Source organism: Molossus molossus, unplaced genomic scaffold (assembly GCF_014108415.1).
Source record: "Molossus molossus isolate mMolMol1 unplaced genomic scaffold, mMolMol1.p scaffold_m16_p_15, whole genome shotgun sequence".
Classification (NCBI taxonomy): domain Eukaryota; kingdom Metazoa; phylum Chordata; class Mammalia; order Chiroptera; family Molossidae; genus Molossus; species Molossus molossus.
The window spans coordinates 16440575-16577363 of NW_023425350.1; the positions used below are offsets into that span (position 1 = coordinate 16440575).

At 48.0% G+C, this 136789-nt stretch overlaps 10 protein-coding genes, 2 non-coding genes and 2 pseudogenes across 16 annotated transcripts in view; 10 read left to right on the forward strand and 4 right to left on the reverse strand.

Annotated features, from left to right (window-relative positions):
* The first annotated feature begins 661 nt into the window (after positions 1-661).
* Positions 662-8417, forward strand: EMILIN1 (elastin microfibril interfacer 1). The gene is made up of 8 exons (XM_036263526.1): positions 662-1243; positions 2189-2314; positions 2780-3000; positions 4122-6029; positions 6397-6513; positions 6944-6961; positions 7119-7256; positions 7680-8417. Exons 1-8 carry the CDS (start codon positions 1074-1076, stop codon positions 8015-8017), a joined length of 3036 nt encoding a protein of 1011 aa, XP_036119419.1. The 5' UTR covers positions 662-1073; the 3' UTR covers positions 8018-8417.
* Positions 8418-8739: 322 nt separating this feature from the next.
* Positions 8740-21769, forward strand: KHK (ketohexokinase). The gene is made up of 8 exons (XM_036262878.1): positions 8740-9333; positions 13673-13789; positions 16454-16588; positions 18769-18841; positions 19544-19690; positions 21026-21114; positions 21248-21405; positions 21491-21769. Exons 1-8 carry the CDS (start codon positions 9242-9244, stop codon positions 21574-21576), a joined length of 897 nt encoding a protein of 298 aa, XP_036118771.1. The 5' UTR covers positions 8740-9241; the 3' UTR covers positions 21577-21769.
* On the forward strand, positions 14931-15094 carry LOC118631289. Its single transcript, XR_004959775.1, has one exon. It is a non-coding gene; the product is annotated as a U1 spliceosomal RNA (small nuclear RNA).
* Positions 21770-23513: 1744 nt separating the features above from the next.
* CGREF1 (cell growth regulator with EF-hand domain 1) lies at positions 23514-38421 on the reverse strand. Its single transcript, XM_036263286.1, has 6 exons — positions 38376-38421; positions 26307-26417; positions 24821-24883; positions 24665-24735; positions 24383-24507; positions 23514-24191 (listed from the first exon to the last, which is right to left on the reverse strand). Exons 2-6 carry the CDS (start codon positions 26411-26413, stop codon positions 23679-23681), a joined length of 879 nt encoding a protein of 292 aa, XP_036119179.1. The 5' UTR covers positions 26414-26417; positions 38376-38421; the 3' UTR covers positions 23514-23678.
* A 4510-nt stretch (positions 38422-42931) lies between these two features.
* ABHD1 (abhydrolase domain containing 1) lies at positions 42932-48125 on the forward strand. The gene is made up of 9 exons (XM_036263373.1): positions 42932-43058; positions 45820-45980; positions 46299-46481; positions 46675-46720; positions 46865-46977; positions 47114-47287; positions 47456-47504; positions 47605-47770; positions 47892-48125. The coding sequence occupies exons 1-9, from the start codon at positions 42945-42947 to the stop codon at positions 48101-48103; spliced, it is 1218 nt and encodes a 405-aa protein (XP_036119266.1). The 5' UTR covers positions 42932-42944; the 3' UTR covers positions 48104-48125.
* On the reverse strand, positions 48119-51956 carry PREB (prolactin regulatory element binding). Its single transcript, XM_036263372.1, has 9 exons — positions 51606-51956; positions 50866-51058; positions 50456-50676; positions 50190-50270; positions 49966-50090; positions 49591-49764; positions 49389-49461; positions 49035-49194; positions 48119-48853 (listed from the first exon to the last, which is right to left on the reverse strand). The coding sequence occupies exons 1-9, from the start codon at positions 51738-51740 to the stop codon at positions 48759-48761; spliced, it is 1257 nt and encodes a 418-aa protein (XP_036119265.1). The 5' UTR covers positions 51741-51956; the 3' UTR covers positions 48119-48758.
* Positions 51957-53403: 1447 nt separating this feature from the next.
* On the reverse strand, positions 53404-54702 carry PRR30 (proline rich 30). The gene has a single exon (XM_036263442.1). It carries the CDS (start codon positions 54700-54702, stop codon positions 53404-53406), a length of 1299 nt encoding a protein of 432 aa, XP_036119335.1.
* A 13126-nt stretch (positions 54703-67828) lies between these two features.
* TCF23 (transcription factor 23) lies at positions 67829-70970 on the forward strand. The gene is made up of 3 exons (XM_036263543.1): positions 67829-68050; positions 68780-69022; positions 70791-70970. The coding sequence occupies exons 1-3, from the start codon at positions 67829-67831 to the stop codon at positions 70968-70970; spliced, it is 645 nt and encodes a 214-aa protein (XP_036119436.1).
* A 14896-nt stretch (positions 70971-85866) lies between these two features.
* On the forward strand, positions 85867-86029 carry LOC118631314. Its single transcript, XR_004959797.1, has one exon. It is a non-coding gene; the product is annotated as a U1 spliceosomal RNA (small nuclear RNA).
* Positions 86030-94419: 8390 nt separating this feature from the next.
* Positions 94420-94967, forward strand: LOC118631120 (annotated as a pseudogene).
* An 8989-nt stretch (positions 94968-103956) lies between these two features.
* On the reverse strand, positions 103957-117737 carry SLC5A6 (solute carrier family 5 member 6). Of its 3 annotated transcripts, XM_036263087.1 has the most exons (18): positions 117663-117737; positions 116647-116791; positions 116142-116202; positions 110788-111333; positions 110406-110471; positions 110024-110075; positions 109576-109643; positions 108989-109143; positions 108445-108585; positions 108106-108235; positions 107549-107637; positions 107038-107150; positions 106632-106699; positions 106155-106241; positions 105827-106008; positions 105515-105618; positions 105159-105274; positions 103957-104836 (listed from the first exon to the last, which is right to left on the reverse strand). In XM_036263087.1, the coding sequence occupies exons 4-18, from the start codon at positions 111178-111180 to the stop codon at positions 104687-104689; spliced, it is 1914 nt and encodes a 637-aa protein (XP_036118980.1). In that variant the 5' UTR covers positions 111181-111333; positions 116142-116202; positions 116647-116791; positions 117663-117737; the 3' UTR covers positions 103957-104686. The 3 variants fall into 3 exon arrangements, with proteins under 3 accessions (XP_036118980.1, XP_036118979.1, XP_036118981.1); XM_036263086.1 differs by lacking the exon at positions 117663-117737 and having other exon boundaries at positions 116647-116908; XM_036263088.1 differs by lacking the exons at positions 106155-106241; positions 117663-117737 and having other exon boundaries at positions 116647-116908.
* On the forward strand, positions 112003-112630 carry LOC118630880 (annotated as a pseudogene).
* Positions 116752-122183, forward strand: ATRAID (all-trans retinoic acid induced differentiation factor). 2 transcript variants are annotated; one of them, XM_036263090.1, is made up of 7 exons: positions 116752-116839; positions 117798-117919; positions 120726-120797; positions 121011-121082; positions 121180-121301; positions 121599-121696; positions 121887-122183. In XM_036263090.1, exons 1-7 carry the CDS (start codon positions 116756-116758, stop codon positions 121989-121991), a joined length of 675 nt encoding a protein of 224 aa, XP_036118983.1. In that variant the 5' UTR covers positions 116752-116755; the 3' UTR covers positions 121992-122183. The 2 variants fall into 2 exon arrangements, with proteins under 2 accessions (XP_036118983.1, XP_036118982.1); XM_036263089.1 differs by lacking the exon at positions 116752-116839 and adding an exon at positions 116987-117114.
* A 243-nt stretch (positions 122184-122426) lies between these two features.
* CAD (carbamoyl-phosphate synthetase 2, aspartate transcarbamylase, and dihydroorotase) overlaps positions 122427-136789 on the forward strand; it is a 26510-nt gene continuing 12147 nt past the window's right edge. The window contains exons 1-16 of one of the 2 annotated variants that reach the window (XM_036262734.1): positions 122427-122676; positions 122897-123036; positions 124852-124981; positions 126342-126484; positions 126654-126795; positions 126991-127162; positions 127378-127563; positions 127748-127860; positions 130674-130819; positions 131095-131226; positions 131372-131605; positions 131965-132186; positions 132344-132532; positions 132782-132906; positions 133076-133206; positions 136566-136678. In XM_036262734.1, the coding sequence (XP_036118627.1) occupies positions 122595-122676; positions 122897-123036; positions 124852-124981; positions 126342-126484; positions 126654-126795; positions 126991-127162; positions 127378-127563; positions 127748-127860; positions 130674-130819; positions 131095-131226; positions 131372-131605; positions 131965-132186; positions 132344-132532; positions 132782-132906; positions 133076-133206; positions 136566-136678 (2400 nt within the window). In that variant the 5' untranslated portion in view covers positions 122427-122594. The remainder of the gene's footprint in view (positions 122677-122896; positions 123037-124851; positions 124982-126341; positions 126485-126653; positions 126796-126990; positions 127163-127377; positions 127564-127747; positions 127861-130673; positions 130820-131094; positions 131227-131371; positions 131606-131964; positions 132187-132343; positions 132533-132781; positions 132907-133075; positions 133207-136565; positions 136679-136789) is intronic. The other variant, XM_036262733.1, reaches the window with a different exon arrangement.

The following is a 136789-nucleotide window of genomic DNA, read 5'->3' on the forward strand; positions in this document are numbered from 1 at the left end:
GAATTTCATGCTGCCTCAGCGGAGTCCTTTTCCTTCTTCTCCCTGGCCCAGTAGCCCTCTCTCTTATTCTCTTTTTTTCTCCCAAAACTCTGACCTAGGTATTTAGATTCTAATCCAGCTCTGCTCTTGCTCGCTGTGTCACCTTGGACAAGTTATTTTCCCTCTCTGGGCCTCAATTTTCACATTTATAAAAGGAAAGAGCTGGACTGGATGGTGAGTGACGTCCTACTGACTTCTCCAAGCTCTTCTCCTTTACAGTCTTTTCCTCTTTCTCTCACCTCTGGGCCACTCTCTCGGGTCTTGTCTCCCAGGGGAGGCCTGCCCCAGCCCCGGGAGAGCCATGGCTCCAGCTCCTGTTCCCCAGCTAAGCGGCCAGCCCTGGGCCTCCTCCCCAGGCCTGGCCCCGGCTCCACTCCATGTGGCCCGTCTGAGAGGCTGGCCCCAAGCCCGGCGGCAACTCCACATTTCTGTTTTTCCTTTTTTTCCCTCTCTTTCCCGGAGTTAACAAGAAGCAGATGTGGCGCACGATGGTTGGAGAGGTGGGGGGAGGAAGGGGGAGGCTGGACCGCCAGCCAGACAGGGGGGAAGGGAGGGGAGTGAGCAAGAGAGGGAGGCAGGAGGCCAGGGCCCGCCCCACACAGCCACTCTTGCGCCTCTGAACAGCCACAGGGGTAAAGTCCTGTCACCCCCAGGATCTGGTCACTGGGGAAAACGGATAAGGAGACCAGAAGAGGGCCAGCTGGGGTGAGGGGGTGGAGGCCCAGGAGCAGCATCTGAGAGGGGCCGGGACCAGGCGCCGGAGGCCAGGGGGCACACAGAACAAACTCCCCTCAGAAGTGGAGAAGAGGAGAGCGGAAGGAACCGAGGGAGGGACAGACGGGAGCCTGAGGAGGAAAGAGGAGGGGAGAGGGGTCAGGCCAGGAGGCCAAGGAGGAGGCGTGTGGCTGGGGGCTGCCGGCAGGAAGCTGGGGACAGGACCCGACCCTCGGAGCAGCGGGCATCCCCGCTCCAGGCAGAGGCGCCAGTGGTCAGGCGGGATGTGCCTCTGAGGGCTACGGCGAAGCGCCCCCACCATGGCCCCCAGGACCCTCTGGAGCTGCTACCTCTGTTGCCTACTGACCACAGCCGTGGGGGCAGCTAGCTATCCACCTCGCGGCTACAGCCTCTACACGGGGAATGGTGGGGCCCTCAGCCCTGGGGGTCCCCAGGCCCAGAGCGCCCCTCGGCCTGCCAGCCGCCACAGGTAAGTGTCTGGTGAGGAGGGTCCCAGCCCAAGGCAGAAGGTAGGTGGGAGGGTGGGTCAGAAGATGGATCTCCGGGCCCCCACTTTGGCTACCCTCTCCTGGGCTGTCTCCCTAGTGCGGTGAAGAGCGGGAGAGGAAGCCCATCCATTAGATGGCTCCTCACTAGCCTACCTTCCTGCTGGGCGTTTCCAGCCCCCCTCCCCCCCAACAGACAGTCCTCTTGTCTAACCCCAGGGGGATCAGCTCCTGCATCCTCCCCGTGGGACTTGCAGTTAGATAGATGTCCAGGGAGACTTCTCTGAGGAGCGTGGGCCAGGCCTTCCAGCCAGCTGCGCACCAGCTTGGGACTCTCCTGCAGACCGTTCATCCCTTCTGGGCTTCCTCGGCCCATCCCGTAATCCCTGGTGCTGACATCACTTTCGCTCTGCTCCTTTCGGCACTCCAGCCGGACACAGATCAGAGGCCAGCAAAGCCCATGGGGGACAGGGCTCATCAATGGTTTTTCTCTGCTTAACCCTGGCTGGACCCCTGCCTGCCTGGGCTCTCCCCTGAGGGGTGGGTGGAAGTCAGCATCCAGGGAATCACCCGAGGGCCCGGGCCAGCAGGCTCACACAGGCCACGCCAAGCTGGAGACTGAGACAGAAAAGGGACACGAATGAATGAGTGAACCCAGAGGCTCCCCAAGACCCCCTCCCCAGCTATAAGGATCAACTTCTCGTAGATGTGGTTTTCTATTCTGCGCCTCCTCTCCTGTCTTGAAAAGTCTTTATCGATGCCGGCCACACAGGAAGGCGTGGGGGAGCTGCCCCTGCCAGAGCCCTGCTCCCACTGGTCCCCAGGGGCCCTTCAGCCTTTGACTCTCCCTCAGCCCCTCTGGAACCCCGGGGCCCTCCTCCGGGGTGTGTGTCTCTGGCTCCTGGGCCTAGATGGGGTTGTGCCCGCAGGAACTGGTGTGCCTACGTGGTGACTCGGACAGTGAGCTGTGTCCTTGAGGATGGAGTGGAGACCTTCGTCAAGCCCGACTACCAGCCCTGTGGCTGGGGCCAGCCCCAGTGTCCTCGAAGCATCATGTGAGCCCAGTGCTGGGGAGAGGGTGCTTGGTGGGGGTTGGGCTAGGACAGCAGGCAGGTGGCCAACTCAGGGTATTTGTACAAAGCAGGTAGCGAGGGGCAGGACCAGGGGCTGCAGTCAGAGCTGTTTTGAGGAGATGCTGAGACAACAGTTTGGCTGGTGGGATACTGAGGGCACACTTCACTAAACTGCTCTGCCAGCCTCCAAATGCCTTCTCTGGGCTGGGTCACGCTCAAGGAGAGGAGTTCAAGGTTCCAGCACAGGACAAGGGGAGGAAGAACAGCGATTTGGCCTTTGGCCAATGGGCTGACAGCTGTCAGCTGAGCAAGACCATGCTGAATGGTAAGGGGACCCAGCCCGAGCCACAGGCCTTGCCCACTGGCAGCTGCACATCTCTGAGGATAGTGGCCACGGTCACTGACAGTACAGGGTGGAGTAAAGAGCCCTCCCTTTACATCTTCCAGGTACCGCAGCTTCCTCCGTCCTCGCTTCCGCGTGGCCTACAAGACAGTGACGGATATGGAGTGGAGATGCTGTCAGGGGTACGGGGGAGATGATTGTGCTGAGAGTCCTGCCCCAGCGCTGGGTCCTGCACCTACCACACCGCGCCCCCGGCCCCGGCCCGTCCGCCCCAACCTCTCTGGCTCCAGTGCAGGAAGCCACCTGAGTGGACTAGGGGGGGAAGGTGAGTATGGGGGCCCTGGAGAGAGCAATGGGAAACAGTACTGGGCAGAAAATGTGGAGCCAGGCTGCTGAGGGAAAACCCCACGTTCCAAGTCAGAAAAAAGGGACAGAAAAGAGTTAATGAGATCCCTGAGATGCCCTGTCCGTGTGTGTGTGTGTGTGTGTCTGTGCACACCAGACAGGGATGGAGAGATTGAGGGACCAGAGGAAAAGGAGGCAAAGAAAGTGAATGTGCTTACGCACGCCCACATGTGGCCAAGACACTTCCCAGCTGGGAACAGCTGCGGGAAGAAGGGGGAATTCCTTCAGAAGCTTGGTTCAAGGGGATAGACAGTTGAGACTACAAGTCCTAGCATGCATTGCAACCGCCTACAGGCCCCAGGCCCCTCGTGGCCTCTGGAGACTGCAGGTCCCAGAATGCAGCAGTCCCTGTTGCCTTCCTGAGTGTTCTGGGCACTGCGGATGTGCTGTGTTTGCCTGCCAGGGAGAAAGCCATGTTGTAATTATGGAAACAGGAACTTCTAGCTGACTCTCCCCCATCCAGCCAGAGCCCCCACAGGCTTGTTGCAGAACCTCATTTGTCCCCAGTAGTGTTATGGAAAGGTGCTGCCCAGGAACAGCCACTGTCATGCAGTCCCCAGTGCCTCCCCTACATTCCCGTTTCACTTGCCCTGAGGGAGTGACATAGTGTCATACCTGTTTCATGGATGAGGAAACAGTTCCCACAAAGTTAAGAGGCCCTCTGGACAGTGAGAAGGATGTGGGCTCGGTGGTCAGATGGATGACCTGGGTTTGAAACTTGGCTCTGCTACTTATTTAACTTGTAACCTTTGGCCCAATTACTTAAGCTCTCTGGTCCTCTGTTTTTCACTCTAGAGAATGGGAAGAGCTAATGGTAGCTGCCCAGTGGAGATGTTGTAAGGGGGGAAGATTTGTCCTTGAGGCTTTCAGTGAATGAGTTTCCTTCTGCTTTTTTTTTTTTGCCCAAATCACCCAGCTAAGTGGTGGTCAAATCAACTAGGACCTTTGACTTCTTGCTGGAGATGGGGAGCTGGACCCAGGAGGTAGGCACTGAGCACTGAGGTCTGGCCCCTCTGCCTCATGTCTTCCCCTCTCTTCCAGGTCCTGGGGAGTCAGAGAAGGTGCAGCAGCTGGAGGAGCAGGTACAGAGCCTGACAAAGGAGCTGCAGGGCCTTCGGGGCGTCCTGCAAGGACTGAGTGGGCGCCTGGTGGAAGACGTCCAGAAGGCTGTGGAGACGGCCTTCAATGGGAGGCAGCAGCCAGCAGATGCAGCTGCCCGCCCTGGTGTACACGAAACCCTCAATGAGATCCAGCAGCAGCTGCAGCAACTGGACAAGCGTGTCTCCACCCACGACCAGGAGCTGGGCCATCTCAACAACCATCAGGGTGGTGGTGGCGGCGGAGCCCTGGACCCAGCCCCAGCCCCTTCAGGCCACAACGAGGAGCTGCTGCGGGAGCTGGAGCAACGGCTGCAGGAGTCCTGCTCCGTGTGCCTGGCGGGGCTTGATGGCTTCCGCAGACAGCAGCAGGAGGACAGGGAGCGACTTCGAAGACTGGAGAAGATGCTAGAGGAGCGGCAGCGGCAGCTCCCTGGGCAGGCTGTGGGCCGCAGGCCCCCTCAGGAGTGCTGCCCTCCGGAGCTGGGCCGGCGACTGGCAGAGCTGGAGCGGAGGCTAGAGGTCGTGGCAGGTTCAGTGACAGTGCTGAGTGGGCGGAGAGGCACTGAGCTGGAAGGTGCAGCAGGGCAGGGGGGCCATCCCCCAGGCTACACCAGCTTAGCATCTCGCCTCTCCCGCTTGGAGGACCGGTTCAACTCTACCCTGGGTCCCTCGCCGGAGCAGGAGGAGAGCTGGCCGGGGCGTCCTGGGGGACTGAGCCACTGGCTGCCTGCTGCCCGGGGCCAACTAGAGAAGCTGGAGGGGCTGCTGGCCAATGTGAGCGGGGAGCTGGGTGGGCGGCTGGACCTGCTAGAGGAGCAGGTGGCAGGGGCTGTGCAGGCATGTGGGCAGCTCTGCTCTGGGGCCCTGGGAGAGAAGGACTCCCAGGTCAGTGAGATCCTCAGTGCCTTGGAGCGCAGGGTGCTGGACAGTGAGGGACAGCTGAGGCTGGTGATCTCTGGCCTGCACAAGGTGGGAGCAGCTGGGGAGGCCCAGCAGGCCACGCTGCAGGGATTACAAGGGGTCATAGGCCAGCTCCAGGGTCGTGTTGATGCTCAGGATGAGGCAGCTGCAGAATTCACACTTCAGCTGAATCTCACAGCAGCACGGTTGGGCCAACTAGAGGGTCTGCTGCAGGCCCGTGGGGATGAGGGCTGTGGGGCCTGCGGTGGTGTCCAAGAGGAACTGGGCCGCCTTCGGGATGGCGTGGAGCGCTGCTCCTGCCCCCTGCTACCTCCACGGGGCCCGGGGGCTGGCCCGGGTGTTGGGGGGCCAAGCCGTGGGCCTCTGGATGGCTTCAGTGTGTTTGGGGGCAGCTCAGGCTCAGCCCTACAGGCCCTGCAAGGAGAACTTTCCGAAGTTATTCTCACCTTCAGCTCCCTCAATGACTCACTGCATGAGCTCCAGACCACCGTGGAGGGCCAGGGTGCTGATCTGGCTGACCTGGGAGCCACCAAGGACCGCATCATCTCTGAGATTAACAGGCTGCAGCAGGAGGCCACAGAACACGTTATGGAGAGTGAGGAGCGCTTCCGAGGCCTGGAGGAGGGACAGGCACAGGCTGGCCAGTGCCCCAGCCTAGAGGGGCGACTGGGCCGTCTGGAGGGAGTCTGTGAGCGGTTGGACACAGTGGCCGGGGGACTGCAGGGCCTACGAGAGGGCCTTTCCAGACATGTGGCTGGGCTCTGGGCTGGGCTACGGGAAACCAACAGCACCAGCCAGACACACGCAGCCCTGCTGGAGAAGCTGCTGGGGGGGCAAGCAGGCCTGGGCAGGCGGCTCGGCGCCCTGAACAGCTCACTGCTGCTCCTGGAGGACCGGCTTCACCAGCTCAGCCTGAAGGACCTCACTGGTGAGGGGGCAAGAGGAGGCCTGGGGTGGTGGGATATGGGGGGGACCCCTTTCAAGTCCTTCCTCCATCCCTCACAACAGCTCAGTCTTAACCTCATCTACTTTTTCTTTGCTCTGCCCAGCATGAATTGCAGATCCATCACTGCCCCAAGGGTTGGTTTATCCATGAGGTGATCCAAGGTCCCAGCTCCCCGCCCTCCCTGGCGGCTCAGACAGGGCTGTGGGTGGAGGTGGGGTGCTACTCTGCCAGCCAGGTATCCAGCACGGGCAGCAAGGGATCCCATCAACCTGTCCATGGAGCCGACACCCTCTTTGTCCTTTGGAAACTCCTTTTATGGCTCTCCTTCAGCGAACTTTTGTCATTGTAGGGCCTGCAGGTGAGGCTGGGCCCCCAGGGCCTCCTGGACTACAAGGACTCCCAGGCCCTCCTGGACCTCCGGGACCTCCAGGCAAGGATGGACAAAAGGGGCCTATCGGGCCACCAGGTATGTGGGGGTGAGATCCTTGCCACAGCCTGGGTTACCGCCTCTCTAGGCAGCCCCAGGTTTGGCATTCCCCTCTAAACTTGACAGGGAAGGGGGGAAAGGGGCGAGGAATTGGGGGTCCCAGATGGCTGATAGTGATTAGGAAAGTGACTAGGAGCTGGGGCAGTCACTGTGTTGGCTAATTGCATATAGTGGCCTCACTGCTGTATTGAAGACCAAGGATGAGCCTACAAGGGTTGTGTTGGGTGTGAAAAGCTGGGGGCTAAGGGCATAGGCCCAGCAGTTGAACAGCGTGGATCTGTTCCTCCTTTCCTTGGTACCCCACTCCTGCCTTGAAGCCTGTATAGCACCTAGCACAGCGCGGCAGGCTCAGCAGATGCTTGCTGGGTGCAGCGCTGCTCTCTCACTGTCCTCTTTCCTCTTCTCACAGGTCCCCAGGGTGAGCAGGGTAAGTTCTCGTTTGATGCTGGAGGGAGTGGACTTGAACTAGGGGTTGGAGGATGGAAGGCCTCAGGCAGCCCTGGGGGTAGAGACTCCAGAGGGGAAGGAGGCTGGGCAGCTCTGCACTGGGCGTCTACTCTGACACCCATCCTACCCCCATGCAGGAGTGGAGGGGGCACCAGCAGTCTCTGTGCCCCGGGTGGCCTTTTCAGCTGCCCTGAGTTTGCCCAGGTCCGAACCAGGCACGGTGCCCTTCGACAGAGTACTGCTCAATGATGGGGACTACTATGATCCAGAGACAGGTAAGCCTGGGAGGGGGCTGGCTGGGCACTGGGGGAAATGGTGGGGGGAGAACCCATGGAGAGGCTATCCAGTGATATGTTCTCATTCTTGCCCCTTTAGACAAGGTGAATCTTTTCATGCTCTGATTTGGGGAGAGCCCTATTCTTTCCTTCACTTACCCAATCTCACCACTGCTTGAGGGAGGAGTCATTCGTTCAACAGCTTTTTATTGGGAGCCTGCTCTTGCCCAGGCACTATTTTGAGTGCTGGGGATGCGGTAATGAACAAAACACCAAATCCCCCGCCCTTGTGGAACTTACCCTCTCGTGGAAGAGAGGTGAAAAGACCCAGCAGGTCCTTCCCTAGTCCAGGAGCTCTGGGTTCCGAAGTCTTCCCTGCCCCTGCCACCTGTCTCTCTTCCTGACTGCCATCCTTGTCCCCAGGCGTGTTCACAGCGCCACTGGCCGGACGCTACTTGCTGAGCGCGGTGCTGACTGGGCACCGGCACGAAAAAGTGGAGGCTGTACTGTCCCGCTCCAACCTGGGCGTGGCACGCATAGACTCCGGTGGCTACGAGCCTGAGGGCCTGGAGAATAAGCCGGTGGCCGAAAGCCAGCCCAGCCCAGGCGCCCTGGGCGTCTTCAGCCTCATCCTTCCGCTGCAGGCCGGGGACACGGTCTGCATCGACCTGGTCATGGGGCAGCTGGCGCATTCGGAGGAGCCACTCACTATCTTCAGTGGAGCCCTGCTCTACGGGGACCTGGAGCTAGAACAGGCGTAGACAAGAGGCTGGCCCGACCGGCCGGAAGTGTCTAGGCCTGCCAAAGAGCCATCTGGGGCAGCAGGATCCCCGCCCGGGGCTGGGCACTGTCCCGGCACCCCAGCCCCAGGCGAATCGCTGTCTCCAAACCCGACGCTGCAAAGGCGGCCAAAGCGGCTTCCTCCCCACTAACGGAGCGCGTCAGGTTGGGGTCTCCAGAGTGCCCTCGTGCAGACTTGTGGCCCGATCGCTGTCCCTTGCAAGACCCGGACTGCGGAGGAGCAGTCCCTGGTGCCCTAGAAGCTTCCCCAACTGGCTTCTAGGCCGAGTCCCTGGGTTCCAGGGCTCTACCGAGGGTGCTCCGGACCCCATCGCCATACTAAACTATTCAGGAATAAAGACACTTGGTTTTTATAAAAAACAGGACAAAACAAAACACACCGTCTGCTTCAGTATGTTCACGGGTACATAGGAATACACAGGGTTCTGCGCGGGATAGCCCTGCCGGTACCTGCTCTGGATGCGCGGGCCACTGGGTGCGTCTGCGGTTTACAGTCCCAGCGGGACCCTCTTCCCAGTCACGCCTGTTCCACCAGTGCCCGCCAGGGGGCGCCAAGCGCCATCCACCGTCACGTGACCGGCGTCGCTCACCTTGCGGGCCCCAGCGCGGAGGCGGGGCCTCGGGCTGGGATTGGCTGGGCCTCCGGGGCCCGACCGAGCAGCAGAGCGTCGGTTTGCCGCGACCGGCCGTGGCTGCGAGGCCGGCTCAAACCCGCGGTCTGTCGTGTGGAGTGGCAGCCGCTGCTGCAGGAGAGGGCGGGGCAAGGGGCACCTTTCTACTGCACTTTCTTTTTGCATTTATGAGATTGCCTCGCCGTGCTTGAGAGGGGTTTGCATTAGCTCCGAGTCCGTCCGCCAAATGAGGAAACTGAGGCCGAGAAGCGGGAGGCGTTGCCATCTGCTGGGCCACGCAACCTGCTAAAGAGAGGCTGGGGACCAAGGCCTCGGGGTCTGCGCCCCCAGGACCGCTTGCGTCGGTGAGCGTGGGAGACGAGGGCCCCGCAGCGTTCTGTGCACTCCTCTGCATCCCTGCCGCTGCAGGAGGCTCCCTGGAGGAGGAGCTCGGGACGCGAAGGAGGAGCCAGGGCAGCCCCGGGCAGCGGGAACTCAGTCCTACGGGATAAAAGTCGGAGCTCGGGACGAACCCCAGCAGCCCGGCGGGCAGAAAGCTCCGGGGGCGCCCTCATGGAAGAGAAGCAGATCCTGTGCGTGGGGCTGGTGGTGCTGGACATCATCAATGTGGTGGACAAGTACCCGGAGGAGGACACGGACAGCAGGTAGGGGCGCTCGGGCCCCTCGGAGACCCCGGGGGCCGCTCCAGCCCTGCGTGTGTGCCTGGCAGCCAAGACTACGGGGCTGGGGCCGTGAGAGTTCATCGGAAGCCTGTGCCCCGTGCCCTCTGTCTGGGACCTGGGGAAAGAATTGAGTCCTTTAGTGATATGACTCAGGCTTCGAATAGCATTGCGCTCGCCAGTTCCCATTTCAACCCTGGGACTGTGTCAGGCATGATTATCCCCATTTAACCCATAAGCAAGTAGAGACTCAGAGAGGAAGAGATTTATCCTAGGGTACACAGCTAGTCAGGTGCAGGACCAGTTTTTGTTGTTGTGTTTTCAACAACAAGACCTGTGCACTTGCCTCTCACCAGCATTTACTCCCCCCCACCCCCACCCCCAGCCAAACCGGCCAAGGCAGCATTTACTTATAATTGATTATATATATATATATATATAATCTCAGCTATTTCTTTAAAGAAATTGAGGGAGTTTACAATAAGAAGTATGTGTGGTTAGTTAGACTGGTCAGAAACATTCAAAGCCATGCTATTTGAGCTACACTATTACTCCGGGCTTCCTGGCACTGGAGGGACCTTTGGAGGTGCTGTGGATAGTGAACAGAGCTGGTTCATGTACCAGGCCAGACTTGTCCCTGGTGTTAAATTCTGAAAGGAATTTATTTGTTTGGTGGAAGTTGAAGAGTCATTTGTTGGTTGTTATATTTACTCTTGATAAGAACTACACTGTTATACTGTAATCCCAAGAAAGCATTTCTGTGGGTGGAATCCAGGGCTTTCTCCTGGGACAGTCCAGTGCTCGGAATACTGAGCAGAATTGCTCCTTGGCTATCAGTTGTCTCAGCCAAGAACTGGATAAAAGGACGGTTCAAGGCTGAGCTCAGCAACACACTGCAGTGCTGATAGCCATGAGACTCACTGAGAGGAGACCAGGCATCCTCAGGCTTTGGGTCCATCCAGCACTGTCATGTGTTATCACACTTTCCTCACAGCAGCCCATGGGAAATGTATAAAGATCAGTCAAACCGTTTCTTTATAGATGAGGAAGTTGTGAAGAAATTAAATGATTTGTGCAAGGCAGTGTGGTTAATGAGTGGCAGAGCAGTAATCACAACCCAACCCCCCGAGTCTAGTACTCCAGCCCTCATTCAGCACAGTCATTTCTTGTGCTCCCTGTCCCATTGCTGATGCCCATCTCATGGAGATGACCCTTGATTTGGGCTGCTCTGTTTGCCAGGGGTGCAAGGGCAGTGGGGGAGAAGCACAAGGGTGTACCCACTCATCCAGGTTGAGACAGCCCTGGACACAGCACAGTGAGGAGTTGGGCTTCCTTGCAGAACAGTGCACATTCCGGAGCCACAGGTCCTCCAAGGACTGGCAGACCGAGGAAGACCCAGAGTGCCTCTTTGGACTAGAGCGGGAGCCCCATCGGGATCCTGCCACCCTGACTGGGCTGGTTCCAAAGGCTGGCACTTAGTGAGGTGCCTCTTTGAGAGACCTTTTCCATATTTTCCATGCCCCTTGCTCTTCAGGGTGTACCTCCCTGTCCCCCAGACCACGGTTCTGCTGTTCTGCACAGCACTTTGTTTGTCCTAAGGGCCTCTCCCCTGTGCTCCCACCCCACCCATCCCAGCTCCTGGACTCTGTTGTACCTCCCAGACGAGCAAACCGGAGTGGGGACCCAGTCCTTCCCAGTCATCTCAGCCTCACCTGTCCCGGGCTCTCTGTGCTCCACGGGCAGCTGGGGACTCTCAGGAGCTGCCACCTGGTACTCAGCCAGAGCCCTGAGGAATGGCCCTGCCTCCCAGGTCCAGGCGGAGAAGAGCCTTCCAGAGAGCATCCCCATGTTCAGCAGATCCTTTCTGCACATAAAGTTGTGTATCGGTGTGACCTCGAAGAGTTTCCACAGAGTAAAACTGTGTATTCTTTCTTTGAAACCTCATCCAAGATGGGGTCTAACTACTTTCTATTAAAAAATACAGAGCACATTGCAGTGGTTTGGGAGTCAGAAACCTGGGTTCTGATATCGGCTTTGTCATTAACTATTGGTGTGATTCTGAGCAAGTCAGATACCCTTAGGCTCCTCTCTTCTTTGCTTGAAAATGTCTCTAAAGCTCATAGCTTGAGAAACGTGTGACCTTTTACAAATTAGTATCCTTCTTTCTTTTTTTTTTTAATCCTCACCCAAGGACACTTTTGCATTTATCTTCAGATAGAGCAGGAGGGAGAGAGGGAGGAAGAGAGAGAGAGAAACATCCATGTGAGAGAAACACATGGAGTGGTTGCCACCCATGGTGACCCCAACCGGGGCCGGGAACAAACTGCAACCGAGGTACATGCCCCTAGCGGGAACTGAACCCAGAACTCCTGGTCTGTGGGCAGATGCTCTAACTACTGAGCAACACCAGCCAGGGCAGTATCCTTCTTTCTAATGAGATCATGGTCCCCTTTCCCAAGGCTGAAGGGAAGTTCCATGTTAAGTTTTGTGTACAAATAAACCTTTGTCTAAAAATTCTGCTGCGTTTATTCCCCTTAATTAGTGATTCTTTGGTACTTGTTCCACAGTTACTATTATTCTTTTGGAACTGGGAGACAAGAAATAGCAGCCTGCACTGTTTACCTCACAGTATTATTGGAGCACAAATGAGAAATTCAAGTTTTTTTACTATTATGCATAAGATACCATTTTTGTTCTTGACGATGACATTGAAGCCATACAGGTGTATTTTGAGTTAGTTTCCTCTTGTTAGACTTTCAATAAAGATGGAGAAAAAAAAGAAAGAAAAAAAACGTAACTATGTGAAGTGATGAATGTGTCAACTAACCTTATTATGGTAATCATTTCTCAATAAATATGTGTATCTAATCACATTGTGCTTCTTAAAGTTACAGAATGTTATATGTCGATTACATTTTAATAAAGCTGAAGAAAGGAAAACGAACAAAAGAGATGGAGGAAAAACTGGTCTTCACCCAATAATCTTTTTAACTTTTGACATCGTAAAAGTTAGCTTCCCTTCCTCTTACATGATCACAGTGTCCAGGTTCACTTCCTGTCCTAGTCAGTTTTACCTGAGTTACTACTGAAGTGGTCTTTTTTTTTATCCTCACCCGAGGACACTTTTCCACTTTTTGTTCAGATAGAGTGGGAGGGAGGGAGAGAGAGGAAGAGAGAGAGAGAGAAACATCGAAGTGAAAGGGACACATCGAGTGGCTGCCACCTGCACGACCAACCAGGGCTGGGGACAAACTGCAACCGAGGTACATGCCCTTAGCGGGAACCGAACCCGGGTCTCTCTGGACCGCAGGCCGATGCTCCAACCGCTGAGCCAAACCGACCAGGGCTGAAGTGGCTTTCTTAAGACAGGAGCAGGTAATACATTTAATACCTGTGGGAAGTGGCACTTGGAGTTATCCAGAGTTCAAGGGGAGGCTGAAGGGACAGCAGCTCTACCTGGGGAAGAGGTGGGCCATTGTAATTGAGGAGGGGCTAGCCCAGAGGGAGTGGAAGCCTCAAATTGTAATGGACCTGAGTGAGTGGTTTCCTGATGTCATAAAAGTAGAAATTAATTGTGAACGTGAGTTTAGCCTTGGCCGGGAGACAGACCTGGTCTTCAGCCAAGCCACTACCCTTTGCTGAGCCTTAGCTGCCCTTCTAGAAAATGAGCGGACGGCCTGAGTGCTTTCTTAACTTTTTTTTCGAACTTTTATTTATTTATTTATTTTCATCCTCACCCAAGGATATTTTTCCATTAATTTTTAGATAGAGTAGAAGGGAGGGAGGGAGGGAGGGAGGGAGGGAGGGAGGGAGGGAGAGAGAGAGAGAGAGAGAGAGAGAGAGAAACATTGATGTGAGGGAGACACATTGATTGGTTGCCTCCTTCGTGACCCCAGCTGGGGCCAGGGATTGAACCTGCAACCAAGGTACATGCCCTTGACCGGGAACTGAACCCTCAAGTCTGGTCTGCGGGCCGACGCTCTAACCGCTGAGCCAAACCGGCTAGGGTTCAACCTTTATTGATTTTAGAGAGAGAGGAAAGGAGAAAGAAAGAGAGGGAAACACGGATTATTGTTCCACTTATTTCTGTATGCATTGGTTGATTCTTGTATGTCCCCTGACTTGGCTCAAACTCGTAACCTTGGCACACCAGGACGATGCTCTAATCAACTGAGCTACCCGGTCAGGGCCTGGCCTGGCTGATTTCTCAGGGAGTTCTCCTAGCTATTACATTCTGTGGGCCCTACCCAGGGCACTGTGCTCAGCCCTGCTTATCCCAGAATGAGCCTGCTGGAGCTGCAGGGACCCTCCTTCTGTTTTACAGGTGCTTGTCTCAGAGATGGCAGCGTGGGGGCAATGCCTCCAACTCCTGCACTGTTCTCTCCCTGCTCGGAGCCCCCTGTGCCTTCATGGGCTCACTGGCCCCGGGCCATGTTGCTGAGTGAGTTGAGGAGGGAGCCGGGGAGGCCTGCCCGCAGGGTGGGGGAAAAGGCAATTTTGACCCTGGACCGGTGGGCTGTAAGAAATGGTTGTCACCACCAGAAATGGGTGGGAGGGGACAGAATGGGGGACCAGCATCCCAGAGCCTCCCTGGTGTGGCTTATCTGCTGCTCAGATATTAACACTGCTCCTGTTAAAGGTTTCATTTCCACAGCCTCGTTCCTTGGCCATTCCCTGGAGTCTGCTTCAGCTTCCCCACCTTCTCCTTCCTGCACCCACAGACTGCAGTGGATGTGACTTTGCCCTTCTTAAATCCCTAATCCTGGCTGTGCTTGAGGCGGAGGCAGTTAGGGCCATGTTGTACCCATCCTCCCTCAGGGCTGTCCAGCATCCATGGTCCAAGGGTCCAGGCTCACAGTTTCTTTCCCGGTTAAGGGGGCAGGGCCAGTGTGCTCATGTCCCCATTGTTCCCTGAAGAAGCAAGAGCACCCTGGCCAAGGACGTCCCGGAGCCACATGCTAAAGCTGGGCCCAGATCCATGCCTCCCCGCTCATCGGCTGTGAGGCTGCAGCCCGTAAGTGGCCCACATGCTCTTGGTGTTAGCTGCTGCAGGGACCCAAGAACCCTTTGACCCCTGGCATTGCCGACTCAGCAAGTGTTTATCAGGAGGTGAGGCCCACACTTTGCCCACTGTGGGCACTGGGGCAGGCTCCAGGTTGCAGGCCTGTGAAGCACAGCCCTTTGAACCCTGGTTTGGGGGGGCTGCTGCGAGAGCCCAGCCCCCTGAGCCACAGGCAGATTCCTTTCCTCAACGAACTGGCATGAAGCAAATCGGGGTGAGAGCCAGCCCTGTGAGGTGGGACAGAGGGACCCAGAGCCAACAGCTGGTCACTCAGTAACCCTCTGCAGCAGCTGCCTTCCCTCCCCATGAGAGGCAAGACTGGCTCTTGCTTAGGGTAGTGGACCGACCTGTACGTAGCAGTCATGCTGATGGGTGGGGCATTCTGAATTCTCCTCATGTGTTCAACAAACATTTAATGAGCACCTACCCTGTGCCAGGCACTGCAGACACAAAAAGTTATTTGGAAAACCAAACCATATTTCCTATGCTATGGAAAAGCTACTGTTTAAAGGATCCTTGAACACTTACCTGGCAGGGGAGACACCATGATCACGAAGGTGGTTTTCCCAGGGCGAGGCTTATTCATTGCACTCCGGATGTGCTCACCCCTGCGATTTCCCCAAATGTGGGAAACTCGACTGCACAATTTGTGGTAGTGAGGGACTGCGTTCGCACTCTCCCCTGGCAAAAATAATAAAACTAAAAAATAAAGGATCCTTGAGGTGTAAGACAAAGATCAATGTCCTGACTTGGTGTGTGTATTACATGCCATTGAGTCGGCTCCAACTTCTGGCGACCCACTGTGATGTCCACAGTGTCCTGTCCTCAACAGCCCTGCTCAGCTCCTGTGGCTTTTATGGAGTCAATCCACCTCCTATTTGGCCTTCCTCTTTTCCTGCTGCCTTCTGTTTTTCCTAGCGTTATTGTCTTTTCACCTTTACACAAATCTGTATTGTCCAGCTTTGGTGCTGCCAGAAATGGGGTCTAGCCATAGTGAGAAAAGCCAGGATGATGGCCGGATGACTGGCGTAAGTGCCAGCTTTTGGGCACAGGAGACTGCATTTCCGGAGAAGGCCAGAGAGGGTAGGGCTGGCCTCCTTTTTCTTTCTTTCTTTCTTTTTTTATCCTCACCCGAGGACATTTTTCCATTTTTTTGTTCAGATAGAGTGGGAGGGAGAGAGAGGAAGAGAGAGAGAGAAACATCGACGTGAAAGGGACACATCAAGTGGCTGCCTCTAGCATGACCCAATTAGGGCCGGGGACAAAATGCAACCGAGGTACATGCCCTTAGTGAGAACCGAACCCGGGTCTCTCTGGACCGCAGGCCGACGCTCTAACCGCTGAGCCAAACCGGCCAGGCCAGGGCTGGCTTCCTTGTTCTCCTGCTGGTGCAGTCTTCCTGAGGGGCTGCCCCCAGCTCACTCTGATTGGAGGGGATTCTGGGCAGGAGGCCTGGACCAGGCCCACATGGAGGGCCATGAGGCCCTGGGAGCTGGCTCACTGCCCAGGAGGGTTCGCCTTGTTGCAAGAGGAGAGGGCAGTGAGCAGCCCCACCAAGGCAGCCACTTCCTGGCGGGGCATAATGGTGACAGGTGCAGGATGAGGACTCACTGTAGGACTGCAAGGGACTTAGGAGAGTGCCATGGGAATGAGTGTGCAGAGGGCAGCTGGGGGGCAAAGTATCACCTTGGTAATTATTAATTCTGCCTGGGTTTTGCATGAAACAGGCCACGGGGCCCTCACCTGCTTGTTAGCAGATCCTTTCCAGCTTGAGTCAAACTGAAGGACAGTGTCAGAGTTGGAGCTTGCTTCCTGCCAGGACCTAAAAGAATGTCCCGAAGTGTTTTTCTCACTGAGCTCCAGCCTATGCATTCCTGCCTCTCCCGCCTCCTTGCACAGCCCGTGACAAACGGTGATTTCTAGTTCCTTGCTAGCCCCCTCTGCTTGCACCCTGGGTCTCTAGTGGCCCTGCCAGCTACCTTCCAGTCCCCAAACCTTGTGGAACTGTGCCTCCCCTATCCCCCGGGTACTCCGCCTTGGCAGTTTTGTCCTGGATGACCTCCGCCGCTATTCCGTGGACCTACGCTACACGGTCTTTCAGACCACAGGCTCCGTCCCCATCTCCACAGTCATCGTCAATGAGGCCAGTGGTAGCCGCACCATCCTCCATGCCTACAGGTTTGTACACCTGTCTGCACCTTGCCAGCTGCTGCCGCCATCGCTGAACTCGCAGAACAGGACCCTTCTTCTCTTGGAAGAGGGGTGCTCGGCACCCACGTGCTCCAGCACCCTTCCCCACCCCTGTAGAAGGCCCAGGCCACTTGTAGGCTCTAATTTGTGTCTCATTGCCCTTCCCTCGGCTCGGGCTCCACCCCAAGTTTCCTGGTGACTGACTTCAGGCAACGGGGTGTGGACGTGTCTCAGGTGGCCTGGCAGAGCCAGGGAGAGACCCCATGCTCTTGCTGCATCGTCAACAACTCCAATGGCTCCCGTACCATTGTGCTCTATGACACGTAAGGCCCCCTGGCCTCGCCCTGCCACACCCACCAATCAGTTTCCTCTCTTGCCACCATGGGGGATCCCAATTGCCCACCCTCTGTGGCCTCTCTCTTTGTACCAGAAATTGTCCCCATGCCAAACTGCTCTGTGATTTCTGAATTGTTTTCAATTAGGGGAGAAGCGAGGTGGGAAGGGGTGAACTTTGCTCTGCCTGACAACTTGGCCTTTGTCAATACCAAGGATGGGCAGGCAAAATGTACAAAATGTAATTTATGATGTGATTCCTCCATAATCAGTCAATCAGCAGCCTGGGTTTGGGTGTGGGAATTTTTTCTGGGGTTAGAGGGATGGGAGATGCAATTCAAACCATCTTAAACCCCGAGGCGGGACCCAGTGGGATTTCCAGGGTCAGCATTGCCAGCCTGCAGCATGGCACCAAGGAGCTGGGGTTTGGGTGTTCAGAAAAGATGAGGCCCTGCAAAGGTCCCAGCACAATGAAGCCAGACAACACATCACACACCATTTGCAGCCATTGATGAAGGGGAACATTGGGTCAGCAGGTCAGGGTTATCTGATGTAATGCTAAACTATGGGGAGGGGGATCCCCGTAGGGTCCAAGCTACTGGGGAGAGGCCCTGTGGGCCCAGACCCTTCTCATCTCCTTCAGATTCCCTCTTGAAAAACCTCAGAGGTTTAGTTTACTGAGAACATAAAATGTGCCAAGTACTATGTTAGGACTGAGATGACCCACTCATCTGTCCTGGGGTTCAGGCCATCCCTACTGCCCAGCATGTCCCCTGGGCCTGGGGGAGAAGGACAGTCAATCTAGGACAAGTGGCCCCTGGGCTCTGTGGGTCCCAATGAAAGAGTGGGTGGGCATACATGCTACTGGCAGCATTCACATTGGGCAGTCCTAGGCATCTGCCCATTAAGCAACGACCTGTAGCAACTTTCGTCCAGGACAACATAGGTATTCACAGGAAGGGAAGCAGAAGAGCTCTGGGGAGATCTCTGAAGAGAAGTGTTTATTGCCTACTGGCCTCAGTCAAGGCATCTCCCACGCTTCATATTACTTCCAACCGACTGCAGCAGGCCTGAGGCTGGGGTCCTGGCCCCATTCCCCGCTGCGGAAGCAGCTTCGGAGAGGCCCAGGTCAAGCAGCTAGTTAAGTGGACGGAGGACTCAGCTTCGGAATACAGAGAAGACATGGACTGTGTGTAGGTCTCTGGCCCAGAAGGGTCAAGGCAGACCCTTGTGGGGTGTCCATACCCAAATTAGCCAAATAATTTATCATCAAGCACTAAACTTAACCTCACGGTTGCAACACGGAGCTGCAAACTCGGGACAGTGGTGCTGTCACTGCTGTGGTACCAGAAGTGAGTGGGACCAGACCCCAGCTCCAGGCTGAACAACCGTGGCCTTTGTAGTTTCCCAGGCCACTGCATGCTGGGAGCGATGTGCGCTACTGGCAAGGGGAATTCTGGGAATTGTAGTCCTTGGTGCTCAGGGCATTCTGGGAGATGTGGTCTCCAAGGTACACAGAAATTGGCTCCTTGACACGTGCTGCAGCTGAGTTTGCCTTTAGATAATTTCACAGCCTCAAACACAGGAAAGGGCACCCTAGCAAACTGCCTCCAGTCTCCTGTCTGGATGGAGCCAAGTGGGGCAAGGAGTGGTTGTGAGTTTAGCTTGGGACACTGTCCTGGAGCTGAGCCTCAGAAGCCTGTGCTGTAGACCAAGCTTCCTGCCATGCTTCAGTCAGGGCCATGCATGAAGACCCCAGCAGCCTGGTGGAGATCCTGGCCCTGGCCAACCTCACCATGCCACTTCTTCTCTGTCCTTTCCATCTTGTGACTTAGGAACCTGCCAGATGTCTCTGCTGTGGACTTTGAAAAGGTTGATCTGACTCGGTTCAAGTGGATCCACATTGAGGTAAGCCTTACCTGTTTTGAAGCGCTCAACATGCCAGCCCCTCTTCATGTTTTGCCTCTTTGGTTTCTTTGAACCATGAAGTGCCATAGAGATTAATAAATCTGATCCTCCTCAACCCCTTTCCATCCTACTTTATGTTTTTAGGTAGGAAACTAAGGCTCACAAAGATTGGGTGACTTACGATCACACAGTAGGATGTAGGCACCAGAAGCAGGATGCTGACTCTAGACAAAGTCCGCGCTGTCTGTGATACAGGCTGCCCTACCTCCTCCACACTGGCAGGATCCTGGCTGCGGAAGGCCTGACCCATTACTTCTGGGGAGGCAGACATGGGAGGGCCTGACCAGCTCCCAAATAAAGGGAACTAGAATCTTCATTGCAAAAGAAGTTTTGGAGTCTGAATGGGAGGAAACCCCAAGAAGTCCTGAGTTCGGATTCTAGCCCTGTCATTTAACTTATTGTAGGTCCTTAGGAAAACCTCTCTTTTATTCTTTGGTCTCCTCATCTATGAAATGGGAGGGCTGGTTGAGAAGGTCTTTCAGGTCCGTGGTAGCTCTGGAATTTTTAGATTGAAGATGGGGTTCCAGCCCAGCCTCCCCTATCCACCCTACCCCTCACCCAGAGTTTCAGCAGGAAGGGAAGAACGAGCCAGATTGGCTGGGCACTTCCCAGCTGGTCCTGAGCTGCGCTCGCCTGCCCCAGGGCCGGAATGCATCGGAGCAGGTGAAGATGCTGCAGCGGATAGAACAGCACAATGCCAGGCAGCCTCCAGAGCAGAAGATCCGCGTGTCTGTGGAGGTGGAGAAGCCGCGAGAGGAGCTGTTCCAGCTGCTTGGCTATGGAGACGTGGTGAGCGTCCCGTGCAGCTCTCCTTGCCTCATCCAGCTAATTTGGTTCTTAAAAGAAGCCTGAGCATTCCCTTGTTTCGCCTACCATGTCTGGAAAGGCTAGCTACTAATGATTTGGTGGAGTTGGCAGGAGGTGGACAAAGCAAAGAGGCTGACCCCCAACTTTGGGCTGTGGTGCAGGCCCCGGCAGTGGCCAAGGAGAGTTTCTCTATCCCAGTAGGTGCATAGGTATGATCAGGTACCCAGATGGCTTGGACAGGGTGAAGACAGCCAGCCACAGGGCATTCATTTGTGGAAGCATCTGCTCTCTGGGCCTCCCCAGTCTTTTTCTCTGTCAAGTGAGGGGATAGGACTGTTTTCTGAGGTGTCTTCTTTTTTTTTTTTTATCCTCACCTGAGGATATTTTTCCATTTTTTGTACAGATAGAGTGGGAGGGAGAGAGAGGAAGGGAGAGAGAGAGAGAAACATCGACGTGAAGGGACACATCGAGTGACTGCCACCCGCAGGACCAACCAGGGTCCGGGACAAACTGCAACCGAAGTACGTGCCCTTAGCGGGAACCGAACCCGGGTCTCTCCGGACCGCAGGCCGACGCTCTAACCGCTGAGCCAAACTGGCCAGGGCTGAGGTGTCTTCTAACTCTGGGGTGGGTGACAGGTTGTAGGAGCCTCTAGTGGAAACAGGAGGATGGGGAGGGGACTTGCACAAGCTGAATTTGAGCAAGGCGTGATGTAGATGGAGTCTGGTTGGCAGTCTTAGCATCATTGCGGAAGCTGGTTGGTCCTCAACCTTGGCTGCAGGTTAAAAGATATGGATGCTTGAGCCCCACCCCTGTTTGTTATTTGATTGGTAGGGGTGGAGCTTGGGCTGAGGTATTTGTCACCAAAAGTGTCTCCGGTGATTCTAATGTAGGGTTGGTATGGAGGAAGCTTTTGAGCTTCTACTCCTTTGTTTTTAAGATGAAAAAAAAAAACAGACCTAGAGGGCATAGTTGTATGAGGAAAACAAACCAAACAAAAATAAAAATGTGTCTGACATTTGGCAGTGGTAGATTTCACCCCAAGATGGCGCTCAAGGCTCGCTCTGGGTTTTCAATTGGGAGGAAATTCAGTGGTCATAGAGCAAATAGACCAGGGCATGTGTATCACAATTTACAGAGCTGTATTCTGGCATATCTTGAGCAAGTAAGAAAACGTGTTCCTGAGGGTCTGTGAAATGCTGTCTTGGGGACTGGGATGGCCACGCTGGAGGAGCAGAGCCATAACATGGGGGCAATGTAGGCTGCTGGTGGAGAGTGACTGGGCTGGGACTAGAGCCTCTCTTCCACTGTCCACAGGTGTTTGTCAGCAAAGATGTGGCCAAGCACTTGGGGTTCCAGTCCGCGGTGGAGGCCCTGAGGGGCTTGTATAATCGAGTGAGGAAAGGGTGAGCTGGGGGGGTTCAGGAAGAGTCGCTGTGGGAAGGGAGTGGGCTGGGACTCAGGGCCTGCCCTGGGGAGAGGGAATGAAGCTGGGGGCCAGGGGTGGGCTAACACCCAGCTAAGTAGAGGGTCTTGCAGGGCTATGCTTGTCTGTGCTTGGGCTGAGAAGGGCGCCGATGCCCTGGGCCCTGACGGAAAGCTGCTCCACTCCGATGCTTTCCCGCCGCCCCGGGTGGTGGATACTCTGGGGGCTGGAGACACTTTCAACGCCTCTGTCATCTTCAGCCTGTCCCAGGGTGAGTACCTCAGCAGGAGGCACAAGGCTGGAGCCCGCCCTGCCCAGAAGGCCGGGCTGATCCAGCTGTTTGTCCCTCTCTCCAGGAAAGAGCATGCAGGAGGCACTGAAGTTTGGCTGCCAGGTGGCTGGCAAGAAGTGTGGCTTGCAGGGCTTCGCTGGCATCGTGTGAGTGCCCTGTGGCAGGCGGCATCAGCTCACACCGCCTTGGTGGTCAATCACTGGCTGCAGTTGCCTTCTCCCCTCCATCCAGCCTGGTATCTGGACTGCCCTGCTCCTGGGCAGATGCCAGCCATGGGAGGGCTCTACCTGTATCCTGGCATCTCACACTGCAGAGCCATAGAGCAAATAAATCTCCTTTCCCCTTCCCCGGAGCCCACTTCCTCTGGCAGTCTGTTTGTCCTTGACGTCCAAACTGCTCTGCCTGGGCTTCCAGAGGCTTTGATACTGCATTTATTTCCATTCCCCCGATTCACCGCCTCACTCGAGCCCACAGGAAGGGCTGCCTAGGCCAGAGCGGCGGAAGTGCCAGGCTTGCGACCAGCTGCTCCCGTGGTGGAGGCCCAGTTCAGGGGTCGGTAGTGACCGGGGGCCTTCCTGGCTGCAGAGGACACAAACTGCTTGCACCCCAGGGAACCTTCCAAATAACCACAAATCCTGAGAAAAGCTCCTCTGGGCCCCTGTGCCGTCTCAAGACTCAGTTCCGGGGGCCGCCGGGGTGGCGCAGGCGAAGCCAACTTGACAGGCCAGCAGGCAGGGAGCCTGCTCTGTGGTTTGGTGGGGCCTTTGCAGTCCAAACATAGCTTCCCAGTGACCGCCCCAAAGCCTGAAAGCCCAACCCTGGGAGCCCCTTGTAGTTAAGGCGGTGCCTCGGCCACAAGTATGACCCGCGATACAGAGTGTCACTGGATCCAGGGCTGAGGGGAGCTGGGGCAGCGTGTGTGATGCCACATTCAGACCTGAATTCAGAGCTGCCTCCTTTGTTTTGTCCGTGGATTTTTTTTAGATTGAGTGGAAGGGAGGAAGGGAGATAGAGAAATATCCATGCGAGAGAGACAAATTGATTGGTTGCCTCTAGCGCGACCCCTGTGGGGGCAGGGACTGAACCCAGGTTCATGCCCTTGACCAGGAATTGAACTCACGACCCTTGGGTGTGTGGGCCAACGCTCTAACCGCTGAGACAAACCTGCCAGGGCCAGATATGGCTCTTCATCAGCTGTGGCATCTTGGGTACATTACTGAGCTCGATCTCCCTCAATTTCCTCATCCGTCAAATGGAGTTAATTCTGTCTGGTCATAGAATTATTGTGAGGATAAAATCATACAACATATAAAATGTCCAGCCTGGCCGGTTTGGCTCAGCAATTAGAGCGTCCGCCTGCGGACCCAAGGGTTGCAGGTTCATTCCCCAGCCCTGGTTGGGGTTATGCAGGTGACAACCAATCAATGTGTCTCTCTCACATCGATATTTTTCTCTCCCCACCCCTCTTCTTTCTATTCTATCTAAAAATCAATGGAAAAATATCCTCAGGTGAAGACTACATATATATATATACTACATATACACACACACACACACACACACACACACGTGTGTGTGTGTGTGTGTGTGTGTGTGTGTGTGTAGTGCCCAGTATAATGCTGGTGTGTACGAGGCTCTTGATAAATGGTAGCTACTGTTTATATTATGGGATGAGGGGGAGAAACAGGGTGATGGGGGAGATCTGCCCAGAGGTGCAGGAGGGAACTGGGTGTCTGAACACCATGTGAGGCGGGGATGTTTGAGCCCCGGGAGGCAGGGAGAACCCAAGCTCTCAGCACCAGCTGGGAACACTGGGGAAGCTGAATCCCTGTTATTCCTAGAGGCCTGTCCAGTCCCCAGTCTGCTGAATCCCTGTTATTCCAAGAGGCCTGTCCAGTCCCCAATCTGCTGAATCCCTGTTATTCCTAGAGGCCTGTCCAGTCCCCAATCTGCTGAATCCCTGTTATTCCTAGAGGCCTGTCCAGTCCCCAATCTGCTGCATCCCTGATCTGGCCAGGCTGGTCCAGTAGACAGATGGCCCAGGGGATGAGTTTATTCAGTTCTTTATTGGTTGTCTAGGCCCTAAAGCTGCCCTCAGCATAGGGTCTCCATGAGCTGCACAGAAAGACCTGCCACCTAAGGGGACCAGGAAAGAGACAGAGGTGGTCCTTATCCCAACATACTCTCCCACCCTTAGGAGCTTACATTCTGGCACTGAAACTTCTGGGGGTACAAACCTGTAGCCACAAAGTTTATATCTCATCATTCTCCAGTTGAACAGCATGAACCTCAAACTCATTTTGGGCATTCTTAGGTTCCAGTGTTTCCCCTGGAAGCTCTTCTGCATCCTTTCCAGTGTCCCTGGCCTCTGCCTGGCCCTCAGCCCCTCCTCCAGGGCCTGGAGCTTTGCCTCCAGCCTCTGCCTGGCCCTCAGCCTCCCCTCCGGGGCCTGGAGCTTTGCCTCCAGCCTCGGCCTGGCCCTCAGCCTCCCCTCCGGGGCCTGGAGCTTTGCCTCCAGCCTCCTGTACGGGCTCCAAGGCTTCTACCTGTCCCCCAGCTTCTCTGGGACCCAGGGCTTCCTGTGCTTCTTGTCGGGACGGGCTTCCTAACAAGGACTGCCTCCTGGAATCTTGTGGCTCCGGGGGCTCTTTGTGCTCCGAGCGCCTTGGGGCCTGTCCTGGGAAGTTGATGAGCTCTGCAGGGGTCATGAGCCCATCTCCATTCAGGTCCTGGGTCTCGAGCACCTTGTCCACTACCAGGATCACCTGTGGAAGCACACAGTTGCTGTGGGGTCTAGTGACCAGAGATATTTCCCAGAGCCCTGACCCTCCCAACACCCCTGCCCCCATCTCTGCCATGCAGGCCTTGAGCATTCCTGGGGATTCACTAAAAGAGTCATGATGAAAAAGACCAAAGCCCCAAGGATCTGGGTCTCCTTCACAGCAAAAGGGCTTACTGGGTTAGTGGTGGGAGAGTCAGCAGCTCCAGGGGCTAGAGCTGCTGTCAACATGGACAACAGCTCCAGGCCATCCAGCTGTCCACTCTGGTCATAGTCGTGGAGGGCAAAGAGGTAGAGCAGAACTAAGGAAAAGAAGCTGGATCAGAAGAGGCGTCACCTCCCAGAGGCTGAGGGACAGGGTCAGGTGGAGGAGGCAGGAGGCACCAGGATGGCCGGGGTCGGTCCCAGCGCTGGCTGCCCTGAGCCTCACGTCCACTAGCCCGTCAGTCCAGCCCTCACCCTGCTCCCGGTTCATGTGCTCCGGCTCCTCTTCCACCCTCTCCAGTCCCTTTAGGTAGCTCTGTAGGAGTCTGACAGAAAAGTGGAAAATCAGTCCATGAGAGGCCAGTCCGCAGCCCCAGGCCTAATTCTTAGCCCCCAGCCCAGCCTACTCACCGGAGCTGCTCCTGGCCTGGCTGGAAGGGGTTGGGTGGGGGCTGCTGCACTTCAGGGTCCAGCCTGGAGGAGGGAGGAGGGACCAGGCTTGCAAGAGCCTCCCTGAGGGCCCAGCCTACCAGCCTTCTGCTCCCAAGCTCCTGGCAGAGTTGTCTCCCCAGACCCAAAGGGAGTTGCTCTCCCAAATTCACCAAAACCTTGTGGGGAGGAGGTCTCCTCAGAAGCAGAACCTCACTCCCTCAGACCCTGTTTACAGAGACCTAACTTAGATGGTAAGTAAGTGAAAACCCCCATAAAACACCTGGGAAGATAGAGGCCAGATGAGGCCACACCTCGACGACACAAGCTGGAGACCAGGAAAACAGCGCAGCCAGGAGCAGGACAACGTAGGTGGTGGCAACAATTCTACTTTGATGCTGGGGCCAAGGGGCAGGTCTCTGGCTAAGCTCAGAGGCATCACCCACTTTGATACAGACCCCATTTACACCACAACACAAACTGGCCTCTTTTTTCCCCTCCAAACTGAGGGCATATATGTTGGTTTTGGAGTTTCAATCTGCTTAGGGCCTCCGTCAGGCTGGTGTGGCTCAATGGACTGAGTGGTCCTGGTTTGATTCCCCGTCAGGGCACATGCTTGGGTAGCAGGTTTCCGGCTGGATCTCCAGGAGGGGGCGTGCAGGAGGCAGCCGATCTGTTACTCACATCGATGTTTCTCTCTCTCTTTCCCTTCCACTCTCTCTAAAAAAATCAATAAAATATATTAAAAAAAATAAAGTTCAAGATTTGCTTTCAGTCCTGAACAAGGCTACCTGTTTGCCCAAGTCATTCTAGAACTCTGACACCAGAGAGCCGATCCTGTGTCTGTCCCCCACCCCACCCAGCATACACGCTGCATAGGTACAAGAAAGGTATTCAAAGAGAGTGGAGATGATTTGCTAATGACCTCTATTTCTTTGGCATTCCTACTCTCAGGTCCTTTTTTTTTTTTTTTTTTGGAGAGAGAGAGAATGGGAGAGGGAGAGAGAATCATCTATGAGAGAACATCAATCGGCTGCTTCCTGCACGCCCCCTAGTGGGGATTAAGTCCGCAACCTCAGCATGTGCCCTGATGGAATCCAACAGTGACCTCTTGGTGCATGGGACGAAGCTCAGTCCACGGGGCCACACTGGCCAGGCCCACTCTCAGGTCTTGATAAGAGGACTGCAGCCTCTTCCCTGGCCCATAGCTTCTTCCCTGTGCTTCACATCTCATTGGAACTGAGCTCCCGGCTCCAAAGGAGTCCAGCAGACACGTATTCCATGCCCACTTTGTGTAGAGCATTCTAACAGGCTCAAGGCAGAAAAGTTGAGGTGAGTGGGCAGGGATACAGAGGTCAGGTAGCATATATCCCAGAGTCCTTCCACCCAAGGGTCCTATCACACCCTGGGATTCTCCAGAGACTCCCCTTGCTCCCGGCCCAGGGTCCTGACCTCTGAATCCTGTTACCTTGTGGTTCCATCCTTGGGAGCAGCCTGACTCAGGGGCAGCAGCAGCAGCACTAACATTCTCATCACCAAAGGTAACATTCTTCCTGGTACTGGAACAGGTAACATCTTCCTAGGAGCAGAGTTAGGGAGTCGGGGGGAGGGAGGGCCTTCCACAGAGTGGAGGATTGGTGGGTTACAGGGAACATCTTCGCTCCCTGCCCCCCAGGTAACAGGGCACAGGGACATCGATGATCCCCAGTGCAACTCTGCTTAAAATAAATTTGCCTCCAGATCCAGTGTGTCGAGTGTCCAAAGGCCTGCTCTGGAAGTGGCGCTGTGCGGGAGCCCCTCCCCACGCCCCACTCCTCTTGCCCTGCAGCCCCGGTGCTGCGAGGAATGCAGTTTAAATACATCTGATTCAGTGCAGTCCACTCGCTTTACAGATGAAAACTGGCTCAGAGAGGTTAAGAAAAGGGCCAAATTAGAAACACAGAGATCACAAAAAGACCAAGACTTAAACAGGGAGGCAGATTGTTAGTTTGTATTTACGAAAACCTCACCAAAGAACAAATCAAAAGAAGCACAGACTCCTTGAAACAGGTCTAAACTCAGGTAGGGATTGAAAACACAACAAACCAGGGTCAAACCAACAGTGGCCCAGGAACAGGTATTTACTAAGTGCAAGTGGGAATCAGATCCCAGTATGAAGGAAAAAGCAAAAACTTTCCCCTTAGACTTACACAACAAAACCACTGGCAACAAAACCACTCAATTATATAAAAACAGTCAAATAGAGAGAGGTTCAATCAAAAACACAGAGCATGGACCTTTCTGATCAGTTCCAAGTGTGTGTACGTAGCATGTGAGTTCCCGAGGAAGCAGTGCCCATCAAAGCCAAGGCCTGAGACCCCACGCCTATGTCTAGGTAGACAAATCACTGGGTGCCTGGTCTAGGCAGAGAATGAGGAACCCTCTGAAACGATGCCCTACACACTGGCTGGCACTGACTTTTTCTGAAGAAAGGTTTATAGCCTTCAGCAGATTTTCAAAGAGTTCCATGACCCCGAGAAGCTTCAGAACCACTGCAAGGGTTGACATGAGCTTCGTAAGAGATGCAGAAGAGCAGGTGAGCAGGTTAACAGGAAGATACATGGGGGACCTGGCTGTAGCTGGGCCAGCAGAGATGCCCTGAGGAAGCAGAAGCAAAACAGGGAAGTCCACATGAGGGTGAAGCTACCGAAAATCCTACAAACTGCTTCCAGTTTTCTATGTATATGTTGACCCCAAAGGATATAGTGAGTCTACATAGTTGGTCCACAACCCTCAGTGGCCAGATGGGTTCTGAAGCCACAGCTGCCTCAAAGGTGTTCACAAACATCAGCTGGCAACATAGGTCCTTGTGCTTTGTTGTACCAAGGAGAGAAGACAAGGTCTTGGGCCCCTGCAAGGGAGGCAGCTGGAACTGAGGTCTCTTTACTAACTGGGGACCCTTAGAGGTCCCACCACAGTGGATACCCCTCAGTAGAAGAGTGGACTAGAGAAACATTCAGGCCTCCATGTCTGGGAGTATGCTAGTAAATGTCCAGTGAAAGTAATTCTAGTGCTGGATAAAAATAGAAAGCATCTTTTCAAATGCAATGAGTTGGCAAGAAAGTAAGACATTCTCAGTACAAAAGCAGTGAAACCAGTAATCCTAAGGAAAAGTCAGTTTGTGGTCAGCTTTTGCCTTAAGAGCATTTGTCAAACCAACCCCTGGTGAACTTGAGTTATCAGTTTTAGTGCTTTGTGCAACAGAGGAGACAAGAGAGAAAGCCTGGACCCATGCAATGTGAGGAGACTAATGGGAGATTCAAACAGCTCAACTCTCAATCTAAGGGTGAACAAAAAGTAAATTTTCTCGGAAGAAGGAAAACACAGAGTCATGCTTATTTTTACTTTGGTGCTGGGTAGAAAGGAGAAAAATATCTTCCCTGCGAATTTGTTATAAGCCTGTTCTAAGGTAGGTTCGAAGCCAAATTAATGCTACCTCTGTGGTTCAGAAACCTAGAGCAGATGGTGTATTTTGAAGTGGTACCTGGTTGACAATACCCCCAGTTGATCCACAGAAGAAAACGTACACCTTGCCCGAAAGAACACAACTCCAATCCAGGGCTCAAAGAAGTTCCATAGGTAAAGTTTCAAGGAGCATGAACTCACAGCCAGAAGTCATAAACACTGTGAATAAGAATAGCCAGCTAAACAACAGCAGGCAAAACCAGATTTGCAAAAACCAAAGGTATTGTAATTATCCCACACAGAATATTAAAAATATTTAATACATTTAAAGAATTTAAAGAGAAGCTTTAAACTATGAGAAAGGAATAAGAGCATAAAAATGACCAAGTAGATTTGAAGATGAACCAAATATAACTTATGCAAATATAAAGAAAAGATTGATTTAAAAAAATACAAGTGGGGCGCTGGCCAATTTGGCTCAGCAGTTGGAGCGCTGGCCTGCAGACCAGAGAGTCCCCAGTTTGGTTCCCACTATGGGCATGTACCCTAGTTGCAGTTTTTCCCCAGCCCCGGTTGGGGTCATGTGGGTGGCAGCCACTGGATGTGTCTCTCTCACATCGATGTTTCTGCCCCTCCCCCCCCACCGCCCTATCTGAAGATGGGTGCAAAAGTGTCCTCGGGTGAGGACAAAAAAAATAGAATGAGTGGGTTAAACAGATACAGATGATGTAAGAATTAGAACTGGAAAATAGATCTGAATAAATTATTCAGAATACAGTTTGTGGGGGAGGAACAGAATTTCCTCTACCCTCAAGGTTCTTCCAGATGGTCTAATAATCAAATAGACATGAGACAGATTAGCAAGAGAAAATAACCAAATTTAATACATACATATGTATGGGAACCCCACGTACAGGAGAGAGTCAGAGACCTCACATGCACAGGAGGTTCAGAGACAGGAAGGGGGATCAGGTATGTAAGACATTCTGAGCTAGGGAGGAAGATAATGCACCTTGGGGACTTAAAAGGGTCATTGCAGTATAAGAAAAGTAGATGTTTGGTAAATAGAAGTTTGTCATGCCCTATAGATTGGTCAGAAGACATTATCTCTGATAATTTCCTATTATAGGCAAGGTCCCTAATTCAAATTCTTCCAGGCAGTCAAGGAAGGGACAGAAGTTTCTCCTGAGCCACAGCTAAAGTTGCCCTTAGCTCAAAACAATCTGCATACCACAGAAGCATGTCTTGGGGTAACTAGCCCTGAACCCCCACAAGTTCATTGAGTCAAAGACATAGAAAATATTTCCAAAAGCTTAAGTGGCAAGGAGGGTGGAGGAGATAATAGAGAAAATTAGAAGCAATATTTGAAGAAATAACAGTTGAGATTTTCCCAGTATGTTGCAAAACACTAATATTCCAATCAGGAAGCCTAACAATTCCAGGCAGATGAAATAAACAGAAATATAAATGAACAAAGAAAGAAAGAAACAGAAATACATAACTAAAACTTTTGTGAAATTAGAGAACACCAAGAAAAAGAAATGGTCTTTAAAGCAGTCAGAAAAAAAAGACAAATCACCTAAAAAGGAAGAGTAATTTGACTGACGGCTGATTTTCAAGAGTTACAGTGATGCCAGAGTACAGTAGTGAAGTTTTTTTTGTTTTTGTTTTTGTTTTTTATCCTCACCCGAGGACACTTTCCCATTTTTTGTTCAGGTAGAGTGGGAGGGAGAGAGAGGAACAGAGAGAGAGAGAGAAACATCGATGTGAAAGGAACACATCGAGTGGCTGCCACCCGCAAACTGCAACCGAGGTATGCGCCCTTAGCGGGAACCGAACCCGGGTCTCTCAGGACCGCAGGTCGACGCTCTAACCGCTGAGCCAAACCGGCCAGGGCCAGTAGTGAGGTTTTTAAATTTGTTTCAAGGGGGAGAAATTGCCATTCTAAAATTCTATTCTCAGCAAAATTATCTTTCAGGAATTAGGTGAAACAAAAATAATTTTAGATAAACAAATTAGAGAACTTACCAGCAACATCCCTTTATTAAAGGAAATTCGAAGGGATCTATTTTAAGAAAAAGAAAAATGACCCTATTAATGTCCCAAGGGTTTAAAGTGCAGGAAAAAATGGTGAGGAAAAAAATCAGAAAGTGTGTGAGAAAATATAAACAAATATAGACTATTACACTATGATAATTATGTTAATATATGGGGCAAAAAAGGTGGATTGCACTACAATATTAGACTACAATAAGATATAAGGTGAGGATGGTTGTTTGGGAAGAGAAATGACATACTGCTCAACTTTGTAAATATAGGTGTACAAATATTAAGGATAGCAACTAAAAATAGAAATGGAATGCATGACCTCAAACCAGTACAGAATAAAATGAATGGAATTTTTTAAAAAATTACTTCAAAGGGAGACAGGAAAAGGGGAAAAAAAGAAACTAAAAAGTGAAAAAGGAAGACAAAAGAAAGCACAAAATAATATGGTAAAAGAGATCCAAATATATCAGTAATCATAATATAAATTGTATGAACTCATCAGTTAAGAAATAGAGATTATCAAAATGTATATAAAACAAAATACAGTTATATGCAATTGTCAAGAGATTAAACTAAAAAAATAAAGACACAGAAAGGTTGAAAGCAAAAAAGAAAGAAAGAAAGAAAGAAAGAAAGAAAGAAAGAAAGAAAGAAAGAAAGAAAGAAAACATAAAGCAATACTAGACAAAGAAAGCTGGTATAGCTTTAATGACATTATTAGACTGGACTTTAGGGTGAAAAATGTTATTTAGATAAAAAGAGTATCATTAAAATGCACAAAACTTGAATCCCCTAGGAAGATATAGTTCTGAACTGGTATGTAACTAATAACAGCTTTAAAATATCTAAAAAAAAAAATTGGTGTAACAGTACACACCTATTAGAATGGTCAAAATCCACAACACCAAATGCTAGCACGGATATGAGAACTGTCATTCACTGCTGGTGGGAGTGCAAAATGGTAAAGCCACTTTGGAAGCCACTTAGGTAGTTTTGTACAAAACTAAACATATTTTTACCATATAACCCAGCAATTACACTCCTTGGCATTTACCCTAAGGAGTTAAAAGCTTATGTCTACACAAAAACTTGCACACAGATGTTTATAGCAGCTTTATTCATAATTATCAAAACCTGAAAGCAACCAAGATGTCCTTCAGTAGGTAGATGGATAAACTGTGGTACATCCAGATAATGGAATATTATTCAGCAATGAAAAGAAATGACCTAACAAGCCAAGAAAAGACACGGAGGAACATAACATGCATATAACTAAGTGAAAGAAGCCAATCTGAATAGGCCACATACTGTATGATTCTAACTATATGACATTTGAGAAAAGGCAAAACTATGGAGACAGTAAAAAGATCAGTGATAGCCAGGGGTTGGAGGGGGAAGGGTTGAATAGGCAGAGTACAGAGGATTTTTAGGGCAGTGTAAAAGACTGTATGATACTATAATGATGAATGCAGGTCATTATACATTTATCCAAACCCACGGAACCTATGACACCAAAAGTGAACTCTAAGGTAAACAATAGACTTGGGTGATTATGATCAGTATAGGTCCACCAGTTCCTCATGTACCACTGTGGTGGGGATGATGATAATGGGGGAAGTTATCCATGTATGGGTGCAGGGGGTAAATGGGAAATCTCTGTTCCTTCCTCTCAAATTTTCCATGAACCTACAACTGTCCTAAAAATAAAGTCTTTTAAAAAAATACCTGGCATCTGGCCAGTTTGGCTCAGCAGTAGAGAGTCGGCCTGTGGACCAATGAGTCGCGGATTCAATTCCAGTCAAGGACACGTACCTCGGTTGCGGTTTGTCCCTGCCCCTGGTCAGGTTGTGTGGGAGGCAACCAGTTGATGTGGTTCTATCACATGTCTCTCTCCCCCCCACCCACTCTATCTAATGATAAATGGAAAAATATTCTTGGGTGAGGAATTAAATAGATAGATAGATAGATAGATAGATAGATAGATAGATAGATAGATAAATAAACAAATAAATAAATAAATAAAATGCCTGGCATAACTACAAGGAGAAAGATCTAATCTGCCATGATAATGGAAGAATGTAACATACCACATTCAGTAACTGAACGATTAAGCAGACCCAAAATTAGTAAGAATGTAAAAAATTGAATAAAACATTTAATAAGCCTGAGCCAATGGGCAAATAAAGAACCCCACTTCAATCACTTAGCAAATACATATGCTTCTCAATATACATGGAATATTTATAAAAACAGACAAGTAGTATGCCAGAGAGTAGGCTCAATGAATATTAAAAAAACAATCTCATATTATGTTATGTATCTAAAATGCAATTACATTAGAAATCAATAACACGAATGATATGAAAAACCTTATATATGGAAATTTAAAAGGTGTGCTTACATATGGATCAAAGAAGATAATGGAACTTGTTAAATACTTACAATTGGATAATACTGGAAAAACATACATCAAAATAAGATATACAGCTAGAGCAGTATTGTAGGGAAAATGGATTCATTTAAAAAAGCTTGTAACAGAAAAAAGGCTAAAGTTCATGAGTTACGCTTCCAAGTAAAGGAGCAGTAAAACAGAATAAACTTTAAGAAATGAAAAGAAAGGAAATAATAAAAGATAACAGAAATGAAAAATACAATAGAGAGCAGCAACAAAGCCAAACAATGGTGTTTTTTAAAAGGACTAATAGAATACACTGCTGGCAATTTCCATTACAACAAAGAAAAGAGGCACAATAAACAATATTAGGAATGAAAATTCGAACATGACAACAGAAATAGAAAAAATCTGAAAAGTTAGCAGATAATAAATAGCCAATTTCCTAGAAAAACTTAAAAGCAAAACTGAAGCAAAAAAATAGTAAATTTTAATAGTTTGGTAATCATGAAAGAAATTAAAGAATCAGTGAGTATTAACCTATATTGCTTGAGGAATTACAAATCTGAACTGTTTTTAGAAAGCAATCTGCAAATGTGTATTAATTGCCATGATTCTCTGATCCAACAAAACCATCCTGGGGATTACATAAAGAGGAACATAAATGGAAAAGAAGTTATAAGGGTATATAACTGTTAATATTAGTCAAAGAAAATGTAAACAACTTGGAGGTCTAACATTTAGGCAATGGCTAAGCAAATCATATTATATGACAGAACCATTAAACATGATAAAAATTTCAAACTCATACGTTTTAAAGAAACAATGGACAGATTTGAATACATTAAAAGTTAAGCTTCTGGCCCTGGCCAGTTTGGCTCAGCGGTTAGAGCGTCGGCCTGCGGTCCGGAGAGACCCGGGTTCGGTTCCCGCTAAGGGCACGTACTTCGGTTGCAGTTTGTCCCCGGCCCTGGTTGGTCGTGCGGGTGGCAGCCACTCGATGTGTCCCTTCACGTCGATGTTTCTCACTCTCTCTCCCTTCCTCTCTCTCCCTCCCACTCTATCTGTACAAAAAAAAAAACAAGAAAAAAATAAAAATAAAAGTTAAGCTTCTGTATCAGGAAAAATACCATAGAAACTCCACGGAGACTGAGTGAAAATCCAAGAATTGCAGAGATATGTGCCTAACCCAGGAGGATTACAGAGAAGGCCCAGCCAGCCCACCTGCGTGCTCAGGAAGCAATGGCTGAAGGAGGATCTAGGGGAATGGCCACCTCACCCAGCTCTTTGTACTCAGTGCTGCTGGTTTGAGGGGTGGGAATTCAGGGGTCATCTGAGGGCTCCAGGCTCCAAGGTGGAAGGAGGGGCACAGAATGGCTGAGCGGGCCAGCTGGCCAGAAGGAGAATGCCAAAGGTATGGACCATGGAACTAGATGCCACAGAGGACACCATGGGAAGCACTAGCAGAAGTTAAGACCTTTGGTGACAAAGACCAAGGGGATGAGCATCCTTAGGGAAGGAAAATGTAAATATAAGTTTGTAGAATAAGGATAAATGTTACTTGTTTCTCTAATATTTGTTAAGCACTATCTTATAAATTAATATAAAGTAGAATTAGTTATTCTTTTTCTTCCTTAAAGCTACAAATCTTAAAACAATGATTAAGAGAACCCGGCCGGTGCGGCTCAGTGGTTGAGCATCAACCCATGCACCAGGAAGTCACCAGTTCTATTCCTGGTCAGGGTCTATGCTCAGCTTGTGGGCCAGATCCCCAGTGGGGGGCATGCAGGAGGTGGCCAATCGGTGTTCTCTCTCATCGATGTTTCTATCTCTCCCGCTCCCTTCCTCTCTCTCTAAAATCAATAAAGAAAAAAAGAGAAAGACAGAATTGCTAAAGAATGGATAGTTTGAGTCCCAACCTCAGGCTCTGCAACTCACTAGCGGTGTGACCTCTGTGTTTCAGGTTCTCCACCTGCCACCTCTCATGGGGTGTGATCAGGTTAAGAGACCAGGTATGTAAAGCACAATACCTGGCTTCTTTCCTTCCAGAAGTTTTTGTGGACAGCTGGGCAGTGGCTTCACCGATCATCCTGGTCTCCCCACCTGAATACCCTCTAGTTGCTTTCTCCTCCCCATCTGTTTACTGCCAGGACCTAGGCCAACAGGAGGCACTGAGTAATTTAAATCCCCCAGAGCTGTCAAAACCTATTATTCAGGCTTAATAAATCATCCACTAGCAGTGCCTTCTAAAAGAGGACAAAGAGCCCTGGCCAGTTTGGCTCAGCAGTTAGAGCATCAGCCTGCAGTCCAGAGAGACCCGGGTTCGGTTCCCGCTAAGGGTACGTACCTCGGTTGCAGTTTGTCCCCGGCCCTGGTTGGGGTGTGCGGGAGGCAGCCACTCGATGTGTCCCTTTCACGTCGATGTTTCTCTCTCTCTCCCTTCCACTGTATCTGAACAAAAAATGGAAAAATGTCCTTGGGTGAGGATTTAAAAAAAAAAAAAAGAGGACAAAGAATAGCTCTAGTGGTAGCAGCTCAAGCATGGGGGGAAGTACCACCAGATCTCACTAATCTCTTTCACGAGGCCAACTGTGCTGGTTCAAAAAACAGATTTACAAATTCTTTGACACTCCTTCCCACAAAAGCTGAAGTAGATGGACTTAACACCTCACTTCTAATGAATAGATGAAATGATGCTGCGTGACTTCCAAGTCAGTTTTAAAAGGCGACATCGTGTATGCCTGGTTCTAGTTCTCTCTCCCTCCCTTGACATGGAGATATGCGCCTCTGGAGCCCAGAGCCACCATGATGAAAAGGCCAAATGGGGAAACCACACAGACATAGAGATGCCTGAGGAGCCCCAGCCATTCTGGCCTCCAGCTGCTCAAACCTTCCCGGCCCAGGGGCCACACAAGTGAGAGCAAAACTTTAGGTGATTCCAACCCCCAGCCTTCAGGCTGCCTCAGCCAACACAGAATGGAGCAGAAATGTACTTGTTTCCACAGCCCTGCCCAAACCACACACTATGAGCAAAGTCAAGGCTCTTGTGTTCAGCCACTAAGTTTTGAGGCAATCTGTTGTCACAGTAATTAGAACTGGTTTCATGAGTGTATGGCCTGCTCTAGGAAAGGCCCTGTGCTTAGTCTAATGCTCTGCTGTCGTCATCTTGAAATTCTTTATCTTATTTTTGCACTGGTAAGTATGTACCTGGTCCTGAAAAGTATATACCTGTCCCTGAACCCTGCCTGCATGAATTACTATCCCTCATCTCCTCTTGGTCCTATGTATCTGTCACATATATACAGCTATTCAGTATGTGCAATCGACAGAGAACAGAGCTTTGGAACCAGCCAGACTTAGGTTCAAATCCCAGCCTCACTACTGACTGTCCCTATGACCTTGGGTAAGTTAATTATCCTCACTAAACTTTAGTTACCTTATCTGCATAATGGAGAGAGTACTTACAGCACAGGATTAGAGTGGATATTAATTGGATAATTAATTACTTCTTGTACAAAGTAATATAGTAACCTCTCATTCTCGTCCCTGCCTCTTCTCCATTTTTGTTTTGTTTTTATTTATTTTTATATCTTTTTCATTTAAAGAACCCTCCATACCCACATCAGATTAATTTCCCTTTGCTAGAACTCCACTGCTCCAAAACCTTCAATGGCTCCCCATTTCTGTTATAGTCCAGAGTGCTCAACTGGGCATTCAAGGCCCTCTACAGTCAGATATCAAATTAGACTCATCTTCCAGAGATTCATCACACTAACACTCTACCTCAAACAGAGGGATTAGTGTAGTCTCCTGACACACTTTTCACTTTCACTTTTTAATGCTTTTACCCAAGCTGTTCCACCCCTCCCTGGAATGTCCTGGACCCTCGTGACAACCTTAGCATTCTGGTTGTAGTCCACTTCATAAACTTAAGTAAGGGCATGTGGACTTTTAATGTTATCTGACTGATATTCTCTCAAGCAATGTTTTCAACTGACTTTTTAAAAAAATCCTCACCCGAGGATATTTTTTCATTTATCTTCAGATAGAGTGGGGGGGGGTGGGGAGAGAGAAACATCAATGTAAGAGAGACATACCAACTGGCTGTCCCCAGCACAACCCCAATCAGGGCAGGGACTGAACTGCAACCAAGGTATGTGCTCTTGACCGGAACTGAACCCGTGACTCTTTGGTCCGTGGGCCGACACTCTAACCGCTGAGCCAAACCTGCCAGGGATCAACTGTGACATTTTTAGTACAGGTAACCCACCTCCCTCCATTATTTAAAGGAAGTCCAGCTAAGACACTTCTAATAATGAGTAATGAGGTAGACATACTGTGATGTGTTCACACACATTTCTAAGCATTTACAAAGCTTTCGTAAGCAAAAGAAATAAAGCAATTGTTGAACCACTGCCTGTCAGATAAAAATGTTCCTGATCATTTTCTATAACTATAATGTGTGTAAACATAATTTACCATAATGACCACATGAAAGCCACCATAACTGTTAGTTAACAGCTGTGACGTAATTCAGTAAAGTTATTCCCACCCTATATACACACACACACACACACACACACACACTCACATTCATGATGACCCTCTAGCTTCTGATTTCTTCAAGCCTTTGCACCAGGGCATGTGAGGTGAGCTGGCCTTGGAGTGAGACTTCTGATCAAATCCTTTCTCTCACAGTGCTAACGGTGTGGTCTAAGCAAGTGTCTTAACATCTCTGGGCCCTGGGATCTTCATTTTAAAAAACCAAGATAGCATCTATCACGTAGGGGCATGGGAGGATGAAGCCACTCGATAATCTAGTTAATGACTGGCAGTGAGCAGATGTTTCTTGAGTAGTTCAGAGACTCTAGGATGTGGCAGGGGCCTTTTGTCTTGCATAACTTCCCATCCACTGCAAAAAATGTCTTCCAAAGCATCCCTGTCAATGCCTATTCAGCCTTCACTTAACTTTGCCAGACGGGAGCCTACCACCTCCAGGGCATCCATTCCATTTCTGGCTAGTTCTGTTAGAAGTTATTTGGAACCGAATCCTCTCCCTTAACTTATCTCTCTGGCGCCTCCTGTGACTCCCAGCATCACCCACAACTCCCCCTTCCACCCACCCCCACTGCCCCGCCTACCCCCCACTCCTGCCCAGGAGAAGAGGCAGTGGCTATACAGCCAAAAGGGTTCCACACCTGAGAGCGGGGCTCCAGCCTGCCACTTCCAGCTGGGTGGTATAACCTGGGCCCCTCCCCACCCCCTTTTCTGCATCTGTCAAAGGAGGATGGAACTCTTGCCGGCACCCACTTCCCGGTGCTGTCAGAGCGACAAATGAGACAACCGGAGGGAAAAGTACTCGGATAATTGGGAAACCTCGTCATCACACAGAAGGAGCCCAGGCTGTCCACCTCTCCCTCTACCTACTTTCAGGGGTGACCCCCTCCCGAGAGCGCCCCGAGGCTAAGGCCACCTCCGCGGCCGCGCCGCCGGGATGCAGAGGGACTGCGCCTCCAGCATCCAGACTCAGAGGCCGGGAGCCGGCGCGGCCCCGCGGCCCGCCCCCCACGCGGCGCGGCGCGCTCCCCGCTGGCTGTGGTGAGGGTCCCCGGCCACCCCCAGCCCGCCGCCCGGGGCGGGGCTCGGACCCACCTGCGGCAGCGCGGCGAGGCTCAGGCCGGGGGCGCCTTTGGCGTCGCTCGGGGCTGTGCGCCAGCTCCTCGCCGCCCGGCCCTCCCCTGGGCAGCTCCACGTGGCCGCTCCACGTCGCCCTCCCGGCGGCAGCCGCCGCCCTGGCCGGGGCAGAGTCCTGGTCGCCAGCCGGAGGGCAGGGCACCCGCACCGCCCTGACCCGCCCAGCCGGCCCTCCGCAGCCTCCACCAGCCTCCCGCCACCCACAACCAGAGAGTGAGTGGGGTGTGTGTGTGTGGTGTGTGGTGTGTGTGTGGGGTGTGTGTGTGTGTGGGGTGTGTGTGTGGGGTGTGTGTGTGTGTGTGTGTGTGTGTGTGTGTGTGACAGAGACGGACAACTAGAGAGACAGAGAGACAAACAGGCTATGGTGAGGCTGCTGTCTATTAGACACATGTTTAGCTGTGGTGATGCAGGGGTCCAGATACTGTGACCAGGGGGGCAGGATTTGGGAGGAGGGGGTCAATGGGGAAAAAAAGGGGGGACATCTGTAATACATTCAACAACAAAGATAAGTTAAAAAACAGATATGAGTGACAAGATAGAATGTACTGTTAGTTTGTGTGATTGTGATTGGTGTATGTGGCTGTGTTTGAAGACCTTGTGACACAGTAAGAGATATTTTGCGTGACTGTGTATCCATTGTGACAGTATGGGCTTGAAAGAGTATGGCCAATGTGTGACTGACTGGCCATGGTGTGTGATGGTACAGGAGGATGTTAGTAGTATGTGTGTTAGGGTATCTGGGTGGACTCTTCCTGAGTTGTTGAGTGACAGCTGTGACTGCTGGTTTCCAGTGACTGTATCATTGTGTGGCTGTGCACATCACTGAGATATGGAGGGAGGTGGTCTGGAAAAAGTATAAAGTATCATCTTAAGGGTGATGGTGGCAGTTGTTTGCCAGCAGAATGTGGCTGTAGCTTTGTAGTAAAAATGGAGTGTCACCTACTTAAAACCATACACACACACACACACACACACACATATGTAAATAAATTGATTTTAGAGAAAGAGGAAAGGAGAGAGAGAGAGAGAAACATTGACATGAGAGAGGAACATTGATCAGCTGCCTTCTGTATGTACCCCAACTGGGGACAAACCTGCAACTTGGGCATGTGCCCCGATCGGGAATCAAACTGGCAACCCGTCCATGCACGGGACAATGCTCAACCAACTGAGCCACACTGTCCAGCTTGAGTGTCACCTACTTTTGTCACAGTGGTCAGTTCCTCCATCAAGGCTCCAGACTACATCCTCACCCACTGGCCCAAGGACTTAGTTCTTTGAATAAATGACTTTTTACCTCTCTGAAGTCTTCATCTTCTCCCTATCAGCTACTTCCCATCAGCATCCATCACAACAAACCCACTCCCTTCAGGTCATCCTGTCCTCTTTCCTGGGTGGAAGCTGATGAATGCTGCCTCCTTGGATCACGGTATCCATTGGTTTCAGCAACACCATTTCTCTCTATGTAGTCATTTCCTCTTAGTTTTATTCATGCTTCAGAATTCCTCTGGGCTCTTTCCTCAATCCCCATCTGTTCATGTAGCTTCCATTACTCCGTATTATATGTTGAATTGTATCCCTCAAATTTTTATATGTTGAAGTCCTAAACCCTAACACCTAAGAATGTAACCTTCTTTGGAAGTAGAGAGTCACTGCAGATATAATTATTGAAGATGATGTCATACTGGAGTAAGGTGGGTTCCTAATTTAATTAATATCTATACGAAATTGTGGACACACGCGCGCACACACACACACACACACACACACACACAGAATAGCATGTAAAGATGCAGACAGAGATTGGGGTGAAGCTTCTACATGCCAAGGAATGCCAAAGATTGCCAGCAAAGCACTAGAAGCTAGAGGAGAGGCATGGGACAGATTCTTCCTCACAGCTCTCAGAAGAAACCAGTCCTGCTGACACCTTGATCTTGGACTTCTTGCCTCCAGAATTGTAAAATAATAAAGTTTTGTTATTTAAGATACCCAATTTATTGTACTTTCTTATGGAAATCCTGAAAAGTTATATATTATCTAAATGCTGATGACTACTAAATCTCAAATTTCAATCTCTAAGCCCCAGACCAGAAATTGAACAGCCTAGTGATTTGTCCCTGGATCTTAATTTATAAGTGACAATACGAGAGGTCAATGCCATGGAAAGAAAAGTTGAATGTTACAGTTCCCCTAGAAACGAGAGGCATAGCTCGACCATAGGACCACAGTGAGGAGTACCAAGGTAGGTGAAAAGGCAGAAAGAAGCAGGAGGAAGATGTAGGCCACAGCCTTTATTAAGTGGGAAAGGTAAGGCAGGGCAGGGTAAACACCTTTGGATTGACTACTTTAAATATTTATGGTGGACTTTGGAGGCTGCCCCCACTTCTCTGGTACCTTGCCCTGTGTTGATTTAGGAGAGGGGAAATAATGGCGTGGTGTGTGAGTTAGATAAAGGAAGGGCTCAGAGTATGGACTCTAGATAATGAGATGTAAACAATTTTGGCCACTAGTTTGGTTTTGAGATTAATGGATGCCAATCAGATAAATACAGAATCTAAGAAAACACAATCTGAACACCTACCAGCACCCCAACCTTTATGTGTGTGAGTCAGAATGCATCACCTTCCTCCTCAAACCTTCTCCCCCAGTTTCCCTTTCACAGGGGCAGGCACTATCATGTACCCTGAATCAAAGGAGTCAGAAACCTGGAGGTTATTTATGATTCTTCCTTCTCCCCACACCTCCAACCTACTATCAATTCAGTCTCCTATCTGAAGATCTCTACTCCTCCCCCAGTCCTGGCAGCCATCACCCTACCAACATTCTTTTAACAGCTTCCTAATTGGCCTCTCTGCTTCTGTTCTCATCCTCCTCCAATCCATTCTCCAAGTAGCCTGAATGATTCTTCTAAAACAGCTCTGACCATGTTGCCTACCTCTTCATAAAAATCTCTGATGGGCCCTGGCCGGTTTGGCTCAGCAGTTAGAGCGTTGGCCTGCAGTCCAGAGAGACCAGGGTTCGGTTCCCGCTAAGGGCACTGCAGTCCAGAGAGACCCGGGTTCGATTCCCGCTAAGGGCACTTACCTCAGTTGCAGTTTGTCCCCTGCCCTGGTTGGGTCGTGCGGGTGGCAACCACTCGAAGTGTCCCTTTCACGATGTTTCTCCCCCCCCCCCAACTCTATCTGAACAAAAAATGGGAAAATGTCCTCGGATGAGGATAAAAAGAAAAATCTCTGATGGCTTTCCTCAACCCTTAAGATAAACTCTAACATCCTTTATGTAGCTGCTTATAACCTGGTTCTTGACCGTCCCATATGCTCCAGCCACACCAAAGTTCTTTTGGTTCCTTTAGTCTCTCACGGCCAGGCTTTTGCTTAGGGTGTTGCTTCTCTTGGAACAACTATTCTCTGCCTGGGAAACTCCTACTCATTTTTTGGTTTCACCTTAAATGTATTTTCATTTCATATTTGGGTATACTTTCTCTGATCCCATGGAGGTCAGGAACCCTCCTCAATGCTCCCACTGTAGCTCGACCTTCCCTTACCTGGCACCATGCTCTACTGCAGGGGTTCAACCTTGACTACATACTGGAATCTTCCAGAGAGCTTTTAAGTTATATTGAGACTTAAGCTCCTCTCCAGACCAACTATATCAGAGGTGCAGTCTGGACACTGGTAGTTTTTGAAACTCCCAGGTGATTCTATCTTCAGTGAAGGCTGAGAGCCACGGTTTAGTAGATGGCTTGTTCCTACATCCCAGTGAAGACAGCACCCTGGGGCATCCCACGTGCCGGTTCAGGGTGAGGAGCATCTGTTGCACTTACTTGCCTGGGATTACAGGGCACAGAGAACGACACCTAAGAGAGACTTTAACCTGTGCGTGTGGCTGCCCACTCAGTAACTGAAACCTGATTGTGTGACGAGTGCTGCAGTGTGAAAGGGTGTGTCCAGTGTGAGGACCACTGTGAAGGGCTGCCTCTGTGAGCCTGCAGGTGTCAGTCCCCACTGAGCTGGCCTGTCTGAGTGTGAAGGTCACTGTGAACGGCTGTACTCTGTACGACAGGGAAGAACGTCACGAGTGGCCGAGTCCTGTGTGACTGAGCGGCGGGGACCCCGGCCAGGCTGCCCGCCCCGCCGCCGCCAGACAGAGGGAGAGGAAGGGGCTGGGGTGCCCCTCGCCAAGATGGCGGCTGGGGGGAGGTCGCTCTTCCGTCCGAGGGGCTGCCCTGCTGGCGACCGAGCAGCGGAAGCAGGAGGCGGGGAGGCCCGAGATGCCGCCGCGGGCGGGAAGCCGTTAGCAGGCCACCCGCTCGGCCGCAGGCCCGCGGTGCCCGCCCCGCCGCCCGCCGCCCGCCGCCCGCCGCGCCCGCCGCAGGGCGCACAGCCGTGGGCGGGCGGTGGGGGCGGGACCCGCACAAGCCGCCCAATCGCGGTGACGGTGAAGCCCGGCGCTCACCTGCCGGCCTCCCAGTCAAAGTCAAGGCGCTGGAGCCGGCTAGGAAGTTGGGAGTCGAAACCGGGCAACGCTATGCTGAGCTCCTCCCTGAGCCCCCAGAATGGCACCTGGATAGAGCTGTTCTTTCTGCTTTTGATTCTTGGCGCTGCCCTCTACTTGGGCTACTACTGGGCATGTGTGCCCCAGGTGGGTGTGGGTCCAGAGCTTGCACGGCGGGTTGAGGGTACTCAGGGGTACAGGGCAGCTTCCAGCTGAGGGTTCGAGCCCTTTATGGGAGCTGGCATGACGGGGCCTCCCGTCCCAGGTGAAATTTGACGCCCCAACCCCACCACACCCCCGCCCCAACCCCACCACACCCCCGCCCCGAGCTCCAGCCAGGCTCCCGCTTTGCTATTACCACCCCATGCAGAGTCATTTCTTTGCCTAGATTCTCTCTTGCTCCGCATGCCAGATGGGCCTTTCAGGTACCAGAGGGGTGCTGCTCTCCAGGACGTGGACAGACATTTGGGGAAGGGCGGGGTGGAAGGCATCCTGAAGTGTCAGGAAGATACGCACACTGTGTTTTCCTTTTCCTTTCCAGCAGTCTAGCTAAGTTTCTCTTGAGCCGCACTGAATAAAGGAGCCTGAGCCTATGGAGTTGTGGCTAACTCCCAACACCACCTCATCAGAGTAGGACCTTGCTTCTCTTTAAGGCTGGCTGAGGTTCCCCTCCTGGCTCAGGATTGATGGATAACCCTAAGTGCCCTTGCTAATTCAGCCTGTTTTAAATCCTAGGCTCTCCATGTATAGTGCAGTGAGAAAGTTTGAAGAGGTTGATTTTGATGAACTTGGAGATTATATTTTCACGGAAATGTAGATAATATACATAATTTACATATCTAGAAAAAATGGAAATCTTTTAATCTTTAAACTCTGTTTTAAGTAGCTGAGTCTAACAAGAAACCTATTGATTCAAGCCCTTTAAAAAGATCAGTAAGGGATTTTATGTTACCTACATTTTTCTGCCTTTCCAGAGCTTTCAACATGCACATGTATTTTTTATAAAAATAAGTCTGCCTTAATAAAACAATTTAAAAAATTCAAACCTGTTAATACCCTATAAATCTTACTTTATATGTCTGATGGGAAAGTCATTAATTTCATACCTTAACTAAACATTTTCTTTTGCTTGCAATAAGCCACACAGAAGTTAGAGACCTCTGCCACTTCATTTTCCTGACCCTTCCTTGACTTTCACATGCTGGTTAAAATGCAGGAAAAGTGCCATTCCAGAGGCCCCAAAGACATGGCATTTGGATTTTCCAGCATGGTAATGGACTGGTATGATTTATCCACAGTTACCAGTGGCATATTACTATTTAATTCTCTGGAATGAGTCAAGAAATACTTCACTATAGTTAAAATGAAACTAACCCACCTAAATAAAACCCATGACCTAATTTATTAGCAACTTATTCTACACTATTGAGAAAAGATTTAATAAACTGATAACTCAAAATCTTGGTGATTAGGAGGTAATATAGTACAGTGACTAAGAGCACACACTCTAGAGGTAAACAGACCCAGGTTTGAATCAAAGCTCCCCCACTAACTAGATTTAGCAAGCTTTGTGACCTTTGACAAGTTACTTGACATTCAAACCTGTATCCACAGAGGGATCACATTACTTATCTCAAAGAGCTGTTGTGAAGGTCACAGGATATAATCATGTAAAATACTTAGCACAATGCTTGGAACATAATGAGCACTCAACAAATTTTATCTACTAGTATTAGTGGTAATATAACTATTATTAATTCTGCTTTGCCTCTTGTTTGCTGTGTGGTTTTAGGAAACAAGTTAATCTCTGTGAGTCATAGTTTCTTCACTTATAAAATATGCTATTTTACAAAGTTGAGCTTAGCCTAGTGCCTGCATATAGCACACAATGAATCACAGGTGTTATTATTCCAGAGCTTAAGAACCAGGGTGCAAGTCTATCTCACAACAGTCACACTACCAGTCTGGCCTCTCTGGCTCATAATTTACCTCGTTCCCTTTGAGCACCAAGACTGCAGAAGAGATAGGAATCTGGTCCTCAGATTCCTTAAGGCCTGCACAGAAATGCAATTTCTATTTCTGGAGTCTGAAATCTTTTGGCTTTCTACAGCGTACTCCTCCTTCATAAGCTTTCTATGTGACTAGTCCTTCTCATTCACTTGGTCTGTCCAGAAGAACCAAGCAGAGGTGCTGTAAATCAAGGTGGAGTGCCCTGTTATCTCATCCCTTTACCTTCTCCCTGGCTGGCATGAAGGAAGAGAAAAATCTATTCACATGGGGATTATTCCTCCTTTAGAGTATGGCCTAACAGCAGGGGCCCCACGAATGAGAAAATGAGGTGCTGTGGCAGGAAGAAGCCCTTCAGCAGTGAGCACACAGTAGGGAATAGGAATATGCAACAATGGGGTGCTCAAATCAGGGAGCCAGTGCAGCCAGAGCTAGTTTTAGGAAGATGGCAGTGTGGAAAATTCAACTGCAAGGCAAAGGTCACAGGTTGAATGGTGCTGCATTTCTTTAGCCTCCACCTGGGATCCCAACCCTTCCTGCCGAGTCAGCTGGGCAATTTATCTATATTACTTGCTCTCTGCAGAATGGGGTTGGGCATGGATTGGCTAAGTGGGGGAGTCAGCACTGTCAGCTGCAGCAGCTCCCAGCCTGGTTCTGAGTCAGTGCAGGGTCAGTTCTGGAGAGGTGCTACTCTAGGACTGCAGTTCTTGGGCCTCTAGCTGGACTATATTAACAGGTGACTTGGCCATTGCAGACTGAGGTATGCTAGATTTCTCCTCCCCAGCTGAACACGTGCCCTCCAGGCTGGCCTCAGAGAGGGGGTCATTGGTGTTGAGCACCCCCACTGGCTTGGCACAAAAACCAGGGGAGTGAGGCAGATTGTGTTGTGTTATTATTACAGAGGCCTCAACTGGTGACTGGGTCCCGGTTTCTGGCCTTCCTGGAGCAACACTGTCCAATCACTGTGGAGACTTTCTACCCTACACTATGGTGTTTTGAGGGGCGGCTACAAACCATCTTCCGAGCCTTACTGCAGCCTCGGCTTCTAGTCCCTTACTGGAGGTAAGACGGGACAGAATGGGGTGAAAGCCAAGCTGCAAGTATATGGCTGTCCTAACTCTTTAAAATGAAGGTAATCTTTGCCCTCATCTACCTCAGGGTGTTGAGGGTAACGAGAGTGGCTAGATGGAGGGTTATTTAATTGCACAACTGTGAGGTAATCAACCTTCTATGTCCCCATTACACCTTGTTATAATCTTGTTTTCCATAACATGCCAATGGGAACATGTGGGAGTTGTTTTGGTGGGGCAGGGGTAAACCTCTTAAAGTACATGGAGTTCCTAATGGTATCTTTGCTTGCCCTTTTCTCCAAAACCACAGTGAAGTCCTCCAAACCCCAGATGGAGGACAGCTCATGCTAGACTGGGCTGGCCAGTATGACAGCAGTCAATACCTTGACCCTGCCACCCAGCCCATTGTATTACTGCTTCCTGGTATTACAGGCAATAGCCAGGAGACATATATCTTGCACCTAGTTGACCAAGCTTTGCGGGATGGTTATAGGTAAGGATGGGCACAACCCAGAGGAGTTGGGTGGTATCTGAGAACTGGTAATAGGGAGCTCAATTCAGACTGACAGCTATGGGGAGGTGATGCTATATGAAAGGCATCTTTTGACTGGGGTCTTTCTGAAAGCTGTCAAAGGGGAGGGGCCTTTAGGGAGGGTCTGGCTAAGATGTACCTGTGTATGCCACAGGGCTGTTGTATTCAACAACCGGGGTTGCCGTGGTGAAGAACTGCTGGTGAGTACCCTCCTTCCTCATAACAGCTCTTCACCCCACTTCCTTGAGAGATCCTTCACTCTGGGGCTTTACTTCCTTATCCCTCTATTTCTCTGTCTTCTGGCCAGGGCCTCCCTCCCTACCCAAAGTTCTGGTTTGCCTCAGACCCACAGGGCCTTTTGTGCCAGCAACACTGAAGATCTGGAGACAGTTGTGAACCACATAAAGCACCGCTACCCCCAAGCTCCATTGCTGGCCGTGGGCATCTCTCTTGGAGGGTAAAGGCTGCCTGGGTTTAACCCGAATGTCCAGTCCTCCTTTGTTTCTTTCTGCCTCCATGTCTGCTCCCCACTTCCTCTGTCCCAACTCACTAATGCAAACCCTTCTTTCACGGTCACTGGTCCAATCCTGCAGGATATTAGTGCTGAACCACCTGGCACGAACAGGGCAGGCTGCAGGGTTGGTGGCAGCACTGACTCTATGTGCATGCTGGGATTCCTCTGAGACCACCAGCTCCCTGGAGACCCCACTCAACACACTGCTCTTTAATCAGCGCCTCACTGCTGGGCTCTGCCAACTTGTGAACCGGTAGGGTCTTGGCAAGTGGGAAGGGGCAGGGTAGGATGGCAGACATGCCAGGTTCTCCCAGTGCTTGGGTTAGTTCTGTATCTGGGCTTTTTCACTCATGTAGTAAGACAGAGGCTGGGGGCTCTGGGCCAGGTCCAGGGGTAGACCCAAACCCATGCTCTCTTGCAGAAATAGAAAAGTGATGGAAAAGGTGGTCAATGTAGACTTTGTGATACAGGTATAGTCTTCCAACCATCTCCCTTCCACCCAATTATTTTTTCAGTATCTTCCTATTCCCTATCCATATCCTAGCCTATCCCACCCTCCGCCATCCACAGGCCCGCACAATCCGCCAGTTTGATGAGCGCTACACAGCTGTGGCCTTTGGATATCAAGACTGTGTTGCCTACTACCAGGCAGCAAGCCCAAGAACCAAAGTAGGTGCCATTCAGATACCTGTGCTCTGCCTCAATGCAGCTGACGACCCCTTCTCCCCAGTTCATGGTGAGCACCCTGAGTCTTGATGCTTTAGGCCACAAGGACAATGGGCCATGTGGTGCAAGTGGAGAGAGCCTGGGTTCTCAGTACAGGTCTGGGCTCCTGACCTCTCCAACGCCTCCTCCAGCCCTCCCACTACAGGCTGCCAAACAATCTCCCCATGTCGCACTGCTCGTCACGGCCCAGGGAGGCCACATCGGCTTCCTGGAAGGGCTGCTCCCCTGGAAGCACTGCTACATGAGCCGCTTGTTCCATCAGTATGCCAAAGCCATCCTTCAGCACCCAGCAGAACTGCTTGGCCTCGGGGCTCCCTCACCTTCTGAGGGAGGCAAGAGCTGACAACAGTGCCATTTAGGGTCTCAGTTCAGTCTTCTTTATTAAATATCAACTTTTCCTGTTGAACAGGCTGAGGTTCATTTCCCTTTTCTCAAGGCTAGGGTAGGCCATCTGGGAACTTACTGTGTATTTAGCCTGGCTGGCTTAGAGCTACTCAGCTGAACCCACAGAGTTCTACTGCCTGGGTCTTCCTTTCGCCCCTTCCTTCCCAGGCTGGTGCTTGCCCCAGCAAATGCAAGAGGCTCATGTGAAGAGCAACTGGCCACAGGTTGTGAGGGGGAAAATAGACTATTTCTGCAGGAAGGACAGCAGTAACTCCAGATTCTGGGGCCATCTTCACATATTTCTGGAGACAGGATAAGCTCAACTCTGGAGCCTCTAGTAGAAAAAGAAAAGGAGGCACGTGGTGTGGCCTGGGCTGTGGACACCACTGTCCTGGATGGATCCAAAGATGATGAATGCAGGGTTCTCAGAACTCAGTTTCACAGGACCACAGTCAAGCTTTGACCGGGAAGGGCAGGCAATTCCTGTCAAGTTTCATCGGAAGCCACCTCAGCTTGAACCCAGGTAGAGGTGGAGTGAGCAACGGGGTCCGGATCTCCACTCTGGTCCAGAAGGTGGCAGAGTCCCAGACCCCTGACTGCCTGGGAGCAGGAGGCTAAAGAAAACCAGGAAAGGCACTCTGGAGCAGCAGGATGGTCATCACAATAAGCCCAACACATAGCAGCAGCAGCAGCCACACAGGAACGCTCCCTGCAGGGGAGGGTGAGGGAAGAAGTCAGTGGGCAAAGGGGTTTTACAGATCAAAAAACAGAACCCTCATCCAACTCAAATCAAGGAGAGGGCCGATGGCTATAAACAAGCAACCCATTCTCTGCAGCAAAGTTTGCTATAGCTAAAGGTTGGGTGGTACCTGCCCACCCCAATGACTCACGTCGTGAGGGTAGCAGGTGCAGCTGGCAACGACTATCTACAGCCACAGAGAACAGGGCAGTTTCATGGGACCCAAGGAGCTCTGGACCACGACCCTTCTCAGGTAGAAAGGCCACATCCGTCACTACAATGCCATGGGCCTCCCTCACGTAGTAGAGGCGCTAGGGACAAGAGGAGAACAAGTGAAGGAAGGCTCAGTTGGAAACATTCCTTCTGGAAAACATGCCCCCTGCTCCCAGAAGGCTTTTCCTCTACAGAGGGGGCCAGACTCTGTCCTGTACTCAGAGTAGAAGCAGGCCTAGAGTCCCCACCCCAAAGAGTCCTCAGGGCTGTGCCCACATCTACCCATTGTTACCTGGAGAGAGAAAGCTATATAGACGGCAACAGATCCAGTGACTGTGCCCAGACCGAGGAAGGTGCCCGATTCACTGCAACAAACAATACAATGTTCATTGTCCTGGAGACCTGTGCAGCAACACTCATTCACCAACAACAGTCCTCAGGGACTCCTTCTGGAGTTCCCCAGCCACCCTCACATGCAGCCAAGCCAGCACTACCTGACACTAAGGCAGGAGATGACTTCATGGCCACAGGATTTGGTCCGAAGAGGCAAGAAAGTAGAGCCATCCCAGGCTGTGAGGTAGCAGGGTGGGGGCTGACGCAGACGCTTGTGAGGAATCTGCACTGTGAAGAGTCGCTGCCCAGCAGGCTGGTCTGGAACCTGTCCAAACCTGGGAGCCAGGTGAGAAGCTGTTCAGCTCCTGGGGCCTGCTCAGCCCTCCTCAAGAGTTTGTATCCTCTGGCACTCTGGTCAGAGCTGAGGTAATACCAGCTAAGGCTACAATCCTCCCCAGCTTCTCCCAAGTCTTTCCCCACTCCCCTACCACACCTAGGTTGAGCCTCTTTTTAGCCACCCCCCAGGATCTTCACACCTGCAGGCCTGGTAGCGGTAAGGCGTGTTAGAAAAGGTGGGTCCATTCTCTTGCCAGTGCAGCTGTGTCACCAGCTGATCCTTCTGCCACACGAAAGCCTTAAGGTCCCAGCCCACAGTTACCAACTGGTCAGGAATCAAGATTCCAAGGAGGGACAGTTAGGAGATCCAATTACAGAGCAAGCAGCATAACCACATACTTTCTCCACCCTCTCACCTCCTCACCTTGCCATCAGGCCCCAAAGCCAGGTCCTCAATCTCCCCTTCGTGAGCTTTGAATTCCAGCACTTTCTCTAGGCTGGGTACCTGCAGCCAAACCAACATCATGGTTAGCCCAGGTACCCAGCAAGAGCGTAATGATCTCCACCCTCTTCTCTTCTAATGGCCACTCAGTGCCGACTTCACTCACAAGTTCCCAGAACCCACGTTGGGTTTCTCACAGTTCTGGCCCTGCTACTGACACACACCCTCCCTAACCTCTTAGACCATACCTTCCAGACACGAACATAACCATCTGTCCCTCCAGTGGCAAGCAGGGTATTATCGTGGTTGTAGCATACAACTTTCTGCAGTGGATCAGTGCCGAAGTCTGTCTGCACCGACTGTAAATTCTCCACTCTCAGTCCTACCCCCTCCTGGTGGGTTTCAGCTCCAGATTTCTTCTCTGTTGGGGCTGCCCCCTTTCTTTGCCGAGGCCCCTGCTCCTTGGAATCTGTAATACAGTCCACCAGATTCCAGGCTTCTGTAAGTAAGTAATACTGGCCCTCTACACGCCTAGTGAACATCAGCTTCCCACCTGCTACCTTAACTCCACTTCCAGCCCCACTTTTTCAGAAACCAAAATGAGAATGATCTTATTAATTTAATCTTTTCCCCAAAAGCTAGACAGCCTGCTTCTCACCTGTCTTCTCTGCCTTGTTTTTGCTCTTCTGCTGGTGGGTCTGGAAGCGCAAGAGCTGACAGTGGGCATCCTGCCCTGCAGCAAGGATGTTGCCGGCCAGTGCCAAGTTCATAGTAGCCCGTGTCTCTGTGTCATGGGAGTGTAGCAAGGAGGCGCTCAGGCGCCCATTAATCAGCTCTAGCTGCAGAAAATGCTGTGAGAGGGAACCAAGATGAGCAAGGTTCAGGGGTGCCCAGAGTTTACCTCAAGGGCAAACCTGCATCCTATGGTCTGATACCCTAACCCTTTGCTTACCGCACTTTATAATTCACAAGGCTTTCTCCAAACCCCACCCCCACCCCTTTCTTTGAACCTCACAAATCTGTACAGCAGGCAGGGTTGGGATCATGACCTCCAGTTTACAGAGCAATTGGGTGACGCTTAAAAGAGTGAAGAAAACCTAGCCTAAGGGCCAAATGCAAGGCTGTGGCTGCTGTTGAAAGGCAGTCAATGTGGCCTCCCCGGAAAAGGCTAGAGTAAGACCCCCGGGCTGCTCTTGAGATCAAGCTTAAGCGCTGACGCAGCGCTCTGGACAATTTTCACTTTACCTTAGGAGTCTCTAATAGCCCTGTGATTAAGTTCTCAGCTGAAACTCGCGTCGGGATACCCAGCTTGCCGGGGTGGGTAGGGACAGGATCTGAAACTCCCTGAATCGCCCTCAGCCCATGGTGTGACCCGGCCTGGCGGCCCTGCGCTCTTACCACTCCATTCTTTATGCCCGTCTTGGCGGCGCCTCCTCCGCCCGCAGCGATGAGCAGCCCGGCGCTGGGGTCCACCTGAAGCGCGTACAACGGGAACGGGGCCCGGTAGAGCTCTGGCGCCCGGCGCCGACCCATCCCGCTCGCCGCGCACTTCACTGGCGGCACCGCGGCACCCGGGACATGCCACACCCGGCCTTCGACTCTTGCCCCTGCCGCCGCTGTTGAGCTTGATTCGGTCGCCGCTGGGAGGACTCCCGACCCCTCTCACACCCGGGGACTTGCCCAATTCTACCCACACACAGCAGTTGGAGTCTCTGCCCCGGGCCGTTCCACCCGGTCGCTGACGCTTAGTACGCAAGCGCTCCTAGGCCGCTCTCCTCGCGCAGGCGCAGAACCGCCAATACGCGTCAGCATTAGTTGGTCGCCCGGCGACCGACCAACTCCAGGATTCCGTTTTCCGCCCCCATTGTGACGTCAGACGCCGCCATCTTTTTGCGGGGCGGAAGCAGAGCGCTCTTGCATCGCCGGAACATCTTTGGTGATTCAGGAGGTGTGGGATCTAATGAAGGTTAAGGGAGGTTAATAAACCTTAAATAAATCCTTGGACTAGGGCTGCCTACCTGCAAGACAGATACGCACACTTATACAAGCGCAGCCTTTACGTTTTACTCCAGAGGAAGTGATTTGTCCCAAGTTCTCACACTGGAAACGTGACTGTCTCTTGCCTATTTATTTATTTATTTTATCCTCACCGGAGGACACCCTTCCAATTTTTGTACAGATAGAGTGGGAGGGAGGGAGAGGAACAGAGAGAGAGAGAGAAACATTGATGTAAAAACACTGATGAGTGGCTGCCACCCGTACAACCCAACCAGGGCCACAGACAAACTGCAACCAAGGTACGTGCCCTTAGCGGGAACCGAACCCCACCTCTCTGGACCGCAGGCCAATGCTCTAACCACTGAGCCAAACCGGCCAGGGCTCTTGTCTCTTAATTGAGGCAGTGTAGACTTTAAAACAGATCTGGCTTCGAATCCTGAATCCACCACTTCCTAATATGAGGAAACGATTTACCTTAACACCTGTCCATGCTTGGCAGCAGTGGGAGTTGGCCATTCTCATGGCTCCAACCCTGCTCCTGTGCCCAAGGATTTGTGGGTGGGGACTGCTCTCTTCTGACATCCTCAGAGACTGGCAACCGGGGCCCCAGCAGCGCGGATCTCATCTGTACCTGACACTCCACCCTCCTGACCCCTTCAGGTTTCTGATCTCCAATGTGGGGGCCCTGGTGGTTTTCTGCAAGTGAATGGTAGGAGTGCCTTTTCCCGCAAGGAGACACCTCCTGTTGCTCCCCTGGCCTCATCAGCATGATCCTTGTTAACCTAAGGTGCACCCAGAGGAAGGGACTCAGTGGCTTCTTCTTTGGGGATGCCATTATTTGTCTCACCAAACTGAATTAAATGTATGAAGGACCAGCCAGAGCCCTCTGCACATTTCAGGTGCTCAGGCCTTGTGGGCCCCATGCCCTTTTCAGGTACAAGGTATCCACTCTCCCTGGCCACTCTGTTTTGACTCTCCCCTACCCCGTTAGGTTCTGGCTCCCATGTAGGTACCCACAGTGCCTGCTCAGTAGGACACAAACATACATTTTGCAGTGTTAGGCTTTATTGGATACATTAAAGGCTGAATGGGGCCTTGAGTGCCCTTGGTCCTCTTCAGCCAGGAGAGAGCAGACTCCACAAGGGACTTCCAGGGTTCAGGGCTGGAGAGCACACTTGACCTCCAGTCAGCCAGCCCTTCAGGGTGTCTCGGGGGCTTTCTGAGATCTGGGGTCTGATGGGGACAGTAGAGTTTGGAGGAGGTACTCCAGTGAGCCTCCATGGTTCTGGAACAAGGGTGGAGACGTTTGGAGAACAGGCTCTGGAGAGGCAGGCCCTTCTGGAGCAGAGGAAAGACTGGGCTTCAGGGAGACAGCGGCCTGTTTGGGTGCTGGAAGTGGAGGCCCTGAACACGGAGTGGGGTTTGGTGATTGAGGGCCTGCAGAACTGAGGCTCCCGGTCTGGGAGGGTTTGCCTGAGGCTGAATGTGCCCTGGCCTGAGCTGCTGGGGCTTGAGCTGCTGGGGCCTGAGATGCCTGGGTTTGATACCCACGGGCCTGAGTGGCCTCGCCCTGAGGTCCTGCTTCCTCCTGCTTTCTTTCTGGCAACAAATGCAAAGCTCTGGCCTGACCACGAGGCAGGCGGAGGCCAAAGCCAATGCCTATGCGGAGTGGTCTGGATTCCTGGCCTTGTGCACAGGGCAGCAGTTGGGGAAAGGCAAGCAGCCGGGGTCCAGTCCTGTACCTGGGGATGGGGCAAGAGGGACTTCGGGGCCGGAGACACACCAGGCATATAGGATACTCCACCACTGGAGGCTTGTCGGCTCTGCCTAGCCACAGGCTCTGCAAAAGCAGTAACCGAAGGTCGTGCGCGATGCGGCGGTGCCCCAAGTGAACCACCAGGGCCTGGGCCAGGGCTCCTGGGTGCCTGAACTCTGCAGGGTCCCTCTCGCTTGCCACGCATTCCCCCACCACCCCAGGAGACTTGGTTTCCTGGTACTGATGCCAGTGCCATGTCTGCCTATTAGAGTGGACCCCAGGAGAAGGTAGGCTGGGGTTCTGGGAAGGGAGAGTGGAGCTAGGCAGGTCTTCAGAGTGAGAAGGAGACTGGCAGTGTGGGAGAGGGGAGTTCTGTGATTGAGAAGGATTAGAGTGAGTAGGGGGAGGAGAGGGGTATAGCCGGTAGGAGGGAGAGGAGGAACCTGGAAGAGAGACGGACAGGTAATTCTGAGGAAAGAAAGTGGAGGAACTTGGGAGAGAGGAAGAGTAGGGATGTAGGACAAAGTCAGAATTTGAGTCAGAAGAGTAGAAATGGGAGCCAGGAGAGTGGGACTGTGGAGGAGGGGAGCAAGGTGGGTGGGAGGGAGGGAGTGATTTCTGGGGAGGCAAAGGCTGGAGGTTCTGGGGAAGGGAGTCCACAAGTTGTGAGGGTCCCGGAAGGGGACACCCAGGGGCTGCTGTGTTCTGTAGCAGCACTTGGTCCTTGTTTTGAGGCAACATCGCCTTAAAACTGGAAAGGGCTGAGGCGTCAAGACCAGAGATTAGAGACCTAGCAGTCAGGACCAGCCTAGGAAGACAGTCCAGTAGCACCAGGCTCTTGGAGTGTTCAGGCAGGAGTTCAGATCTAAACTTGGCTTCTCACTTCTTTGCAGTTAGCCATTGATGAAGGATGTATAGGGATGGAGGAGAATCAGAGCAGCCTCTTGGGAGTTTCAGGGCAGCAGCAATTTTCTGAATGGGCCAGGGAGGAAGACACAGCCCACAGGACCTGTAGAGAAAGAAACAGAGCCCAAGATATTGGGAGAATTGCCTCAGGGGCCAGTTCCAGGCTGGTTCACTAACACCCTAAACCCATGTCACCTTTGGGGTCAGAAGAGCTGGCAGAATGCTCCAGGGAAGGTTAGAACTGAGGAGAGAACTAGGGAGGGAAGAAGGGTGAGATGGAATCAGAGAAGGGGATTTAGGATATGAGGGCTGAGATGGGACTAGGAATCGAGGATGTTCTGGCATTATAAGCCCTTACCCATGAGGGTTCCTCTGGGCTATGTTTCACAAGGTACTTCAGAAATGAGGGAACCTGAGAGAAAGAGGAATAGTCACGAAAGAATGGATCCACCCCTCTCTGCCCCTTTACCCTAAACTCACTCTGACCCAGATTTCTGTCTGAGCCTTGCCTTCAGTCCTCCTTTGGCCAGGTGGAGGTCTTCTGTTACAGGCTTTTCTCCTAAACCTGAGTCAGGGATTCTGCAAGCATCCTGGTTTCCTGCCACTCTGGTTCCCCCGACCCCTTGTTACTCCTAGTGCTGATGTCCTCTGGCTCAGCCTGTCCCTACTCAATATGGCTTATCACACCCAGCAGGAGCGGGAGCAGTGGGGCTAGCTGATGAATGCCTCTGGGAGGCTGGGACTTTGTCTAAGGGGTGGCGTTGCCACCCGCCTTGGGAGCTAAGAGCCCTATTTCAGGGGGCAGTTCTCCATGACCTAGTGCCTATGTCACAAAGGTCAGGTGCTGACATCATAGACTCTCCACCTCAAGGCTCTGGGACCTTCTTTCAGAGATCACCCAAAGGCTGGCCCTTGATAAAACTGAAGCAGGCAAAATTCTTTGAGGCACTTGGTCTCCTCTTCAGACCCCAGTTACCATCTCTGCTCTCTGCTTATATACACACCACTTCCTCTACCCAGGGTTCTCCTGAAACACACACCCTGTTTGGGCTGGGCCCTCACTTCAACTTCTTATTTTCTCTTGCTTTCTGAGCAGGGCTTAAGCTCCACACACTCCCTTGGGATATGTTTACATATTTTTTGTTGTTGTTGATCCTCACCCGAGGTGTTTACATATGTCAATAACTATTTTCTTAACAGCTTTATTGAGATATAATTCATATACCATACAATCTACCCATTTAGAGTGTCCAATTCAGTTTCCTAGTATCGTTGTGCAGCCATCATCACAATCTAATTTTAGAACATTTCTGTACCCACCCCACCAAAAAAAAATCCCATCCCCATTAGCAGTCACTCCTCATCCCTCCTTCCCCCTAGTCCTTGGAAACTATAAATCTACGTTCTGTTTCTATGGACTTGCATATTCTAGGCATTTCGTATAAATGGAATCATATAATATGTGGCCTTTTCTGTCTGGCTTCTTTCACTTCTCATGTTTTCAAAGTTAATTAATGTTGTAGAATGTATCATTACTTTATTTTTATTGCCAACTAATATTCCTTTAAACATATACATATTTTGTTTTCTCATCCATCAGTTGAAGGATATTTTGTTGTTTTTATTTTTTTAGTGATTATGAGCAATGCTGCTATGAATATTCTTGAACAAGCTTTGTATTGGCATATATTTTCATTTATCTTGAGTAGACACCTAGGAGTAGAATTGTTGAGTCTATATTTAGCTTTTCATTCAATCTTTTTTTTTTAATTCTCACCTCGGGATATTTTTCCATTAATTTTTAAAAAGAGTGGAAGGAAAGGAGAGGGGAGAGAGAGAGAAACATCAATGTGAGAGAGACACAGGGATTGGTTGCCTCCCGCATGACCTGACTAGGGCCAGGGATCAAACCTGCAATCCAGATACGTGCCCTTGACCAAGAATCGAACCCGAGACCCTTCAGTCCTTGGGCCAACACTCTAACCACTGAGCAAAACTGGCCAGGGCCTTTAGTCTTTTTTTAAAAATGTTTTTAGTCCAGCTGGTGTGGCTCAGTGGTTGAGCATTAACCCACGCACCAAGAGGTCATCAGTTCAATTTCTAGTCAGGACACATGCCCAATTGTGGTTGTGGGCCAGATCCCCAGGAGGGGCACACAGGAGGCGGCCAATCGATGTTCTCTCTCATTGATGTTTCTCTCTCTCTCTCTCTCCCTCTTCCTTCCTCTCTCTCTAAAATCGATAAAGAAAAAAATTTTTTAATAAAATAAGAAATAAAAAAATGTTTTTATTGATTGCCCTGGCTGGTTTGGCTCAGAGGTTAGAGCATCAGCCTACAGACTAAAGAGCTGCAGGTTCAATTCCCATCATGGCACTTACCCAGATTGTGGCTTCAGTGTTATGCTCTCACATCGATGTTCCTCTCTCTCTCCTTCCCTCCTCCCTTCCACTCTACCTAAAAAATATCAATGGAAAAATATCCTTGAGTGGGGATTTAAAAAAATGTTTTTATTGATTTTTAGAGAAAGAGGAAGAAAGAAAGAGAAAAAGAGAAACATCGATGTGACAGCATAACATCTAGGCATGTGCCAGGACCAGGAATCAAACCAGCAACCTGTCAGTGTATAGGAGGATGCTCAACCCACTGAGCCACAATGGCCAGGGCTATATTTAACATTTTGAGGAACTGTCAAATTTTCTTACAAATTAGCTGTACCATTTTTCTTTTTTCTTTTAAATCTTTATTGTTGAATGTAGAATGTATTACAGATGTTCCACTTTTTTCCCCCATTGACCCCCTCCTCCCCACTCCCGCCCCCCTCCCTCCTTTTTCCACACTACCGTCTGTGTCCATTGGCTATGCATATAAGTTCTTTGGTTTATTTCCTCCCACCCCTCCAACCCCCTTCCCTCCGAGGCCGTCAGTCCAGCAATGAATTTGTACTTCTTAATCTCTTCACCTTTTTCACCCATTCTCCCAACCCCCCTCCCATCTGGCAACCAACAATATGTTCTCTGTATCTATGAGCATGTTTCTGTTCTACCTGTTCATTTTGTTTGTAGATTCCATTGTCGATAGATATGTATTCATTGCCATTTTGTTTGTTCACATATTTTATCTTTTTCTTCAAAAAGACCCTTCATCATTTCATACACTAACGGTTTGGTGGTGAACTCCTTTAACTTTTTCTTGTCTGGGAAAGTCTTTATATGGCCATCGATTCTAAATGACAGCTTTGCAGATAGAGTAATCTTGGTTGTAGGTTCTTGCTTTTCATCACTCTGAATATTTCTTGCCACTCCCTTCTGGCCTGCAAAGTTTCTTTTGAGAAACCAGCTGACAGCCTTATGGGAACTCCCTTGTAGGTAACTAGCTACCTTTCTCTTGCTGCTTTTAAGATTTTCTCTTTGTCTTGAACCTTTTGCATTTTGATGATGATGTGTCTTGGTGTGGGCCTCTTGGGGTTCGTCTTGTTTGGGACTCTCTGTGCTTCCTGGACTTGTATGTCTGTTTCCTTCACCAAGTTAGGAGTGTTTTCTGCCATTATTGTTTCAAACAGGTTTTCGATTTCTTGTTCTCTCTCTTCTCCTTCTGGCACCCCCAAGATGCGAATGTTGGCACGCTTGAAGTTGTCCCAGAGGCTCCTTACACTATCCTTATTTTTTTGGCTTCTGTTTTCTTTTTGCTGTTCTGATTGGGCGTTTTTTGCTTCCTTATATTCCAAATCGATGGTTTGCTTCTTGGATTTATGTACTCTACTACTGAAGCTGTGTAAATTATTCTACATTTCAGTTAATGCCTCCTTCAATTCCAACTGTGCATCCATGATTTCTGACTGGTCCTTTTTTATGCTCTGGAGGCCCTCACTAAGTTCATTGAGCATCCTTATAAGCAGTATTTTGAACTCAGCATCTGTTAGGTTGTTTATCTCCATTTCACTTAGTTCTTTTCTTGGGGTTTTGTTCTGTTCTTTCATTTGGGATCTGTTTCTTTGTCTTCTCATTTTGGCTGCCTCCCTATGTTTGTTTTTACATATTACCTAATGAGAGGTATGGGGCTAGCTGAGACCAGATGCTGCTCGTTTGAAAGAATTTAGGAAAAACCTGAAGCAGGATCCAATACAGGCTAATCCTATGGTTAAGCAAGTGGCAACAGCTTGGGTGCGCCTGAAAGTTGGGTGGGGTGGGGCCTCAGGGAGTCAGTAGGGCTGGGCTACCAGTGTGAGCCAGGTTGCTGGAGTCCCAGATATGGCGACTGTCTGCGGCCCCAGGGAAGGACTCACCAAAGGAACAAAGGCCTCTGATAGCTCATTTGTCCCGGAGAAAGCCCCCTCCCCAGCCCTCGCTCCAGTGCCAAACAGCTCAGTTCTTCCCTGTATGTCTCTGGTGCCCCTCGAGCTGCCTCCCCTCCAAGCTTAGAGGGAGAGAGTCCGACAAGTCTGTGCGCGGGGCCCTTTAACGAGCTGCCTGGGGTTCCAGCCGCTTCAGCCTCCCTGAGCCTCAGTTCCCGCTGGTTTTTCCAGCCAGAAGTTATGGGGATTCTCTTCCTGGCACTGGAACCCTGAGCGGGGCACCTGGTGTGGGACAGGGATCCCTCAGTCCTCAGGAAGGACCTTCCTAGCCGAGGTGTCCTCCTGATTTTTATCTGCACACATGGGTGTGGGACCAGCCCTTCCGCCTCCGCCCCTCCTACCAGTCTGGATGTGGCTGCTGCTTTAATCCCGTAGTTGTAGGACTTCCATTCAGGATGATTTCAGGCGGTTTTGAATGATGGTTGTTCTGTAGTTTAGTTGTAACTTTGATGTGGTTGTGGGAGGACGCGATACCGCATTTACCTACGCCACCATCTTCGCTCCATTCGCTGTACCATTTTTCAATCCCACTAGCAATGGAGAGCTCTGATTTTCCCTGTCCTCACCAACATATGTCATTGTCTGTCTTTTTTATTTTAGCAATCTTAGTGGGTGTGAAGTAGTATAATATTGTAGCTTTGATTTACATTTTCCTAATGACTAATGATGTTGAGAATCTTTTCATGCATTTATTGACTATTTGTTTATCTTTGGAGAAATATCTACTCAATCTTTAGTCCATCCTTTTTTATTTTATTTATTTATTTTTTATTGATTTTAGAGAAAGAGGAAGGGAGAGGGAGAGAGAGATAGAAACATCAATGAGAGAGAACATTAATTGGCCGCCTCCTACATGCCCCCCACTGGGGATTGGGCCCACAACCTGGGCATGTGTCCTGACTGGGAATTGAACCTGTGACCTCTTGGTGCATGGGTTGACGTTCAACCACTGAGCCACACCGGCCAGGCCATCCTTTTTAATTTATTTTTTTATTTGCTTGGGACAGTGAAACAAGAAAGGGCCTATGATAGAAGAAGCAACAGAAGAGAGATTAGAAAGGGCTGCTTTGGCCCTCCAGAAATGTTATAGAAAAGAAATAAACTTAGCCTGAGCTGCTTTGGTTCACTGAGAAGTCAGAGAAAAGGGGGCCTTGGGGACAGGTTCAGGAGGTTAGCCCAGGACAAGCTGCCACTGCCCATTGCCCTCCTGGTTGCAAGTCTTGTGGGGTCCTAGAGTTTAGGAGGTGCATGCCCATGGAGGAAGAAGAGGAAGAAGAAAAAGATGTGGGCTTGCTCCGGGGAGGGAGAGCATGCCATCCTTTTTTTTTTTTTTTTCTAATAATTCTTTTTCTTTATTGATTTAGAGACAGAGGAAAGGAGAGAAAGAGAGATAAAAACATTGATCAGAGAGAACATTGATTGGCCACCTCCTGCATGCCTCCCACTGGGGATCAGGCCTATAACCTGGGCATGTGCCCTGACTGGGAATTGAACCAGCGACCTCTTGGTATGTGGGTCGATGCTCAACCACTGAGCCACACCGGCTGGGCTGGGCCTAGCCTTTTTTTTTTTAATGTTTTTATTGATTTTTTTTTTTTTTTTTTCTTATCCTCACCCTAGGACATTTTTTTTGTTTTTTGTTCAGATAGAGTGGGAGGGAGAGAGAGAGAAATATCAACGTGAATGGGACACATCGAGTAGTTGCCAACGCACGACCCAACCAATTGACAAACTGCAACCGAGGTACATGCCCTTAGTGGGAACCGAACCTGGGTCTCTCTGGACCGAAGGCCGATGCTCTAATTGCGGAGGCAAACCGGCCAGGGCTGTTTTTATTGATTTTTTTTTATCGAGAGAAGAAAGGAGAAAGAGATAGAAACACTGATGTGAGACATATATCAATTGGCTGCCTCCTGCATGCCTCCTACTAGGGATGGAGCCCAAAACAGAGGCATATGCCCTGACTGGGAATGGAACCAGGACTTCTCAGTCCATGGGATGAAACTCAATCCACTGAGTCACACTGGCTGGGCTTTAGCCCATCTTTTAATTACATTTTTGTGTTCTTAGTTGATTTATAAGAGTTCTTATATATTCTGAATATAAGTCCCCTTTCAAACATGATTTGCAAATATTTTCTTTTATTCTCTGGGTTATCCTTTTACTTTCTTGATAGTCTCTTTTTAAATTTGATCAAGTTCAATTTATCTATTTTTTTCTTTTCTTGCTTGCTTTTGGTGTCTTCTCTAAGAAACTGTTGACTAATTCAAGGTCACAAAGATTTGCTGTGTTTTCTTTTCAGACTTTTTTAGATTTAGCTCTTACATTTAGGTCTATGATTCACTTTGAGTTCATTTTTGTATATGGTGTGAGGTAAGCACTTGGCATCCAAATTGGAACAGTAATATTGTAATGCAGTTGTTTTAGTTTGCTAGTTATTTCCTGCTGTAGATGTAATCGATCACACACTCTTCCCATCCCCATCTAACCCTGAGCAAGAACCCTGTGTTTTATTTCTTTCAAGTTCTATATAAATGTTCTTTCTAGAAATCTGCAAATGTTTGTTGAAGGGATGAATGAATGATGGATAGTAAATGGATAGTTATCAAAGAGAATTTGACCTATGCACTTTTTTTTCTTTCTTCTGTGTTTGGGTTGTACATTATAACATAGCAGGAAGGGGCAGGAAGGGGCTGCTTGCAGAACTACCTTGAGTATTCTTGGAGAAATCATGATTATAAAAGAGGTGTCAGATAACTGCAGATAGGTAAAAATTCAAAAAGGGAAAAAAGATGAATTCTAGAATCTCAAGTCAGCCAGTGTCTAGTTGCTTGACAAGAAAATTTGAAACTGGGTTACTAAACAAAATGTATGTGAGCTCTTAAAAAGAAAATAGATGATTACAATGGGCAGCATGAGTTCAAGTAAGACAAGTTTTAGGGAACATAATGCCATCTGGAAGTGGCATACAGTAGTCCCCCATTATCTCCTGGGGGATATGTTCCAAGACCTCCAGTGGATGCTTGAAACTGAACCATATATATGGATGTGGAAGAACTGGAACCTTTGTGCACTGGCGTGGGGATGTAAAATGGTGCACTGCTGTGGAAAACAGTATGGTAGTTCCTCAGAAAAATTAAAAATAGAATTACTGTATGATTCAGCAATTTCACTTCTGGGTATATACATGAATCAAAAGCAGAGTTTCAAAGATCTATTTGTACACGCATATTCATAATAGCATTATTTGCAATAGCCAATAGGTAGAAACAAACCAAATGTCCATGAAAGATGAATGGATAAACAAAATGTGATACATACATACAATGGAATGTTATTCAGCCTTAACAAGGAAGAAAATTCCGATACATGTGTGCACCTTGCAGATAATGCTAAGTGAAATAATCCAGTCACAAAGGTCAAATACTTAGAGAAGTCAGATTCATAGAGACAGAAAGTTCAGTGATGATTGCCAGGTGCTTGGGGTAGGGAGCATGGGGAGTTATTATATAGTGAGTATAGAATTTCAGTTTTGCAAGATGATAAATGTTCTGTGGATGGATGGCAGTGATGTTTTCCCAACAATGTGAATGTACTTAATACCACTGAACTGTACACTTTAAAATGGTTTAAGTAGTACATTTTACTTTATATGTTTTATTACAGTTTTTAAATAAATAATTTTTAAAAGAGATATAGCATATGAAACTCAAAGGCTGGTCTTTGAAAAGACTAAGCATACTTCTGGCAACACTGGTGAAGAACAAAAAGAGAGTTGGGTGCAAATTAAATACAGAGCAAACAAAGAGGGTTATATCGAGAGGCACAACAGAGATGAAAAACCATAAAAGAGGGTTCCCATTTGGGGCTGGAAGTCGTGAAACTACAGGGATCGTGAAACTTCTCTAGCATTGAGGCACTAGGAGAAGTTCTAGAAGAGGAAGGAGATGGCTGCTTTTCTTGTCCCCTACCACTACTAAGTGAAATAGATATATTTATAGAAAAATATAAAATACCAAATATTTATAAGAACAAATAAGAAACTTAAATCACTCAGTAAGAAAGTAAAGAAATTGAGATGGAAGTTAAAATTTTCTTCTCCTCTCTGCCAGAGAAAAAAACTCAGGCCCAGTGGTTTTACAAGTACAGTTCACCAAACTTTCGAAGAAGAGTTAATTCCTATCTTATGTAGAAAGTTGTTTGAGAAAATAGAAAAGAGTGAGAGCTACACAGCTCATTGTATGAGGTTAGTGTAAGTTTGACTCCCAAACCAAATAATCATGGTTAAAGAAAATTATAATATCATTTCACATACGAAATGGTTGCAAAAATCCTAAATAACATATTAACTAAATGAATAGGGTGGTGTATTTAAAAATAAATAAATCATAGCAGATGGGACTTATTACAGGAACTTCAGAAAGATTGCTCATCAGAAAAACCTAAGGATATAAATTTAACATATTACTAGAATGAAGGAGAAAAATAATGATTATTTCAATTGTTGCAGAAAAACGTTGGATAAAGTTCTACAGTTATTTATAATTAAAAACAAAAAACCTCTTAGTAAATGAGGAATAGAGAGGTACTGCCTTAACGTAGGTTAGTAAAGGTCATATATAAAAAACCTACACTGGCAGCCCTGGCCAGTTTGGCTCAGCGGTTGGAGTGTCGGCCTGCGGACCAGAGAGTCCTGGGTTTGGTTCCTGCTAGGGGCATGTACAATAATAATAATAATATTAATAATAATAATAATAAAATCAAGGAACAGCTCCATGCTAACCTCCCTGGGCTAAAATACAACCAGTACCAATCAACAGAATATTAAGATCAATAAAGTTCAACAGGGTTGCTGGATTCAAGAAAAACTTTAAAAAATTTAATAGCATTTCTTTACAGTTGATTATAAGAATAAGAGCATTTGCAAAAGCAACAAAAACTATGAACTATTTAGAACAATAAAACCATGAACGATTTCACTCATTTGTAGTTTGAAGCAAGAATACACAGACATTCGTGGTGTAAACTATAAAACTAACAAAAAATATGGAAGATAATTGGAATAAAGTGAAAGACATTCCATGTTTTTGAAACAATTAACTTAAAAGTATGAAAACGGCAAACTTCCCAAATTAACCCACTGATTCAATGAAATCCCAGTAAAAATTTTAGTAGCATTTTTAGGGACTCAATAAACTTTCTCTAAAATATATCTGGAAAAATAGGGTCTAGAAATAACTAAGTCAATCTTGCAAAATAAGAGTAAAGAGGGTGTTTTATTCTTCCAAATATTAAAACATGCTACAAAGTCATAATAAAAGTAGTGTGATATTGACTCAAGTACAGACACAAAGATCAGTGGAACAGAGTAGAGAGCTCAGAAATTGACTTATAAACAAATATGGAAACTTAATATATGGTTAAGTGGGAGTGAGACTAAACAGAAAGAGAATGGACTCGTTAGTAGATGATGCTGGGAAAACAGTCTGCCGATATAGAGATAATAAAACTGGCTCTACATGGAGAAAAATAAAACTGAGTCTCTACCAAGCACCACACACAAAGGGTGCTTGAACTCATCAGTATTTAGATAAGGGCAAATGAAAATGGCAACAAGGTCACCCTTTATACCTATTGACTGTAAAACTAGGAATCTGGTCACTACCAGGCAGTGGTGAGGATGTGGGGCTCTGGGGCCCCGCGCCATGCTGTTGGACATGCAGGCTCCGCATCCATTCTGGATGGCACTCTGGCAAGTCTGTTGTCAATTAACCCAGCATTCTGCTCCTGGACATATGTTTTTAAAGTCTTACCTGGATCCAGGAAGAATGTGCAGTAGTATTTATGACAGCATTATTCGGGGTGAAGAGGAGCTGGGGGCAATCTGGGTGTTCATCTCTGGGGCTCTGGGTGCTCCAAATGTTATGGGTGTGCACTGTGGAGTACTTTGCAGCAGGGAGAAGCAAGGGACTTAAAAACAGGCTTGGCCCAGCCAGTGTGGTTCAGTGGGTTGAGTGTCATCCCAAGGACTAAGAGGCTCGATCCCTGGTAGGGGTTGTTCAAGAGACAGCTGATGGATGTTTCTCTTTCACATCGATGTTTCTATCTCTCTCTCCCTAAAAAAAAATGAATAAAAACATATTTTTAAAAAACATAGGCTCAAATGGAAGAAGTAACAATGAAATATATAATACAGTACCTAATACAAACGCAGTATTGTATTATAGATTTACAGTATAAAATGTATTATCATTTACTGAAATTCATTCATACAGCAATACGTATGGTTCAATAACACCTACCACATTAGTTATCTATTACTGCTTACTAAATTACCCCCAAACTTAAACAGCAACCAACATTTATTATCTCACATGGCTTCTGTGGGTCCGGAATTCTATGGGTTAGAGCAGCTTAGGTGGGTGACTCCAGCTCAGGGAATCTCCTGGGCTGCACTCAAACTGTCAACCAGGGCTGCAGTCATCTGAAGGCTGGACCAGGGAGGGAGGGTCTGTTTTCTAGGCGGTGCACTAGCTCTGTGCAAGTTAGGGCTGCTGGTGAGAGGCCTCCGCTCCTTGCCACGAGTCCTGTCCTTAGGGCTATTTCATGATATGGCAGCTGGCTCCCCCAAAGTGATATGAATAACCTGGGTGAGCTGAGAGAGAGGAAGGAGGAAGCTACAGTGTCTTTTATAACCTTGTTTTAGAAGTTGCACACCTCTGTCACATTCTGTTTGTTAGAAGCAAGTTGCTAAGTCCAGCCCATGCTCAGAGGGAGGGAGTCAGGCTTCACCTCCTGGAGAGGAGTATCAAAGAAGCGTGTACGTATTTTCAAACCACACTAATAAAGGGGTAGACATTAAACAATTTGGAATGGTTGCTTATGAAAGGGAAGAATAATGGGAATGGGATAAAAGGAAATGGAAGGAAAGAAGGGGGGAGGGCAAGTGGGAGGGAGGCTAGCAATCGGTGCTGTACCAAAGACTGTGCCATGAATTGAGGTGTATTTTTAATTCTCTGCATCCAGAGTTAAAACACACACACACACACACACACACACACACACACACACACCTTGGCACACATCTTTCAGTCTCCTTTCTATATGTTCGCATAAGTACATAAACCTTCACATTTACAGCTTTGTTTTTTGGTGTTTTTCATCCTGGCTGGATCTTATTATGCATATTGATTTACAACTAAGTTTTTTCACTTAATTGTGCATCTTGGAGTTTTCCATGTCATTATACAGAGCTCTGTCTTATTCTTTCTGGTCCTGCACATCACTTCTTTATTGGTGGATATTTAAGTTCAATTTACTTGTCTTTTTTTCCTTTTTCTCTGGTTGGCTTGGTGTCTGCCTCACTATCCCTACAACCACCTTTGTCTCTCTGTCCTATGTATACTTTACTTATTTTGTCTCCCCTGGAGTTCAAGAGTGAGGGACAAGGGACATGCAAGCCGACGCTGCTGCGGGCAGAGTTTGTAACTTGCGGGCAGGCAGGGGCTCCAGTGGCAGATTTGCTATTTCTTCAGCCTGCCTGCTCCTAACTAGCTGTATGGAAGATGCAGTGCCACTCAGCAAGCATCCTGTCCTGGCCTTCAAAGACCTCATGTCTGCGTGTGGACATGCAGGTGAACTACTCACTCAAAGCAGAACAGGATAGGGTGAGGGCAGCCTTCCAAGCCCACCAATTGCCTGGGTTTTCCACCTGCATCACTTACCAAATGTTCGACACTGGGCAAGTTATTTCATCTCCTGATACCTCAGTTTTCCCATCTGTAAAATGAATATGTAAGAGTCTATTTTCTCATAAGGTTGATCTGAGAAATAGAGATAATACGCACAAAGTGCTTAGCACACTGCCTGGCATGCAACTATCTGAGAACTTTGAACTGTTAGGAAGCTAGCCAGGGTGTGGTCACGCATAAATAGTTGCATCAATGAAACAGGGGGAGACATGGGCTCTGTGCCTTCACAAATAAAAGGCATAACTTGCAGGATGGGCAGCCTTTCCCCTGGCAGAGCTGGAAGGAGGTCTTCCAGGGGGATGGAAAGGTAAAAGGAAAAAGCACTGGGCTGGAAATCCGAGGTATGCTTGGGGGTGGGGAGTAGTGCCCTGGAGCTGGAAGGTCATATTTGCTGGCAAAGGGAGAAAAGGTCCTTTTAGGGATGTGCACAGGCAAGCTTCTGGCAAAGAGAAGAAGGTTCAGGGCCCTTCCATGAACTTGAACCCCAAAGCTAAAGGTGCAGATGTATCATAGGACTGCTGTCAGGGTCAGGCAAGGCTCCAGGAAGGAAGCTCCCTTCCCACCATCCTCATGCCTTCTTCAGCAGGGGCCTCCTCCCAGGGCTTGGCCACTCCTAACACCCAGCACCCCCACCCCTCAGCTGGTTGGGAGGCAGGCAGGAGGATTTTGCGGGGGCTGTGCCTGGTGGGCGGTTTTCCCGGAGCAAGAAGCGAGCAGGACTGAGTTGGCGCCAGCTCCCTCAGATACAGACATTGCTGGTGGGATGACCAGCCTGCCCCAGCTAGCTGGAGCCCAAGGACTCCCTCAGGCACTGTGTTTCTGTCCTGGGGGCTGTGACATCACATCCCTAGGGTGTGGCATGTCACAGAGAAAGGCCAGAGGGGCACCAGCCATGCCTGGAGTGGGGCAGAGCCCGCTGAAGGCCAGGCCGAGGTTGCTAGCAGCCACAGACAGGAGGAGGAGCTGCCTGAGCAGGACAAGGCAAGACCTGTGGGAAGAGACCAGCTGGAGCAACCAAAGGCGGAGCAGGGCTGCCCCTGACCCAAGAGGGGCCAGGACCAGGAGCCTGGCTCTTGGCAGGGTAAGGAAATACTGGCCCTCAGAGGGAGCGGGGGAGGCAGAGGTTAGCAGGGCTGAGAGAAGTCACCTCCAGTGTCAGAATGTCATTCAGTGTCACCATCCCTGCCCTAAAGAGGGGACACTGGCCGCTTCAACTCTGAGGCTCCATGCTTGGCAGCTGGGCTAAGCTGGTCTTAACCAGAGCGTGGCTGAGAGACCTGGCCCAACTCACTTCCTCGGAGGACACTGAGGCCTGGAGAGTGATGTGAATTTCCCAAGGTCCCACAGCAACAGTCGGCGGCAGGGCCAGGACTTCAACTGTGATTTGAGTCCAGTTTGGTGTCCTTTCCTCTTTACCGCAGCTGCCTCTTCCTCTCAGGACCTGGCCGGGCCAAGGGTCATCCCTACTGAGCAGGGCATGGCTGGGCTCCCTGGGGCCCCAGGGCACCCTGATAAGCAGAATTCAGACTTGGGTGTGGGGGGGAAGAGGGCTAGGAGGAGGCACAGAGGAGGATTAGAAACAGCACAGACTCTTAGGTTCTGAGCCAAGCTCTGCCATCCTGTTCCATCTGACCCCAGGCAAGGCCTCGTCTCCATTTTCTCAGCTGTAAGGTAGGGCGGGGCCAAGAGCGGACACGGGCTGATGTCCTTGGGGCCTGCTGTTCAGAGTGCAGACCTCGCACCAGAATGCTCTTCGAAGTCAGGGACAGACGGGTCCAGTAAGACTCACTCACTGGGGTCTTCTGTGCAGAGTGAGGCCAGTCCTGAGAACGCGGCGCGGGAGCGGAGCCGGGTGAGGTCACTGAGCCAGGCCTTCCTGGCCCTGCAGGCCGCTCTGCCTGCAGTGCCCCCCGACACCAAGCTTTCCAAGTTGGATGTGCTGGTTCTGGCCACCAGCTACATAGCCCACCTCACCCGCATGCTGGGCCAGGAGTTGCCCGGCCCTGCCTGGCCACCCTTCCTGCGTGGACTCCGCTACCTGCACCCTCTCAAGGTAGGCCATGGGCCCAGGGCCTCAGGGAAGGGGGTTGGGATAGAAGGATATTGGACTTGGGCCCCCTGCCCGCAGTGGGGAGTGGTTATTAGAAATGACTTGCTGAGCCTTGACCGGTTTGGTTCAGCGGTTAGAACATCTGCCCATGGACCAAAGAGTTGTGGGTTTGGTTCCCGGCCCTGGATGGGGTCGTGCGGGAGACAACCAATCGATGTGTCTCTCTTGCATTGATGCTTCTCTCTCTCTCTCTTTCCCTCCCTCCCACTCTATCTGAAGATAAATGGAATAATATCCTCAAGCGAGGGTTAAGTGAAGAAAGAAATGGCTTCATGAGAATGTGTTTCCTCCAAGAGCAGGGAAAGTCATGGAGGCCCCAAGACTAGGGGGTGCCATGTGGCAGGGAGGCCCCAAGACTAGGGGGTGCCATGTGGCAGGGAGGCCCCAAGACTAGGGGGTGCCATGTGGCAGGGAGGCCCCAAGACTAGGGGGTGCCATGTGGCAGGCGAGGAAAAGAGCATGTTCCTGGGCTGGTGCCTCAACCTCATTATTTGTGAAAGGGAAGATAGCATGAGCCTTACTTCTCTTCCAGGGTATGAAATGAGATTATGAATAAAAAGTATAATTAACAATGTATCGCCATCTCAATAGCAGCTCATTTATTCGGATGCTAAAGTTAGGCCAGGAGCTGGGCTAAGTGCATTTTAATCTTTGAATCCACACAAGAACCAAAGGAGGATTACTTTACAGATGAGGAAACCACAGCTCAGGGAGATTTAGTAGCTAAATAGGTGAACCCAAGGGTGTCTGACTTCATACTCTCCCTTCCCTGTTCACAGCCTCCAAGCAAGACATGGCATGTAAGTTGCTGGTTGCAGAGCATGCTCATGTTACAAGGAAGAGCCATCTCTGCCCCCTGAGGGTAGCATTGAAATGGGGTCAAGTTTATTTTTACAAAGGATACTTTTCACCATCTGTCTCCCCTAAACATCACAGTTCTGAAATGTCTTGAAACTTGAGATTTGTTTTTTTTTTTTCATGCAAATGTAGCTAAAATGCAAGAATTTGAGACTAAATGGGGGCAACTCTGAAATACTGACAGTGCACCTGGGGTGGCAGAATTGTTACCTTAGCTGTAAAAGGGCGATCAAAGTAAGGCCACTGCACGGAAGACGGTATGTTGAAGAATGAACACGTGAGAGCTGGTGGGGTCTAGAGCTCTGGCAGTGGGGCTGGTTATCCAGGAGCAGTGCTCCCTCTGCCCCAGGTGGAGGAGCTGCGAAGAGGGCAGACCCCATGGCAAATCAACCTGATATTTTCTAGGACTGCCCCACTCCTGCTGGAAGGATGGACAATCTTGGGAGGTCCCCAGCTTAGAGGGTGCGAGTAGCACTGACATCTGGGGCCAGAGGCACTTGGATGGGAGGCTGTGCAAGAGACAGGGTCACAACTGTTCAGTGTCAGGGGTGTTTTTTTGCCCTTCCCCCACCCCCAGCCCTAGCTGCAGCCAGCTGTACCATCGCCTCCCTCCCCACTGTGGGGGGCTCCTCTTGGGACCCTTGCTCCTCAAGCGCTTCCCTGCCAGGCTCAAGTGGTCAGGAGAATGTGTGGGGCCAGAAGTGGTGCGGAGCCGGAGACCACTCTCATCAGAGCGGTCGTGGCAGGAGAGGGTTCAGGGAGGGAGGCTGGGGAAGACACACTTTTGGGTGCCAAGGACTATGAGAGGCTGCAGTCATGAGCATTACTCACTCCTCATCCCCATATCTTGCAGAAGTGGCCGATGCGATCTCGTCTCTATGCTGGAGGTCTGGGGTGCTCTGGTCTCAACTCCACCACAGCCAGCACCTTGGGCCAAAGAACAAAGGAGGAAGAGGTCAAGCCCCAAGTCTCTGGAGAGGCAGATGCTCTCCTCCCCACCAGGCCACTCTCACCAGCTCTTGGGGACAAATGATCATCACACTCACCTTTTTCTCCTGGACTGTGACTCAAGCTTAGGGATCTGACTTCTCTGCCAGGCCCTACCTTTCTTCATGTTGACTCTTACCCATTGGATCTGACTCAGCTCCCAGGTTCCAGCCTGCAGACCAGGCGAAGCCATGAGCACATCTGTGATGGAGAGTACTCAGGAGCACCGGGGAGTAAACCCTCATCTTGGCACCCAGGCCTTTATAAGAAGGATATTGATTGATGCAATTACATCCTTCAAGGACCTTAGAAGAAGAATGTGTATCTTTTTCCAGGGGTTGATAATTACTGTCGGGTTCAGTGGGTTTCTTGTATGATTTTGGCGTATGGCTCCACTGGCTCTGGAGTATTTCTACAATATATTTTCTTCTTTTTTTTAATCCTTACCCAAGGACATTTTTTCTATTTATCTTCAGATAGAGTGGGAGGGAGGGAGGGAGGGAGAGAGGAAGGGAGGGGGGAGAGAGAGAGAGAGAAAGAGAGAGAGAGAGAAACATCGATGTGAGAGAGACCTGGTGCCTCCCACATGACCCCGACTAGGGCCATGCCTGTGAATGGAATCAAACCTGCAACTCTTTGGTCCATGGGCCAACATTTTAACCACTGAGCCAAACTGGCCAGGGCTCTACAATGTATTTTCTAGATTTTTTTTTTTTTTATTTTAGAGAGAGAGAGAGAGGGAGAGAGATAGAAACATCAATGAGAGAGAACATCGATTGGCCGCCTCATGCATGCCCCCCACTGGGGATTAGGCCCACAACCTGGGCATGTGCCCTGACTGGGAATCGAACTGGTGACCTCTTGGTGCATGGGTCAACACTCAACCACTGAGCCACACCGGCGGGCTACAATCTATTATCAAATGACCTCTTTAGGGTCAGTTCCTCCCCCACACACTGCCCTCCAGGTTCTCCCTAAGTCCTGCCTTGGGTGCTAGAAATCTGATAGAGTTCTGGTGGAATTTATCTCTGGTCCTGAAGAAATTATCTGAGGCCTAATCATAGAGTTCACACATACTGGAAGTAATCTTCCAGATCAGGTGTAGCTTCAAACCAGGTGCCTGAAGTTCAGACAGAAGGAACCACCTTTTTGTTGAACTTCAGGGCCTTGGAGTGGAGGGAATGGGTCCAGACAACTAGAGTCCCAACAGGGATAGCCTTAGACAGGGCTGCCACCATTGCCATCATGAGAACAGATGAGGTCCGGGGCAGGTTGGGAGTGGCTGGGGTCACTGGTGTGATGCGTTGCTCTTCCACAAGGCTGGCCAGGGCGGCAGGGGGAAGGGGGCTGAAGTGGTGACTCAGCATGTTGGGGTGGAGGCAGGAAAGGACACACAGAACGTCCTAGCCACGGCTGCATGGGATGTGGGAGAGCAGCTGGACTGTGGCTGGGAGCCATGAGGAAAAGGCCTCAGCCAAGGCTGAACTCGTAAATCTACCAAGTTTCTGCGGAGGAGCCTGGAGAGCTTGTGCAGAGCTGCTTCTGGGCAGCTGGACGGGGCCAGGCAGGGGCAGAGACCAGGTGTGGGTGGGCATGAGTGCAGTGTTCTTCACGGACCATAAAAGTCCAGCTTGAGTGTTCTGTTTCTAAAGCCAATGAGCAATATCTTCCCGGTTGAATTTGAGGGTGATAGGAAGAGAAGGTGAATTTCCTCCCAAGTTGGTGGCACACAATCTTTCTGGGGATGAAACTGGGAAAGCTGGGTTTGGGTGTGCATGGAGGGGTCCCCCTAGAGCATGGGGCTTTTGATAACTGAGGAAACTCTGGTTTGGAGCTTGCCCCACCTCGCCCAGGTCAGACTTGAGCCTGTGCCCTGGGGGTAGGAGGAGGTGGTGACCATGTCACCCTGGTAGAGAAGACAAGGAGGGAAGAAGAAAGATGAAGCTGGTGGAAGGCTGAGGAAGAGCAAGTGCCATTGTCACAGGTTTCTAAGGCTGCCTTGGGCTTTTTCCAGGCAAAGCTGGCTCCTTAGTGCCTGGACAGTCCCATGGGGTCTAAAGGCCATCCTCTCCAGCCGGACAGCACCCAGCACAGTCAGGACAGGGAACAAAGACGCTGTGAGGGCACAGGTCGAGCCAAGGGAAGGACCGGGGATGAACTAGAAGAACTAAAGGAAGTATCAAGTTGGAGGCGTGGATCCACAAGCGAACCAGAGCCAGGACTAACCCCCTTTGCCTCTGCAGCAGAGGAAGAACAACACCTGCTCCCTGGGAGACTTTTTATTCTCACCAGGACGGGGTCTGTGGGATGGACAAAAGCAATTGCAGGCAGCTGAGACTCAGGTCCAAAGACAGCTTTTATTCCCTGGGAACAGGGGGATGTGGGAAAGAGGTTCCAAAAGGAAACAGGAGCACAGAAGACAAAATGACAAGATGACAAAGGTGGCCCAGCTCCGAAGTCAGAGGGATGGCTGGTCCACTTGGTTATCTTTACAGCCTGGCCCATCACCATGCCCTTGGCTCGAGGTGGGGTGGAAGCAGATGGAGAGGACAGCTTCCCCAGTGTTGGATGTGCGTGCACATTCCGATGAGCCGCAGGATTCAGGGCAGAGTCTTAGTCGGGTCCTGGGAGAAGCAGAGATGGCCAAGGGTTATCTAAGTATTGAGGTAGAGATCGCAGATCTTACCAAATTGGGAACTACAGTTATTAGAAATAGAAAACTTAGTTTTCTCTGAGAAATTCCTTTTCTCTTCTTCCAGAGCCTGGCCAGGATGAGTCAGAAGGCACAAGCCCTAAGCCCAGGGCCTCTGCAAGTTTAGATTTGAGATCAGAAGTTGGCAAACTATGGCCAGTGGGCCAAATCCAGCCCCACTCAACCTGTCTGTGTAAATAAATTTTTACTGGAATACAATCAAAGCCATTTGTTTATATAGATTACCAAAGGTTGCTTCCTGCTACCATGGCAAAGTTGAATGGCTTCCACAGACTGTAAAGTCTAAAATATTTACAGGAAAAGTTTGCTCACTCCTGCTCTAGATCAGATACTCAAAGTGAGGACCAGGAACCCCGGGGGAGGGGGATCCCTGAGACCCATTCAGTGCTCTAAGTGACTAAAACTATTTTCACCATGCAAGATGCTATTTGCCTTTTTTCACTCCATTCTCTCACGGGTGTAATGGAATTTTCCAGAAGGTATATGACATGTGCTATTGCAACAGCAGATGGAATGTAGAGCAGGTAGAAGAATCCAGACATCTGTTACAATAGATAATACTTGTAAAAATGTAAAGCAATGCCATTCTTCTCACTAAATATTTTCCGAGGTGGAAAACAATTATTTTTCATAAAAATGTTATATATGTTCACATATAGTGGGTTAATTAATGTTATTTAAAAATAAATATTCTTAAAAAGTCTCTGTTTTAATTTCTAATATGGTGACTATCAACAGAAATAACTCACAAAAGCAAAAGCTCTCCAGAGTCTTACTTTTAAAAGAATGTCCAACGGGTCCTGAGACCAAAGCTTTTAGAATGTTTGCTGTGGAATAAATTGGTGATGGCCAAGGAAAGACCCTACTTCACCCCAAGATCCTGTCTGTGATAGCTCTACCCTCTGCCTTGGGCAGACACGCGGACTTGGTTTTGGTCTTTGAGAGACAAAGGGTTTGGGGTCAGCCGAGTGCCTGGCAGGGTGGACAGAGGCCTGGGTGTTGAGTGAGGTCTCCTGGAGGATGAAGGTGGGGCTGCTCCCCTGGTGGACGGGGCCTTCCTCAGGCACTGCCAGGGCCTCGTTTCTGCGGCCCTTCAGCACCCCATTGTTCATCTTCTCCGGGAACACCGTGGTGTCCTCAGAGAGGTCCTGGGGACACACAGAACACAGGGAGTGGAATGGGCAGCAGGGCACAAAGGGCTGCGGAAGCGACGCAAGCAGAAAGGTGCCAGACCCTGCTTGACTCCAGCTAGATGGGACAGCAGCACGGGGGGAGAGGAAGGAAAGGCCAGCACGCTGTCGCCTCGCTGCGCCCAGGCCCTGCTGTAGGATGGGCCAGGCTCGGGTAAATCATCAGAGAAAGGGGTGCTGGGTGGGGGGAGAAAGCAAAGGGATGAAGGGAACCCGGAAGGTCTGGGGCGGTCTGGAGAGGGAAGGGAGGGACAATCTGGACAACACAGGTGCTACCTGGCTGTAGCTTCTGCAGTGAAGCCGCTTCTGACAGGACACAGGCAGGAGGGCAAGGAGTCTTGGCAACACTGGGTAAATGGTCCGAGGGTTCAGGGTCCGGCCCCGCATTCCTCCTGAAGGCAAAGGAACCTCTGAGTCTCTTACCCTGTGACTCATGCACGCAGCAAGCATCCAACCACAGGTCCCCATGCCCCGGCCCCTAAAAGAACCACCAGAGTCCCTGCTTCAATGATGAGAACCCCTAGGAGTGAGTATTTATCTCCTCTTGGTTGAAGGTGGGTTTCCCACTCCTCCCACCCCAGGCTGGCTGCTGGAGGTAGGGGCAGGGGTTGGGGGGCACATACGATTTGGTACTCTCCTTCTCTGGGGGCCTTGCCTCCCCAGCCTCAAGTCGGGAGAGGAACTCCCCCCCCCAACACAGCAAGGGGTCAGCTGCTGTACAAAGGACAAGGGACCAACCACCTCAACTTCCTAGGCCAGGAGCAGCAGGACTCTTAGTAACTGACAGGAGGTATTGAGAGAGAGAAGAGCTAACCACCAGCCATCGGTGAGATATTAGTGGGGACAGAAGCAGGAACTAAGAACCAGTGCCATTGAGTAAGCTGAGAAGTGTGACAGGGCAAAGGTGACTGGGGGTTTTTAACCTGAAAATACATTATTAAAAATTATTATCTAGTTATCGGAATAGAAACAATCCTCCACATTAAGCATCCCGGAATGAGAAAAATAGTTGAGTAAATGAGGCTGGACTAAATGACAACAGTTACATCAAGGATTCAGGAGGTCAGAACCTCTGGCTGGAAATGGACTCTGTGCCACACATACCAGAAACCGCAGCTAACTGCACGGTGGCTGGCAGAGCCCCTGGAGCTCTGGTGAAAACACAGGTATTCTCGCTCTTGGGGAGGGAGCCAGCCATAACTGATGCATCCATGAGAGGTGAATATAAAACTGTCAAGGTCTGATACGCTCTGAGAAGTGCAGTAGCATAACCCAGAATATGGTTAAATGTCAGCTGGTTAAACTGCTGACGTGTGGGCATGTGCCAGGCCTGCTGGGATGAGCAACATCTCATTGCAAGAAGCCATTGGCCCCGACCCTGGGAGAGCTGCCAGCTGTGGGATGTGCCAATCAGCAGAGTTCCTCTTCCTCCTCACACCAAGGCTGGTTGAACGTGCCTCACAAACACAGTTGTAATACTCCACCAACTGGCCAAGGAAGGGAGGCTCCCTTTTGACCAGTCTCACCAAGTGCCTATTGGCAACAACATGCCGCCACCACTATTTCCCTGAACAAAAGGGCAGACCAGGACAGAGCTATTTTGCTTTTGGAAGGTTTTCATAAAAATATATTACTGACCCAGGCAGGTGGGCTCCTCAGATATTACTATTAGTTGAATATCTACTTGTACCTTAGAAAGATAGAACTCTACATGAGGGGGAAATGGTATTATTAAAAACTTAAATTCTAGGCTGTATTTTGATAACTACAGGACCCAGGGTTAATAGATTTTCATGGAGTTCCTGTTACATGTGAGCTATGGGTGGAGTTGAGGTACTTCTTAGCTCTTTTGAAAGGCAGTGTCACTTTATAGAAGAGATCTTTTTTTTAATTTAATTTATTTTTGTTACAGATGTTTGTCCTTTTTTCCCCCCACTGAATCCTCTCTCCCCGTCCCTCGCCACCCTGTTCACAGCTTTGTTGTCCATGTCCATTGTTCATGCACACGTGCATATAAGTTCTGTGGTTTATCTCTCTCCCATCACCCCCTCTTCTTGGAATTGTCAGTTTGTACCCCACTTCCACGTCTCTGGGACTACCCCATTCCTCAGACTGTTATGTTCATTATATTCCACAAATAAGTGAGATCATATGATACCTGTCTTTCTCTGTTTGGCTTGTTTCACTTAGGATGATACGTTCCAAGTCCCTCCATGTCGTCTCAAAGGATAAGAGATCTTTCTTTCTTACAGCTGCATAGTACTCCATTGTGTAATGTACCACTGCTTTTTTATCTGTCTACTGATGGACATTTGGGCTGTTTCCAGATCTTAGCTATTGTAAATAGTGCTGCTACAAACATGGGGGTACATATATTCTTTCTGATTAGTGTTTCTGTAGAAGAGATCTTGATATTGCAAATCCTCCCAAGAAACCAGCTGTTAGAAACACTAGCAGCAAAATGATGGGGTATGCTATTAAGACCTAGAATGGAAAAGGGCTGGTCTCATGCATATTAAGGGAAGCCAGGGCCATCAGCAACTTCCCAGAAATAGTAAACAGTAAAAAATTCTAAGTCAGTCATTATATGTTGGTTCTCCTACAGCCCTTTTAAGAAGGAGAAAAGTGTTCTTTTCAGCTTAAAAAGACACAGAGTTTGGAAGGCTTTCTGTTGAACCACTTTTATTGGAGGATTTTTTTCCTTTAAAGCATTGAAAATATGATCTTTGTGCAAGGTCAGAACTAGAATTGTCCAAAAGTTGCCCACAAAGACTAAATTGACAAGCACCTATGTTGAAATATCCCCTCTGGCTTTGGCAGAATCTTCCCCCATTTAAATGTATATCCTTAATCAGGGAGATCATCTCATTTGAAATAATTCCTGGCTCTTTCTGAATTGTAAAACTTGGAAAGAAGATGGCTCTGATCTTGATAGAAGGGTATGAATGAGGTTGACCAGTTCTCCCATAGTCTTTATTACTTTTTTTCCCAACTTAATGTAGTCCTGGCTAATTGTCTTGTTATTTAGTGTAATTATTACTATTCTTACAGAGCTCTTGTTCAATTTGTGCTCAGTTATGGCAACTATGCAAGTTATAGAAGGAATTTCTCCAGAGAGAGTCTAAACAAACATGAAGAAAGGGAACAGGAAAGAAAAAACGTGGGTTTTTAAAATATACTGGACCAACTGCCGAAGAAATTATCTGCCTTAAAGGACTCCTGCATGTGTGACATGTTTTCTATGAAAAATTGTTGGACTTCCTTTTCTGACAACATGGTGGGCCGGATGTGTAGAGAAATCCTTCTCATACAGAACACTCAAAATGATGGATAAAATATTAAAAACATATTATTAAATGCATTGTTGGGCTGGCAGAAATATAAGGGGAAAGAATAATAGAAGGAATGAAAAAGAAGCATAAAAACAGAAATGGTAAGCCAGCACAGAGGCCAGTGTTGCTCTAGCAGTATCTGCAGATCCCTGGTACCCAGGGCCACAGTTTTAACAGACCAAAGTTGGAGGCCAAAGACAAAACCTAAGGCCCATACAAAATAGGATATTAGATCAGAGACCCTGTCATAAAGTACGGAATCCCAAAAGGCAACACACTCAGTATATAAAAGAGAGAAAAGGATACTTGTCCAAATAGGTCTTGGCCCAGGGTGGGAGTAAAGGGGAGTCTCTTAGAAATTTCTAAGCCCTTAAACTTTTGGGGGAAAAAAAGGCAAAAATTTCAAGTGGTCTTGATTTCATAGGGTTTCTAGGCATGAGTGAGTACAATTTTTCTCTGGAAGAACATGCTTTAAATCCAGGCTTTGAAGGATTCCCATGGATAAAATTCTAACAAACTTTAAGATTCAGAGCAAACAATGCTAAAAATCAGAAGGAAACACGCCACATAAGTAAGCAATAGCAGAAACAGTGAACTGTAAACTCACACTTGAAGTGACTTCAGATATTGTCATTTTGGAGGACAAAATATACATTAAATATGTTTAATATGTTTAAAGAAATAAAGAGTAATTTGAAAAGACAATGCAAAAACAAGAGCTATCAAACATGACCAAGTAGAATTGAAGAAAAATTACAATTTCTAGAAATTAAAAATATAATATTTTCATTAGAAACCCAGTGGAAGATTAGAAATTGCTAAAAACAGAAACTAGAATATCAGAAAATAGATCTCAAGAAATTACTCAGAATTCAGTACATATGAAAAGATAGAAAATAGTAAAAGAAGAATATAGGACAATATCGTCATGACCCTGGAATAAGGAAATATTTCTTAAAGAAGACACAAATAGCACTAACCCTAAAGGAAAAGATTGATAAATTATCCTGCATAAAATTAGGAACATTGGCCCTGGCTGGTGTGGCTCAGTTGGTTGGAGTGTCATTCCATATCCCTAAAGGTTTCTAATTAGATTTCCAATCATGCCCGGCCAGTGTGGCTCAGTGGTTGAGCATCAGCCCATGCACTAAGAGGTCGCTGGTTTGATTCCTGGTCAGGACATACGCCCAGATTGTGGGCCTGATCCCCAATGGGGAGCATGCAGAAGGCAGCCAATTGATGTTCTTTCTCATCGATGTTTCTATCTCTCCCTCCCTCTCTCTCTAAAATTAATTTTTAAAAAGTTGTAAAATATATATAACATATATATATAGATTTCTGATCAGGGCACATACCTAGGTTACAGGTTCGATCCCCAGTCAGGATGTGCATAGGAAGGCAACTGATTGAAGTTTCTCTCTCTATTTCTCCCTCCCTCTTAATTCCCCTATCTCCAAAATGAATAAGCATGGCCCCCCTGGTGTGGTTCAGTGGATTGAGTGCTGTCCCACGGGCTGAGAGGTCCTAGTTCGATTCTTGGTCAGTACGCATGCCTGGGTTGTAGGCTCGATCCCCAGTAGGGGATGTGCAGGAGGCAGTCAATCAATGCTTCTCTTTCACATTGATGTTTCTATCTCTCCCTTCCTCTCTCTCTAAAAAAAATAATTTACAAATTATAAAAAATAATAATAATAAATAAATAAGGATGTCCTTGGGTAAGAATTTTTTTAAAAATTTAGGAACATCAAGTCCATGCTCCAACCTCATGTTGTTCAAGGTTGTTCAAGGCTGCATTTCTGCATGTTCCAACTAGTACAAATAATTTGAGGAATTTCTTCTAATTGTGACCTTAGGCTTTCTGGATCCTCCGTGACTGATGGATGCTTCTAAGGAGAGAGAGCAAGAGACAAGGAGAGAGATAGAAACATCGATGAGAGAGAACCTCTCGACTGACCGCCTCCTGCATGCCCCCCACTGGGGACTGGGTCCACAACTTGGGCATGTGCCATGACTGGGAACACTGGTGACCTCTTGGTGCGTGGGTTGACACTCAGCCACTGAGCCACACCAGCCGGACAAACAGTTGTAGTTTTAATGAATTAATTGGTTTTTAAATTGATAATTAAAGTGATTAATTAATAACTTTTTTTAAAAAGAAAAATTCAGGATCATCTATTCATCACAAGAAGGCAAGTTCCAGGCTGGGCAAAAATATTTGCAATACATACAATCAAAAGGCCTTGTATCAAAAATATATTTTAAAATCTTCATAGAGCAATAAGAAAATTGTAATGGGCTGGAGACTTAATAGGGCACCTTTGAAAAAAAAATATTCAAGTAGTCAAAACTGGTCAACTTCAATAGTAATTTGAAATATGCACATTGGAATCACAGTGCGATAGCACACATTAACCAGAATGGTTAATAAGTGTATCTGTTAATCCAGCAAGTACACTCCTGGGTTTAACTCCAGATATGAGTGAACAAGTGCATCCAAAGATATATACAAAAATGTTCATAATAGTGTTATCTGTAATAGCCCCAAATTGGAAACTTGTATTTGTTCCCTAAGGCTGCTGGAGCTGGGCTTCTGCAAACCATTGTTTCTATTTGTCACTGGCACCTTGTGAGGCTCTGCCAGTAGGGGGCGCTAGAGGAAGACTGAAAGGCCAGAGGCGAGAAAGGACTTGCTTCTTACTGTTTGCTTTGGACAGCTGGAGTATCACCGTGGCAAAGCTTTTTACCCTGGCAGCTGGGCTTGATTTGAGTTTTCAGTTTTCCCCCCTTCTCAAAACTAGCCTTAATTGTGCCCCTTAAACACGTCGCACCAATTCTTCCTCTGCAGTCTGAGTTCCACCTCCCTTCGTGCTGGGCCTACAAGCTTCTGGATTCTAGTGACCCCCCTTCTTCCCTTTGTTAACCCCAACCCCTCCAGGGGCTTCCTTCAGTTGCCACCTCTGTGTTTTCCTTGGCCTTTGAGGTCCTTATAATAAGCTCCCTCTGGCTTTTATGTTCCTGACTGAGCACACCTAAGATTCAATTCTTTTGGAGTCTGACCAACCTCCTGACCAGCAATGAATTGAATATCACTCCTCTTTTATTTAGTTATTTTTTTATCCTTACCCGAGGACATTTTTCCATTCTTTATTCAGACAGAGTGAGAGGGAGAGAGAGGGAGAGAGAGGAAGAGAGAGAGAGAGAGAGATACATCGATGTGAAAGGGACACATTGAGTAGCTGCCACCCGCACAACCCATCCAGAGCTGGGGACAAACTGCAACCGAGGTACATGCCCTTAGCGGGAACCGAAGCCGGGTCTCTCTGGACCACAGACCGACACTCTAACCGCTGAGCCAAACCAGCCAGGGCTCACTCCTCTTTTAAACAGGGAATTTCAGGGCTGCAAAATGGTTGATAAGGTTCTCAGATCCTCACAGCTTGCTTGGTTGATTGTCAATGGCTTCTTGACATGGTTACAGAAATCAACCAGAGCCAAAGACAGCAGAGCATCCTGGGTGTCTACTGTTGTGGCTACCTCCCAGGAGGACAACTAGGGTCACATCAACCTTTGGGAACACTGGCTGGACTTTTTTTTCTCCTGTGAATGGGAAAATGGTGTCTTTCTTTTTTTTTTTTTTTTATCCTCACCCAAGGACATTTTTTGTTCAGATAGAGTGGGAGGGAGAGAGAGGAAGAGAGAGAGAGAGAAACTTCGACGTGAAAGGGAAGCATCGAGTGGCTGCCAGCCACACGACCAACCAGGGCCGGGGACAAACTACAACTGAGGTACGTGTCCTTGGCGGGAACCGAACCTGGGTCTCTCCGGACCGCAGGCCGATGCTCTAACCGCTGAGCCAAACCAGCCAGGGCAATGGTGTCTTTCTTAAAGTCTTCATTGCCCTTCTCAGATAAGTTGCTGAGGAAAATGAATTTGAGAACTACAAGCCTGAGAGACACCATGCTGTTACTATGGTCACCACTGTGTACGTGTGTATTTAATAACGTCATTGCTAGGATTGATTCTTTAACTAGAGTGTAAACATGTGTACAGAGCTTGCCCAACAAAGGAACAAAACATTTGTGCAATTTGTACGCAAAACATGAGCTCTGACCTTGATGGGCCAGGATCTTTCAGTGTTCTTTCCCCATTACAAATGATTAGAAACCCAGCCCATCCTGCTGCCCCCCCGAAATTCTTCTTGGTCTGTAATTATCTTAACCCATTAAGTACACACCTCCATAGTAATCACCATTTTAAATCTGTGTCTAAAGGAAGCAGAACACAAGCTGCTTATTCAAACATCTATTTTTATTTTTATTTTTATTTATTTATTTATTTTTTATTTATTTATTTATTTTATTTTTAAATAATTTTTTTTTTATCCTCACCCGAGGATATTTTTCCATTTTTTATACAGATAGAGTGAGAGGGAGAGAGAGGAAGGGAGAGAGAGAGAGAAACATCGACGTGAAGGGACACATCGAGTGGCTGCCACCCACACGACCATCCAGGGCCGGGGACAAACTGCAATCAAAGTACGTGCCCCTAGCGGGAACCGAACCCGGGTCTCTCCGGACTGCAGGCCGACGCTCTAACCGCTGAGCCAAACCGGCCAGGGCTCTATTTTTATTTTTAAGCCAGAATATTCTCATGAGGCTTTTCTAATGTATATATTCTATATTGTGTCAATCTTTGGTCTGCCCAGAGGCAATGTCCAACATCTTGGGATCTCAGCTCCTGACCTTAAATGCAATTCCCCTCATATCAGCTACCCACTCCTAGGGTCATGCCCTTTACCATCTCCAAAATCTCTCTCTCTTTTTTTTTTTTTTTTTTTTATCCTCACCCGAGGATATTTTTCCATTTTTTGTACAGATAGAGTGGGAGGGAGAGAGAGGAAGGGAGAGAGAGAGAGAAACATCGATGTGAAGGGACACATCGAGTGGCTGCCACCCGCACGACCAACCAGGGCCGGGGACAAACTGCAACCGAAGTACGTGCCCTTAGCGGGAACCGAACCCGGGTCTCTCCGGACCGCAGGCCGATGCTCTAACCGCTGAGCCAAACCGGCCAGGGCTCCAAAATCTCTCTTTCAAGCATTCTGACTTGGTATTTTTTTCCATTCTTCTATCTCACTTACGCTAGTGTTTGTAGTCCAATATATCTCCAGTCTTACTGAGACAGGATGCGCCTCTCTTAAATGGCTGGGAATGTTCTTCCATTGTTAAGCCTCTCCCAGATAAGGTTCAAGTTTCTCTTCAGTGAATCCCCAAAGAGCTCTTCTCTGTGACTGCCCATGGTGGGTACCAGCCCATGGGGGGAAACTGGAAAGCAAAGAAATCAACTCTGTCCCTTGGTGAGAGCCCAGCCAGACCCCGGCAGCAGTTCTGGGAGCTGTATGCTTCATTCGTGGGTGCTCCCTTGAGGCATCAAGCTCCCTCCACCTTGCTTTCGGCAAACCTCTTCTTTTGAATCTGTTTCACCTCCTCTCTCCATTTCTATCCTTGAAGGGGGACAAGAACCCCTTCACTGGTGACACTGAGACCTGATTCATTTACCACCTCTATGTTATAAACCATCTTCCCTCTGGTCTTTACTTCCTCTTTACTCATCCCAGATTCTATGTTCATTATCATTGCTCCTTTGAAAACACCCTTATCCCTCCCCCTCCCATCCACTATGTTCGCTTGGCAACATCTTGACCCTGTACTATCACTGTCTTCCCATTCTAGGCCTTGCCTGAGCATGCAACTGTGCCCACTGGCCTCCCTTGAAATTCTCACTGTAAATCTCAACTGGGTGCTTAACATGCTGTAGCAACCTTCCCACATCCTAACACATTTAGTTTCCACTTGCCTTCACCAGCTTGCCTTCAGCACATACTTCGTGGAGAAAACAAGAGCAATCGAGCAGGAACACCTCCATCATTGTACCAGCTGCCACACTTACCAGTGTTCCAGCTGTGTGCCAGGCTCACATGGATGAGGCTTTCGTCTTCATGGGCCAGGATCCCACCCACTCTTGCCCTTCTGAATGATTCCCTCTGCCTCCTTCTGTGTCCTTAGCTTTTCTCTCACCACTGGTTATTTCTCCCGTTTATATCAGCATACAAAATCTCTCTAGTAGAATATCTGCCATTAAAACAAGTTTCCTTGCCCTGGCTGTTTTGGCTCAGCAGTTAAAGCATCGACCCGCGGACCAACGAGTCTCAGGTTCAATTCCAGTCAAGGGCTTGTACCTCGGTTGCATTTCATCCCCAACCCTGGTCAGGGTCACGCAGGAGGCAACCAGTCTATGTCTGTCTCTGTCTCTCTCTCCCTCCTTCCCTTGAAGATGGATGGAAAAATATCCATGGGTGAGAATTAACAAAAAAAAAAAGAAAGTTTCCTTGACCCCAGATCCCCGTTTGCTACCACATTTCTCTGCCCCACTGCATAGCACAACTTCAAAAACAAAACTCCATTGTCTTTCCTCACTCACTCACTCACTCCAACCAGGTGCCTATCAACACCTCACCTCCAAAACTGTGCTGCAAGGTCATTGCTAGCCTCCCTTTTGCCAAACCTGATGTCAATTTTTATGGCCTTATCTTAGTGTTTTGTTTTGTTTTAAGCATCATTTGACACTTGTGGCAACTCTGTCCTTGAAATACTTCCCTAGGTTCCCTAACTAACTGTTTCCCTGTCTTCGTCCAGGTTCCTCCTCTTTTAAGTCTAATGTAAAAGTAGCGTGGAGAAATTAGCAAGGCAAAAGTCATGACAAGCATTGTCAAAGGCAAATGACAAAATGGACAACAGTTGTAAAAGCAAAACCCAGCTCTTCCCTACTGTGTGTTTTTCTCCTTTACCTTTCCAGAGAACACTTCACTTCTGACATTTCAGGTCACCAAGTGTGTGGGGGTTTCCCCCCACAATAATAAGCAATCTCCAACACCAGCTGGGTGTCCTACAATTTTACTCAATTCTGACACTGTCTACCCAGAGATAGCATCAGACCTCACAGGTAGGGGCTCAGAGCCGCACTGCTTCCCACTCCCACTTCAGATGCTACTTGTGAGTTTATCACCTGTTGTGGGTTATCACCTGTGCTTCTGAACAACTGGCTCTAGACCCCCTCTTCAGGCTCGATGCATTTGCCAGAGTGGCTTACAGGGCTCAGGGGAACACTTATTTATGTTTACCCGTTTATTTTAGGATATGATCAAGGATACAGATGTGCAGACAAATGAAGAGATCCAAAGGCGAGGTCTGGGAGGGTCTGAACTGCGGAGTGGGGATGTGCCACCCTCCTGGTGTGGTTCGCCAGCCTGGAAGCTCTTCAAACCCCATACTATTGGGATTTTATGGAGGTTTCCTCACGAAGGCATGATGGATCATTAACTCCATTTCCAGCCCCTCTCGCCCTCTGGAGGATGAAAGGTGGGGCTGAAAATTCCAAGCGTCTAATCATGGCTTGCTCTTTGTGGGCACCAGCCCGCATCCAGGAGCTCACCCAGAGTCACCTGCTGGAACAAAAGATTCTCCTAGTGCTCTTATCCTTTAAGAATTTGCAAGGATTTTAGGAGCTCTGTGCCAGGAACCAGGGGCAGAGACCAATATATGGTAACCTAACCTCACCTAACCTCATCAACAGGTTTTGCTACCTTAAGTGAAACAGTATATAATGAAACCAATTTTACCATAGACTAGTTGATATAAATAAGAGTTAATACTTACCTGGCAAGGGAGATACATGATCATGAAGGTGGTTTTCCCAGGGCGAGGCTTATCCATTGCACTCCAGATGGGCTGACCCCTGCGATTTCCCCAAATGTGGGAAATTCAACTGCATACTTTGTGGTAGTGAGGGACAGTGTTCGTGCTCTCCCCTAAAAAAAAACAAAAACAGCCCTGGGCTCAGTTTGGGCTCAGTGGTTAGAGCGTCGGTCCATGAACCAAAGGTTTGTGGGTTTGATTCCCAGTCAAGGGCATGTACCTGGGTTGCAGCTTTGATCCCCAGCCCTAGTCAGGGTCATGCAGGAGGCAATCAATCGATCTGTCTCTCTTACATCGATGTTTCTCCCTCTTTCTCCCCCTTCCCTCCCTCCCACTCTATCTAAAAAATCAGTGGAAAAATATTCTCAGGTGAGGATTAAACAAACAAACAAAAATTGCAAACAAATTTTCAAATGAAAACGTGTACATGAATGTTCATAGCAGCTCAATTCATAATAACCAAGAAGTGGAAACAATTGATGAATGGATAAACAAAAGGTGTACTTCCACACAATGGAATGTTATGTGGCAATAGCAAGGAATGAAGTACCAATATATCCTACAACATGAATGAACCTGGCAAACATTACACTCAGTGAAAGAAGCCAGACACAAAAGGCCACGTATTGTATGATTCTATTTATGTGTTCCCAGTATTAACTACACTGAAGCCATACAGAAAATGCAGACCACTTCACCACCCCAGAAGTTATGTTGACTATGTACCCAGTAAGGGTGAGCTGAGCAGACCTACATTCAGGAAAGAGACTCTGTTGTAAAATTTTTACTGTGGACAAGATGGGGCAGGGGCATAGACTGGGGCACGTCTTGGCCCAGCGTCCCTCCTTGCTGCATTTAAAACAGGGACCAGGTGGTGGCTTCTGGCCCTTGCCCCTAGGAGTCTGCCTATTATCAATGGAGCCCTGGATGGCTGTGGCCAGCATTTGGTGTTTGACCTGGTTTCGTTTCAGTTTTTCTAATTTTGTCTTTTCTCAGTTGTTTAAAACCTTGCAGGTGGCACCCAGAAGGTCTTTCTGTGGGATTTGAGGGCTGTCTTCTGGCCTTTGTAATTTTCATTTAATATCAGGAGTTGAATGGGAGATGAAATGCATGTTGAGGAAAAATAGGCCCTCATTTGAAGTGGGGTCCAGGGTAGTTGTATCTTTGAGGGGCCTCTGTTAGGTGGGAGAGGAAAAGGGCAGGATTTTTTAAAATAACCCTTTAAAATTTTTTGTTTACTTTATTGATTTGAGAGAGGAAGGGAGAGATAGAAACATCAACAAGAGAGAACACCGATTGGCCACCTCCTGGATGCTCCCCACTGGGGATCTGGCCCACAACCTGGGCATGTGCCCTGACCAGGAATGGAATCGGTGACCTCTTGGTACATGGGTCAACGCTCAACCACTGAGCCACACTGGCTGGGCAAAGGCAGGACTTTCATTGGGACCCTGAGTAATTTCTTTGATTTTTTATAGTTAACTGCCTTGTGGGCTGTCTCAGGAAGACCTGCTAAGAGGCAGGCCACCATGTGAGCCAGGTGCAGTCAGCCTGGAGAATCTATCTGATACTCCCACTTGGGGTCTCTCCTTGGGATTGTCTCATCCCCCACTGGATCATGGGCATCTATGTGACATAACCCTTCAGCATGGGTTTGGGTGGCTTGCCAGACACGTTCCCTCTCCTCAGGGGACAGGGTAGAGGTGACTACAAGGCAAACATCATGCCATGGGAGATCATAAGACTGTTAGATATTCAAATTCCTTATTATAGGGGCAGGGTCAGTAGAAAAGGACCCTAGGCACTTCTTGATTTGTGAGAGATCAGACATGGAAAAAGGGACCCGGACTAGATCTTCGGCTCCCTGGAGGCAGTATTGGGAGGGGAAAGGGGAGGTTTCGGGTTAAGGGGTCTCCTGGTCTGGGACTTCAGAGGCCAAGGGAGGGGACTGCAAGTCTGCCTGAATCAGTGGATCAGGTGAGTCAGCAACAGGCTAAAAGGGAGATGGGGCAGGGGAAGGTCATTAGTCTGCTGGGTCAAAGTTAGATTCAGAGTCAGAGGGGTTAGGAGAAGGGTATTTAGAATGTAAGAGGAGTATTTAGTAGGTAGAACAGGATTGGCCTGGGGAAGGTCAGGATTGAAGGGTGAAGAAGGCCTGGACATAAGGAATCTCTGACCACTTTCCCTTGTGGTGACTAAAGTTATCTAGATTACATAAGGTATTGAGATCAAAAGTTACATTTTCAGCCCTGGCCGGTTTGGCTCAGCGGTTAGAGAGACCCGGGTTCGGGTCCCGCTAAGGGCATGTACCTCGGTTGCAGTTTGTCCCTGGCCCTGGTTGGTTGTGCGGGTGGCGACCACTCGATGTGTCCCTTTCACATCGATGTTTCTCTCTCTCTCTGTTCCTCTCTCTCCCTCCCACTCTACCTGAACAAAGAATGGAAAAATGTCCTCGGGTGAGGATGATAAAAAATAAAAAATAAAAATAAAAAATAAATAAAAAAAGTTACATTTTCAGGCCACTGGGAGCCATTATCTAATTTGTATTGTGGCCTGGAGATATTACAATAGAAGAGGAGATGTTTGAGTTAATGAGTCCGAGCTGGTCAAGGGTTTTAAGGAGACAGCCCAATGGGGTGGTTTTTGGTGGGACAGACTGGGTGTTGCCCATGGCGATTTCTGAGAGGGGCGAGTGACAAGCCACGAAGGAAACAGCAGCTGCCCCAACAGGCATCCCTGGCCCGGTGTGGAGTACGGTGGGGATATGAGGGAGTCCCTCTAAACCTGGCATCCCCAGTTAGAGAGGTCCCAGGCTAAAAGGCCAAGGGGTCTCCTGGACTAGTTCTAGGACTTTGGGCTGAGAGAGGCAGAGAGAGAGAGACAGAGACAGAGACAAAAGACCCAAGAGAGAATGGCAGATCACTTACCCCTAGACTATCGGCCACTGGTGGTCAGCAATGGAAGGGAGAGACTTATGTTGTTGTAACCCAGGAGATCGACCAAACTCAGACGCCGAGATGGGGTTTAATAAAAGAAGTTTATTGAGCTAAGTCCGCAGGCACCTGCAGTATGTCCCACACAGGAGTAACTGCGGCCCCGGAGAGCTAAAATGGCTCCTTTTTATAGGATTTTGTAAGGGGGTCGCTACGTGTAAGCAAGCATGTTACAGAAGCGGAATTAACAGTTAGTTAATTACCTGTTACTCAGTTTCCCAGACATCTCAAAGGTCAAGATGTTTTCAATAGATTATCCCTGGCACCGCCCAGGATTACTCAAGGGTTAGTTATTACCCCGGGTTAGCGATTACTTTGGGATTAGTTAGTGAAGAATGTTCTTCAGTAAATGAGTAAACTGACAACCCCTTTGGTTGTCGTGAAGGCCTCTGGGAGTTTAGGTCAATGGCACTGAGTTATAACAATGTCTGGCATCTCCCTGGCTGGCTCGGGAGGGCCCACAGGGTTGGGGAGAGGCACAGCTGCCAGCCACCAGAACACCCAGTGGGATTCGGAGGTTAGCCCAGGAGGAGCTTCTGCTGCCTACTGCTCTCCGAGTAGCACACCTGAGGAGTCCGTGGCCAGGTCGCCACCTGCTCCCCACCCGCTGAACCTTCCTGGGTTTCAGCACCAAATGTTAGATCGCTGAGGGAGGACTGCACGAAGCCAAAGTGATGCAGGAACAGAATTTTATTCAGGGTATCTGCAAAGCAGACGGGCTGAGTCCAAACTGGTGTCAGCCTCCAACTGTCTGGGGCTTGCTGCTTATATAGAGTTTTGGGTGAGTTTTTTGGTGGCTTTCTCAGGGCATGGACAGGAACAAAGGCCAGGCAAACAGGATGTCAGTTGCTCAACTGTAATGGACCAGTGGGGAATGTGTGGTAAGGCAAGATGAACAAAATGTTCTGATAAACAAGAACAAGGAAAGGCCATATCTACAGAGGCATTCCTGTGGCGGGGTGCTCTCTGGCCTAACAGCTGGCATGACTGGGTTCTGGTGAAGGCCCTCTGCTGGGTGCAAAGTGCCATCTTCTCTTTGTATTCTCACCTGGTGGAAATAGTGCAAGAGAGCTGTCTGGGATCCCTTGAATAAGGGCACTAATCTCATTCATGAAGGCTTCACCCTCATGACCTAATTACCTCCCAAAAGCCCCATCTCCTAAAATCATCATATTGGAGGTTAGAATTTTAACATATGAACTTGGGGGGAAACAAACATTTAGTCCATTGCAATTACTTTAATTTCAAAAACCAGAACCAATGTGGTATGAGGTTAAAGGATAGATACATAGGTCAATGGAACAGAACAGAGTCCAGAAATAGACTGACACAATTGTTTTTGACCAGTGCAAAGGCAATTCAATGGAGAAATGATAGTCTTTTCAACAATAGTAGTAGAACAATTGGACATCCATTTACACACACACAAAAAAATGGACCTCAAAAAAAAAAAAAAAAAGAGGAAAAAAAAAAACCTAAAAAATGAATCACCATCCATACTTCACACCTTATACAAATTTAAATATAACATCTAAAACTATAAAAGCTGGATTCCAAAATGGCGGTGGAGTGAATGGAAGCTACACAGACTGTCTCCCAGGACCAAATTGAAATTACAACTACAATAAAGACAAATCATCGGGAAAAAGCAACAGAAAAGCAGCTTGCAAGGACCATATAACCAGGGGCACTGACTCGATCCTGGTAGGACTGCGGAGGCGTGAGAGGGGGGCTGGGAGCCCACAGACAGCAGCGGCCTTAGCTGTGAGCAGCGCCCTCGGGTTACACTCCCAGGCGGCTCCACAGCGCAGAGCCGGGACAGAGGCTAAAACAGCCACAGCCACTCACCTTGGGCTCCGGCAGAGGAGGGGTGGACTGGACTGGAACTGTGTGGGGACACTCTGGATTTGGAGGGTGCTCAGAGCTTTTGCTGACTTGCAGCCATGCAGGACGGTGGCCATCTTACTCCTTCCCAGGGTTCTGGGGCGAAGTGGCGGCCCCTCCCTCGGAGATTCAACCCCACCCAGTAGGCAATTGAAATGCATATTGAGGCTCATTAACAACCAGCATCTGCCCCCACCCTCGGGAAATCCCCTTACACTGAGCACCTGAGGGAGTTTTTCATTCACCTGAGAACCCAAGGCTCTTCAAGTAACCACAACTAATAGCCTTCAGGCAAAAAGCTAGAGGACAACTGAACCATTCCTGGGCTTGCAACTCTTCCCAGGAAAGTAAGACTTGACAGTGGTGTTTAACGTGGGTCCTCCCATGCTCATCCAAACCCAGGAGAGGGAGCCACAAATAGCAGAATTCCAACACCCACAAGGAAAATTTGGCAGGCTCCAAAGCCCACTGTGATAGCCAAAATGGTGAAACAAAGAAACAAATGCCAAATGAAAGAACAAGAGACCTCTACTGAAGATGAGATAAATGAGGAGCAGTTAAGCAAGTTAACTGAGCTAGAATTCAGAGCCATAATCTTGAGGAAGCTCAACAACATGAGTAAAAATATCAACACAATGAGTAAAGACATAGAAATGTTGAAAATCAACCAACTGGAAATTAAAAACCACCAAGAAGAAATGAAGAATGACATATCAGAAATAAAGAACACATTGGAAGGTCTAAACAGTAGAGTAGAGGAAGCTGAGGACCAATCAGTGAATTAGAAGACAAGGTAGAAAAAATCAACCAATCAGAAAACCAAAAAGAAAAAATAATTAAAAAAACAGGAAGACAGCTTAAGAGAACTGTGGGACAACTGGAAACGTAATAATATTCGCATCATAGGAGTCCCCGAAGAAGAAGAAAATGAGCAAGTGTTAGAGAATATATTTGAAGAAATAGTGACAGAAAACTTCCCTAGTTTGGTGAAGGAATAAGGCATTCAAGTTCAAGAAGCACAGAGAGCCCCAAGTAAGAAGAACCCAAACAGGCCCACACCAAGACACATAGTAATTAAAATGCCAAAAATTAAAGACAGAGAATCCTAAAGGCAGCAAGAGATAAGGAACAGGTTATCTACAAAGGAAACCCCATAAGGCTCTCAGCTGACTTCTCAACAGAAACACTACAGGCCAGAAGGGAACGGCATGAAGTAATCAAGATTATGAAAAACAATGATCTGAATCCAAGACTACTCTACCCAGCAAGGCTATCATTCAAAATAGAAGGTCAAATAGAGCTTCCCAGACAAAAAAAAGGCTAAGGGAATACATTAGCACCAAACCAGCACTCCAAGAAATGTTAAAAAGACTGCTGTAATTAGTAGGAGAAATATTTAAGAAAAATATAACCACACTAAACAAAAATGGCAATAAGTAAGTACATATCAATAATCACCTTAAATGTAAATGGATTGAATGCTCCATCCGACCCTGAAAATTTAGGTTTTATTTTATAATATAAAACTATGATCTTCTGGGTCATGTAAATCAGGATTTTCTTTGGAGTGGGGGCCAACGGAATTGGTACAGTGTACTTTATTGATGGTACATGATAAGACAGGACTCCCTGAGCCCCTCTTCTTCCTCAGGGCTTCTGACTTGGAAGCTGTGTTGAGGACAGGAGATTTTCAGTGTGTTGGGGTTAAGTTGGGGCAAGGACTCCCCAGCAGTTGAGGGCCTCTCTTTCTCTGGCCCTTTCATTGGGGCTGGTGGCCCAGGGGCTCTTACTTCTTGAAGCCAATTTGAACTGTAAGGTCCACCACCCATTGCTATAGACAAACTCATTGTCATCCCAGGAAATGAGCTTGACAAGGTGGTCATTGAGGGCAATGCCAGTCCCAGCATCAAAGGTGGAAGAGTAGGTTAAAGTCACAGGAGACAACTTGGTCCTCAGTATAGCCCAGGATGCCCAGGGACCCTTTGATGCCTGTTTCATCACCTTCTTTTTTTAAAATTTTTTTAAATCCTCACCTGAGGGTATTTTTCTATTTATCTTCAGATAGAGTGGGAGGGAAGGGGAGAGAGAGAGAAAATGGGAGAGAGAAGGAAACATTGATGTGAGAGGGATACATCGACTGACTGCCTCCCACACAACCCCGACTAGGGCTGGGGATGAACCACAACCAAGGTACGTGCCCTTGATTGGAATCGAACCCATGACTCTGTTCTAGGGGCCGACACTCTACCGCTGAGCCAAACTGGCCAGGGCCAGGGAAGCCAGGCAGTAGGTAGTGGAAGAAGCATTGCTGACAATATTGAGAAAGTTGTCATACTTCTCATGGTTCATGCCCATCACCAACATGGGGACATCAGCAGAAGGGACAAAGATGATGAAACTTTTGGCTCCACTCTTCAAGTGAACCCCAGCTTTTCCAAGATATTGAAGACTCTAGTGGACTCCACAACATATTCAGCACCCCATTTGATGTTAGTGGGATCTCACTCCTAGAAGATGGAGATGGGTTTTCTATTGATGACAAGCTTCCCATTCTCAGCCTTGACTGTGTCGTTGACCTCGGCATGGGTAAAATCATACAGGAACATGTAGTTAATGTCAACAAAAGGTTCATTGATGACAACAATGTCCACTTTGCCAGAGTTAAAAGCAGCCCTGGTGAACCAGGGGTCCAATATGGCCAAGTCCATTTTCTCCAACCTTCACCATCACATCACGGCTGTCTGTCAAATGGGGAGGAGCAGAGAGACAAACAAGGGCTTTCCTGATGGGATCTATAGAAAATCTTTTGTAGCAATGAAGCTGAATGTTGATCATTACTTTAAGGCACTATCTCCCTCTTCTTGCTAATAGAACTTTGATTTTGTTAAGTATTGGCTGGTAATGGACTTAAGAAAAATGGGGTGACCCCAGTAGGGTTGCCAGATTTAGCAAATAAAAATATAGGAATTCAGTTAAAAATGAATTTTAGACAAACAACGAATAGGCAACCCTATCCCCCAGGTTCTGAGAATGAACTGTGATTGGTTAAGCCAAATATGGTCATCCATTTCCACCTTGTTAGTGATTGGTTTGTGGGTGGGTTCTGACCAATTTCATCTGAGAAGAAATCTTCTGGGGGCTCCTGGGAAAGATTTTTCTCTCTGGTTAAAAATACAGAGACAGCCTGGCTGGTGTGGCTCAGTGGTTGAGCATCGACCCATATACCAAGAGGTCACCAGTTCGATTCTGGTCGGGGCACATGCCCAGGTTGTGGGCCCAATTCCCAATAGGGGGCATGCAGGAGGCAGCCAATCGATGTTCTCTTCTCTTTCATCTATGTTTCTATCTCCCTCCCCCTCTCCCTCCCTCTCTCTCTAAAATCAATTTAAAAAATACTTTAAAAACAAATACAAATAGATAAATAAAAACACAGAGACTACTGTCTTCACGGAGAGTCGCCGTGGTTTCCTGCTTCAACAGTGCTTGGACGGAACTGAGCGCTGGACCCATCCCAGCCAGCCACCCCCCCCCCCAATCCAGCCTTTCGCCACCTCCTCACAGTGCCTCAAACATCACCAAGACCCCCCCACCTCCAGCGCCGCGCAGCTGCCTCTTCTTAGCCACCCACCATGAAATCCACTGGGTTCACCTCACAGGTGCGCCAGAACTACCGCCAGGATTGGAGGTCGTCATCAACCGCCAGATCGACCTGGAGCTCTACGCTTCCTGCGTCTACCTGTCCATCTCTTACAACTTTGACCGCGATGATGTGGCTTTGAAGAACTTTGCCAAATATTTCCTTCACCAATCTCACGAGGAGAGGAAACATGCTGAGAAACTGATGAAGCTGCAGAACCACTGTGGTAGCCGGATCTTCCTCCAGGATATCGAGAAACCAGAGCTGACGACTGGGAGAATGGGATGAATGTGATGGAGTGCGCGTTACATTTGGAAGAGTGTGAATCAGTCTCTACTGGATTTGCACAAACTGGCTACTGACAAAAATGACCCTCACTTGTGTGACTTCACTGAGACTCACTACCTGAATGAGCAGGTGAAATCCATCAAAGAACTGGGTGACCACATAACCAACTTGCGCAGGTTGAGGGCCCCTGAAACTGGCATGACAGTGTATCTCTTTGACAAGCACACCCTGGGAGACAGTGATGAGAGCTAAGCCTTAGGCTGGCATCCCATAGCCACAGGGTAGCTTCCCTGGTCACCAAAGCAGGACGTGCATGTTTTTTTGTTTGTTTTTGTTTGTTTTTTCATCCTCACCCGAGGACATTTTTTTCGATATTTTGTTCAGATAGAGTGGGAGGAAGAGAGAGAGAGAAACATCGACATGAAAGCGACACATCGAGTGGTTGCCACCCACACGACCTAACCAGGGCTGGGGACAAAGTGCAACCACACGACCCAACCAGGGCTGGGGACAAAGTGCAACTAAGGTACGTGCCCTTAGCGGGAACCAAACCCGGGTCTCTCCGGACCGCAGGCCGATGCTCTAACCGCTGAGCCAAACCGGCCAGGGCAGGACGTGCATGTTGAAGTTACCTTTACCTTTTCTATAACTTGTACCAAATCATCCACTTACATCTTTTCATTTGTACCATTCCTTCAAATAAAGTAATTTGGTACCCCCAAAAATAAAAATTTTAAAAATAAAAACACAGAGACTAATGTGGGAAGTCTCATGCTTCCTGCTTCCTGCCTGAAACTATCTCATGGAAGATGTAGTGAAGGGAACAGCAGAAGTCTTTTCGTCACCATGAGAGAGACTTTTTGTCATCACGAGAGACTGACCCAGAGCTCTGAAATTGTTAAACTTTTGAAGTAGGCAACTCTGTAAATTCTGTTCTCCAGACTTCTGAATGTCCTCACTGTTTGCAACTCTTTTTAAAAAAATATGTTCTCTCTCTCTCTCTCTTTTCTTTTTTCTTTTTTGAGAAAGAAAGAAGCATTGATCGGCTGCCTCCTGCACGTCCCCTACTGGGCATGTGCCCTCACTGTGAATCGAACCAAGACCTCAGTTCATGAGATGATGCTCAATGCACTGAGCCACACCAGCCTGGCTGTTTGAGCCTCTTTTAGATGGGTATTCTGTTTATGCTGCTGGAAGCATCCTAAATAATTCAGCTGAAATATTTTGAATCTCATTCAGCAGATTATAATAGACTCAGTCTCAGCTAAACAACCTTATCCCACTCAGATAAACAAAATTATTTTATTATAACATCACTGGCCTAGTAGTATCGCCTGGGTCTTTCTCAACTTCTCATGAAAGAATCATAGAAACTCTCCCACAGATTATGGGGTAAGGGAATGGACGGGAGAGTGTTTCTCGCTTCCTATGTTGGAATAGTTATTTTTATTAACAGTTCTCTGTGTCCTCAATGTTACTGACAGCTTCTGAGATCTGAACTGGCTGTATGGGGAAGTGCTAGCCAACTTTATGGAACAGATGGATGCTGTTTCACAATTATGGGTGTGAGAATGGCAACCTTTAGTTCAGAAGTTGAGCTTGGTGATCCTGAGACATCATTAGCATCAATGACATCTGTGCTGTCATTTTTTAAAAAAAAATCCTCACCCAAGGATATGTTTCCATTTTATCTTCAGATAGAGTAGGAGGGGGAGAGAGAGAGAGAGAAACATTGATGTGAGAGAGACACATCGACTGGTTGCCTCCCCCGACCAGGGCCGTGGATGAACCGCAACTGAGGTACGTGCCCCTGACCAGAATTAAACCCAAGACTCTCTGGTCCATGGGCCAATGCTCTAACTGCTGAGCCAAACCAGCCAGGGCTGTACTGTCATTTTTTTTTTTTTTTAATCCTCACCTGAGGACATTTTCCCATTTTTTTGTTCAGATAGAGTGGGAGGGAGAGAGAGGAAGAGAAAGAGAGAGAGAAACATCAACGTGACACATCGAGTGGCTGCCACCCGCACAATCCAACCAAGGTTGGGGACAAACTGCAACCGAGGTATGCGCCCTTAGCAAAACTGAACCCGGGTCTCTCTGGACCACAGGTCTACGCTCTAACCGCTGAGCCAAACCGGCCAGTGCCGTGCTGTCATTTTTTTTTATCACATGTAGATACTACCCAGTTTGTTGATTTTATTTCCAAACATTCTAAAATGGATAAAATTTACCCAATGTTTAATAGCCACAATTTGTATGCATGGCAAACATTTTTATGTTTAAATAATTTGAATAGATTATATATGCATTTGGCAAATACAGAATTCAGACCAGTAAGCTCCCCTTCCATCCTAGTCTCTTTTTTCCTTCTCTAGAAGTAACCATTGTTATAGTTACTTGTGTTGCCTTCCAAACTTTTGTATACATGTACAAATATATAAATGTATACAATTCCTTTTTAAACACAAATAGTAGAATGGAATACACGTTATTCAGTTATTTGTATCTTGGAGATCCTATGACATCGTTACTTTTTTTTTTTAGAGAGAGAAGGGATAGAGAGATAGAAATATCTATGTGATTGTCTGCCTCCTGCAAGCCCCTACTGGAGATCGAACCTGAAACCTCAGGTATGTGCCCTGACCATCAATTGAACTGGGTGGGACCTCTCAATCCATGAGACACACTCAGTCCATTGAGCCACACAAGCCAGGCAAACAAACAAGTATTAATGTATTATTTTCTTCATCATTTTACTACAAAAGATGGCATATTATACATGATTCTACATCTTGCCTTTCTTCTTAATATATTGGAAATGAGAGCTATGTCAATGACTATCATATTAGTAGATTCAAAATTTTATTGCAGCTCTGGCCAGGTGGCTCAGTTGATTGGAGCATCATCCCATACACTAAAAGGGTGTGGGTTTGATTTCGAACCAGGGCACATACCTGGGTTGTGAATTCAATCCCTGGTTAGGGGTCTTACAGGAGACAACCAATCCGATGTTTCTACCATCAATGTTTCTCTCTCTCTCTCTCTCTCTTTGCCTCTCTAGAAATCAATAAAAACATATCCTTGGGTGAATATTAAAAAAAAAAAAAAACGATGAAGGCTGCATGTTGATTAATGAGTTGCTTAAAAATAAAAAGTTCATTTCAGCCTTGACCGGTTTAGCACAGCAGTTCGAGTATCCGTCCAGACCAAAGGGTCTTGGTTCAATTTGTCAAGAGCACACCTATCTCAATTCCAGTCAAGGGCACATGTACCTCAATTGCAGGTTCAATCCCCATTGATTGCAGGAGGCAACCAATCAATGCGTCTCTCTCTCTCCTTCCCTCCCTCCCACTCGCTCTAAAAAATCACTGGAAAAATATCCTCGGGTAAGGATTAACAACAACAAAATTTTATTGTGAAATATATAAGACATATTTGTAATGCTTGGTGACCCTTTATGATATTGCCACCCAGTGAAGAACTAGTATCTGCAAAGCCCCTCCCCAATCATAGCGTACACCTTCTTCTTTCCAAGTAACCTGTCTTCTGGCTTTTCTTTATGGTTTTACCACCTTTGAACGGGTCTATAAATAATAGAGCTTATTTTTTGTTTTGAACTTTAACAAGTGGAATCACAGTGTTTTCTTCTATGATTCTCTGTTGATCAATACTTCAGCTTGTTGGTATGTGTGGCTGTGGTTAATTTTTTTGTCATTGCTGCACAGTATTCCTATTAAGAATGTGACACTAGCCCTGGCCGGTATGGCTCAGATATTAGAGCATCAGCCCTCAGACCAAAGAGTCAAGGGTTCAATTCCCAGTTGAGGGCACGTATCTCAGTTCTGGGTTCGATCCTTGACCCTGGTTGGGGTTGTGTGGGAGGCAACCAATTGATGTGTCTCTCTGACATCAATGTTTCTCTCTCTCCCCCTTCCTCCCTCCCATTCTATCTAAAAAAAAAAAAAAAAAATCAATGGAGCCCTAGCCGGTTTGCTCAGTGGTTAGAGCTTTGGTCCATGGACTAGAGTCCTGGGTTCGGTTCCTGTTAAGGGCACATACTTCGGTTGCAGTTTGCCCCGGCCTTAGTTGGGGTTGTGTGGGTGGTGGCCACTCAATGTGTCTCTCTCACATCAATGTTTCTCTCTTGCTTCCTCCCTAAAAAAAAAAAAAAGAAGTCAATGGAAAAATATCCTCAGGTGAGGATTAAAAAAAAAAACATAACATGAGTTTTTATGGACTTTTGGGTTGTCTCCAGTGTGGGGTAATTATGTTGCTATGAAAGTTTTTTTTTGTTGTTTATCCTCACCAGAGGACATTTTTTGCATTTATGCATTTATCTTCAGATAGAGTGGGAGGGAGAGACAGGAGAAGAGAGAGAGAGAAACATCTGAGAGAGACACATCGACTGGTTGCCACCCACATGACCCCAACCGAGGCCAGGGACAAATTGCAACCGAGGTACGTGCCCTTGGCGGGAACTGAACCCAGGACTCTCTGGTCCGCAGGCTGATGCTCTAACTGCTGAGTCAAACCAGCCATGAAAGGTTTTGTACATCTAGTTTTGGGCAACCATTTCCACAGAGTGGTCAGTGAACCCCTTAGGGTTCCCCGGGACCTTATCAAGGATCTTATTTATCACTGAAGTCAGAACTATTTTCTTCTATGATAATACTACAATGTAATGTGCTCTTTTTACTCTGTGGGCACTGCACTGATGGTACAAAAGCAATGATGAGTAAAACTGGAGCCACTTTAGCAAGAATCAACTCAGTGGCTCCCACTTGTACATGAAGTTATTTTTTTGCCAGTCTAGTCCTTTAATTAGCATATCCTTCATCACTAACAAGAATAAATTCTTTTTCACATGTTTATAGCATTTGCATTATCTCTTTTGTAAACTGTCAATTCAAATCTCTTCCCCATTTTTAACAGGATGATTTGTCCTTTTTATGTTGAGAGGTATTCTTTGTCTCACATGTGACACATTTTTCTCTATGTTATCTTTTTCACTCTTTTAATGGTATCTTCCACTGAAAAGAAGTTTTAAATTTTCATATGGTCAAATGCACTATTCTTTTCTTTGTTCTGAGCGTCTCTGCGACTGTGCTGACTACTATATTAAATATATCAACTACAATGATGAAATGAAATAATAGCAGGCACTTCTTCCGGTCCCCCCTCAGAGCCAACCGCCAGTGGCCCGAGGCTAACAGAGAAGGCCTGTCTGCAGCTGCCCTGGTAGCCAACCCCAGGGACTTTCCGAGGTCCCCACCGCTGCTCACTCAGCCATCAGCTGCCCTCACCTGCCACCATGGGGATGACCCGCCGCTGGTGAGGCCCGCCCTGCAGCCTGCCCCTCAGCCTTCGCCAAGAGGCCCTGCTAACCTTCTTGGCTGGAGGGTCCCCTCTGGAAAACCTGTTGCCTATGCCTCCAGCCTGGCTCCTGTTCCTCCAGGTGTGGTGCCCCAACCGCTCTCGTAAGTGCATCAGAACGATTACGCCCACTGCGAGGCCGCCATCAACAAGCAGATCAACTGGAGCGCTATGCCTCCTACATGTACCTGTCCATTGCCTTCTATTTCCACCGCCAGGACACTGCCTTGAAGCACTTTGCCACATTCTTCTTGTGGCGGTCCAGGGAGGAGAGGGAGCAAGCCCAGGCGCTGATGTGGCTGCAGAACCAGCGAGGGGGTCGTCTGCACACAACAGGAGGTCTGGTCGCAGCCAGTGGGAGCGGCCTGAGCGCCAAGGAAAGCGCCTTGCACGTGGAGGATCGCGAACCAGAGCTTGCGCATTCTGTTCCAACTGGCCACCGACAAGAACGACGCCCACCCGTGTGACTTCCTGGAGCATCACCACGTGCGCCAGGACGTGAAGTTCATCAACTTCGGAGTCAATATCATCGAACTGGTAAGCTGGGGGCCCCAGAATCTAGCCTGGCAGAGTACCTTTTTGTCACCGTCACCCTGGGTGCCAGCATGAAAAACTGGGCCTGTACTACCTTCCTGATAGCCATGGGGTGACTTCCTCAGGTCACCGTGCCAAGCACGCCTATTGCCATATTGCCTTTGCAAAACATTCACTTCAGTTTTTATGTTCAAGTTTTAGCATTTCTTGCAATAAAGTTACTTTCCTAAATAAAGTAATAATAATAGCAGGCACCCTTATCTTTTTTCTGATCTCAAAAAGAAAGTTTTTCAGCACTCCATTAAATTCCCTTCCTGTTTCCTTTTGGGGAAAAGAACTTTGAGCCACTTTCTCTTCAGGAGGACTGGGCCTTGCTAATCCTCCCCCCTCTTCTTCCCCGAGGCCTTACCTTTGCCTTTCTCTCTGCTAACCTCCAAGGGCCCTTCCTTGTGCTTCAGTAACTTACTTCTTGAGTCTAAACAACCCAGCTGGCTCATTTCTACTACCTCTGTAACTTCCTAAATAAACTTTCTAATTTGAGGAAAAACAAACAAAAAAAAAAACACTTGATTATAGTTAAAAGAATTAGTTTCTTTTACCTTTAACTTTGATTATAGTTTTTCAAGTTTTACTGTACAATTTTCCCAGACTCCCTTAATCATAAAATTAGGGGAGTCCTTCTAGAGCTATTTTCTCATAAATGAATGTTTACCTTTATGAAATACCTTTTCTGCACCTATTGATATTTTGCTTTAATCTTAAGGATTATATTATTTGAATTTCTATTTTTAAACCCTCTCATTTCTAAAATAAACTCAATTGGTGGTATCACTTTTTTACATGCATCGTTGGACTCGGTTCACTAATTTTTTTTATCTTGTACCTATGTTCATGATCGATTAACCTATATTTTTCCTTTGTTCTTATGCTGTCTGGTTTTGGTACTCAATGGATCCTATTATAAAAGACTCATACAATGTCATACTTCAGCCCGGCCGGTGTAGCTCAGTGGTTGAGTGTTGACCCATGCATTAATGTCAGTTTGATTCTTGGTCAGGGCACATGCCCAGGTTGTGGGCCAAATCCCCAGTGGGGGACATGCAGGAGGTGGCCAATCGATGTTCTCTCTCATCGATGTTTCTCTCTTTCTATTCCTCTAAAAAAAAATTGTCATACTTTATATAGAAAGTGCATTTAGGAGGGTTCCCTCCTCTTTGCTCCATTGTTTTTGTAAACCTAGCATTATTTATCCCTTGAAAGATTAAACTTGACAGTGAAGCCATGTGGGACTTTCCTCAAAATGTTTTCACTACTGTTCTATTTCCTTAATGGGAATAGGACTATTCGGATATCCTATTATTCCTGAGTCTATTTTAGTAAGTGATCTTTTTCTACCATTTTATCTAGTTTCAAATTTATTGGCCTAATGTTCATATCTCCTATCATCTTAACACCTACAATATCTGTAATTATGTATGCTTTTTATTTCTGGAATTATTTGTGCCTTTTCTTTTACTTGATCATTGTTGCCAGTTTAATCTTTTCAGTCTCAAGTTCGTTTGCCTTTTTTTTTTATCCTCACCTGAGGACATTTTTCTATTTTTTGTTCAGGTAGAGTGGGAGGAAGAGAGAGGAACAGAGAGAGAGAGAAACATCGATATGAAAGGAACACATCGAGTGGCTGCCACCCACACGACCGACCAGGGCCGGGGACATCGTTTGCTTTTTAAACCACTTTTATTTGGAATCATTTAAAGGTGTCAATGTCCCAAGAGCTTATTAAAATTAAACAGAGGTCCTAACTCTAAATTTAATGGAATGCCTACATGCATGAATATAAATTATTTTTCTCTTGAGCAAGAACATTTAGTAGCTTTATCAGGACACTTGAAAGGCAGAAATTAGGGTCACTGGATGTTACGTTCAGTCACCTTCAACATCCTGTTCTTCATCCACATCATCCACCTCGGCATCTGAGTCAGGACCTTCTCCATCCTCTGGGTCATAGCAATCCAGGCAGATCAGCTGGGGCAAGGGCTTGAAGACACTCTCTAGGTGGTCATTCAGGTTAGTAACCTCACTGTTAAACAGATCCAGGCTTCCCCGACATTCCAACTTGTTCAAAGGTTCCAAGGTGCTGATACCTTTGTTTATTTCCACTTACATTTAGATGTGTGAGATTTGAAAGTTTTTCTGCCAATTTGTTCAGACAGCCATAGATTCTATTGTCTATGGATTTTTCCATTTTGGTAGTTTGGGAACATTTGAAACTGAAATGAAGCCTACATTAAACTGAGGAACTCCCTAAGTTCACAAATTCAGCGTTAAGCCCTCAATTTTTCCATTATTTGATTTGCAATTGTCCAGGACAAGTTCTTGAACCTGAAAAGGGGAGTTCTGGCTGAGGCACGGCTTCCCTGAGTGGCGGTTCCGTGGTGGCCAGGAACCATGGGAAGCCACTCCAGTTTGAGGAGAAGGTAGGAGGATGGGGTGAAGAGGCGATTCTTAAAGATCACCCACCTTGATGGCAAGCCTCAGTTGGGTGCATTTGCGGGGGTGGAGGTCACTGAGTCCCACCGGCACACCTGGTGCCTGGCCTGGGCCCAAAGTCCCAAGTTTTAACTTGCTGAGCAATGTGAAATTGAACTGCAAGTCCACATAAAAGCTTATGTGCAGTACGTGGCTAAATATATTGAAGAATAAACAAATAAAATTCCAGTAAGGTCTAGAATACTGGCAGCTTGGTGGGGTAGCATGGGGTAGCCAGGAGCAATGCCCCCCCAACCCCCAGGTGGAGGGGCTGCCGAGAGGAAAGCAGACCTCAGGCGTTTTCTGGGACTGTCCCCAGATCTGCCTGGGACCAAGTCTCTCCTGAGGGGCCTCAAGAGTTTGTGCAGACTTGCTTCTGGGTAGCTAGACAGGGTCAAGCAAGGGTAGAGACCAGGTGTAGGTGGGAATGAGCAGTGTTCTTCATGGACCGTAAAAGTCCACTCTGAATGTTCTGTTTCTCAAGCCAATAGCAGCATTCTTCCTCTAGCCCCAAAAGTGAAAATCTCAGAGCAGCAGGGGAAGATGTACACTCTCTCCCCTTGCTGTAGACAGACTAAGCCACAGGGGATGAGAAGCAGCAATCACCCTGATGGGCACAATGCTGCCTGCTGCAGACATGCCAGGACATGACCTGAAACCTCAGAGCCTGAGCTGGTCCCCTTTGTTTCTCCTTGGCAGGAGACCTATGTGTGGGAAATGAGGACTCTTACCCTCTCCAGGGATGGGACTGGGGTGGATAGGAGCCGCTTACAGATAGTATAGGAGCCCAGATTCTAGGTCCAATAGCAGTTTTTATTCCCTGGGAACAAAAATATGTGAGGAAGAAACCAAAAGGAAAACAGGAGCACAAATAACAAAATGATACTAGGGTGGTGTGGCTCAGGAGTCAGATGGACAATGCACAGTGGACCTGGTCACTCCCTGGTTTCTTAGATCAATATCTACCCCATCCTCAAGTGCCCACTGGAGGTGGGGCTAGAGGCAGTGGGGTGGAAAGCTTCTCCTAATCTACACAAAGGAGATGAATGCACTGGTCTACTCCAAGAGGTTTCACAGGAATACCAAGACCCCCCTCAAGAATGGAGTAGACACATTAGAATAAGAGGGGCCTGGGTATCACAAACAACCTGAAAGTAGTCAGAGGGGCCCTTTTTGGCTTAGAGAGGACACAAGGGAAGCAACAGGTAGTGTGTGGTCAACCTTGCCAGATCAGGCCCTGTGGCAGTCGGAACCTGCACTGCAGGTTCCATCCACTTCGAAAGAGCTTGGCTAAGTTGAATCAAAAGCCATTATCCTTTTCCCATAGAATTCCCCTCTATCCTCTTTTCTGTCAAAATTCTTGTCCCATTCACATACCTCCCATGACCTGACAGCTTCCACAATAGCACAGACCCCTAAGATACAAGGTCCTTTGGTGTGGGCTAGGTCACCTGGTCATCTAGTCCACTGCAGAATGCATCAAGTAGCTCATCCCTGTACCACAGGGTAGACTCAGGCTGGTTCCTGAATCCAGATCACAGTGAGGTCTCCTGGAGGATGAAGGTGGGGCTGCTCCCCTGGTGGACGGGGCCTTCCTCAGGCACTGCCAGGGCCTCGTCTCTGCGGCCCTTCAGCACCCCATTGTTCATCTTCTCCGGGAACACTGTGGTGTCCTCAGAGAGGTCCTGGGGACACACAGAACACAGGGAGTGGAATGGGCAGCAGGGCACAAAGGGCTGTGGAAGTGACGCAAGCAGAAAGGTGCCAGACCCTGCTTGACTCCAGCTAGATGGGACAGCAGCATGGGGGGGGGGGGGGGGGAAGGCCAGCACGCTATCGCCTCGCTGCTGCGCCCAGGCCCTGCTGTAGGATGGGCCAGGCTCGGGTAAATCATCAGAGAAAGGGGTGCTGGGTGGGGGGAGAAAGCAAAGGGATGAAGGGAACCCGGAAGGTCTGGGGCGGTCTGGAGAGGGAAGGGAGGGACAATCTGGACAACACAGGTGCTACCTGGCTGTAGCTTCTGCAGTGAAGCCGCTTCTGACAGGACACAGGCAGGAGGGCAAGGAGTCTTGGCAACACTGGGTAAATGGTCCGAGGGTTCAGGGTCCGGCCCCGCATTCCTCCTGAAGGTCAAGGCACTTGAGTCTTACCATGTAACCAGTGTATACAACCCAGCAAGCTCTCTGTTCTTAGGGTTCCCAGCCCCAGCCCCATCCACCCCCTGGAGCTCAGCCAACAAACCTGGTTGTTAAAGATACTAGGAGCCCAGGAGGCAGAATCAATTCTCTGCCCAAAGTCTAGATTCCCTGAGCACCCTCCCTCAGTCCATTCTGTTTCTGTGATCCCATCCCACACCCTCTCACCAGTGAGGAGACTGACAATCAGGCCCACCACAATGACCGTGGTGGAGTTGTGAGCGCTGTACCATAAATATGACAGGGAATAGAGACGCTGCAGCCCTGTGGGCCTGGGAAGAACAGAGGGGTGAGGACAATTTGTTGACAGGGTATTTCATGGCCACCTGGCTCCACCCATCTGCAAGGTCCTAGGGTCTTGGGATCTAACATCCAACATTTCTCTGAGGCTTCTGGTGGCCTACTCCTTGGCACGACCCCCTGGGAAACCCCTCAAAAATGAGCTATTCTCCCTAAGAAAGAGAGTCAGGCTCAACTCACCTGGAGAGTATGGTCGAAGGCATCAGCGTGGTCATGGTGACAGTGGACAGATTGCTAGGCAGGGAAGAGCTGGACCCATTAAAAGGCAAGGGTGCCATGCCAGAGCCCATTCTGGTCACTATGCTCCCAATGCCAATCCAGAAGGCCATGATGAGTCCAGCCAATAGGCCCACAATGGCACCCTGCCCAATGACACAGCACATTCTCCTGTCACAATGCCAGCCCTACCCAACCTTCACACCAGTTCCCAGCACTCATGGTGAGTGCTCTCCCAAGCCATCTGCTGGGTCCATCCCTGCACTTGACTGGAGCTAGATGGGTCACTCACAGAAGGATTGGCACAGGGAAAGAACATCCCAAGGCAGAAGAGTCCAAGCAGCGGCCCCCCAACCATGCCAAAGATGCTGAGCGCTGCCTGTGGAGAACAGGGTTGGGGAAAGACCACTTAGGCTCAGAGACCACAGCCTCATCAACACTGCCTCAGAGCCCTCAGATGTGTGCCTATCTCTTCTGTCTAGACCATCACAATGCAGGATTCCAGGGGACAGGAATGAGAGAGATAAAGTGCTTTGGACTCTCCTCTGAGGCTGATCCTTAGATGTCTCTGAGCCAACAATGTCCCAGGAATGACTCTGGGACTTTTGGCTACTTGAATCTGTTCAAAGCTAAAGGTAGTCCATCAAAAGGGGATTTCTGACACCCGCCCCATGTCATTCCCTTCATAACAGCTATCTTCCTCAATTTTCAGTTTCAATCTGCTCCTCTTCTCCCCTAAAAATAGCTTTCTACCCTCCTTAGTCATTACCTGTAGCACTGGTCCCATCTGGGAGGATATATAGGCCATCCCCAGACAAAGTAGCCCATAGCCAAAGGCTGGGGGAAAAGAAGGGAGGAAACAAGATGTGAGTTAACACACTAAGGGGTAGGAAGTAGAGCAAAACTCCTTCCCCAGCCAAGGCACTATCTCTGTGTTCCTGGAAATAGGACATGTTACCTCATGCCCCAGCTCCAGTTCCCTCCCACCCTGTCCTCATACCTATCTTGCTCAGAAACGCCCCCAGGAAGCGCCTTGAGCTATGGACAAGGCCGTGTGCTTCATCTGGCATGCAGCAAGCCCAGGTTAAACTGGTGCTTTAAAGCAGACTGGCAATAGTGCTTAGGGTGTATCTTAGAAACAATACAACTGAAGAGATAAGGAAGCATAATCCTACCAAGGATTCTGGAAAGCATGGTAGCCCGGACTTCTGAGAAGTGAGGGAACCAAGGTCGAATCAGGTCTTCCATCGTAACAGTTGCCAATGAATTAAAAGCAGAGGATATGGTGCTGAAAGGAGGAAGAGAAAGGCAAGTTGCACTGAGAAGCACAACTAACAAGGGTTTCTATTGGTAGATAGCACCCCAAAGGTAGGAGATGACGTGTGTGGCCAAGACGCCTTCCTCATAGTTGGCAGCAGAGGAAGAGGCTTGGAAGATAAGGATGCTTGACCTTTTCTGAGTGGGGTACAGGCTTTGTTCAGCAGATCAACTGGTATGATAAAAGAAGAACCCTTCCTCAAAAAGGTAGCATCTCCTAGGAGAGAACATGCTCTGTCCTACACAGATGAGCTGTCCCTTGTCACTCACAGATAGAAAGGCATAATGAGGAATCCCCTTCTCTACCCATCACTCTGTGCTAAGTAGGGGCCAGCTGTGCCAGCTGAGGGAAAGAGTCAAAGAGGGTACCTGAGGGAGCCACTGAAGAGGCAGGCGACGAAGAGCCCAGGCAGGCCTGGCAGGCCGTTCAGGAGATCCATCACAAAATACAGGACGAACTGCAGGCAGAAGAGAAGTGCACAGCTCTCCTGAGAGGGGAGCCCTTCCCAGAGAAAGACATACAGAGAGCCTCCCTGTACATGCCCGGCCAGTCTGGAGCATCAGGAAGAGGGGCCAAGCACTGACGGTCACCACAGTAAACAGAGAAAAGAGGAAGCAGCACACTTGCCACCTTGTTGAGCCTCTTTTTTTTCTAGAAAAGGAGGCTGTTGGGAGGGTTACATGAGACCAGGTGGGTAATAGCCCCCAACAGGGCATATGGTGCACAGTGGTGAGTCAATGAAGGTAGGTCCCCAGCCAGTAGAGTGAGCGATGTGATTAGGTGGTGCTGGGGTCCTCATCAGATGAACTTAAGTCCACCTGCTGCCCAGGGTGAGTGTCCCTTCTGCAGCCACCCAGACATGCTTCTTGAGGGGCCCAGGTTAACCCCTCATGGGCACAGAAGGGCGCCAGGGAGGCCTTCTCACCTGGTCAGGGGCTGCCTCAGCCTGCTGAGTGCTCATGGGATATTCCTTGTAGTAAGCGAACATGACCAGGCCAATGAGGCAGCCCATGCAGAGGACCACCTGCTGGCAAGGGAAGACCGAGTAGCAGGAGCTGTAAAACAAGCCAGGGTCAAGGGGAGAGAGGGACTGAACAGATACCCTCAAGCATGGCCCTGAGCCCCAGAAAGCAGACTCACATCCTGACCCCAAAGGGGCCATGTGTGCTCTGAAATCCTGCCCCCACCTAAACTGCCTCAGTGGGACTGGGGCCCATTTTCTTCCTCCAGCCTTGCTTCCCAGTCTTCTTGTCCCTGCACTCACAGTATAGCAGCCTTCTCCGTGCGGGAGCTGAGGTAGCGCTGCACCTGAGCCTGGTTCACCCCATACAAGGACAGCATCATGAAGACTCCTCCGAAGGCCAACGTCCAGAAAGTGTGCCGCACGAAAGGGTCTGGATCTAGCCTGCAATAAATGCTACCTGGTTACTGTGCCATAGCCCCAGAGAGACTCGGCCTTCCTCACCTACATCAAGGGTCAGAGGGGAGCAGAGACACCACTGCGCAGGCTAAGGAGCTACTGAAGAATGCGCTGGGTAGACGCAAGAGGCAGCATAGCAAACTAGAGGGAGAGCTTCATTCCTCCAACCTCATCCCAGGTACTAAAAACATCCTGACCATCCTTAAGCAGCACTCAGACTCCTGTGATCAGACTCCATCTCTGCAGTGCCAGCTTCCCACCCGTCTCCATACTGCACCCACGGCTTCCACGGCTTGCCCTCTGCTTATTACAACCCTGAGCTCAGGCTCTAGGATACGTTTAGCTCCTAGGCACTAGAGACCCCAGCTAGGGGAAAGGGTGTACTTACTCGATCCCAGAGATTCGGCCATGCTGGGAAGCCAAATCCCACACACGTCCCAAGCCGCCCACCTTGGCCGACCCCACAATGATAACTGCCAGCTGCCCTAGGAACATGACCAGTGTCTGGAACACATCTGTCCAGATGACTGCCTTCAGCCCACCCTGTAAGAAAAAGAGCATGCCTAACACAAATGTCTTCAAAACCACTCACCAGTGAGGACACCATACTACCAGCAAGGGCACTTTATTGCTGCCAGGGGCATAATTACCAAGACCCTGTTGACATCATCTCGACCCCAGCTCCTACCTTCATATCCCATACCCCATCATAATCCCATCCCATCTCCTATCTCATTTCATTCCACTTCCTTTTTTTTTAATTGTTGAAAGTATTACAGACGCCCCTCCTTTCCGCTCCCACCCCTCTCCTGCCTTCCCCGCCTAATGTCTGTGTCTCATTCTACCTTCTCACCTATATTCTTATCTCATCCCCTCCTACCTTCTAATCTCATTCATCCCTTCTTTTCCTTTTCTTCCCATTTCCTCTCCTTACTTGTCTCTTCTTCTCCCTCCCCTAAGACTTACTGTACTTACCAGAGCAGTATAGAGGGCACAGACAATGCCTAGGGTCAGCACTGACAGCCACAGATCAAAGCCAGTCACTGTAAAGAGATAAAAGTTACATTTGTCTCTGGAAGAGGATTTTGGAGCGGGAAAACCAGAGAAGCTCTGGTAAGACATGAAGCATTTGGTAATTAAGAATGAAATAAATCATTCACCACAATGGGAAAAAATGTTCACAGAGCTCCACAAAAAGGTGGTGGTTAACCAGTTCAGATGGGGCATGGTAACATTTGACTAGCTTTCAAGTGAAGTGAAGCAAGCCAGCCTCCATCTCTGGTGGAGACCAGCCAAGGACCCATGTCGTGAAATAATTCCCAGGCCAAGGTGGATTCTTTTCTGCACACTCTCATCTACCTGCCCCTCCCAAAGGTGCTTTCCCAGACTACTGGGGCTGGCAGAAGGAGCTGTGACTTCTCACCTGCATTGAGGGCCAATGATGGTGCATAGAGCACAACCCCCATGTAGATCACCTGTTGGGTATGAAAAAGAGGCTGTGAGGGGAAGAGGAGACGAGGGTGGGCAGAGAGAGGGAGAAAGATGGACCTCAGCTCCAATATCCCAACAGCCTCCTTTCACCCAGGCCCGCTTCCCTCTCCCTTCTTCCAAATTTTCACTTGCTGCCACGCAGTGTGTGCTGGGACTGGAAGGAAAGGAAAGCAGGATGCCTCTGGGGGCTTCAGTAACACTGACCCATGGCAGGAATTTTAATCCTGCCATTTTGAGAGCAGGAAGGCTCCAAATGCCTGAGTTCAGGATCCCCTATCATGCCTCAGGCTCAGTTCTAGCCTCATTCTACTTACCATCTGAAAGATGAAGGTCATGGTCCCACAAACCCGCACAGTTTTATTGAATCGAAGCTCCAGGTACTAGGTAGGAGTATATAAAAAAAAAAAGTATTCTTCCCCACTGCACCCCTCACAGTTCACACACAATTTCCCTCAAGAGGTACAGAAACATGAGGGAATATCCAATTCACATCCACTCTAGGCCCACTCAGCAGAGCACCTTCCTTCTCCCCTAACCCAACCTCACCTAGGATGAACCTATAAACACAATATGGTACCTGTCAGTCTCATTAGGCAGAGAAAATCTGGGGACCCAGACCCTTCATATGTGCCCTGTTCCTCCTTTCCATCCCTGAGCCTGAGGGTCCAATGTGCTCCTCCCTTCCTCCCTGCTCACCTCATAGGCACTGGTGAGATGCAGGCGGTAGAAGATAGGGATGAAGATGTGTGCAGGAATCAGCAGCCCCAGGAAATATGAGCAGCCCAGGAACCAATACTGGGTCCCAAATCGGTAGATCTCGGATGGTACACCCAGGATGGCCACAGCCGATTGGAAGGTGGCCAGCAGGGACAGCGCCACAGGAAGGCAGCTCATCTGGCGGTCTGCCATCTGCAGCTGACCAATGGTATGCTTGCCCCAGCCACGAAAGGCATGGTAGAGCCCAATGGCAAGGGAGAGAACCAACAGCAAGATGAAGACCACATAGTCCACAAGGGAGAAGGCGGATTTTACCGTGCTTGTGTCTGAGGCTGGGGAGAGAGAAGCGGAGGGGGTCATCCCCACACTCATCTCCTCACTGTATCTATGACCTGTAGTCACTTGCTGTTCCTGGGCTCTGGGCTGCCACTTGGCTGGGTGGTGGCAGGCAAGTGGCAACTACCTGGCTGTCAACCAAGGTCTCACAGGCCTCTTCCTCCACCAAGTGACACTGTCCAGAGTAACCTGCAAAGGAATGAGGTTCTAGTGAGGCCTATCCTGCCTTCATGGCCACCCACCCTGGACCAGGCAGCTCGGTGGCAGACCTTGGAAGTCTGGAGGTCTTAGTATGGATCTGGTAGAGGAAAGTAGAGAGGAAGCAGCAGTGAGATAGCCAGGAAACAACTACTTGGCCAACACCTTCTTGAGCATGCATAGCTATAAAATAAAAGAACCTTCCTAGGTCTTCAGCCCAAAACAAACAAAAAAATTAACTCTACTCCATGTTTCTTCTCAGAAGATTTTCCTGCTCCCACTTGTAGGCACAGACCCAGTCACTACAATATACTAAGCCAGCAGAGCCCAACCTGGCGCCACAGCCCAGCAGGGAAGAAGAAATGGAGACTAATAACAGCATGGTTTCCTCTATTCCTCTTGGCCTCAGCTCCCATTTCCCATGATCCTGTTTTACTTTGCTAATAGCACCCCTTCTTAGCACTGATTCCCATTGAGATCACCTCCTTGGCAGCCCCAAACTCCACTCCAGGCATCCCCAGGTCAACCACTCAGTTTTCCCCAACACTACCTGATAAGCCCTGCCACTTTATCTTAGCTACTGTACATGTAACACCACTGTCAATAGCAGATCTGGGAAGAGGGGTAGGATTCAAAAGTGAGAGGTGTTCCCTGTACAAAATGCCCAGTGAAACCACAGAAACTGTCCCTACTACAGATCAGGAGTTGCCACAGCCCCAGGCTGAGACAGGGTCTGGAACAGAGTCTGACTGATGAATCAGTACCAGCGCCCGAGGAACAGATTCCACACAGGCCACCACACAACAAGCCCACCTGGCAGCAGCAGCTGACAAAGAGCCAGGCAGTAAAGCAACAGAGCCGGAGTGAAAAGAGGGCACAGAAGGCTATGTCCAAACAGGGTCTTTGACAGGTTACTAGGGTCACTATCCAGAAATCTAAGAACATCCTCTTTGTCATCATAAAACCAGATGTCTACAAGATTTCAGCTTCAGATACCTACATAGTTTTTAGGGAAGCCAAGATCAAGGATTTACCTCAGCAAGAACGGCTAGCAGCTGCTGAGAATTTCAAAGTTCAAAGTGAAGCTGTCTCAAACATTCAAGAAAACACACAGACTCCAACTATACAAGAGGAGAGTGAAGAGGAAGAGGTTATGAAATGGGTGTGGAAGTTAAGGACATAGAATTTTGTCACCTCACAAGCAAATGTGTCAAGAGCAAAGGCAGTCTGAGCCCTAAAAACCAGCAATAATGACATTGTAAGTGCCATTATGGAATTAACCATGTAACGATCTAAAAAAGGACTATTTTGCCCTGGCTGGTTTGGCTCTGCGGTTAGAGTGTCGGCCCACCTACCAAAGGGTCTTGGGTTCGATTTCCAGTCAAGGACACACACCTGGGTTGCAGGTTCAATCCCTGGCCCTGATTGGGGCATGCGGGAGGCAACCAATTGATGTATCTCTCTCACATTGATGTTTCTCTCTCTGTCTCTCTCTCCCCCTCTCCCTCCTTCCCTTCCACTCTATCTAAAAACCAATGGAAAAATATCCTTGGGTGAGGATTAACAAAAAATAAATAAAAACAAAGCTTTTTTTTTTTTTGGTGGTTCAGAAGAGTGACTGCAGCTGGGTTTGAAATTTGTACTGTTTCTATCATTAATAAAGTTATGGCTTCTTGTGGGATGAAAAAAAAGTGAGAGGGCAACGTACTGGAGCCAGGGGTTCAGAGTTAAGATTACAAGAACATTTTGGGGTGAAGCAAACCAACCAGGGAACTGTGGCAAGGGGAACAGCCAGGGAGAGTTGTCCTATTCTGCTGAGCAGACACCTTACCTAGAGAAGCAATCCCGTTCTGAAGCAGAGCTGCCTGGAAGCTGTACCTTCTGGAGCTGGATAGAGACTGAGGGTCTGGCTCTATAAGTAGCTGCCGGTGAAATCAGGAATTGCGGGGGTGGAATGAAGCTCAGCAGCTGTTTGTTCTGGCCCCTTCAGGGAACCAATTGCTATGATCCAAACGACCTATCACCCTGTGGGCCCCAAACTCCAGCTCCAGAATGAAGTCAGTAACATTCCTAGATGGATTAGGCTTTCACTCTAAGTCACACAGGCACTGTGTGCTAGAGGGAATTGGAAAGGAGGGGCTGAGAGAAGATGGGAACCTTGCTTTTCTGACTCCTACAAAAGAAATACTACTCCTCAAAGAATATACCATTATCTTTAGAACAAGGACAGGATCATAGTATTTCAAAACTTAAAGGAATCACAAAGACACCAAGGCTTAGATGACTCAGTGACCTTTTCAAAACCAGAGCTGATTCTTGTCAGAAGCTAGATTAGAACCCAGGTCTAGTGATTTCCCCATTCATTTTCAACCTTTTTCATCTCGTGGCACAAATAAACTAATTACTAAAATTCTGCAGCACACCAAAAAATCTACTTTTTGCCTATCTGACCAAAAAATAGGTTTAACTTTAATTCATTCACACTGGACGGTTACTGTGTTGGCTGCTGTCGTTTTTTAACTTGACAATCTAAGGGAAAAGATGGCAGTGCGCGTGACTAAATAGTCAGGTATTGTATGTTTTAAAAGTTCTCGCACCCTGGCTGTTGTGGCTTGGTTGGAGCATGGTCCCATACACCAAAACTCATTCTGAGCCCTGGCCGGTTTGGCTCAGCGGTTAGAACGTAGGTCCATGGACCAAAGAGTCAAGGGTTTGATTCCGGTCAAGGGCACGTACCTCGGTTGCAGTTCGTCCCCAGCCCTGGTCGTGGTCATGTGGGAGGCAACCAGCTGATGTGTCTCTCTTACATCGGTCTCTCTCTCTCCCTCCCACTCTATCTGAAGATAAATGAAAAAATATCCTCAGGTGAGGATTTAAAAAAAACAAACAACTCACATCAATATTTCTCTTTCCCTTCCTCTTTCTAAAATCAATAAAAAATAAAATAAAATAAAAATTCTTGCAGTATACCAGTTGAAAATCACTGCCGTAGGGTCCTTATTGGTGTGAGGAAAAAAATACCAGAGAATACCATACATTTAGATAGCCTAACATGATGACAGTTAACATTTTCTGAACACCTGCTATGTAACCAAGAAGCATGCTATGTACTTTACAGACATTAGTAATAATAAGCAATTATAATAAATAATAAAAAATAATTGAAATAAGTGAAGATGTCACCATAGCTATCACTCTCAAAACACCACATCTCAGGTTATGCACTTTGTCTTTCAAGCCTCACCTAAGGATATTTTTCCTTTTTTTTTTTTTTTAAGATAGAGTGGGAAGGAGAGAGGGAGCGAGAGAGAGAGAAACATTGATGTGAGAGACACATTGGTTGCTTCCTATACCACCCCAGCTGGGGCCAGCGATCCAAGCTAGAACCAAGTTATGTGCCCTTGACAAGGAATAGAACCCAGGACTCTTTGGTTCATGGGCCATTGCTCTAACTGCTGAGTCAAACTGGCCAAGGCAGGTTATGCACTTTACATGAACACTCTAGGAAACTGAGATTTAGAGAGATTAAATAACTTGCTTAAGGTTACACAGCATGATACAAAATATGGGAGAAAGAAACAGTACTCTCTGCAGGTATAACAGATTTTTCACCAGTGACCCCTATCCTTACTCACCAGAACAGAAGCAGAATGTTAACTGTAGTCAGTCATTCATGGAACAGTTTAGATTTCAGCTAATCTAGACACAGAACATTACAAGCTATGTCTTCTGTGCTAGCCCACTAGGAGAAAGCCTGGCTGTCCTCTGGCTCTATCCCAGTGTTCTTGGGCAGATGTTGCCTGCTGGAATGATATGGCCTCACACAAATGAAACCCAAACTGAAACTCCTGGGGGAGGAAATAAAAGCTGGCAACTCTTGGATTGCATGTTACAAATGTCAGTCCTCAGAACAACATTCCCAGTAGGACACTCTGGTTTAACCTAAAGATACCATGGGCCTTTGTTTTCTCACTCCTCTAGCAAACCTTTTACTGCTATGACAGAGGTGATAGGAACTACTGGCAAGTAAGAAATAGCTGCTGTATGCAAATAAGAATGTGTAGTGGTAAACGATTAGTGATATGGATAGGCATGTAGCTGGAGAAAGAAAAATTCCAGTATAAACTAGAACACAGACATAAAGAACTGGAGACAGCTGGGGTAAACTGGCAGGGCATCCTGATAAGAATTCTATCTATTTGCACGGAGAACCCCCCTAGTTGGCTATCTAGACTAGAAAAGTGTGACCCAGTAAAAAAGCCTTTATCAGACATGATTCTAAGAACAGGATAGTGGCTAAAAACTCTACAGTGATCTAAACCCTGTGGGCTTTTATCTATCTGAGAGATCATAAGCCAAAAGAACTGAGTTGTTTCATTAAAACTGCAACACCCAGGGCACAAATAGCTGGCTGTAGAACCCCTTTTACAATTCCTAAGACAAGGAAAATAGTATTTTCCACCACCCTACCCCGTCCCTCACGTCAGTCACAAACTGCAGTGGATTGCTTGGACTCCTACACAAGTTAAGAGACCGCAGCAGACCAAAGTCCCAACGAGATTTCTTCAAGATCTGGTTATTATGTCTAGGATTCCTCAAGGTCTGAAAGACTTTAGGGACCCTCACTAAACTGCTAATTTTAATTCAAACTATAATGCTAATTTTTATGTTAATGCTAATTTTAATTTCCAAGGACTTAATACTCAGTTCCTCCAGGCGTGGCCTCACAATCGCCACCCCCCGCACCTTGGGGGTCTGAGCCCGGGGTCACCCTAGGACAGCGCTCGCCTTCCCCTTACCTCCGTGGCTCAAGCTAAGGAGGTCCCGTCGTTCTTCCTGGGATCAGCATCGCTCTGTTTTCTGGGAAGGCACAGGAGACGAGGAGTTAGGGACGCATCTATCCCGCCCCTACCTCCTCACCAGGGCTCCGGACGCCAAGCGATCTCAGGACTGAGGTGAAGAGGACAGGGTGTCCGAGGCGTCCCCAGGCAAGTCTCTTCCCGCCTGGGTCTGCCCTTCGCCCTTCACCCCTCCACGACTCCCACACTCTTTATTTGCTGGCTTCCCACCTTCCCTCCACAAGCGAGACGGCGGGAGCACTAACCACCACCTCGCCGCCCGCAGCTAAGATTTTCCCGGGCCCCTACGGCGGGGTCCCCGCTCACTCCGCCCCCTTTCCTCTACGTTCCTCCCTCCCCGCTCTAACGGGGTTCTGCTGAGCCCTTTAGTACTGACCCACACCCTGCCGGCTCGCCCCAGTGCGCCCCACCTGCCGGGTCTCCATGCTTCGGTCCCGCCACCTACCGAAGAACAAGCTCGCAGCACGTGGGCCAGGTGACAGCGGGGCCCCGCCCTCTGCCTGCCCCGCCATTTTTACTCAGAGATGATGGAGTAGCCCAGAGACACCGCGGAAATGCGACCTTGGCGTCTTGGCGCATGGAACAGGGGACTGAAAGACAGGCGGCGGGAAGGCCTTTGCTCAAGAGGAAGGAGAGGGGTAGGTCAGCATCCTAACGAGCACCGGACACAGAAGAAAGCTGACCTCCGCGAGGAGGAGCAGCCCCCAACCCCGCCCCCGCCGACTGGCTCGCACCACTAATCCACGCCCCCTGGGGGGCGGGACCACGCGCGCAAGTCTCGCGAGCTTCCAAGAAGAACGAAGGGAGCGGAAAAATGTCCCCTCGCGGTTCTGGCAGTTCTTCGACCCCGCTACCCTGGGCTGCGGCCCTGCTCCTCGCTCTGGGCGTGGAAAGGGCTCTGGCGCTACCCGAGGTACAGAAGCAAATTAGAGGTCGGGTTGAAGCAGAGGTGCTGGGCCAGCTTGTGTGTCGCACTCACCCGCCCTCAGCTCTTCCCACCTGGCCCGTAGCTCTGATTTTGCCCTTGAGGCCTTCCCAGCCGGAAGCCCAAACGGCTCCAGCTCAAGATTACTCACTCTGCAGATTTCCTAGCGCTTGAGCCCTACCAACATCCAAAGACCTTTCAATTTTGACCTCGTCGCACCTTAATCTTTGAATAAGCTTAAGTTCTTTCTACAAATGAGCCTTTTGGCTTCTACTGCAGGCTCCCTGCACCAGAATGCAATACATCGTGTGGTGACAGGACTGTACTTTCTGTAATGTTTAATGAGTTATTTGTGTGTTTGCAGTCGTTTTACACCTGGCCAAACTGGCTGTCAGATTGAGAAGTCACTGGAGAGGACAGTAAATGTTCCGATAGTGATTCTCAAAGATGAGAGCCTTCCCTGGGTGTTATATGGTGCAGAAAGTCTCTGTTGCGCTGATTTGGCGCCTGGGAAGAAATGCATCTAGTAGTCAAACCTGTTATAAAGGTAGGACACTTCCCTGTGTTAGAGGAATTCTGGAGAAGTGTGCTGGCAGTTAACTTTTGATCCCTGTTTGTTCTTTTCTTGGCTGTATTTTTTTTGAGTCCTAATAGTTTTCTCTCTTCTGCAGATATGCATCCAGTGTCCAGGGAGTGTTCGAAATTTGTCAGAAGTGGCACAGTATTGTAAGCAGACGCCGGAGCTAATGTTGCAGGCCCGCTGCTGCCTGGATAAGAAGGGCACCATCCTGGGGTGAGGGAGGAGAAGACATCCCTGTGTAGTGGTAAAGAGTTCCCAACCCAGATTCATCAAGGCTTGCCTGTTTGGCTTCTGGGATAAATATTTCTGCCTACTTTGGAGGCATCTCAACCATGACTGTAAGACTTTTAAGTCTGTTATAGCATTTTTGGTAGGTAAATAATCCTGCAGCTCTTCCTGGTTGAAACTACATACGGGTCTTAATTTTTGCCAGTTTTATTTTAAAGGTTTTTATGGCTTTGTATTAAAAAGATTTTTTAAAAGAATAGTTTATTGATTTTTAGAGAGAGGAAGGGAGAGGGAAAGAGAGCAACATCCATGTCATTGATTGACTGCTCCCTGCCTGTCCCCTACTGAGATAGAGCCCACAACCTGGGCATGTGACCCTGACCCAAATGGAACCTGCAACCTCCTGGTGCAAAGGATGATGCCCAGCCAACTGAGCTACACCAGCCAGGGCAAAGAGCTTTGCATTTTCGTTTATTATCAAGTCTTTGGGTTATTTACTGTGTGTCTCCATTACCCCCATAGCCTCCAAGACACTATGTTAATATAATTTTTTCCCCTTCCTGATTAATTCATGTTTGTCTTTGAGGCAAATTCCTCTTCCTGTCCCCTTATGCAGGTTAATCCCTGCATTTTCTCCCTTTACACTCTTGAGAATCCACCTAATTCGTCTTTTTGTTTGTTTTTATTAATTTTTAGAGAGAGATAGAAACAGTGTGAGAAACATGGATCAGCTGCCTCCTGCACGCCCCCTACTGGGGATCAAGCCCACAACCCGGGTCTGTGCCCTGACCAGGAATCTAACTGGGACCTCTCAGTCTTTGGGAGACACTCAGTCCACTGAGCCACACCAGATGGGCAAATCCACCTAATTTTTTTTTCCTCACCCGAGGACATTTTTCCATTTTTTTGTTCAGATAGAGTGGAAGGGAAAGAGAGAGAGAAACATTGACGTGAAAGGGACACATCGAGTGGCTGCCTCCCACACAACCCAACCAGGGCCGGGGACAAACTACAACTAAGGTACATGCCCTTAGTGGGAAACAAACCTGATGCTCAAACCGGCCAGGGCCCACCTAATTCTTATAGCTTCAACTGTAACTACCTTGCAGGTGTCTCCCAAAACTAGATTTCTTTTAGTATTCTTTGACCTCTCCCCAAGCAGATACCTCTAGCTTCCTATTAACAGTTCCTCTTGAGTGCACCCTCACTTCAAACTCAAAAAATCATGTCTTGCCTCCATTCTCTCCCTGACCTACCTAAATACTTCTCTGTGTTAAACTTTCTGAAAACCAGAAATTTTCCATTATCACTCTCTGTTTCTAAAATTAGATTTCCCCCCAGCCGGTGTGGCTCAGTGGTTGAACGTCGACTCATGCACCAAGAGGTCGCTGGTTCAATATCTTGTCAGGGCACATGCCCAGGTTGTGAGTCAGATCCCCAGTGGGGGGCATGCAGCAGGCGGCCAATTGATGTTCTCTCTTATCAATGTTTCTATCTCTCTGTCCCTCTCCTTTCCTCTCTCTTTAACATCAATAAAGAAAAAAAAATTTTTTTAATAAATAAATAAAATAAAATTGGATTTCCAATTATTTATTCACTCAGACCCTTTGATGAGGATCTCACTTTGGCCTGCCTCCAAAAGCATTGTAACTTTTTTTTTGTTCAGGCTTTTCTCCTTACCTGAAATTGCCTTTCTCCACCAAATTAAGACATATCCATTTTTTGTTTTTATCCTCACCTGAGGACATTTTTGCATTTATATTCAGATAGAGCAGGAGGGAGAGAGGGAGGAAGAGAGAGATACATCGAGTGGTTGCCTCCCACATGACCCCAACTGGGGCCGGGGACAAACTGCAACCGAGGTACATGCCCTTAGCAGAAACCGAACCCGAGCTTCTCTGGGCCACAGGCCGACGCTCTAACTGCTGAGCCAAACCAGCCAGGGTGACATGTCCATTTTTTAATTCCAACATTTTTTGTGTGAATCCTCTCTACTTCTAACTACCACAGTAATATTTTATTTTACTTCCATTAATTCTTAGTGTCTGTACACTCAAATTTATTTATATATTGTCCTGTGATCTCTTTCATATTATAGTTTAATGTTTATATTGTTTTTATTTTTGGTCTTGTTTCTGTACTACATTGTAAGCCATTTGAAAGCTAAGATACTGAGGTTAGTCTTTTTAATACTCCAAATTTGTGCAGTTAGTAGGCACTCAGTAAATACTGTAGAATAAAGGAACAGACAACAAAAGATACTGAAGGAAATAATGTGGCATGGTCCTTAATATCAGTAGTTTATATCTAATCTGTGGTAGAAAATGCACTTGGAAAAAAACTTTCATTTATGTGACTTGAATTTTTTTTCCATTTGAAGGTCCTTTGTGGATCTGACAATCATAATGTGGGATTCACTAATCTAGACAAGAAACAATTTTTTTTTCTAATGTATGCACAGAAACAAAGAACTGTCATTATGGAAATGTTCCATATCTGTACTCTCCAATACAGTAGCTCTCTAATACACATATTAGTGGTTAACTGAACACTTGAAATGTGGCTGATGCAAATGTGGAAGTGAATTTTTACAATTTAATTTAAGTAGCTATATGTAGCCAGCTAGTGATGACTGAATAGGACAGTGCAGAATTAAAACATCTACAGCACCTAGTTTGTGGCCCTGAACACAGCTGTGTTCAAGTAATATTTGGTAGAAAAAGGGTTGTATTAGCCTACAATGGATAAAGAGGAGAGACATGTAGTTACACTGATTGCCTTATTTCCTCAGGCTGGATCTCCAGAACTGTTCTCTGAATGACCTTGGTCCAAACTTTCCTCAAGCACATACTGCTGTCATTATGTAAGTGGTTAATCACCTTCCCTATCAAAAAGTGACTATGATGAAGGGTTGATGGGAAAGTCTTTGAGGATGGACTCCTAAAAAAAATGTTTGAATACTGATTTCTAAATTTGGACAACTCAGAATAAGAACTGGAATACCAGTCCAGGAAGATGTGTGAATAGAAACAGAGTGTTTTCCTAAAGCACAGGGCTGACAGTGTGTGCTTTTCAGAAACCTGCAAGCAAACCCCCTCAAGGATGACTTGGCCAATGCCTTCCATGGCTTTATCCAGCTCCAGACTCTGTGAGTAAGGGTATGGGGTTGAGAGAATCAAAGAGAGGTAGTGCTGTGGGCTCAGCAACTTTGGGTTGCATATTAAGACTGCCTGTTTTGTGTTCAGGATACTACCACAAGATGTCAGCTGTCCTGGTGGTATTAATGCCTGGAATACTGTCACCTTTTATACAGACAAGCACATCTGCCAAGGGCAAAGGAACCTTTGCAATAGCACTGGGGATGCAGGTATGCTGTCTCACCTCCACCCATTTGGGAATTGTCTTTCCTCCTTTGTACTCTCCCTGTTAGATCAGAAAGACAGTAAAATTATTTATGTGCCTTTTGTTCAGATTTCTGAGGCTCTAACCCTTCGGAAAGAAAAGATCTTAAAATATATTTTATATTATGATGACGTTCTGACTATCTGTAATCTTTTCTCTCCTTTGACATAGAAATCATTGAAAGAATCTAAATTGAAGCAGATATTTGAAAAACATACCGAATGAGATCCAGTGATGTTCTCTCTTTCTCTCTGACTCCCAGAAATGTGTCCTGAGAATGGATCTTGTGTACCTGATGGTCCAGGTCTTTCGCAGTGTGTTTGTGCTGATGGCTTCCATGGCTACAAGTGTATGCGCCAAGTAAGGAATTAGATTTTCTAATTAGGGATAAGAGAAATGCATAGACCAGGAGGTGATGCAAATCACCTAGAGAATTGCCCTGGATGAGGGGATAGGTATACTAGGGAAGAACTGGGTGTTAGGATGTATATTGCCTTTGGTGTGTAATGGTGTGTATGAGTTTGTTGTTTTTTTTATCTTTTATTCACAGGGCTCGTTCTCACTGCTTATGTTCTTTGGGATTCTGGGATCCACCACATTATCCATCTCCATCCTGCTTTGGGGGACTCAACGACGAAAAGCCAAGGCTTCATGAACCACACAGGTCTTCCTACTGACCTAAGGATCATCCCAATCTATTTTAGCCCAGCCAGGGAGATTTGCTTCCTATAGACTGGCCAGAGGATCCTCTTCAAGGCTAAGGCCGCGGTTGGAAGGAAGATGGAACATTGCGCAATGCTGGAGTGTCACACTCCAGCCCAGGAGTGGACTAGTACCATTTCCCAATTGTGCTGTTAACTATAATAAACTTTTGTTTATTTATTTGTTTATTTTTAAAGGAAGATGCCCCGGCTTTGTGTGTTTCTTTGTTGGGGTAGGGAAGTAGGCTTTCTGTCACAGGTGTCTCCGGGCTTTGCGCTGTATAGCTGGGCGCTTCCACCTTCGCCGCGGCTCTGGCCCCGCCCCTTACGTGCCGGGCCCGCCCCGCACGCCGCCAGCTGCCTGCGCCGCCGCAGTTTGCCGCCGCCCGGCACGCCTGAGACTACTGCGCTTTCCGCCGCGCACTTGCTCCAGCCAGCGGCGCCGCTAGCCACGTGTACCTACTCGGGGCTCACAGTCCTCACGTGGTTCCAACATAGGCGGAAACTTGCTGTGCTTCCAGCTTCTCATTTTGCTCACGTCTCTGAGCTCCGTTCCCATGGCGACCCTGGTTTTGGAGGATGGGATGGTCCTGCGGGGCCAGCCCTTTGGGGCCGCAGTGTCGACTGCCGGAGAAGTGGGTAAGCAGGCCCGGTCCGGCTGCCGACCTTATTCCACTCTCTGCTGCCCTTCTCTGCCCAGCCTGCCCTATCCAGACCCCGCCATTTTCCCGCCTGCACAACCCTTCCCCTCCCCCTTTCGGCGCCCAAGTCCCCAGTCTAGCCTCTTTCATCTCACGGCATTGAGGCAGTGTTCCTAAGGGGGCCCTTCCTGAGCCCCAGTCCTGCTTCTTTCTTGCAGTGTTTCAAACCGGCATGGTTGGCTACCCCGAGGCCCTCACAGACCCTTCCTACAAAGCACAGATCTTAGTGCTGACATATCCTCTCATCGGCAACTATGGCATCCCCCCAGATGAAGTGGATGAGTTCGGTCTCAACAAGGTAGCCACACCCAATGCTTTCTCTATATTACTTCACCAGTAAGTAATCGTTAACTGTTAGTGAAGTGAAGACATTGACATTCAGCTAGGCATCCTGGAGAGAACAAAGATATATACTGAAGTGGTAAGACAAGTGTTATGCAGGGTTTGTTAAGTACCTTGAGAAGCACAGTGCTGGAGGCCTGGCCAGAGTCTGGGCTTTAGTAAGTAACCAGTGGGGAAAAAAAACAAAAGAACCAGTGAAGATTTTTAGCAGCAGAGTCCTGTGATAGAGCAATGCTTTAAGATTAAATAGATTAGTGGGAGACTATAAACTAGGGTCACACTCTTTACAGTGATGGTGGGTCCCAGTTCACCTACCAAACCAGCAAATTTGATTACCATTTTTCCAAACCTACTTTCCTTACCTTGCCTCGTTTTGTACCACTTCTCAGTAGAGTTCTTATGCCTAGATAAGAAAACTCAGCTTCTTCCCACAGCAAGGTTTACCCTGTTCCTTCTCTGGAATTTGTAAAAGAAATTGCCCCCTGAGAGTTCAAATAATAAAAATATCAACCCAAGTTAATAGGGGAAGTCACGATAGTCCAGGTGCAGTGTTTCTCAGACTTGTTTTGTTCTGATTCCAGGCTTACTGAGCTTTAGTTCTTAATTTGCCTTCCACTTGGGAGAGGGAACTCTAGGTAAGGGACATACTTGATATTCCTCAAAAGAACCATTCCTCATCACAAACGCTATAAATACACTGCACTCTAGTTATAATGCAGTATCTTAGTAAACATATGTCAGTCTTCAGCTTTGTCAACTATAAACACACTGGCAAAATTGATTTTATAAACCTGCAAAATTGAGGCGCTGAGAGAACCAGGGTAAGGCCTCCCAGAGCCACCAGACCACCATGGATACTTTTGTCACATGTGTTGTAAATACACTTGTCCATGTAGTGTTCCTGGACACGGGGTTTTGCCCAACTGACCTTCAAATCCCTAAATAACAGTCTCAATATCCATCTTTGGTTAAATCTTCCCCTAAGCAGATGTAATTTGTATATGTTACTCCTTCCCACATAAATGACTTGTTTCTCTTTTTAGTTATTAAATATTTATCTGTTGGATAACACATTTGTGTTGTCTTTTTTAAAAATATAATTGCCTATGAAGGAGGAGGGTATAATCATGCAAATATTATCCAAATATTTATTTTTATTTAGTAAGGTGTTATGTGCACCTACCTGTCTTACACTGTTTTTATCACACTCTACCTTGTTAATTTTCATGCTCTCTAAGTAACAAATTAATGTTGTGACAATAGGGACCTTGTCTTTTTTTATGCTCACTGTTTCTCCCCCAGCACTCAGTAAATGTTTATAGACTGCTACCATGTATCAGTCACCTTGCTCTTGAGGAGTTCTATGAAGAAGACACAAACACATTCATATTACCATGTAAATAGCAAGAACCGTGGTAATGAAGTGAACTTAGGTGAGCTTTAAGGAATAGACACAAGCTGTAGTGGGTGAGTGGAGGTGACTTCACAGAAAAGGGGATTTGTGATCTCAATTTTGGATAAAGGAAAAGGAAGGAAAAAGGAAAATGTCATTTTCAGTTATTAATCAGGCTCCCTGAGCCCATGTGTTAAGTATTTCATATGGGGAATAGCACTGCTGGTAAAGGGCAGAAGCATGAGGTACTTGGTATGGTTAAGAAATGACAGGTCATTCAATGTAGCTGAAGTACAGGGTTTATGCCATATGGTGGGAAAAGATGACAGGAAGTTATGTAGCCCTAGGCTCCTCACCATCTCTTCCTTCCATCAACAGTGGTTTGAATCCTCGGGGATCCATGTGGCAGGATTGGTGGTGGGAGAGTGCTGCCCCACGCCCAGTCACTGGAGTAGCATCTGCACCCTGCACAAGTGGTTGCAGCAGCATGGAATACCTGGCCTCCAAGGTATAGTGTAAGCACAAGTGTGTTTGGGCAGAGCACAGGTGCCTAGGTGAAAGAATCAGGAGAAGATCTCTGTGCCCTATTGGGACTTGAGTTCCAGGTTGTGATAGAATCTGACTAGAATGTTTAGATTGGGGTCTGTGGCAAGGACCTGAGCTCTTGCTCACATGGAAGATTCCAAACATACAAGAGGAGAGACTAGTACATAATGAATCCCCAGCTTCTATAGCCAGCAACTCAGGGCTAAACTTATTTCTTTTAGTGTGTGTGTGTGTGTGTGTGTGTGTGTGTGTGTGTTAATCCTCACTCGATATTTTTTCCATTTTCTCAGAAAGTGGAAGGGAGAGAGAGAAACATTGATTAGTTGCCTCCTGCACTCATGTAACCAGGGTGGGAATTGAACTGGCATCCCAGGTACGTGCCCTTGACTGGGAATCAAACCTGCAATCCTTTGGTACATGGGCTGAAGCTCTAACCACTTAACCACACTGGCCAGGGCAGAGCTAAACTTATTTCATCATGACTACTATAACCCCCAGATTATTTTGAAACAAATCTCAGTCATTGTATCATTTCATCCATAAATAGTTGTATATCTATCAAGTAGGAATCCTTTTAAAACATGATCACAATAACATCATACATTTGAAAAAATAATTTTTTAATGTCAAATATCCAGGCAAGGTTTAAATTTTTCTCAGTTATCTAATTTCTTTTTCATGGTTTGTTTACTTGAATCTGGATCTAAACAAGATTCATACATTGCTTTTTTTTTTTAATCCTCACCCAAGGACATTTTTGCATTTATCTTGTGATAGAGCTGGAAGGAGAGAAGGTGGAAGAGAGAGAGAGAAACATCGACGTCAGAGAGACACATCGAGTGGCTGTCACCCACATGACCCCAAGAGGGCCAGGGACAAACTGCAACCGATACGTGCCCTTATTGGGAACCGAACCAGGACCTGTCTGGTCCATGGGCCGACGCTCTAATTGCTGAGCCAAATCGGCCAGGGCCATACATTGCATTTTGTTATATCTATTTAATCGATGGGCCTTGTAACCTATTTGACAAAAACAGGTCAGTTTTTGTTTGGAGTATCCCACATTCTGCATGTTGTTGATTACATTCCTTTAGTGTCATTTAGCATATTCTTTTTCTGTGAGCAGATAAATCCTGGTATCATTTTTTGTGAACAGATAGTACATGATGGTAGTGTGCTTCCATCAGGATGGCTTAGGCTTTTGATGCCCATGGAACAACTTTGTGTCTCAGGGCTCAGGAATGGAAGTTCTCCTGGAACTCTTAACCTCTTGCATGACTGAGTTGGGGAGTGTGATCTCTCAGAGTGTGCTGTTTTGACAGGAGTGGACACTCGGGAGCTGACTAAGAAGTTGCGAGAGCAAGGGTCTCTGCTGGGAAAGCTGGTCCAGGATGGGACAGATCCTTTAGCCCTGCCATTCTTGGACCCCAATGCCCGCCCCCTGGTGCCGGAGGTCTCCATTAAGGTATAGAGGTAGAATGGGAGAATGTTGCAAGCTGTAGCACAGTAGTTATAGTTTGTAACTGTGGAGAACACTTGAGGGAGAATCAAAGGGGTCTCAAAGTTAGGGGTTTTTTGTGTACATATCTGTACTCACTGATCACAGCTGCCAACCATTGCACTTTATTTCTTAGGCTCCACAAATATTTAATGCAGGGGGTACCCCTCGGATCCTTGCTTTGGACTGTGGCCTCAAGTATAATCAGATCCGATGCTTGTGCCAGCGTGGGGCTGAGGTCACTGTGGTACCCTGGGACCATGCATTAGACAGCCAGGGTGAGTAGCTGGGTCTCTACAGGACCACAGACAAACAACATGGGTGGAAGATCTGTCTTTTAATCTAATTGCTAAAAGTCAACATGAGTTGCAGGGAAAACAATGGAAATAAGGGCTTTTGCTCTAATGGTAAGGGCTGCAAGTGTGTCTCTAGTTGAAGACTGGTTTTGACATTATCTTTTCCGCCCATTCCAGAGTATGAGGGTCTCTTCCTGAGTAATGGCCCTGGTGATCCTGCCTCCTATCCCAATGTGATATCTGCACTGAGCCATGTCTTATCTGAGCCTAATCCCCGACCTGTCTTTGGGATCTGCCTGGGGCACCAGCTGTTGGCCTTAGCCATTGGGGCCAAGACTTATAAGATGAGGTGGGACTTACGGGAAGAGGAAGGGCCTGCACTACTGACATGAGGGGTGGGGAGTCTTGGGAAATGGGCATAGAGTCGGTGTTTATTAGTGATTGTTAGTGTTTAAACAGAGCAGGAGCTAGTGAGAATACTGAGATCAATAGTAGTTGGGTTTGGTCCAGTGGTGAAGGAGGGTGAAAGGGGCCTGTGACTCAAAAGCTTGCTTCCATCTCCAGATATGGCAACCGAGGCCATAACCAGCCATGCTTGTTGGTGGGCTCTGGGCGCTGCTTTCTGACATCCCAGAATCATGGGTTTGCTGTGGAAACAGACTCACTGCCAGCAGGCTGGCTTCCTCTCTTCACAAACGCCAATGATCATTCCAATGAAGGCATTGTGCATGACAGCCTGCCCTTCTTCAGGTGAGCCTGGGTGATTCTGGCAGAGTGACTGGATATGTACAGCTTTGAAGCCCCCCAGGACTCGACGATCAAAAAGTAAAGAATAATAGTGGGCCCCAGTTATCTACCCCACTCTCTACCTCCGAGGCTGCCAGTGCTCAGGCCAGTGATGATGACAGGTTTTGTGACCCAATCTCTTCAACAGTGTCCAGTTTCACCCAGAGCACCAAGCTGGCCCTTCAGATATGGAGCTTCTTTTTGATATCTTTCTGGAAACTGTGAAAGAAGCAGTAGCTGGAAACCCTGGGGGCCAGACAGGTAAGCACCTGAGAAGAACTGGGTTGTGGAACAAAGAACAGGGCTGGCTCTATACCCCAGGAAACTGATACATGTTTGGGAGGTTAAGGAGGTAGGGTGGAAAGGCAACCAAACCAAGATGATTTATTTATACTTCTGTTGAAAGCAGCACCTGACTCATGAGTCCTGGGTTCTGGTTCTGACTCTGCCACTCATTAAAGGCATGACTTGTTCATCCCTTCTGTAAAATGAGGAGATTAATCCAGCTGATTTCTCTCAGGTCTCATGCAGCTCTAACAGTCTGTGACTTTCTTTCTTTTTTGTGTTTTGTTTTTTTTAATTCATTCTTGTTACAGATGTTTCTCCTTTTTTCCCCATTGACACCCACTCCCCATCCCTCTCCCCTTCCCCCTACCCCTTGTCCCCAGCTTTGTTGTCCATGTCCATCGGTTATGCGTATATGCATATAAGTTCTGTGGTTTATTCCCCCCTTCTGAGGATTGTCAATCTGTACCCTAATTCCATGTCTCTGGGTCTACCCTGTTCCTCACACTGTTATGTTCATTATATTTCACAAATAGTGAGATCATGTGATATTTGTCTTTCTCTGCTTGTCTTTTTCACTTAGGATAATACTCTTCAGGTCCCTCCAAGCCGTCTCAAAGGATAAGAGAGCTTTCTTTCTTACAGCTGCATAGTACTCCATTGTGTCCATGTACCACAGCTTTTTTACCCATCCATCTTCTGATGGACACTGGGCTATTTCCAGATCTTGTAAATAGTGCTGCTATGAATATGGGGGTATATATATTCTTTCTGCTTGGTGTTTCAGGCTTTTTAGGGTATATTCCTAGAAGTGGGATCACTGGGTCAAATGGCAATTCAATTTTTAATTTTTTGAGGTAACACCATAGTGTTTTCCATAGTGGCTGCACCAGTCTGCATTACCCCCAGCAGTGTACTAGAGTCCCCTTTTCTTCATACCCTCGCCAACACTTGTTGTTTGATGCTTTGTTAATGGTGGCCATTCTGACAGGTATGCGGTGATACCTCATTGTTGTTTTAATTTGCATCTCTCTGGTGGACTCTCTGATGATTAGTGATGTTGAGCATTTCTTCATGTCTCTTGGCCATTTGTATGTCCTGTTTGGAGAGGTGTCTATTTAGCTCCTCTGCCCATTTTTTAATTGGGTTTTTTGTCTTCCTTTTGTTGAGTTGTATGAGCACTTTATATATTTTGGAAATTAACCAAATATAATTGGCAGTTATGCTCTCCATACAGTGGGTTGCCTTTCCATTTTGATGGTTTCTTTTGCTGTGCAGAAGCTTTTGAGTTTGATGTAGTCCCATGTGTTCATTTTTTCCTTTGTTTCTGTTGCCTTAGGTGATGTATCAGTGAAAATTCTGCTGCGTATGATGTCTGAAATTTTGTTGCCTACATCATTTTCTTATAGGATTTCTATGGATTCATGAGTCATATTTAAGTCTTTTATCTATTTTGAGTTTATTCTTGTGTATGGTGTAAGTTGATAGTCTAGTTTCATTTTTTTGCATGTAGCTGTCCAATTTTCCCAACACCATTTATTTAAAAGGCTGTCTTTACTCCATTGTATACTCTTGCCACCTTTGCCAAATATTAATTGAGCATAATGCCTTTGGTCAGTTTTCGGGTTTTCTGTTCTGTTCCACTGATCTATATGCCTGTTCTTGTGCCAGTATCAGGCTGTTTTGATTACGGTAGCTTTCTAGTATAACCTGAAATCCGGTATTGTGATCCCACCTACTTTGTCCTTCTTTTTCAAGATTGCTGTGGCTATTCAGGGTCTTTTTTGGTTCCATATGAACTTTTGAAGTATTTGTTTTAGTTCTGTGAAATATGTCATTGGTATTTTGATGGGGATTGCATTGAATCTATAGATTGCTTTGGGTAGTATGGACATTTTAATGATGTTAATTCTTCCAATCCATGAACAAGGTATGTGCTTCTACTTTTTTATATCTTCCTCTATTTTCTTTTTTAAATGTCCTGTAGTTTTCTGCAAATAGGTCTTTTACTTCTTTGGTTAAGTTTAGTCCTAGGTATCTTAATTTTTTTGCTGCGATGGTAAATGGGGTTGTGTTTTTAGTTTCTCTTTCTGTGAGTTCATCATTGGTGTATAAGAATGCCGTCGCTTTCTTGACGTCAATTTTGTATTTGCTGCTTTGCCAAATTAATTTATTAAGTCTAGTAGATTTTTGATGGAGTTTTTAGTTTTTTCTATGTATAATATGTCATCTGTGAATAATGACAGTTTCACTTCCTCCTTTCCAGTTTGGATTCCTTTTATTTTTTCTTCATGTCTGATTGCTGTGGCTAAGACTTCCAGTACTATGTTAAATAAGAGTGGCGAAAGTAGGCGTCCTTGTCTTGTTTCTGTTCTTAAGGGAAATGCTTTTAATTTTTGCCCATTGAGTATGATGTTGGCTGTAGGTCTTTCATATATGGCCTTTATTATTTTGAGATATGATTCCTCTATTCCCACATTGCTGAGCGATTTTATCAGAAATGGGTGCTGGATTTTGTCAGGTGCTTTTTCAGCATCTATTGAGATGATCATGCCGTTTTTCTCTTTCATTTTGTTTATATGGTGTATCACATTTATTGGTTTGCGGATATTGTACCAGCCTTGCATCCCTGGGATGAATCCCACTTGGTCGTGGTGAATAATTTTTTTCATGTATTGCTGGATCCGATTTGCTAGTATTTTGTTAAGGCTTTTGGCATCTATGTTCATCAGGGATATTGGCCTGTAGTTTTCTTTCTTTGTAGTGTATGACTTTCTTTGTCTCCACAGTTCGAGAGCGGCTGACTGAGCGCCTCTGTCCACCTGGGACTCCCAGCCCAGGCTCTGGGCTTCCACCACCACGGAAGGTTCTGATCCTGGGCTCAGGGGGCCTCTCCATTGGCCAAGCTGGAGAGTTTGACTACTCAGGTTCTCAGGTAAATTATGTCCATCCCGCCCCTCTGGGTGTGTGAGCCTTGGGAATGGATAAGAATGTTCAGGAGAAAGGCCTAGGCATGAACATTGGTCGTGGGGAGGAAATGAAGGAAGAGGTCTGGGAAATGTGTGGAAAGGTAAGTTGCTGAGGAATAGAAGTTAGTTGTTAGGGACAAAGAGTACAGAGAGAAAAGAAGAGGAAGAGAAATGCCCATCTGAGACTGTTTACAATCTTTGTTCTGCAGTTGAGGCTGACATGCCATATTTGTCTCCCTAGGCAATCAAGGCCCTGAAGGAGGAAAACATCCAGACGTTGCTCATCAACCCCAACATTGCCACAGTGCAGACCTCACAGGGGCTGGCTGACAAGGTCTATTTCCTTCCCATAACACCTCACTACGTAACCCAGGTATGACTGGGATAAGGCTGGACTGAGAAGGGGGCACCCATGTGGGCAGGGGGATCCAGTGGTCTTGCTGGGTTTCTAAACTTCTTTGATCCATTTCCTAACCCTAAGGTCTTAATGCCTGTTATTCCTCTCTCTCCTTCCTCAGGTGATTCGTAATGAGCGCCCAGATGGCATATTACTGACTTTTGGGGGCCAGACAGCTCTGAATTGTGGTGTGGAGCTGACCAAGTCTGGTGTGCTAACTCGATATGGGGTTCGGGTCCTGGGCACCCCCGTGGAGACCATTGAGCTGACTGAGGACCGGCGTGCTTTTGCCTCCAGGATGGCAGAGATTGGAGAGCATGTGGCCCCCAGTGAGGCAGCAAATTCTCTTGAACAGGTTTGAAAGGTGGTTGGAGGGAGGTTAGAGTGGTTTCATTTTCTTTAAAAAATTTTTCTTTATTGATTTTAGAAAGAGAAAGGGAGAGGGAGAGAGAAATTGAAACATCGATGAAAGAGAACATTGACTGGCCACCTCCTGCATGTCCCCCACTGGGGATTTGGCCCACAACCTGGGCATATGCCCCGACTGGGAATTGAACCAACGACCTCTTGATGCATGAGTCGATGCTCAACCACTGGGCCACACTGACCGGGCTGTCATTTTCTTTATGTCTCATTTTCTCTGTGTCCAGGAAACCGCTGTACAGCAAACAGTCAAGGCCTGACCTACTTGTTCATCTCTTCTGTTCCTTGCAGGCCCAGGCAGCCGCCGAGCGACTGGGGTACCCTGTGTTGGTGCGGGCAGCCTTTGCCCTGGGTGGCCTGGGCTCTGGTTTTGCATCTAACAGGGAGGAACTTTCTGCTCTCGTGGCCCCAGCTTTTGCCCATACCAGCCAAGTCCTGGTAGACAAGTCTCTGAAGGGATGGAAAGAGATTGAGTATGAGGTGGTGAGAGACACCTATGGCAACTGTGTCACGGTGAGTGATAGAGGCAGGGTGGAAGCAGTGTCAGGCCTTCAGAAGCCAGGGCTAAGATCTTTGAGGGTTCAGTGTCCCTCAGACCCAGGATGGATATAGCTTCCTGTCTTTCCTGACCCATTTTGGCAGTGACTTTCGTGGGATCTTCACTTCACAGGTGTGTAACATGGAAAACTTGGACCCACTGGGCATCCACACTGGTGAGTCCATAGTGGTGGCTCCAAGCCAGACGCTGAATGACCGGGAATACCAGCTACTGCGGCAGACAGCCATCAAGGTGACCCAGCACCTTGGAATTATTGGGGAGTGCAATGTGCAGTATGCCTTGAACCCCGAGTCTGAGCAGGTGAGACTCTAGGTCCTGGAGCTGATATTTTAATTGTTGGACCTCCTTCCATAATTTTGAGGCCTTAAGGCCCTACAGACCCTGGAGTAGAAGCCAGCATTGTTTGGGGTAGGATTGAGTCTTGGGTTGGGGGCTTTTGCTGTCATTCCCTTTGAGGAGGGCTTTATTTTCTTACCTTTCTGAGATCTCTCCTAGTTGGGCTTTCTAGGCCAGTTACCTGGTGACCTTTTCTATTCTCTCTCTTTGTAGTATTACATCATCGAAGTGAATGCCAGGCTCTCTCGCAGCTCCGCTCTGGCCAGTAAGGCCACAGGCTATCCACTGGCCTATGTGGCAGCCAAGCTGGCTTTGGGCATCTCTCTGCCTGAGCTCAGGTACAAGGGTTGGGGAGAGATCAGGGTGGTAAAGAAAACATTAATGGACATTTAGGGAATATGAAAAGGACATTGGCCTGGATGTATGGGGGTGGAGAGAGCTCTCTTGAAGCTCAACTTCTGTATCTCCCACTCTGTCCTTCTGGCACCCCCATCTTTTGGCTTTCAGGAACTCGGTGACAGGGGGAACAGCAGCCTTTGAACCCAGCCTGGATTATTGTGTGGTGAAGATTCCCCGCTGGGACCTTAGCAAGTTCCTCCGTGTTAGCACAAAGATCGGAAGCTGCATGAAAAGTGTTGGTGAGAGACACAGCCCAAGAGACCCTTCCCCCAGATCACCCCATGGGGACCCACCTGTCCCAAGAATCTAGAGTGTCGTAGAGTTAGTTCCTTAGCATGGCCTTTCAGTGTCATATTAGCACCTTCTTGGGAATACAGTTTCTCAGAGCTAATAGGGACATTTCAAACTAAGAGTATTTTTTATTAGTGGGGATCAAAGGCATCTGGCAATCTATGGCAGAATACACATGCCACCTCCACTCCTAGGTGGCATGTCAGAATCTCTGGGGTGTGGTGATAGCCATCAGAGAATCTTATCTCTCTCATTTACCACTGAGTAACTAAGGTACCACAAAGAAAAGTGGTGTGGCCAAACAGAGGGCAGAGCCAAGAACTGAAAGCTAGGCCTGGTTGCTAGTGTCCCTCTCTTACAGCGAGGCCAGTTCCGTGAAACTCCACCCGTTTTGTTTTCTGTGCTGGTTTAAATTCTGATGCTTGAGGCAAACAATGACTGCTGTTTTCTATGAACCCTCTAAATCCAAGTCAGCCTAGTGGTAGCCATTCTTAACACATCTTCTGTGGGCACTTTCTGCCATGGTCACTAAATGAGGATTTATTCTCACCCAAAGACATTATTGCATTTATCTTCAGATAGAGCAGAAGGGAGAGAAGGAGGAAGAGAGAGAGAGAGAGAAACATCCATGTGAGAGAGACACATCAACTGGTTGCCGCCCACACAACCCCAACCTGGGCCAGGGCCAAACAGCAACCGCTGTACGTGCCCTTATTGGGAACCAAACCTGGGACTGTCCGGTCCGCGGGCTGATGCTCTAACTGCTGAGCCAAACTGGCCAAGGCAGGATTTTTTTTTAACACAATGTATAATATCAGAGCAGGATTTCAAAGACCTTTTTCATAAAAACAAGGACATTTAGTAGTGAACGGTGAATGCGTATAGCCGTCAGCCTCCAAGCTGTGGTAGAGTATGCTGGAACTGAGTTAATGTTTCTTGCAGTGTCCTTTTAGTTGTCTTAGACTGTCCTCTAAAACATTTCAGCCCAAACAAGCATGTGCACGAACCAAAGTGCCACCAGCTAAGGATAAGAGCATTTAATTGTGTTCAAGTTTCCATTACGAGCAATAGTAGCCTTTAAACAAGTTAAGTCTAAGCTCAGATATTATTTCAGAATTTTAAAAAATCTTACAAGACTGCCAAGTTGTTCCTTCTGGAGATGAATTTGTTATATGAAAATTATAATAAACATGGGAACAAAGCCATAATTGAATTGTGGCTAAAAGAAGTAGATTAAAAATAGGACAATCAAAGATTGATTCCTAGATCAGACATTTCAGTGTATTATATCTATTCAAGTATTCTTGGAATGTGATCTTTGGTAACTTTTTGTAACTTTTATTGTACAAGTAAGATATATCTATCATTGAGAAATTAGAAAAGATAGTTTAACCAAAGAATAATCAATCGCTTGTAATCTTGTCACACAGATTAATTTGGGCATACATGATTCCAAAATTTTTCTAGGCATGCAGGTATGAATGAATGTGTTCGGTTTTCCTTCTACCCAAAAGAAAAACTTATAATATAACCACATTACAAAGGAATTAAAATCACTCACAATTCACTTCTTTAACACTACTATTAGCATCTTGGTGTTTTGAATTTTTTTTTAAAGAAACAAGTATTAGGATCATAAAAAATATAGTTGGTAAGAAGTACATAAAGACGGTAGGGTAAATTTTCAGAGGACGTGAACAAAACTTTACAGCAGAGGAAATTGGTAAGCAAACTGGGGTGGGGGTAGGGGGCTCCCTCTTATTAATAAATAGGAATCTAGGCCTGGCCTGGTGGCTCAGTTGGAGCATCATCTGGTACATCAAAAAGATTGCAGGTTTGATTCCTGGTCAGGACACATACAAGAATCAGCCAGTGAATGCATAAATAAGTGGAACAAGTCAATGCCCCCTCCAAATCAATAAATAAAACTATTTTTTAGCCCTGGTCGGTGTTGCTCCGTGGTTAGTGTCGGCCCATGTACTGAAGGGCTGAGGGTTCAATTTCTAGTCAAAGGCACGTACCTGGGTTGCACGTTCAGTCCCCAGCCCAGCCCTAGTTGTGTGTGCTGGAGGCAACCAATCAATGTCTCTATCTCAAATCGATATTTCTCTTTCTCTTTCTCCGTCTCACTCCCTCCCTTCCACTCTCTCTATAAATTAGTAGAAAAAAATATCCTCGGGTGAGGATTAGCAAAGCTAAATTTATTTTAAAAAACTTGTTTATGTTGTTTTGCGTTGGGGAAAAGGTGAAAAAGTAAGAGCATACACTGGGTTTTTTTGCATTTATCTTCAGATAGAGCGGGAGGGAGAGAGAGAGAGAGAGAGAAACATCGACGTGAGAGAGACACATCAAGTGGTTGCCACCCACACGACCCCAGCTGGGGCTGGGGACAAACCACAACTGAGGTACGTGCCCTTAGTGGGAACCGAACCCAGGACTCTGTGGTCCGCGGGCCGATGCTCTAACCGCTGAGCCAAACCGGCCAGGGCCATACACATTTTTTTAAATCCAGCTACTTCTTAATTAGGCTGATTCTAATTGCTGCTGCTGCTTTTTGTTGTTGTTAATCCTCACCAGAGGGTAGAGTGGAAGGGCCAGAGTTTTAACCACTGAACAAACCTGCCAGGGCTTTTTTTTTCAGTACAGAAAACATTTCAGCCTCGGTTAGAATGGTAAGCACTTCAAAGCTAAATGTCCTTCAGTAATGGAGCTGTTAAATTGTGGTAAACTATGTAGGAATTAAACTGCTGGTAATAAGGTCACAAAGCAATGTGAGAACATGCTTATGATGAGGAAAAAAGCAGAATGGAAATTATATGTGCACAATAATCATGTATAGAACATACATATGAAAAAAATCCAGGAAGAAATACTCCAAAGTGATAGTTATAAATGTGATGGGCTCTGAGTAGATTTAGTGAGTAGTGGGATCATCTTCCTATTATCCCAACTATTTTAAAGTTTTAAGGGATAAGTCAAATTCTAGATGGTATCTTCACAATATGAATAAAACAAACCAAGTAACTGGATAACCATTCATGATTGGTCCACTGTGATGAATTGTAACATGTTCCATTATCCACATTCCCATTTTAGGCATTTTAATTCTATATTCATTAATAAACAAAACATGAAAATTATAGGAGGAAGAGCTAAAAGTTTAAGGTTTTTCAACAATGAAACACCATTAATTGCACCCCCATGGGACTTGAGTTGAGAACCTCCCGGAGATTTGACTAAACCGTAGACATTCTGGGCAGCTTCCCAATACCATCAGGCTCATAGTCTTTACATCCTCTGTCTCCAGGTGAAGTCATGGGCATTGGGCGTTCTTTTGAGGAGGCCTTCCAGAAGGCTCTGCGCATGGTGGATGAGAACTGTGTGGGCTTTGATCACACAGTAAAGCCGGTCAGCGATATGGTAAGTGCCCCCTCCCCTGGCAGCACCCCTAAAATGGACCCTGCTGCTCTTTTCCCCAGCCCGTGAGCCTGTTACCAGTAATAGTAGCACAGTCATTACTGGACATTTACC

What these genes read in the sequence shown, in the direction of transcription:
- PREB (XM_036263372.1), bottom strand. Translation starts at nt 51,740, where the DNA reads ATGGGTCGGCGCCGGGCGCCAGAGCTCTACCGGGCCCCGTTCCCGTTG. An exon ending in ATCTCCTGCCTTAGTGTCAG is followed by an intron (nt 49,462 to 49,590) that starts GTAGTGCTGGCT and finishes TGTTTGTTGCAG; the next exon opens with TGAATCGGGCACCTTCCTCG. An exon ending in ATATAGCTTTCTCTCTCCAG is followed by an intron (nt 49,195 to 49,388) that starts GTAACAATGGGT and finishes TCTTGTCCCTAG; the next exon opens with CGCCTCTACTACGTGAGGGA.
- PRR30 (XM_036263442.1), bottom strand. Translation starts at nt 54,702, where the DNA reads ATGTTGCCTCAAAACAAGGACCAAGTGCTGCTACAGAACACAGCAGCC.
- TCF23 (XM_036263543.1), top strand. Translation starts at nt 67,829, where the DNA reads ATGTCACAGAGAAAGGCCAGAGGGGCACCAGCCATGCCTGGAGTGGGG. An exon ending in GGAGCCTGGCTCTTGGCAGG is followed by an intron (nt 68,051 to 68,779) that starts GTAAGGAAATAC and finishes TCTTCTGTGCAG; the next exon opens with AGTGAGGCCAGTCCTGAGAA. An exon ending in GCTACCTGCACCCTCTCAAG is followed by an intron (nt 69,023 to 70,790) that starts GTAGGCCATGGG and finishes CATATCTTGCAG; the next exon opens with AAGTGGCCGATGCGATCTCG.
- EMILIN1 (XM_036263526.1), top strand. Translation starts at nt 1,074, where the DNA reads ATGGCCCCCAGGACCCTCTGGAGCTGCTACCTCTGTTGCCTACTGACC. An exon ending in CAGCCTGAAGGACCTCACTG is followed by an intron (nt 6,030 to 6,396) that starts GTGAGGGGGCAA and finishes TTGTCATTGTAG; the next exon opens with GGCCTGCAGGTGAGGCTGGG. An exon ending in CTACTATGATCCAGAGACAG is followed by an intron (nt 7,257 to 7,679) that starts GTAAGCCTGGGA and finishes CCTTGTCCCCAG; the next exon opens with GCGTGTTCACAGCGCCACTG.
- ABHD1 (XM_036263373.1), top strand. Translation starts at nt 42,945, where the DNA reads ATGCTGAGCTCCTCCCTGAGCCCCCAGAATGGCACCTGGATAGAGCTG. An exon ending in CTTCTAGTCCCTTACTGGAG is followed by an intron (nt 45,981 to 46,298) that starts GTAAGACGGGAC and finishes CCAAAACCACAG; the next exon opens with TGAAGTCCTCCAAACCCCAG. An exon ending in CTCTGCCAACTTGTGAACCG is followed by an intron (nt 47,288 to 47,455) that starts GTAGGGTCTTGG and finishes GCTCTCTTGCAG; the next exon opens with AAATAGAAAAGTGATGGAAA.
- KHK (XM_036262878.1), top strand. Translation starts at nt 9,242, where the DNA reads ATGGAAGAGAAGCAGATCCTGTGCGTGGGGCTGGTGGTGCTGGACATC. An exon ending in ACCATCCTCCATGCCTACAG is followed by an intron (nt 16,589 to 18,768) that starts GTTTGTACACCT and finishes CTTGTGACTTAG; the next exon opens with GAACCTGCCAGATGTCTCTG. An exon ending in TCAAGTGGATCCACATTGAG is followed by an intron (nt 18,842 to 19,543) that starts GTAAGCCTTACC and finishes CGCCTGCCCCAG; the next exon opens with GGCCGGAATGCATCGGAGCA.
- SLC5A6 (XM_036263087.1), bottom strand. Translation starts at nt 111,180, where the DNA reads ATGAGTGTGGGGATGACCCCCTCCGCTTCTCTCTCCCCAGCCTCAGAC. An exon ending in GTGCCCTCTATACTGCTCTG is followed by an intron (nt 109,144 to 109,575) that starts GTAAGTACAGTA and finishes TTTTTCTTACAG; the next exon opens with GGTGGGCTGAAGGCAGTCAT. An exon ending in ACGGAGAAGGCTGCTATACT is followed by an intron (nt 108,236 to 108,444) that starts GTGAGTGCAGGG and finishes CTTGTTTTACAG; the next exon opens with CTCCTGCTACTCGGTCTTCC.
- CGREF1 (XM_036263286.1), bottom strand. Translation starts at nt 26,413, where the DNA reads ATGTTACCTGTTCCAGTACCAGGAAGAATGTTACCTTTGGTGATGAGA. An exon ending in CCCAAGGATGGAACCACAAG is followed by an intron (nt 24,884 to 26,306) that starts GTAACAGGATTC and finishes TCCCTCCTCCAG; the next exon opens with GCTGGACCCTGAAGTGCAGC. An exon ending in CCAGGCCAGGAGCAGCTCCG is followed by an intron (nt 24,736 to 24,820) that starts GTGAGTAGGCTG and finishes CTTTTCTGTCAG; the next exon opens with ACTCCTACAGAGCTACCTAA.
- ATRAID (XM_036263089.1), top strand. Translation starts at nt 117,016, where the DNA reads ATGTCCCCTCGCGGTTCTGGCAGTTCTTCGACCCCGCTACCCTGGGCT. An exon ending in TTTATCCAGCTCCAGACTCT is followed by an intron (nt 121,083 to 121,179) that starts GTGAGTAAGGGT and finishes TTTTGTGTTCAG; the next exon opens with GATACTACCACAAGATGTCA. An exon ending in GCTACAAGTGTATGCGCCAA is followed by an intron (nt 121,697 to 121,886) that starts GTAAGGAATTAG and finishes TTTTATTCACAG; the next exon opens with GGCTCGTTCTCACTGCTTAT.